General features: G+C 50.3%; 4 protein-coding genes across 6 annotated transcripts; 3 read left to right on the forward strand and 1 right to left on the reverse strand.

Moving 5' to 3' along the window:
* Positions 1-54642: 54642 nt before the first annotated feature.
* RHPN1 (rhophilin Rho GTPase binding protein 1) lies at positions 54643-94404 on the reverse strand. 3 transcript variants are annotated; one of them, XM_067290104.1, is made up of 15 exons: positions 93979-94404; positions 82454-82569; positions 76977-77105; positions 73799-73874; positions 73215-73292; positions 71849-71973; positions 71144-71310; positions 70132-70319; positions 68799-68955; positions 65730-65849; positions 62117-62311; positions 61649-61725; positions 59896-60042; positions 58685-58843; positions 54643-57926 (listed from the first exon to the last, which is right to left on the reverse strand). In XM_067290104.1, exons 1-15 carry the CDS (start codon positions 94072-94074, stop codon positions 57732-57734), a joined length of 2025 nt encoding a protein of 674 aa, XP_067146205.1. In that variant the 5' UTR covers positions 94075-94404; the 3' UTR covers positions 54643-57731. The 3 variants fall into 3 exon arrangements, with proteins under 3 accessions (XP_067146205.1, XP_013802175.2, XP_067146206.1); XM_013946721.2 differs by having other exon boundaries at positions 82454-82572; XM_067290105.1 differs by lacking the exon at positions 59896-60042 and having other exon boundaries at positions 82454-82572.
* A 10241-nt stretch (positions 94405-104645) lies between these two features.
* On the forward strand, positions 104646-105716 carry LOC136991460 (cylicin-2-like). Its single transcript, XM_067292593.1, has one exon. The coding sequence runs from the start codon at positions 104646-104648 to the stop codon at positions 105714-105716; it is 1071 nt and encodes a 356-aa protein (XP_067148694.1).
* A 455-nt stretch (positions 105717-106171) lies between these two features.
* TOP1MT (DNA topoisomerase I mitochondrial) lies at positions 106172-119612 on the forward strand. The gene is made up of 14 exons (XM_067292259.1): positions 106172-106433; positions 107324-107439; positions 109432-109553; positions 109940-110062; positions 110611-110798; positions 111589-111733; positions 112903-113046; positions 113574-113759; positions 114449-114517; positions 115615-115729; positions 116219-116346; positions 117062-117156; positions 118751-118900; positions 119342-119612. The coding sequence occupies exons 1-14, from the start codon at positions 106234-106236 to the stop codon at positions 119442-119444; spliced, it is 1884 nt and encodes a 627-aa protein (XP_067148360.1). The 5' UTR covers positions 106172-106233; the 3' UTR covers positions 119445-119612.
* A 17755-nt stretch (positions 119613-137367) lies between these two features.
* LOC106486280 (lymphocyte antigen 6E-like) lies at positions 137368-140166 on the forward strand. Its single transcript, XM_067292594.1, has 3 exons — positions 137368-137419; positions 139189-139308; positions 140009-140166. Exons 1-3 carry the CDS (start codon positions 137368-137370, stop codon positions 140164-140166), a joined length of 330 nt encoding a protein of 109 aa, XP_067148695.1.
* The last annotated feature ends 606 nt before the right edge of the window (positions 140167-140772 follow it).

Here is a 140772-nt window from a genome sequence, read left to right on the forward strand (position 1 = left end):
ATTATGAGGAATATTTTAAATCGCTCTGTCTCTGTATTGAGGCCAGATAAGCTGTGGAAAAGAAAACCTGCAGCAGGACTTTGAGGATGTGCTGCTCGGTCACACCACAAGTAACATTTCAATGCCTGGCTCCTACAGTAGTGTCTACAGCCTACTGTCCTAGACTCCACTCTATCTGCCCTACAGAGTGTCCTAGCCAAAGGCTTCTGAATACTTCCCATTATCTCAATGGACCACAGGCAAATCCCTCTGCATGATTATATGGGTGTCCCACAAAAATCTAATAGGCATCACGGAGTTATTTAATGATGGGTAGTGCTAGAACTAGGAGAAAAAGAGTGCAACTATGGGCTTTGACACACAAAACAACTTGCCACACATCAGTTCTGGTAACTGGTCATGGATGTGCTCTAACTCATTTACATGAGTTTCAATCTTTTAAAACCAGACTGCACAAAGCATGGAAAAGTGGTGTTTGGCCAATGGCCTGCCCCTTACCCCTGCCAGTTGTTACTGCTGCTGCCTCAGATCGCAGGTTTGCAGTGACCATGGCTGGTGAGAGAAAGGAATAGGGTTGGTTGAGGTGGTGATGGCAGGAATGGGGAGGCCCTAAGTCTGTTTTTTCACTCCCACTTTTTAGTGCTGTCAAACCCCATGAACAGGACAGAGCAATTCCAGCCTGAGCTGGCTTTGAACCCAAACACCTTGTCTGCAGCTCACCACAGCCTCACCTTTGGAAATCAGGTGGGCTGCTGCAAGCAGTCAATCCTAGGGCAGGCCATGTGGGTTACTGGATTGCCAGCATGATCTCAGAGGTAGAAGTCATGAATCTGAGCAGAGAGCTCCTGCTGTGAGTAGAAGTCTGAGCTGCAGCAGCTGGTTTCCGGTCCCTGGTTTGACTGCAGGGGTTCCTGCTGTGCTTGCACAGGGCTGACAAGAACTGGAGTCTACCCTGGAACTGCCCTGCTCAGCTATACCTGGTGACTCATGGCTTCTGGCATGCTGGTACTGTGTTTTGGGAGACATACAAAGAAAGCTATAGGGGAGAGGAGGAGTTACTGGTTGAAAATTCAGAAGGGACCCATAAGACTGTAACAAGACCTGTGCTTCCTCTCTGTGATGGGAAGAGCTTTATGGTGTGCCTAGACCTTCTCCTGCAGTGTGCTCCACACTATGCCCAGTCTCCTCTGGTCCCTAGGAAGCATTTTATGGGCTCTCTGTGGCCTGGCTCGTGGCTACCTGCTTCTCCATGCAGTCTTTCCATCTTCTAGCAGGAGCTGGAGGCTCCCAGCTCTATGCTGTGGCTTTCTTCTCTGCTGCATACTGACATGTCTCAAAGTTTTTCCCCTGAGCAGGCTCTGTATCTCCCCAAAAATAGCTCTCTTGAAGGGTGTCACCTCAGCTCTCTTTTAATAGAAACATACCACAAATGAGGAACAAACAAATAAGACAGAAAATGTCCATTGCGTCTTCCCACACCATTGAGGGTCAGTGGCTTCTGGAGGTGACAGAAGTCACTAGTTCAGCCAAGAACTGGCTAAAGCCTCTCTTGGATGTCCGTGCACATAGGCGTGAATCTGGCAGTCACCATACAGCTTATGCAGTGGCACATGCGCTTTGGCTGGCTTTGTACCAAACTCCAACAACTTGCTCTGTACATGGAAAGGCTCTTCAGAGCCAGGCCTGAGGGCTGGACACAAAATGGGGCCCAGATCCTGCAATCTCATCTCCTTAACCTGTCACTGGGGCTCCCATGTCCTGTGGGCATCCTCTGCTTTGCTTCTGAACCCCTCAGCCATGTTGTATCCCAACTGGAAATGTAACCACCAGGCGACGCTCTTTTGGGGAAATTTCCTACTACCCCACTTCGTGTGGGGAGATGCCTGTCAATGGTTAGTCACAGGAAGAATATAGTGTGAGTCTGGCTTTTTGCAGTGTTCATTTCAAGAGGTGGATGAAGGCGAAGTTTGTATTCTGCCTGTTTTTCTCTGGCTGCAGCAGTCTTGGGACCCTAATTCAGCCCTAGACAAAAGCCAAAGCTCACAAAGAGTCTGTAAAAATCTAAGTGCTGGCTCTGAGGGGTACAGATAGAAAGACAACCTGAAGCAGAGGAAGAAGAGTTAATGACTGGTGTGTAGGGAAAGAGAAGAAGGGACATGGATTACAACACAGATAGATAAATCAAGCAGCAGGAGAGGGTGTCTTCAGTGCCAGTTTATTTATCACTGTTTTCTCTGGGCACTGGCAGGCCGAGGAGGATGGAGTGGGCAAACAACATCATCTGGCTTGATGGATGAGGCGTGGAGAGGGAAGGAGCCTCTGTCAGGCCTCCAAGCAGGAGGCAGCATTGGGAGGGTATACCAAAATGTCTCTGCAGTGGAGAAAGCACCATGTTGGCTTTGGGCGGCTATTTGCTGTCCTAGCCTTAGCTATGTCCTCAGAGAAGGGAACAGCCTGTACAGCAAGCAGTAAACTGAGGCAGAAGGAAGCTGATGGGCTGGATCTCCAGAAAGAACAACCATCTATGAGGCCAAGTCTTGGGTACTTGGCACTTCTGGAAATCTCTTGCAGAGACAGGTCCAAGATCAAAGCATCCCCAGAGCCAGGATTAGTGTCCTCACTCCCTGCTGCCAGGGATTTGGGCTTTTCTTAGGTCTTTGCTAAACCCTAGAACTTTTCAGTAACTAAAACCCCTTTCTTTCTTTTATTTTTTGAAATTCCCAGGCAGAACTGTGCCATAATCACTCTTCTGGGTGCTGTATACTCAGGGGAAAACATGAGCCCGGATCCCTAGAAGTTCCTAAGTCTCCCACGTATTTTCTGTGGGTATTCCTCCTATTCAGGCTCTTTCAGAGAAGATGCTTAGCTGCCGTTTGACTACAGGAATGCCTAAAAACCCAGGGTTTGGGGTATTTTCTATATTTATACTGGTCTGCTGCAAAACCACCAAACTGCTTAGAGTCCTGGCTCAGAGGAAAGCCTTGGAGGTTCCTAAATCTACATTCTCAGATTAGGGATGGGGCACCAGCCACATGTAAAGGGCTTGAAACTGGAGATGTGGTCCAAACAGAGAGAGGGTGCTGCAGGGCAACTGGCCACTCATCCAGAAAGCCAGATGCGGGAGCAGAGGCTGATGAAGGGAGAGAAGGAGAGACACCAAAAGGCACATGTCCCTAGCTGCAAGGATCCTGTCTGAGGCATCCCAAGCAGACAGAAACACTTACTGCATTTCTTCAAATAGCAGCTGCCTTTTTTCCACTCTCAGGTTTTTCTTCCAGAAGGAGGAGGTGAGCGTTCATCAGGCTGCTTCTGCAGGGCCAATGCACTGTCCTAGTTTCAGGGTCTGCAGTAACTAAGAGGGTCAGCTAGATATGAGCAGGCTTTGGTGAGAAGGCCACATAGCCCAGGTGGTTTGGCACTTTGTTGAAACAGCTTGGCCAGCCTTTGAGAGCATGGCGCTGGAAGAACATTAACAGTTTTTAAGGTCAGAGGAAGAGTATGCCCACTAGGCATGGGATGCATATAGGTCTGTCTGCAAAAGGTTACAGTGATTTACCCCATCACCTAATGATGCCTGGAGTGTGAACTTAAGCTGATATAACAAAATCTCAAACTTGTGGCTGTTACTTCAGAACAACCTTTCTTTGATCAATGTTACTGTTGGCTTTCTTGTCTGTCAGGCACTTGTATGTCCTCCTCCCACCCTTCTCCTCAACACTTGAGTGCTGGCTGGTTTAGCTGGCCACTTTCCAAAAGCCCCTCATCAAGGTTGAACATCCTGAGCAGGAGGCATTAAATAGCCTCTCATTGCCACATCAAATAAAGCAAGAAGTCAATGTAGCTCTGTTGGCCATGGTTCAATCCCCATGGAGGAGATGTTAAAAACTTGCCAGTCTTGGTTGCAGCTCATGCTCAGGATTCTCAAACTAAGCTTAGGATATCTGCTAGGAAGTAGCTGTATTTTATCCATCCATGTCCCTTGATCACCTGCCTAAACTTCCTGAGACAAGTTCAAACTCTTTTCCTCGAGTCAGTGAGGTCTGAATCTCGGGGTACTTTGCTGAGGAGTTCCCTTGACAGGAACATATGCCAGCAGGCTTTGCACATCAAATAGAGGAAGAGTTTCATCTGCTGACAGACAAACCATTGCTTAGTTCCACCTAGGCTTTTCAAGGCAAGAAAAAGTCATGAAAAAGAAGATACAGCTGGGACCATAATGGGAACATGAATCACTACAAAGATATTGTTCTCTTTGGAAGATTACCAGACCATTGGGGATCTTTATGCATTGTCTATAGCCATGGTCTCCATTTTATGCCTTAGTAGAGCCCAGGGACACCACATCTCCCTTCCTCTTTGCATCATCTCTTCCTTTCATGGCCTTACTTTCTGCAAAAACCTGAGTTGCCTGAACTGTGGAAGGTGGAACCCAGTGTCATTAATGGTTGGATCAGAGAAAGCTAGAGAAAAGAATTATCTGGATTAGCCCTCTGCACATACATACCTCATGAAAACCATCTGCCAGGCCTTGTGGTCTTGCACCACTCATTCAGGGGTGTGTGAAAGAACTAGAGATATTTCCTACTCTGCATTAAAGGAAAACATGAGTATTGACAGCCATGCTTGCACTGTATGCTGAGTAGCTTGCTAGAGAGTGAGCTTATACACACCAAGTCCCATACCTCAGGTCTTTTCCATATGCGTTCCTGGCTGTAGTTTGTGCTTTGGATTTCTGAGGAAAAGCAGAGCTCAGGATATCTGTGGTGGTTTGGGATATGATACCAGCCCAGTCAGTGACTGATCTGTCTGGGTTGCATGAACGTGAGGTTACCCTGAGGGACCGAACATGCTCAGAATATCCTCCCTCCATGACTTTGGAGCTGGGGTGGAGACAGCCACAGTAGGAGATCTCCTGAGTTCATATGGGGGAGTCCGATCTTGAGAGCAGGCTCAAATCCACACTGAAGGACTGTGAGGACAAGACCTCTGCAGTGCTTGGGATGTGCTGACCCAGATTGTCTCCTCCTGGAGACCTCATCGCACTGCTGGCAGTAAGGACTCTCTCTGCTCACTGGAGACCAGCCTGGATCTACCTCCCCTAAACGCAGTGGTAACAAGCCACAAGAGTAGCCACAATCCCTGTCTTACAATAGCTTCCAAGGGGGTCTCAGCTCCCTGCTTCAGCTTGGGTGAGCAAGGTCTCTGTGACCTTAAGAACAATGACAACTGTGGTTCAGGCTCCAGGGTTTTGTTACTTTCCTCTGGCTGTTTTTATTATCAGATCCCACAAAGCACAACTCAGCCCTATCGTTAGCTGAGGATGAGGGAGAGGGACTGGGTGGGGGTTGTAGCTGACTTATTCTCATGCTTCCAGGCTCCTCAATGGTGGTAGGGACTCTTATTTCTTTAAAGAGATTCCCTTCCCCCCATACCAACATCTTCCCTGTGCAGACCCCTGTTATGCATTACTTGTCTGTGTTTGCCTTTTCCCGTCATTGGGAACCAAGCAAATCAATACAGTCCTTTGGCGGAATTAAAAATAAAGGAGAACTTTCTTTTAATGTCCCATTAAAGACCAAGGCAACACTGCCTGGTTGCCTTCTTCTTTTTTTTTTTTTTCTTTTCTTTTTGGTCGGCTGCGAGGAAGCTTTCGGAACGAAGAGGGATTTCAATAATTACCTTCCGATTCTGCCCCCGATACGGTACCCTATCCCCAAAGCGCAGGCCCTGCACGCCTGCCCTTCATCTGAAACTCCAAGGGAAGCAGTTTAACATGAAGCCACATTGATATTCAAATAGATTATCATGCAGGCAAATGGAGGTAGCATTCCAGCCAGCAGCGTGTGAAAGAGCAACTAATGGATTAGTATTTATGGTCGAGTATAATCCACGTTTTAGGATACTGCATCTGGAAGGGACACATTATGAACTCATTTTTTTTCCAGCTCCCTTCCCTCCCCCCTCCCCATCCCCACTTCATCCACCCTGTCTCTCCTTCTCCGCATCTCCCTCCTCCTCTCCGGACAGGATACAGCAGCCTCCTGGCACCGCTGAGCTTGGCAAAATTGATGACAGGACTTTAGGATCCATTAGAAAAACAAATTCTTAAACAGTGTCTTCTAAAATCAATCACTTTTACCTTTAGTGGGATTTATCGCTAGCCTGCCTGCCCCTTATTGCAAAGATTCATGTCTCTCAAGAAGGAAAAAGGACCGAGTGGCTAAGCCCGAGGCTGGAGGCACTGGCCTCTCCTCTCCCCGCTGTGGAGGTGTTTGCAGGTGTGTGCGAGAGGGGAGGTCCAGGCTGTGGTGAGGGCCATTGGAGAAGACACCCGGCTCTGCCCTGGGAGGTCTGCTCCATCTCAGACTTCCTAATGGAGACTTGGCACATCCCAAACTGGGCCCCGGGGTCCGGGGACACTGTGAGTGGCAGCGTTCAGCAGTGGGAGGAGAACAGCGGAAAAGGTGACCGGCCACAGAGAGATGGGAGTGTAATTGCTGGGCACGGAGGAGTGAACTTTAGGAGCATTTCTCTCAACCTAAGGGTTTCCTGAATTCACTTCTGCTTTCACCAGAGCTGTTCTTTTTGGTCAAATATCTGCTGACGTGAAATTTGCTGATGCCTGCAAGGGATGCACAGCACGACAGGACAAGTCTATAGGGAAGAAAAACAACCAGTTAACTGGAACAGGAGGGGCTATAACAGCCATAAGGGGCTTCATGGCACTGGGTGGTGTGTGTGTGTGTGTGTGTGTGTGTGTGTGTGTGTGTGTGTAGGTATGTATGATGGAAAACTTTCCAAACAAGGGGACAGAAATAGGAGAAGGGAGCAATCTCTCCAGGAATGGACTTCAGTAGTGCAGAGAACAGCCCTGTCTGGATGCAGAGCTGCAACTGAAGAGCTGGTCCCTTCTTGCACCATCTCGTGGGTACATTTCATCGGGCTATGGCACTTATCCCACAGTTACGTGGGCTGTTTTTCCACTGGCAGCTCTGGAAATCTGATGGGTGAAAGGGCCATGTGGCCACATTGCATCAAGGCAATAAAGCCAGAATGACAAACATCGTCTTAGGTCTCCTTTTACCTAAATAGTGCAAAAGGGTGGAGAGTTCACATCCCTGGGGAGGGTCTTGCTGGAGATGCTCTAATGGCTTTTGTCCCTAAACTGTTTTCTTGAGTGGTCAGAGAAGTATTGGTAATGTGTGTCTCTTCAGTGCCCTTTATTTTACAAAATATGTAAAGTTTGCCAAAAGTATGACCTATGTTTACAAATTTTAAGGGGCTTGACTGGCTCCAGGAGTCCTTGGATTGCTTCCTCCATTGTAGGGTGCTCACTGATAGGAGAAATGATCTGTAAAACACCCAGGCAGCTTTTCCCCTGGTGACTCCTGCCTCCAGGTGCCTAACCTGAGTTTGCACAGGCGAGGGGAGATTCCAGCCCTTGGTTTTAACCCTCTGTCCTCAGGATGTTTCACAGGGTCTTTTCTCCTTACCCTGATCTGGTCCAGCCCAGCACAGGCAGGCTGAGCTCGTTGGATGACTTAGAAACAGAGGAGATGGCAGAAGTATAAACAGTGAAGAGGGGGGTTAGTGATGTGAGAAGTGAGTCAGAGCCTTCTCAGACCAGGATCTCTTAGCATCCTCCTCGTCCTCACTTCAGGATGGGAGGGGAGGATGCCAGAACATTAGTAAATTCAGAGAGGAGCTCATAATTCCTATCGATTCTCGACCAGCTAGTGCGAGGTGTATAAAAATGCTTGTTCTATCATTTAGAAAAATGGCAATGTTATGATAGAACTGATTGATTTTCCTCTTTAGGAATATTCATAAACACTGGTTCCAAGAACTGATAAATCTCCCTTCCCCTGTGCAGAGTAAATCACTCCCCAATGCTTCCCAGAGCGCCGGGGGCAAGAGAGGTTGTTATTTCTAATTCCCTTCAAAGGAGCTGCAGATGGGGAGAGTCCCCGGGTACGGGGGCTTGCTTACCCGGATCACCCACTGCTCGTCACAGCCATATCCTCTTTCTAGGGGATGTGTAAAGCCCATCTCTCTCATTATGTCCCTGGCTTGGGAAAGCTGGTATGGAGAGGGTCGAGACCTCCCTTCCTGGCGCCCAGCTGGGACGCACCTCTTGCTCGCATCTAATTAGCTGCGTGCTTTTTTGTTTTGGCTCCATTTCTAGTTTACCACACACATGGCAATATGCAAATCTGAACACCAGCCGGGATGTAAATCCTCCTGCCTCCAGGCCTGCACCAGGATGAACCTGCCCTGGGAGTGAGCCTTGCAGATGACCCTGGCCAAAACTGGTCTCCACCTCATGCTGCTCTATGAGCTGAGTCCAGATTTAATGTGGACAGCTCTCCTGCTCCATGGCTCTACAGGCCACCTGCAGGCAGCTGCCCCAGTCCAAGGCCTGGCATGGGGTTTCTGGGGTGGGAAAGACACGGTGATACCATGCCACAGGTACCTTCCTAGCAGAGCTGCCTCCACTCTTATGGAAGAGTTGTCTGGGAGCTCCCCCAGAGGAATCCACTCCAACCCAACACGTAAAGTGCCTGGTGCTGCTGCACTAAGTCTGAGGGGCTAAATGAGATGCCACCACCTCCTCCAGCTATGCTGGCCTGCTGTGGTTGAGGGAGAACATGTCCATCCTCTTCTCATCCTCCCTGGGCTTGTGGTGGCATTGGCCAGTGAGCTGGTCTCATGCTGCTGGTGTTTTCAGGTTGCTGCTGGCTCCAGCACCTCCGGACCTGATTGTCCTGCACACAGGCAGCCCTGGCAGGATGACAGCAAACTGTGTGCCCAAATGAGTCACCATGTTTGTACTGCTTTTCACTCTTCTGGTCAAGTTACCTGCGATTACCAATCACCAAGCAAAGCTCCTTGCGTGCCCTGGAGGAAGCATCACAAAACACCTTTCTTATGAAAAGAAGAAAATGAAATGGGGAAAATGAAAACCTTTTGAATTTCTTTCATCAAGGTGAGTATTTAGAGAGGTAATAGCTTTTATAAGGCTAATTGTTATGATTAAAAAAATGGGAACATTTTCAGGTTCATGAAGTCTCTCCCTCAAAATCCTGTCTTGCTTATAACCTTTAGTTCCTCTTGGCTGCAGTCACATCACTACATTACCTGTATAAATTACTAGAACTGCAAAAGGAGTAAAAGTAAATGCATTTCCACTTGTCCAGGTCACTACTAACATCTTGTGTAGACGGTAATACTGAAAATGTGGATTTTCAGCTGCAGGCAGGATATTTGGCTATCCAAAGAGGAGCTTTTTCCATTGAGTTACAGATGGGGGGGAAAAAAAGAAGGAAAATACATGCATGTCCTGGTAAAAATATTGGCAATTTTTATTACCTTTTAGATTTTACTTCTGCAGTAATCTATTTTAATGAGGTCAGCCTGCCTGGCACCAGGTATCCCGCCTAAGTGGAGTAGTTTAATGTCAGGATCAGGGAGGAGAGGAGCACAGAAGGGGAGGGGGCTGCCCATCTGAGACACAGGGGCCCTATATCACACAAACTTACGGCGTAAAAATTGACTCGGTTTGCACATTTTTAACTGTATTTGAAATCGACAAAAAGTGTAATTATAAAAAGGGATATATCTGCTGGGATAGGTGGGGAATTTGATGAAGCCACTTTGAAAGCACTGGCTTTTCTATAGGAAAAAATATGCTTATTAGAGCACAGTGAAGATTTATTAGATTATATGATTATTTATTAAAATATATGTTGTGGAGAAGGAACTATATTATCTATATATTTCCTGCATTACAGCTATAGGCAGTCAATATTAATATCACTGCAATTTAAGGTTAGATTTTAGACAGCCAATTTTGACTGTGGTGTTCCTATCCTTTAAGCAGTCGTTGCATGTATTACAGTCAAAGATAGGAACATAAGGGAACCTTCCCTCTCCATGTGCAAAACTGTGAATCTACAGCAAAAAGGTCTCTCGCGATGGAGAGGAGACAGGACTTGGGGCTGAACGTAGATGATCACCACGAGGGCTGCTGGGCTCAGATGCTCTCTCCAGCCTCTCTTCTGAGCTTGGTCCTGAAACATGCTTCATGTCTATGGTGTTTGGGCACACCCCGCACCCAGCCCACTGTCACCTTTCGAGTAGGTGCACCTTGAACTTGCTTGCAGTGTGGGTGGGCCAGGCTGGACCAGACGGGACACAGGTTTGCCAGCATGCTGTCTTTCACAGTCAGCTGAAAGAAGAGAGCCAATTTGAGGGGTGTTTCTGCTGATCCTTCCTCCTGCTTTTGCATCCACTCCTGGGCAATGCAAATGCTCAGTGCAGCCCTGGCCCTGCTGCCCTGGGCTTTGGTGTCCACCCGAGGCTTTTCAAGCAGCACATACAATTATGCATGGGGCAGAAGAAGGCATTGCATATGGGCACATGAAAAAGGCTTTACTGCCATTAATGCAGGGTATCTGCTAACACATTAGGACCGTTCCTTACCTACGCGTGTTTGGGAGGTGCTCTATGCCTAGGGGATACGGACAAGTGAGGAAGACTGACAAATATAAAATTTGATAGAGAAATTGATAGACATCTGTAGCGAAGATGGTCAAATGGCTGGAGGGAGATTCGAGAATAGATAAATATCCTTGGGGGAGAGATTTGGACAGATACTATCTGTCTCAGAGATCAATATATCTATACCTGCTTTACACCCATTGCTTTGTCATTGGTGGCTGTCATCTGACTTATTTTATATTTTGCATTTTGCATACATAAAGCAACATTTTACCTGCACACATACATATACAGAGGAAACTGAGAGCATCAGATGTGCAAGAGACAGATGTTACAAAAACCCTGAGCTATGCATTTACCTGTTCTCCTGCTTGCTTTGCTCTCTGTTACTCTTTGCTGTTAACCCAGTGTAGACACCCATAAAGCTCTTCCAGATTCACACCAGCAGAGAGGTGCCCAGAGCCTGAGAAACTGAATGCAAAAAGGTGGGATCAGTCTGTTCAGCAGTATCTTGTCCAAAACCCATGCTAGCACCAATTCTTGCTGTTACATATCTGTAGTGTCCAAGTAGCAGGCCCCCGGGGATTTTTCAACAAATTGCTTAACTTGCTGCTTCCACCTCCATCGTCTCCCCCCAACACTTCTCCCACCCCTTGCTCCCACATATGTGAGATTCCCACTGGGCTTGGCTGTTTATTGCCAGCGGAATCGATTACAGAGTGAAACCCTTTGGGATGGTTTCCTCCTCCTCCTCCTCCTCCTCCTCCCCCTTTCTTTCCTCTGCCTCTGTCTCATGCCCGCTCTTCTTGAGAAGAGCTCCCCTCACCTCTTCCAGCCCTTAGCAAACCCCCCACCTCCTCCCTCCCCACCTTCCTCCAGCTCTGGTGAGCCTGGCCAATTCATCACCCTGTCAGACCTGTGTGACAGCCCTTCATAAATGCACCACAATGAGCCGAAATAAGCAACAGAGCAGCCCTCAGCCCAGCCAATTTAGCAAAGCAGGCAACATCTGAGAGGCTGAGTCCCAGCATGCGGGAGATTGAAATTGGGAAATTGGTTCTACTCCTCTTCGGTAGTGCAGATTTTTTCTTTTCTTTTTCTTTTTTTTTTTAAATATACCTATATATTCTCTCCCTATATAGATATATATTTAAGGTAATACTCTCCCACTTAAATCTCCAGCACTTATTACACACGGACACTGCGGCCCAGTTGCTCTCTCTCTTTCTCTCTCTCTCTCTCTCTCTCTCTTTTCCCTGAGCAGTGGTAGATTATGAGAGGGTTTTATTGGTAAACTTGCTTAGTCTGCAGAAACGCGCTGGCTTTAGCAGATTGAGTCTGTAAGCAGGGCTGGGCTCTGGGCTGCCACACTGAGCTCCCCCCACAGCCGTCTCAGGCGGCAGGGGAGCATGTTGCTTGCCTCCTCTGGCCAATCCTTCTGCGTGCCAGCAGCCATGCAAGACCCATTCCTCCAGCGCTGCTGAGCCTTGAAGGAGCAGCCCATGTGGGGTGTGAGCACTTATTCCTACCGGATTGGGGGTATATGAAGGATACACATCCTTCTTGAAGGCAACACCTAGAAACAAAGAGCCTCGAAAGGCCGTGGGTTTGGACTATCCGTGCTGGATAGCAGCTTGGTGTGGTTGTGCTGGGATATCTGTTATAGCTGAGAGAAGTACGTGAGGTACCTTTCATCTGAGTAACGTAGCTGTCTACAGTGGAGGCATCTGCACCTGACCTCACCCTGGGATCACTCTGTAGCCAAAGGGCAGTGAGTCTGTGAAGTTCACGTCATCCTAAAGCCAGGTAGATGTACCTTTTGCATGGAGTGGTTGCCAAGGGAGATGAAGACAGGATGCAGATGTTTGTTTTGAGCTAACAGCACCCTAGAAATGATGAAGTGGAATGGGTGAGCTCACAGTGATGTTCTGAGTCCAGACTGTCTTGAGGATCAAGAGTAGCCACCCTGGCACCTTTCCTCAGGGCTAAACCTGGCCTGGAGAAGGTGGATTAGGAACAGCTTCCCGTGGCCTCTTCCAGCAGAAGAACTGTGGGACATTGCATCAAATTAGGAGGTGTCAGGTTAAAAACAAAGCAGAAAAACAGAGGTGGTACTTCAGACAGTACATAGCTAAGCCATGGCATGCTTGTTATGGGATGTTGTGGGTGCTAAATGTTCATGAGGATTAAAAAAATGGACAAATTAATGGGGGGGGGAAATCTATGAAATATGAGACTGCCTCTGGCTCAGGAAGTTTGCAAACTGTACATTTTTGGAAGCTGGTGGGGTATTCTGGGGAGTTTTCACTATGATTGTCTTGTTCTTATGCTCTCTGTGAGGCCCTGTTGGGAGATCAGCTTTTTGTCTGACTTCGAATGACCTTTCTTATGAGATAACTGAATGCCATGAGATACCTGTGGTATTCGCTGTGATGTGAACTCACCTGAAAGGAGACTACTCTTACTAATTCTAATGCTGCAACTCATGGCAATGCCACCATGTCAGATGCGCCCAGATCTCCATTTCAGCACTCAAAATAATGCTGGGTGGCCACTTCTCAGTCAGATGAGGTGCAAAACGCCATTGGCCTGTTTTAGAAACAGGAGTTAACATGGTCTATACATCCAGCTCTCCTTCCCAGTGCCGAGCACCAGCAAAGAATAAAACCATTGAATTTGTAAGTCAACATGTGGGGCAGACCTCGCATGATGGAAGTCAACAGAAGCACTGACTTCAGTTCCACTGGGTCCTGGCTGACATCTCCATACAGACTTCCAAGCATGCACCAATCTACACGTGGCATGGGCAATTTTCAAAGCATGTAACAATCTGAATCATTTGCTACCAAACCAGTGTCATGCAAGGAGGTTCCTCACCAAAACTGACCTCTCAGCAGAATGTACTTCATTCACCTCTTGCCATTTCAGCTGTTAGATTATCAGCTTCCCTAAGAGCCCAGCCTCTCCCTGGCTATCATTCATCCCAGCAAATTGTTAAGAGGCAGATAATTAATTGTTGAGAGTCACTAAAAGAAATGATCATTCTTTTCAGAAAATTACCATGATGTTCTGCAGAAATGTTAACGCTTGCAGCCATAAAACGAATGGTGAGCTACAGAACCAGCTGCCAGGAGAGCCATGAGTTATAATCCCACAATTGGATGCAAAAGGGCAGAACTTCCGGACGTTTCTGAAGAGAGAAAATGTGTATTCATTGGTTAGTAGTTCAATTTTATGATTTTCTTTTTCTGCCCCAGAGTCCACAATAGACTATTATTGAGTCAACCAGGAATAAGAACTGTTTGGGTGATACTATGCTGACATGAAGATAGCCTTAATATTTATTTTCCATCTGACTGTTGGGATTTTTGTCCAAACAGTTGGAAAGGATAACTTGGAAAGACACAGCTGTACTGATAAGCCTATCTGGAGCTGTATTCTACTGCCTCCTGGAGCTAAATGGCTAAATAACTAAGTGTTTAAGAATAGTATAGAAAGAAATGGTTAGGGTTACCAGGTCTTTGCATGCTTTCCAACCAATGTCCAGTTGAAGCAGCTAGAATAGGTAGTCTGAATATATCATTATATATCATAATATACCTTGTCTTTATATTCCAGTACGTCCATCCCAGTGCGGTTTAGGGAGCTGATCTGGTAGGTCTCCAAATGACTGGTGACTTTGCATCCAGAAGACTTCTCATCATTCACAACACTAATGCTGCTTATTCAAGAACCTGGCTGAAATGGGCAGGTGTAAAGAAGGGCACACAGTGTTTTTGGAAGGCATTCCTCATCCTTATGCTAGATAAGACCTGACACATTTATTGATTTCCCTTTGTTATGGACTGGCATTTGCATCACTTCGTGTTGTTCTACAAATGGAGTAAGAAGATGACTTAGGTCACAGCTGGTTTCCCAAATATGAGTTGTTTATTGTTCAAGAAATGTGAAGTTTCCAAATAACCAGCTCTTGGACATCTCCTTCATGCTTGTGTTCCAGTGACTTCACCTCCTAGTAATGGAGTGGGTTTCCTTGATGTCCAACCACTTGCCTGCAGGGAAGTCTGCAAGTGATGCAGTCACCTTTTCCCTTCTCTGCCAAGCAGGGTTTTGCTTTCCCTGTTTTCAACAAAGATGGTGTTGAACCCATCCCCTGGCAGCAGATCAAAAGTAGAAGGAAATGAACTATCTAACCCCACTCTTGCAACATGAGTCCAAGACCCAAAATATCCTTGTCATATGCCAAGGAAAGCCACTAGCCAGGATTTGCTGTTGCTTAGACAAAACTTGCTGAATTGAGTTTGAAACTGCACATTTATGCCTGGGGTAAGAAAAGTACAGAGAGCAGCAATATTTCTGCTTTAGAAAGGCACTTCTAAATAAGTGTTTACCTGGCTCATACCGGTACTGGCCCGTTTGCCTCCCACATGAACTGACATCCTTTCTTGTCAATGTGGATACACCAGCTGGAAATGCCTGACTGCGGAGGATACTGGTGGAGCGCGTTGTTTGGGGTCAAGGTGGTGAATTCAGAGATGAATAGCAAGGATCAGAGAACTACAGGAGAACAACTACAAGGAAAGACTGAAAGAATTAGGGCTTTTTATAGCTAAGAGAAGAAAGACTACCTTCAAATCACAAAACAAAGCAGCAAAGAGGGAGGGAATATTTTTCTCTGCAGGTGGACAGGCTAAGAAGAGGAGACCTTAAGCTGCAGCAAGGAAGATTCAAGCTAGACATTAGGGAAAACTGCCTAGCAGGAAAGAGGGAAGCAATGTCTGGGGAGGAGGGAGATCTCAAACACTGGAAGGATTCAAGACCAAGTTAGTCAAAACATCTATCAAGAGCAACAAAGGTCTTGCTGATCCTACCCTGAGGAGAAGGAACGATCTGCAGTGCCCATCCCAGCACTGTTTTCCAGGGCTTATGGGCTCTTTTTCCAGGTAAATAGAACCTCAGCTAGACAACAGCCATCACATATTCAGACCTTTGGTTGCTACTGATCAAAGCCAGATTCAGAGCACTGATTGAAAGCCTACTTGCTCAGTAGCTGATCATCCTTCAATGCTTTAGGCTTTAATGAGCTGTCTGCTAGGAGGAAAGGGAGACATGGAGGTGCTCTACCATATTGAGGTGGCACAAACGTGTCACAGATGTCTCCTTTGATGGCGTCTTAGTTGGGGGATGTGCTTCAGGGAAGCCCAGCTTTTATGGGGTTTGTAATTGGTTTGTAATTTCTGCCCCTCATCATTATCAGTCTTTGATATGTGACAACAACAAGTATCACACTGTGGAAAAAAATCATGCAAAGCCACACCGGCAAAGAAGCAAGGATAAATGCAGCAGGCTGTCACACAAGAAGGCCTTGTCTGCAGCCCATCGACCTCCATTCTGTGCAGGCAGCCGGCACTGAAGATGGATAACAGGGGCACAGGTGGCAGAGCCAGCAGAAGTGCTCAAAGACAGCGACATCAACTGTTACAGTCAATTAGAGTGGAGCTATTGAAAAGGAGCTTCTCTGCTTTGCTGTTCTCCAGATAGGGCAGCCCCAAGTTCCCATTGCTGTCTCTTCCACAGTGGGTCTTCTCTGATGTGGCAATGATCCTTGTAGGTTTTTTATTCCACTTTATGAGCACAGATCCACCAGTGTATTTAGCAGCTTCCAATCCAGGAGTCAGAGTCCCTACAGTCTAAGACCTTAAGGAAGGACACAGATATCTCTGGAATTAGAGCTCTCCCATTAAGACCAGAAGAGACACCATTGTGTTGTTGGTAGAAACCCATCCAGGGCGTATCACATGAAAACTCCATGTGTGCAATACCCCTGAGGCACATTGGGACCAAGTATGCTCCAGCCAGAATCGTGGAAGAACTGAAATATGAAACAGCACAAGCTAGGCAGCAGTTTTGTGAGCAAGAGTGGAATCATTTAATTGTAAGCTGGCAGATGTAGTTTCTGGCTTAAGAAAAGGCAAAGCTGGGCAGTTACAGGGCTGTTAGCCTGGTCTCAAGGGCATGCAATGAGTGACTTATTGAAGAAATGGAGCAAATGATAAATGAAAGGAAATGCCTTTATGAAAGACAGGTAGTGTCCTTCTCTTGAGATCTTCCTTGGATAATGGTTTTTCTAAAAAAAAAAAAAAAAGCAGAATGCAGTAGGTCTCATCTATCTGGATTTAGCAATGCATGTGATGTGGCACCTCATGGATAATTAGACATGAAGCTGGAGAAGCTTAGGATATGTAGGAGAGCTGTGAGATGGATAAAGAACTTGCTAACAGTGAGAGAAGAGTGGCTAGTGCTGTGAGGGGAAATACCAGGCTGAAAGGAAGTTACTGGTGGAGTTCCCTAACGATTGCTTTTGAAACCACTTTTATTTCATAATTTCATGCATGACCTCATTTCAAAAAGTAGGAGTCTACTGATGAAATCTACTGATGATACGAGGTTAGGAGGCAATATCCATGTCCAGGAAAGAGCTGGGTGACATTGAGAGAGACTGGAAAAGGAGAAATGAGATGAAATGTAGGTATGCAAAGTACAAGGCCATGCATATAGGGACTTACCACAAGCTTCTCTGTTATAACCTGGAAACAAACAAACAAACAAACAAACAAACAAACAAAGACAGCTGAAATTAGTTGCTTGTTTGATGGCTATGAGCTGCCAGCATCACGTCACCATGAAAAAAGATGAATATGACTGTAGGATATAGCAAGGGAGGGATTTCTCTTCAGATTGGCAAAGAAAATGCTTTTGCTTGAGGTCATCATGGCTGAACTGACCTTGAACTGGGACAGGTGGATAAGCAGAGCTTGGGGGAATAGACAACATATCTTCTGTGAGAAAACTAGAAGACTTTGGCTTGGTTAGTCAGCAAAGAGTGGTCTGAGAAAAGTTATGGCTTTTCTTGGTAAGAGAATATACCAGGGACAAAAACCAGGAAAGGAAACAAATAGCTTGTGATGAACAACATAAATAACATAAGGAAATGAATACAAACTGGCCAGAGTTGTTACAGAGAAGGTGGATCCAGATTCCTCTTGGAGGTGCAGTGTGATAAGAGGAGAGGCAAAGGAAATACTAATTGGATCTTAAGATAAAAATTTACTCATGAATGTGATTAAACATTGGAGCAGGAACTCAGAGGTGTGGACTCTCCATCCTTGGACATATCCAGACCTCAGCTAGGCAAGGCCCTGAGCATCCTGCTCTGACTTTGAGTCTAACTTCAGTGTTTATGTGCTTTAAGCAGGGGGTAGGACAAGAGATCTCCAGAGGTCCCTTCCAACCTTCATGAACTGGATTCTGTGACTCCAAAAAAAAAAAAGCCTGAAAATTCAAAGTGGGTTTTTAGCTGTCAGACTAATGAAGATCTTCAGTATTGGGGCTTTGTGGGAATCCTGTCCTGGGCTCCCTACCCAGGGTCAAAACACATTTCCAAAATTCCCGCCCACCTCAATGTGTGATTCTGCTAATCAGTTTGCATTTCCTCAGGATGCAATCACATCTTATTAATTTTATATTACACAGATAGTCATTACCCTTGTAATTGTCTGCTTAGTAAATACGCTGATCCCCAAGGGCTTATTGAGGCTTATCTATTCCTAGGTGACCTGCATGGGTATTGATTATTTGCTTGTTAGTCTTCATTAAATATGGTTTTTAATACACAATTGGAAGGTAATTAAGATGCAAGCAGAAGCTTTTCTTGAGAAACATTGCACATCTCTTCAGATGGGCCATTTGAATAGAAAATCATGCTCATTTGCAATTCTTCAGGGGAAAAAAAAAAAAGAATCCTGGGTTTGATTTCCTGACTTTGTTATGACCTGGGTGGGGTTCTGCTTTATAGTGCCCTCCGGTAATGTCCTCCAGTCAGGAAAACATCCTCTGAAATAGGACCTGTCTCACACAGTTTTCAGCCTCTCAGACAATTCAACTCACCATTGGTAGGATGAATGTGACCTGAGGTCACTGAGGTCCTGTGACTCACATACCCTGCTCCAGGATTAAGGCGATAGTGGTGCTAATAAGGCCCTATTGTTTGTTCCTGGGATGTTGCTGCAAGCATAGCAGATGTAGAAAAGCCTCCGCCCTGGGAGAGAAAGTGAGCCTCTCTTCTGTCCCTCCCCTTAGTCAACAAATTCCCCATGGTGGGACTAGATGAATCTGGGTGGGTAACTACCACTCACCTGAGTCTGCAGGACACAGGTGAAGAGAAGGGAGGGTCTAATGAGTCGTGCTGTACTTTGAGGCAGTTTAGGTGCTGGATGTGATTTGGGAGAGGTGGACTCAACTCGTGCCTTTGCCTTTCCTCCCCAGAGCACCTCTCTCTCCTTTTCTGCCCAGGAGACTGACATTATGGACTCAATTTAGAAACATGGGGTACTGTGTGTCACCTGAGTCTCCCCAGGGAATCTGTGACATCTCCTTGAGGCTGGCAGGTGTTTTATAGGACCCACAGAAATCCCTCTTGACCCCCTCCAGACCTGCGGCTGGAGGTTGAGCTGCCAACCCTGGGGGATGCAAATGCATGGACATCTGAGAGACCCATCTTTCCTATCACTTCTCCTCTTGCCCCTTATGGTCCAACTTTTGAGCATGGGTTGCTCTCCCACAGGCCAGCCTGCCATAAATGCACCCTGCCTCACTGGAAGGAGCGCTTGCACTTGGGGTGCCCTTAACCGCATCAAGGATGCGCTTGAAAGCACAATGGGTGCAGGGTCCATGCACAAGACTTTCGGAGGTGCATGGGATTTGTAAAACAGGTGGCAGGACTGGAAACGAGTGTGCACATGGGGGCGAGTGGTGGCAGGACACACATGGGTGTAGAGGGGCCTGGGGTCTCAGGTGAGGGAACATGTAAGCACAGGCACATGCGTGCATGAGGGGTGAATGCGGATCCCACAGCAGTGTGACTGGTCAGATGGGACAGCAAAGGGCAGGAGCTGATGGAGGAGCTTTAGGATGTGATTCATCTCATCCTAACAGGGCCGCCTGTCTTTGCACCCATGTTGTGAAAGAGCCAGGAGAAGGAGACAGTATCATGCTGCAAGTATGGCTGTAGCCTCTAGCGAGCATATTGCTGATCTGAGAAGGTGCACGGTTTCCTGCCTGGAGAAGGGGAGAGGTGTGAAGCGAGGATGGCTGTGTGGACATGTGTTTATGGGGAACTGATTTCATGTGAGAACCAGCAGGAGAAACATATACACACAGGCTGCCAACCCACTGGCAAGGGGGGATTTCTGAACACCACTTTTCCACCTCTTCCTTACCAATTGCTTTGGGAAACACTGACTTTCCTTGCTGTCCAGGAGTGCATTTAAAGATAGAATTATACAGGGGGGAGAAAGAAAGATTTCTTCTTTTTTTTTTTGGCCAAATTAATGAAAAATCAATCTGGCCTCAAAAATCCATTAATGGTCATAATGCACTGGTTACAGAGCAGAAGCAAGAGCTACAGTGAAATCCAATAGTGCCAGTTAAAGTGGGCCCCTCACACCTTCCTGCAGTCACGGTAATTTGTGGGGGATCGTGCAGGGGGCAGGCGGATTCGGAAGAGAGCAGCAGCTGCTTCCGCTCCTTCCAAGATGTCTTGGCTTGCCGGTGCAGCTGTGCATGAGCCTCACGTAGCAACTGCCTCCCTGTCTGGAGCGTGAGGCTGTTGTGCAGATGCACGCGAGGGAGGAGAGTCCATGTGCAAGTCTGGGCAACACTGATGCAGGTGATCCACCTGAGCAGAGGCAGGCCTAGGACTCCCCTCTGCAGACTAGCTGCAAAAACACCCTCCTCACCCTTTGCATGGCAAAGGGTACTTCCTTACTCCTTATTACTTCTTGTTATGCCTGATTATGTATGTTCTTGCTCTTGTTATGCAAACAGAGACACCTTGATGGTCAGTTAGTGTTACCAAGCAGGCAAATATATGCTCATCTCCCTCCCTGATGGTGCGGAGAGATCTTTGCTTTGCTGGGTAAAGATCTCTCATGGGTGTTCACTCTGCAACGCTTTAATCCTGTAAGCCAACAGCCAAAAAGTCCATGGGTAACTAAATGGATGATATGATCCATTTTCTAGAGTCCAGACAGCCTCTTCTTGGGGTGTACCAGGCTAGAGACAGGTCTACCCTGCCCCCAGTTTGGGGCACCCTGGAATTTGTCACAGGCTGGATTGAGACTTTCCCAGAGTCCTAGGGTGTCCCAGACACCCTCAGGGAAACAGATCCAGGTCTGCCAATACTTCTCTACTTGGCTGACTTTGTCAATCCCATTTTAGGGATGGAATACAACTTCCAAAGGGAAGGAACTTTAGATGGTGAGCTGTCCCTCTGCAAAGCCTTTGATACTATCCAGTGGGAAGTCATGAATCCTCAACCGTGCAGAGATGCGGCACCTTCTAACTGGGATGCCCTGGGCTAAACACAAAGCAGTGCCACAGACTTTGTCCCCTATACAGCCCTTTGCACGGGATGCACTGGTTTGTGAGAATGTGGAACACACTCACCGGCTGAGCTGGGCGTGTGGGGTCCCAGAGCAGGTCCCAGCACCGTCCTACATATCAGTGTGTGAGACCCAAGCTTGGGGACTAGCTGCTGGGGACAAGGGTGACTCTAGAGTCCATGCTTGGTTGGCCCTTGACCCCTACAGAGTTGCACATCCACTTTCCCCTGCCCTCCATCCTCTCTCCATTACTGACTGACCTTTCTGATTGTGCATGCAATGAAAGCTGTCTAGCAGCTCCATCCAGACCCATGGAGGTTTCCCCTTTTTCCCTCCTTCCCCCAGCTCAGCCTGCTCCCCCACACCCCACCTCCCTGGATCGCTGAGATTTATGAGCCAGACTTGCATTATGAGGTGAGTGACTTATCGGTCTGTCAGGGGGAGCGTTTTAAGACAGAATTATATGGGAGAGGGAAAGGATTTTTACCAAATTAATGAAAAATCAATCTGGCCTCAAAAATCCATTAATGGTCATAATGCACTGGTTACAGATAGAGAGATACCGCAGAATCCAATAGTGCCTGTTAAATACCTCTCCTGGAATGGAGCGTCTGGGATATAACTCATTCATTAGGCTGCGTATGTTTACTTTTTAAAGTGACACCAATCTCTGTCCCTGCAGGACTCCATGCAGCATTTATAAGCTGCGTCCCCAAGTGCCCATCTCCTGGCCTAGTCTGGCCTCTACACTGAAGGAATTGATCCTCTCTTCACTTTTCTTCCCTTTCCTGGGACAATCCCTTGCTGATGTAGTGCTGGGCTGACTCGGTTCCTGTGGCTGATGGTTTCCACCCTTCCCCAAGCATTGGCTTTCACCCCAGACAGCTCTCTTGAGGCCCGACCTGCAGCTGAATGTGCCTCCTTTCTACTTTCCAGGTCTTAGCCTAGAGCTTGACTCAATCTCTCTCGCCAGCCCTGCCCACTGCCTGCAGCAGTGATACCCCACGTCCGTCGGGAGGGCTCTGCTCCCCGTCCAGCATGATGGCCCTGGGGAAGCGTAATTGTCTCCTGCCTGTGAACTGCTGGTGGCACTCTCCTGTCTCTCAGATTGCTGGGGTTTGTGATCTGAGTCTCACAGCTCTTATCTAGATGAACAATTTGATGTGCGGTTTGTAGGGCCAAGGTTAGCCACCTTATCTCTTGGAGAGCATCCTCTGCCCCTTCTCGCTCTGCTTCTGTATGTAGGGTCTGCTGTGCACTTTTTGCCCCACTCTGCCCCCCAGTTCAGGCCTCCATCCAGCCCTGTTATACTAGCCTTACACCCTCCACAATGCGGGTCTCACAGCCCAGCATCCCCCTGGTTGGCAGCCCAGACCACCCCAGAAGGTGGATCTCAGGTGGCTTCTGATGAGAGCGATCCTCACCCCATTTGTCCGGCTGCTGTCTGCAGCTGTGACTCACTGGACCTGCTTGGTGGCAAATTTAGCAGGGACAGCAAGTGCACAGCAAGTCAGGGTCATACTCAAACCTGGAACTGCAGATGTCTGGAGGACATTACAACGTCTCCAACATAAGCTCCCACTGCAGTGGTCAAGCTAAGTGTCTAAGATTCCTTACCAGAGAGAGGTAGGTACCTTCAAAGAATGGTTTTCACCAGGCACATCCCTTCCTCCGTTTACTGATATCTCTGTAGAGTGGTCAACATGCCCCTGCAAGCTGCAGAGGGAACTGCATAGTGCCAGGGCATGGGAAATGCATGGCACTGTGGTTTGTTGCTCCAGGACTAATACCTAATGTAGGTTCAGGATGATGAGCAGTCTCAAAGGTAGAAGAGAAGGTTTCTTCTTTCTGCAGTGCCTAATCTGGGTAGACAACTTGTCTAAGAAGGTCATTACTCAACCTGAGGGGGTTTAGATGAACTACTCCCATTGCCCAGCATACCCTGACCTGCAGGCAAGAATGGGATGGGAATTCTTCTCTTTCTGTCAAAGCTGAGCCGTGGTGCAGCCAAGGGTGCAAGCACCAGGCAAAGTGAAGACAGACAAGAGGGATTCCGAATCTACAGCCTCAAAATAAAGACACTTCCCTTAAGGGGGGTCTGTGTCCTGTGTCTTTGTCTTTTCTCATGTTACGAGGATCCTCAGAGGTCACTGGATAAAATGCATCCAGCTCCAGTTGTTTGCAGACATATCAGTGTGCAGCTCTATGCATTTGGAGGTGTATCACACATACATTGCTAATTCTGTATGAGACCTGTAAAAAAATGTTCCTTCCACTGTTGTGGGAAAGTGCAGAATGTTGAATCTTGGCTTATCTACGAGCCAGTGGTGATTTGTGTATTTGGTCTTATTCAGATCTCACTTCCCTTTGCTTTACAGCCCTTGGATTCCTGCACCTGCCACCGATCCACTCCTGATTTATGCTGGCCTGAGCAAGGGTGGGATCAGGACCCAGCATGTTTCAGTGTGATGCCTGGATAGAGTCAGATACACATATCGACCCTGCTAAATGTCATAATGCACCAGGGTTTTGTTTCCTTTAAATCTTTTAAAAAGCAATAAAAGGACCCAGAATACTCGAAGCACCAAACATCTAGCAAAGTGACAGGCTGTCAAAGCTGCCTCACCAAGAAACCCTGGGCCCAGCAAATTTTAAGCAGGAAAATTTATTCCTGTGTCGCTCATCTCTCCAAGTGAAAAATGGCCAGGGCTCCTCTTTTGCATGAAGTCTTGAAACCACCACAGTGCTCAAACGAGCGGATCGGCCTGAAACAGACCCATTCATCATCTGGAACAGGCAGCCGCGACAAGCACCACCACCAAAAAGAAAAAAAAATTAAGTTGTGGGTTTTATCCAAGCTTAAATGATCCTGCCTATTAATATGACACGACAGGCTGCAGAGCACGCTTCCTTAGGTTGTCCAGTAAACGACTTCACTGCTATCTAACAGGGGTCTCCAGGAGAGCTGATATATTAGCAGGTCACCTGTACTGCCATGTATCTGCGCATGGGGTTTCCCAGTTCCAGTCCACCCTGGGAATTTTTCTAAGGGATTTTGGTGACAGATGCCAGCTGCCCAACGTTTGCGCTCAGGGTAGTGCTGATTGATGGGACAGAACTCAGAGTAGGAGGGCAGGAGGAGGACTAGGGACTTCTGGTCTGGGCCTGAGCAAGCCAGAATAAAAAGAAGCGGAGGGCCCATTTTCTGAGCAGAGCGTTCCACTCCTGGGAGATGGGTTGGGAATGGATTTTGCTGGAGATGGTTTTGAATAGGCAGGTTTACAGATGGACTGCATTTTTTTCCAGCCAAATTTTCAGCACATCCCTGGACATGATGCTGTGACCAGCTCATCACAGGGCTCAGACCGTCGGCACTGAAGGACATGGCTTGGGAGGGGAGCTTGGTGTGAGCTAGGAGGTGGGTTGGATCCACAAGTTGGCTCATGTTAAATTGAGGTGATATATATAAAATAGTCTCTGGTAATTTCTCCTCCATATTCACTGCTTATAACAATAATTTAGGTATAGTTACATTCCTTCTTGATACCTTCCTACTAACAAATGGACATTTTAAATGGAGGGGCAGCTTTTTAATGCAGAACTATAATGAAGATGTTGCAACCCAGCTCAAGCCTGGCGTTAATTGCATTAATTATCACATCTTGGAAAATCGGTGTCTGAGATGCTCATCAGCCCTTGCTACAACATGATTCAGCGTTGGGAGCCACCAGATCCCATGGGGGCATTTCTCAGAGGTGGACCTACCCCATATCTTCTTCAGGTCACTTGATCAACTGCAGAGCATGGTGCTGGCCTGTGGGTGGCCTTCTCTCAAACTTGTTGACTTCAGTAGGCAAATTAGAATCACAGAATCATTCAGATTGGCAGGAACCTCTGGAGATTGTCTAGTCTGACCCCCTTGTTCAAAGTAAGGTCAGCCACAGCAGAGTGACCAGGAATATGTCCAATCAGGTTTTGAATATCTCCAAGGATAGAGACTCCACAGCCTCTCTGGGCAGATTTTCCAGTGTTTGCCCACTTTCACAGTTAAAAAAAAGAAAAAAAGAAAAAAAGAGAAGTTCTTATGTTTAAATGGAATTTCCTGTATTTCAATTTGTGCCCTTTGCCTGTTGAGGTCCCTCGGAATGGCAGCACAACCATCAGGTGTATCAGCCCATCCTCCCAGTTTTGTATCATCCGCAAACTTGCTGAGAGTGCATTCAGTCCCATCGTCCAGGTCATTAATGAATATGTCAAACAGTATTGGACCCAGTATCAACCCTGGGGGACGCCATTAGTGACTGGCCTCCAGCTGGACTTTGTGCCACTCATCATGACCTTCTAAGCCCCGCAGTTTGTACTTCATCAGCTTGTCTATGTGGATGTTATGGGAGACAGTGTTGAAAGCTTTACGAAAGTCAAGATAAACAACATCCACTACTCTCCCCTCATCCACCCAGGCAGTCATCTCATCGTAGAAGGCTATCAGGTTGGTTAAGCTCGACTGCCCCTTCGTAAATCCATGCTGACTACTTCCAATGCTTTTTTTTTTGTCCTTCAAGTGTCTGGAAATAGCTTCCAGGATTAGTTGCTCCATCATCTTCCCAGTGATCAAGGTGATGCTGTAGTTTCTCGGATCCTCCTTACTTCCCTTCTTGAAGATAGGGGTGACACTTTTCTCTTCTAATCCTCAGGGACCTTTCCCGATCACCATGACCTTTCAAAGGTAATTGAGAATGGCTTTACAATGACATTGGCCAGCTCCCTCAGCACTTGTGGATGTATCCTGTCAGGGCCCATGGACTTGCATCTGTTCAGTTTGTTTAAATGTTCCCTAACCTAATCCTCCTCCACTGAGGGTAAGTCTTTGTTGTTTCAGACTTTCCCTCTGGTCTCGGAGGCCTGGAATTGCTGAACACTAGTTTTACCAGTAAAGACTAAAGCGAAGAAGCCACTGAGTGCCTTGGCCCCTGTCACCAGGTCCCCTGCCCCACTCCACAGTGGGCCCACACTTCCCCTAGTCTTCTTTTGCTACTGATAAACATGTAGAAGCCCTTCTTGTTGTCCTTCATGTCCCTCACCAGATTCAACTCCAGATGGCCTTTGGCTTTCCTAACACCATCTCTGCTCACTCAAACAGTGTCTCTTTATTCCTCTTTGGTCACCTGCCCTTGCTTCCGCCCCTTTTATGCTTCCTTTCTATCTTTGACTTTTATCAGGAGCTCCTTGTTCATCCATGGGGGCCTCTTGCTGCCTTTCTTTGTCTTTATGCCATGGACCATACTTGAGCTTGGAGGAGATGCTCCTTGAAAATCAACCAACTCTTCTGGACTCCTCTTCTCTCCAGGCCAAATTCCATGAGATTCTTCCAAGCAGACACATGAACAGGCCAAAGTTTGCTCTCCTGAAGTCCAGGATTGTGCTCTTCCTATTTGCCTTGTTCTCTTGGATCGCGATCTCTGCCATCTCCTGGTCACTGCGGCCAAAAGAAATGCATTTTCCACCTCCCTCAACACAACAACCATTTACTCAGAGGCTGTGCCTGGCTTGCCCATCCAGCAGACCTGAATCTCAGTTCAGAAAAGGTGGAGATGAATTGAAACAGCTTTTGTTTCAGGTGCAGACTCCAGGTGTCCTGCCCATCCACTGAAAAAAAGCCACATCATCTGCGTGCTCACGGTCTATGCACACTGAGATGCTGACGGCAACTCCTGAGCTAGGCACGCTTTTCCAGGGACACTGGTCAGTGACTCTAGCCCAATAAGGCCAGGCCAGGAATGCAGCCTGAGGTGCCAAGTGAAATACTAAACCAGTGATACAATTCCCTGCCCGTTCTCATCCTGTCTCCTAAGTGCAGATGAAGGTCGCAAAGTGGTGTTTGAGATGGCAATGCCAAGCTGGGACTTGGATGAGGTGTTTCTACTTATTCCCTGTGTGTCACTGCCAGTGAACAGGTATAATCTCCACAGAGGTGGACCAGTGATGAAACCAGTCTGCTCCTGCTGGTGTTACAAGTGAGTAGCGGTGGAGTCTGGCAAGGTGAACACAGGTAAGGACTTTTCCAGGAAGTGACGATAATGGAATCGGATGGTCACAGCTGCAACCTGAATACTTGACCTTCGTTCTGGGCAGTGGAGAGATGATGCTCTCCTCCCGCCCATGTCAGGTCCTCACGCTCTGACCCATCACGTGGAACACAACTGTGGCCACTTGCAGGGCAATTCCACAGGCTACAGCCGGATATGGATCAGGTTTTAATTTAGAAATGCTGACAGGTAAGGAGCTTAGATCCAGCATCATGGACAAGCATATCCTGTAGGTCTTAATTCCCCTGGCAGTTTTGAATGGAAAAAAAAAAAGAAAAAAAAAAGGAAAAAAACCCCCAAGCCTTCTCTTTCTTCAATAAGTCACCTGTTCCCAGGGCTGTATTTAAAAGGATCATGTTGGGTTAAAAACTGTCTTTAAAGAACAGACTGCCCTAAATTATTGGTCCACCTAGGATTAGTCACCCAAGATGAAAGGTTTGTCATTTTTCACTCCATTATCTTTTCCATCTTTCCTTTATTTGCCTGAGTAGCCCTGAATCTGGAAGCAGGAAGAATCAGAGCAGATGGATATTTTTTGTTGTTTCTTAGTCACTAAGTGCCATTCTCGCCTAGCCAGTGCTGTGCAGCAGGTCAGCAGAGACCACAGCGGTTCCTTCTGGCCTCAAAATCTATTACCCTGTCAGCATTATTTCTCGCCTCGTGCAAGTCCTCAGCTAAAATCAGATCCCCGGCTCTGCTTGACATTGTGCAAACCCAGGTCCCAGCCCTGCAAGCCATCCTGCGCGCGGTCACAGAGACCTGAGTGGGATTTGTCTCCTGCGGAGCTACGTACGGCAGATCTGCGGTGACGCTGTGCCCCTCAGCTGGCACTGGCTGCCCCACGTTTTCAGCCGCACGTTGTGGCCTCTCTCCTCTTCCGCAACCCCACGTGCAGGAGAGCCACTCATAATCTTTTCCTTCTGTCTCCCAGGTCTTTCTGAACCCCCAAATTCACTGATTGCAGTAAGTTTTTGGTACGGCCCGGCATGTTGCTCCCAGCTGCCCTGGGAGGGGTACAAATGCTTCAGGGAGAGGTGGGCAAGGAATATCAGCATTTGGAGCAACATCAATGATGAGATTGCTTTTATAGAGCTCCTGGGCTGTGTTAAAGCACATAACAGAAAAAAACAGTCCAACCTTTTATTTTAAAATGAAATCTATACATTGGGCTTAGCCAGACCTAAGAGCACCTCTTAATTTTTCTTTAAATAACATGTTGAGGGTTTGCCAAGACAAAAGTAAGAGAAAAGGAAAAAAAAAATCAAAAGCATCTACCTAATGTGTTTGGGAAACCGAGAAGTCCCCTATTACACAGTCGCGGTATCAAACAGTCTTTTTCCCCATGCAGATAAAATAATTCCCTAGATCTAATTTTAGAAGATTTGCCGTTTTGTGTGGAAGCTTAAAAAAAATTTAACCGGTGTCTCATGAAAGTCAAATCAAGTTGGGTCTTTTTCTTTCTTTCCTTTTTTTTTTTTAAAAAGATGATTTTTCCCTGTAGATTTTAATACATCTTGGTGTTCTCGCTAAGTGAAGCCATGAACAAAGTCCTTCAGCACAAACTGAGCTCCTCCTAGGCTGCTTTCATGCTGTGCTCAAATATAAGAAGGAAATAGATATACATATACATATATATATATAAAAAATATATGTGTGTGTGTGTGTGTGTGTGTGTGTGTGTGTGTGTTAGAGAGAGAGATACTTAACAGAGTGCTTTTCTTTTTTAATATATTAATACTTAACCTGACCCACCTCTACTGTCAGCTTCGTTATTCATTGTATCCATTTCAGAGACAGGGAAATTGAGGCACACTGGCTGTGTCCGCATCATGAAAAATTATGCTTTTTCAGCTCGTGGTCTTTGCACCTTTACTCTGCCCTGCTGGCTGGATCTTGGTCTCAGAGCATCCTCAGTGGGCTTGGGAAGCGCTAGGATGAGGGCACCATTCCTCCGATGGGATGAGCATCCTGCCACAACAAGGTCTGTGCCAGGGCATCCGGAGGAGTGTCGTGAGGCAGAACCGCTCAATGACACCAGCCCCACGCAGGAAGGTCCCCGTGGCTCCTGAAGTAATTTGGAAGCAATTGCCGACCAGTCAAGCATTTAAATACTTTGCAGACTCAATTAAAAGGGTTGAGAGGATGCCGGGTTTTGGGTTGTTTTTTTCTTAAAAGCCTTTTAAATAACAATAAGAAAGTCTTTATTCATTTCTGTTACCGTGATTGGCAGAGAAAGCATGCTGAAAGTGTGGGGTCATCCGGTAAGCCATTAATCCTGCTGGACATAAGCTTTGCTAGCAATATTGCCTTCTCTGGCTGGGTAAGATCTGACTGTCACTGAGAGCCTGGTGGATTCAGACCCAGCTTTGGTCTCAAGCTGGGGGAGCAAGACATCAGCACATCTACACCGAGTCGGGCAAATCTTTATCTCTCCCTGTGAAAAGCAGCACAGATTTCAGGCACAAGGGTGTTATGAGCAATCTTTCCTTTCTGGACATTTTTTTTTTTTCTCTTCAAGCACTGTTGCCTTCTGTGCTTGGTAAAACACAGAGACGGGGGCAAGTCTTAGCCCTTGGTTCATGGCAGAGTAGAGATGCTTTGAAGAGTGCTGAAAATAGGCAGGACTCTTCCAGTTGCTAGTAAACTGTCCCTGTGATTATAGGTCTTCCAAGTGACTGCTTCAGCTTTCTTCCAGACTGTTAGCTCCACAGACCTCAGGGACATTTCATCTGCACTATCACGTGTATTTCACTCTGTCTTGAAGCCCTTGGCTTCATGGGAACAAGAACTGAAGCATCGCAGCTCTCCAGAGGCTCAGCTGCTGTCTACTGCAGGCAGAAGGCAGGCCAGGCTGTGCGACTGCTTGTGCTGCTGAGGTCCTCGCAATGGCCAAGAGGATCCTGGCTGGCCAGCCATCTCCTGGGATGGAGAGGAAGGTGAAATCTCCCCAGATACCTGCCAACCTGCCCGGGTGAGCGAGGTTCCTCCTCTGTTCCCCTCCGGGGATCAGTCAGTCTCCGAGCACCACCCAGACGGTGGGAGAATGCTCTGAGTTCACCTTTGCTTTCTGCCCATGACATCTTATTTCCCACTCAGGCTCATTTCTTGCACTTGTGGCAGTTTTGGAGCATCTTTGGGAAAAGCAAACCTTGCTCTTTCCTCTTAGCCGCCCTCCACCACTGCCGTCATCCTAGTCAATCCAGGATGCTGCCCACAGCAATACTCAACATTGTCAATACAGTCTTTGACGGCCAGGTTCACCAGCATCAATATGATCCGGATTTGGCCCAGAACATTTTATGGCAGTTGTTTTACAGACAAACCAATCAATCCAGGAATGACTCATTACCAGCAAGCTTGGTTTTGGGCCTTCTGCATCTTATTGCAGAGTGAGATTGCTAGATAATTTATTCTGTCTTTTTTATTCCCCCCACCCTGCTTCAAACATTCATGTTTCCCATCTGAAGACCTAGAAGGTGCCTCTAATGAGCCAGCCGGGCTCCATAAGCTCTTAAGCAGCTCTGGAAATGCCCACGTCACAGCAACCACCGTTGTGAAAGCAGAGGTGAACCGGACAGCTTTTCAAAGAGCTCATCTTCCACCGAGATGCTCCAAGGGTTGGGCAGGCTTTGGATTAGGTGCTTTAATATCCTTCACCAGTTATAGCAACGCATAATCCAGGGATGATGCTTTTGACAGGTGGAGATGAGCGAGTGGGCCCGTCCCTTCTTCCATGAAGGCTCTTCAAGCAGCTCTTGGCTTGTCAACCCGTCCCAGCACCAGCTCCCCGTCATCCAGCGGGGACACAGCCTGGGCGCTTCCCAGGTTATCTCACTTCTGGCATGATCCTCAGGGGTTTGCAGCCTTGCTGCTGCTGAAGCACTGGCACAGCATCTCCCCAGCCCCATTGGCCCCCCGTCAGCCTTGTGAGAGGGTTTCCAGTGGGGCTGAGGGTTTCCCGGCGAAGACGCACAGGAGCAGTATGTGAGCACCTTTGGGTGGGAGCCCTAGCCTCGTCCCCCTGCGTGCTCCCGTCCCGGGAGACGGTGGCTTTGGGGCTCGGCAGCAGGCTGGCAGCTTCTCCATTTTTCTTTTTTCTTTTTTTTTCCCCCCCTAGTGCGGCAACTGACTTGGCACTTTTGCATCTGTGTACTAACGAAGCAGTGATTAATTTCACCGGGCCACACTGGGATCTTATTAAAGAGAGAGCAAGCACATCCCGAACCTGTCCCCGGCTCCCCTAGAGCGGGGCTGGGCCCTCTCCTCTCCCCCCTCCTTGCTTTTCCACTCTGCCTTCTCTCTCCTACTAAATTAATCTCCATTGCTCCAAAGGTCTCTCTCACACACACCGCTGACCCAAGCTCAAATTGATTTTTTTCCCTTACCCCTCACCCCCTGCTGTTTTCTGCCAGCAAAGCAGAGAGAGGATTTTTTTTTACTAGTATTATTTTTATTTTTTATTTTTGGAGGGACTAAACTTTGACCTTCTGGGCTCTGGAAAAAATAATTTAGAAGTGAAAGCTAATTATTTCAATGCAGGAACATGGGGAAAGAGCTCAGAGGCCGGGGGCTCTTTTTAGTGACTATTTAAGGGATGAAGTTATCAAGCCAACTGCTGTGGGTTTCATTCTTTCCTGGTTGCTCCCTGCCTGCCCCAATTCGCCTCTGGGCTGGGGCAATTTATTTGTTCTGTTTCGGACAGCTCAGGGCAGCGGAGTCCCGTCCTGTGGCTCCTAGATGTTATGAGAATCGTGGCTTTGGTAAGCTCGTGCTGTTCCTAGGAGACGTGGTGATGACAACCTGATTTTGAGTAGAGGAGCCGGGCAAAATGTTCTGAATTATAATGATGCTCACTGACTGCATCACTTTGGGAAAGAGTTTGCCTCTCCCCCCTCCCACACCCTCCGTCCTCACCCTCTCGTTAGCAAAAAGAGGGCCCTTGCAATTAGGTCATCAGCCTGGGATTTAGGGACTCTGCTGCACCCCAGGCTCGGAGCTACCCGGGAGAAGTCGCTCCCGACACCTGGCACTGTTTGCAATCCCCGCGCCGGTTAGTTTGCTGGCTCAGTGGAGCTTGTCTCTTATAACGTCCCTGTTTAGCACCCTGCTTCACTGGGGGCTTCTTGATGCGGCTGCAAGAGGAAAGAAGTGCTACCGCAAAGCTCCCTTGAAGCAGAGCTGCTCGGAAATTACCGTTAAAATCCTCTTGTAGACAAAAATGAGACTACCCTGGAAAATGTCTGCTTTTGATGAAGTTTTTCAGGTTTCCATAAAGAACCGGCAGTGGAAATGTTTCCTGCAAGAGGAAACCAGAAGTTTGCATGTCTTTGTGACAAAGACACTTAAAGTTTCCAATAAAAGAAGAAGAAATCTTCATGCATGCTTTCCAAATATGCAGCAGGATGGTGGGGATGTGTGCTGATCTTCCTCCATGTTTAATCATTCCCCTACAGAGATGAACATTCACTGGCAGGGGCAGCAAAAGCCTTCATGAAAGAGAAAGACATGTGATTAGCAGTTTTGTCCAACAAGTTGTGGGGGAAACAGGCAAATAGGTTCATTATGTTTCAGAAAACCCGCAATATAGATAGATAGAAGAGTAACTGGGCAAAGGAAAGGGAGTTGTGATTAAGTGATTATGTTGGTCAGGATGTTACTAATGATCTAACACTGCCACCAGCCTGAAGGGGCCGGATTTGCTAACGGTAGAAAGCTGGTGGTGTTAGACCAGTTAGAAGAAAACCTGCAAGGACCTTGCCCTGGCGAACTGGGCATGGCTGAAATAGGGCTGAAACGCAGGGTCTCCCTGATGGCACTGGCCAACTCCTTTGCTGTCCTTGGGTGTGTATCACCTGCTAATGGCACGTGCAGACAGACTGATGGATGCAGCGAGGAGGAGGAAGGAGCAAAACCAAGGGGCAACTCTGATCTGTTGCCTTCCACCTTGGGGTTGGGGCACCAGGGAGTTTTCTCTCCTGGGAAGTGGGAGAGGTCTGGATGGATGGGGCAGCTCAGGTCACTCAGCTCAGTTCGTCCTGACTTGTGGGAGGACACCAGGAGAGGTAGCTCGGCTACATCTGCCCTGTGAGTGTCCTCCCAGGAGCTGCCCAGCTCTTCTGGGGTCGAATACAACACAGGCAGTGCTGGTTCCTCCTCTCTCCTCTTCCTCCCACCCCTGAGCCTGTAGACAGTGCAGGAGCATGTCCCGAGGAGGGATACTTCTGCACGGGGTAAATCCTGCTGCCCACTGGTGCCTTCAGCTTCAAAGCTGCTGAGAGGGGATATGGGCCACGGGCTGTGGCTGGGACCCTTTCCACTGTGCACAGCAGTCCTGTAAAGAGGTTTTTCAGGCTGCTCCCAGGCATGTGGCACTCTCACCCAAACTGTTTCTGCCGGAGGGGATACTGCACCGAGGACTGCCCGGGGTGCAGGGAAGGAGCCAGTTCAGCTTAGCTGGGATGGGACCGGGACTCTCCCGTCCTCTCATTTTAGGAGAAGGGCTTGGGTCTGAAAGAGCTGCAGCTTCAGCCTTTGCAGGTAGGCAGGTAAGTTGCCATCAGTGACCTGCAGATGGGATGTTCTGGATTGCGTGACATGCAACGAGAGGACAGTTCTCAGCCCTGAGCCTGTTAGGGTTGACTCACCTTGGCAAAAGAACAGAGGAAATATGTACCCATCTCTCCACACTCCGGGGACCAGCCCTAGAGCTCTTTCTTCTGGTTGCAGTGCTTGGACAAGGAGATAACTGTGCTCTTTGCAGGTGCACTGAGGCCTCACCGGGCAGTGTTATCTAACTCCATCAAGGGCCAAGGGGTTATGCATGGGATGAGGGTACAGAGCATGAGTCTTTCTACCCTTGGTTGGTACAGGTGGGTCAGAAAAATATGTGGGAGGAGAAGGGTCTGTGTTCAGCTGGAAAGTCCAGCATCATCATGCCGCAGATGGGAGCTACGGGAGCAGCATCCCAGCTCTCCACAGCAAAACTCTTTTCTGGCAGGGACAGGACAGTCAGCCTCCTTCCAAGGGTCAGCCTGGTGTTGGATTTCAGCTCCAGGGCCCAGGTGGGGAAGCTGGTCCCAAAATGCCTCCTTCCGTGACTGCAGCCAACATACCAAGTCAGCAGCTCAGGAACTGGCTCCTCAGCAGCTTCTGGGGGACGTCTCAAGGACAATACTTCGGCAGAGGCCACATGGGGCCAGGACGCCTTTGACGGCACGGTTTGGCCAATGTGCGACAGGGATGTAGGGGAAGGACGCGGGTAAGCATGAAGTGCAGGGAGTCTGGTGTGGATTCATCCCTGAATCAGGTTTAGGAGCAGAACTGGAATTGATGGGTGCTGGGTGAAAGTCCCCGCCTCAAGTGTCTCGGTGCCATCTGTCCATCAAACCATCTGCCTTCCTTCTAAGGACCACCTTGATCAGCGATTGAGATGTTCAGGACACCCCTTACCATGTCCCTGCAGCAGGACCTCTAGGGCCAGCCCTGCATGGGCACACAGCAGGGAACAGCCCCAGCTCCAAGGATTCCCACAGCTCTTGCAAGGGAGGAGAGAGACCTGCTCTCCAGGAGGGAGACAGGAGTGACCCATTGCGCAGTAACCCTGAGGCGCTGTGGAGCATCAGATATGGATCACCAGGGTCCCTACCAGGTGCTGGGGAAGAAAGGGGGCACTGGGTTGCTCCCAGGCAGTGCTGCTGTCCTTGACGGACAGATTTGCCCCTGTGTCACTGAGCACTTAGTCTCTGATGCCATGGTGTTGCCAGAGAACTCCAGAAAAGACAATCCAAGAGTTGAACAAGACTGAAATTTCTAGGGTAAAAAAAAAAAAAAAAATCCCAAACAGCCCAAATTCCAGCTTCCTCCTCAGACTCAGATACAGCCAAAATGGACACATTTTTATGCCCATTGGAAAACTGAGGAACAGCATTTCCTGACAGCAGCAGTGACATTCACAGCTCCTCCATCCTTCTTCCTTTAAAGAAGAGGAACTCCATGGTCTGGAGACCAGAATCGCCTCCCAGGGACTGCTGCCTTGCTGCACCCGCTGAGCAGTGCCCAGGCAAGTATCGAAGCCAGGGCAGAGGGATAAGGAGAAGATGTGGAGAGCAGCAGGGATGGGGTCAGCCATTCCCTGCGCTGCTGATCCTTGTTCAGTGTTGGAAGAAACCAGCTCCTCCTCCTGCGGCTCTTTACTGTTGGCACGTCGCAGCCTGGAGGTCGGTGGTGTCAGAAGAGGGTTGAAGCATCCGGAAAGGAAATGCTTTGGGGGCTTTCTGCAGGGTGAAACAGATCCAAGTGGTTATGTTGTGTCCTCAGAGGCTGCTCAAGTTTCTTCTGCTTTGCTGTGCAAAACAGCCTGGTGTTGGATCGCAGGGAAAGGGAGAGGAGGTGACTGGGGAGGATGCTTCCAGCAGAGCTGCTGGGGGGGGGGCAATAGGTCCAGCTGCCGCGCAATATTGGGATTCAAATACCCAGGCATTTCTGGCCCACAAATTAGAAAGTACAGCTGCCGGTTGCACTGATGTGGAGTTTGCAGGGCAGGAAGGGGGCCGTAAGCCTCTAATGGGGCATGGTGGGACTGGAGGTGTGGGTGTCACGTCCGGTGGCCAAGGTGCATCAGGTCTGCTGTGCTTCCTTGCCCCTGCGATGTGTCCACAACACAGCCATGTGTACCAGTGTAGACAGCATCCTGCTGCCTCGGACTGGTAGAAAAATAGACACAGCCTAGGTGTCACAGCAGGTCCCTTCCATTCCTTAGCACAGCAGCCTGATCTAGGCCTTCTCCTGGGTCGGTGGGATCTGCTCAGATGCCTGCAGCACACGCAGAAAGGCTAAACCAAAGAAAAAGAAAAAGAAAAAAACCCCAACAACACAACATTTACCCAAATGAAACATTTATGTGCCCATTTGATCCTGGGAATGTAATTACTGCTGCTTGCCCATTGATCGCAGCGAGGCGTATTGACCAGCCCCAGTGCTTGTGGAGTCCTTATCTGACTCTGCTGGGCCACGTACTGCTGAGGCCAACGCTGGAGCTGCCTCTTGCCATGGCTCTGTCCCCTGATGGTAACCCCCACCTTGATGTGCATCTCCACAGGGGACAGCAGCCGCCTTTTTGCTCCGAAAAAGGGCTGTTGTAGGGCATTGGCTTGTTCACTGTCCATCACCAGCTTGGCTCCCCCCACAGAAGAACGTGCTTTCGGTGCCAGAGGAGAAATCTAGTGACTAAGTGCCTTCACCTCCAGCCTGCATCCAAGGGGATGTGGTGACTCCTGGGACTTGTGCCTGTTCTGCGGAGTTGGTCATGCTCACAGCTGCAGGAAGGTGGGGGGTGTCAGTGGGACGAGCAGCAAGCTGGTCCGGATGCCACGAATGCTTGCAGGAGGTGCTCACTTCCCATGCATGCACGTGTGCATCACGTCCCTCAGGTTCAGGCTGGAAAAACCCAGCGTGAAATCGCGGAGGACCTCTGCCCCAAGCTGGCCACCACTTCTGCACCAGCCTGTGTAAACCCTTGGCTCTGCTTGGGGGAACACACACACCCCTACTTCCCTGTCCCCCCGCCCCCCATGTCCCATCTATTTAAATGCACGGAGTCGTGTGTGCACTCGTGGACCACCTCGTTCCCCCAAATAAATACACCAAGCCACTTCTGCGCGTGCACGCGGTGCTTTTCTCTTGCTTTCTAGGCTTTTTCCCTCTAGCCCAGTCTTTGAGACTTTGACCCCAGATTTGGGAAGAAAACCGCTGCTTTCTGAGGGTGTCTGGTCCCTGTGTACACACTAGGGCTGGAGACCAGCTGGATCCGCTGTTCCATCGCATTCCTGTGACATCCGGGGGAAAAGCAAACTCTGCAGCCAGCTGGCTGATTTCTCCACGTCCTTAAGTGAATTCTGTGGGTCATGCACCTGCCAGCCCCAAATCGCAGTGCGATCACAAGAACGGGGGAAAACCTCCGATTTTGGGGCCAGGCACAGCGTGGATCCCACCCAGCATGGATCATATCGGCCACTTTTTTGCAGCCTGTCTGTGCTACTGAAAGAGTTTGCTGATCCAGTGAGAGGGGCATGAAAATCTGATTTTTTTTTAATACAACTGGCGTTTTCTCTGGTCCATGATTACTTTTGTTGAAATTTTCTACATTTTTGGGGAAAACAAAGGTGAAAAGCCTCAATTCATTATTTTTCATAAATGAAAACACTTTTTAAAAAGCAACCAGAAGAAAACATTTTGATGTTTTTTAATAAATATACCTAAATAATACCTTGAGGAGAGCAGCAGGATTTGGGATTTAAAAGAAGAACACCATCTAAACACCACCAAAATTTTATTTTTTTGGAAATTTTTCATAAGTAACAAATTCCATTTCCCAACTCCTTCTTCTCCGCACATAGGTTTGTGTGGGCTCTAGAGGGCTTTCATCTTCTTCTCTTTTTCTTCTCTCTCTCTTCTTTAACAGAATAATAAACTTTTCATTTAATATTTCTGAAGGAAACCTGCCCGGCGCTGACACTGTTAACCTGTCCGAACGCCACGAGTAACGGCTGCCCGGTGCACGGTAACGGCCGTCTACCTTGCAGCAATAACGCTGCAAATGGATCCCCGCGGTGAGGTGAAAATACCGATATAATATCAGCTGCGAATCCCCTTCAGCGGGAGACGTGGCCGCTTTATAACCAGGTAGGATCACGGAGAAAGGGGGGGGGATCAAATTGGAAAATGATGAGCGCGGGGAACGTGTGCGTCGCCGCTCCGTAAATATTCGGCAGGTCTGGGGCCATCCCGGGGTTTGCAGTGGGGATGGGAGCAGGAGCTGACGGCGTGTGGCATGTGCAAGGTGACACCGGGCAACGCAGTCCAGCCTCTCCCGGCCTAAAATCACGGAAATCTTGGTCATCTCGGCTAAAATCCCTCCCGGTTTCTGGCAGTGAGCTGGAAACTTAGGTTTAGGTGGGGATGGGCGCAATGTAAAAGCCCCGTGGGAAAGGCTCAGACGAGCGATGCCATGAGCTGGGATGCTACTGGGGAGAAGGCAGGACATCGGGGTTCATTTCCCCAGGTTGTCCACCCCCCAAAAAAATGCTGCTATTGGACGCTTTGGAAAACAGGCTTCATCCTGGGTCTGTGCCTCAGTTTCCTGGCTGCGGAGAGGTTCAGACCCTCGGTCCTCCGTGGTGGTGAGGAGGGTACGGAGTTGCATCGGACAAGCTCTGTCGATGCCTTTTGTCTCCAGAGTCTCTCCTCCATCCCCTCTGAGCTGCTCCCGAAGCGAGGGAGCCCTGGGGGGGGAACCATGGAGGGGTCCAAGGGTTTGCAGCATCCCCAGGACCATTCCTGGGCATCACCACGCTGTTGAGCTGTACCACACTGGAGGGGATGGAAAGGGTTGTTGCAGGAAGAGTTTCCACGCTTGGGACATGCTGGGATGAGGAAGGGGTGAACAGGGACAAGGTGCTGCTCAGGTGTCCCTGCCGCAGGGCTGGTGGCCCCCCACCACGGTCTCGGGGTGGAGAGAGGAGGCGGGTGGGGGGGGACTGCAGGTTAAGGACACCCTGAGGAAGGCTGCCTTTGACACGGCCCGTTTCGGCAGGCTTTTTCCGAGCCTTGCTTTATTTACCTGTTCAATATCGGAGAGCAATTCCCACTGCTGCCTTAACGTCGCACGCTACAAAGTGCTAACGCCGCGAAACGCAGCGCTCTCTTAAAGGAGCGCGTGCTGCAAGGCTCTGCACCCTCCCGCGCCGCCCGGGGCACCCCCAAATATGCCCTGCGCCATGCCCATGGGCTGCAAGTGCCGTGCAGCACCTTCCCACCCAGACGAAAAACTGCAGTGCACACGCACACACGTGCAAGCTGAAATCCATCCACGGGGCAACATGAGCTGTGATACACGCATGCACGTGTGCAGGCAAGTAGAGGATACTTGCACGCAGGGCAATGAACCGCTGCCACACACGCACGCCCGTGGCAAACCTCCGCTCATGCAGCGTTGCATGCACGCACTGCACATACGTACGCGCACGCGGACCTGGAGGGCAATTTGCTCCGATGCTGCCTGTGCAGGGCCTCCTGGGCACGCGTCCGCTGCCCATGTGGCTCCAAACCTGCCTCTTGGAGGTTGTCCAGGGAGGTGCGGAAATAGGAGCCCGCTGCAGCAACCGCGAGTGAGGCAACGGCAGAGGTCAGCACAAGAAGGGGCACGGAGACTCGATCCAGAGGTCTTTGCACTGCTGTTTTTTTTGCAGTGGGGATCTGGGTGAGCTGCACGGAGAACGTGCACCAGAAACCACTGTCAGGATGAGAACATCTACAGAGCGGAGGGTCTCACGTGGCTGGCAAACCGGAGGGGTTTGCAAGCTACATGGCCACCTGGATTTTGGTGGGAGAGGCTGGATTTCCAGCATCCTGCATCCTGCAGTTTCGGCGTATACGATGCTCACCAATCGGAGCATCATATATATCAGGGCTGGGCAGGCTCTTCCAGTGATCACCTTGCCCATCTGCAAGAAGCAGCGATGTGACCCAGACCCCCCCCCCCAAGGAAAAGACACGTCCCAAAAGCCCTCGTTCAACCCCTCGTACCCCCTGTCCCATCCTCAGCGCACCCAGCTGCTGGCACCAAAGCCCGGAGGTGGCCGGGGAGGGGACGCATCCCTGGAGGCACCAGCAGGACCCGTCTGCCGGCGTGACCGGCCGGATGAGCTGCCGTGACATTCCCAGTGATTTCCCCCGCGTCCTTGCCTCTCCGATTTGCTCGGCTCTTCCCGCGGCCCCCGCTTGCTGTCGCCTCCGACGTGGCGCTGGCGGATGAGACAGTCCCGGGCGGGCGCTGGAGGCAGAGGCGATTGGTCATGCCGGCAGGGGTTAAGCTCACGCTTCCCCCCTCGCCCGTCCCTCGCAGTGCATCTCCCGTCTCAGGTGAAATCCCATTTCCATCCCTTGATTCATCCCGCTGTGGCTGCCTTTGTTTCAGCTCGGCTCACATCGCCCTCCCATCCCCACCATGGATGAAGGCTTCCCCAAGTCCAGCCGAACCCTGGTGGGCACTTGGGGACAGGGAAGAGTTGGAGGGGACACGGGGGAAAGGGACAGCCGGGCTCTGAGGACTGTTGTGGCTTGGCTGGAGGGGTCCAGCTGGTGGCTGACCCCACCGGGACAGGGACGAAGGCACCGGGATATCACAAGCCCCAATTCCTTCTGCACGCTCCAGCCACAAGCTCCCTTGCGGCAGACCCATCCCTCTGTCCATGTGTCCCAAACATTTACAGTGTCCACCCCAAAAACTGGGATATTGTCAGGGCACCCGGGTTGTCCCTGGCCCTGGAGGCCCTCCTGCCACCTGGAGACAGATGTGCTCATCTTCTGGCACCTCATTCTGCCAGTGCCTCCCCTCCTCGTGCTGGGGTGATAAATGGATTTGCCTGGCATGAAATTGCTGGCAGCAGCTCGGCTGATCCATCAGCTGCTCCTTGCTCACCACTTTGGCAACTCAGGTTAACCCATAGCCCTTCCCAAGGCTCGGAGAGCCAGGAGACAAGGATGAGGCCTGGGACAGGAGGTGCAGGGTCCGGGGCAGCCAGAACATGCTGATGGGGTTCGCCTGGGCTCGCACTGCAGGACACCCAGGACTTGGTGTGTGCTTTCAGTACTTGCAAACCAGCCAGAAAGCATCTTCCCACCCATACATTTAATTCCAGACTTTTAATGTGAAACTCCACTGGGTACCACCCTTGACTGGGTTGAGGTGCGAATGGGTTTTGTCCCTTGGCCCCTTGGAGGGCCAGATCTGGGGGGGTCAGCTCTGCCCTGTGTCCCCAAGGCTGGCAGAGGGATGGGGAGACAGGCCGTGGGATGGTGGAGCCAGATGGTGGAGGACAGACAGAGGTGGGGGGAGACCGGATTGGGAATCAAAGCTGCGGTGCTGCTCTCTGACTTGAGCCATTGCCTGCCTTTGGCAGAGCCCGACTCCGTGGAGCCCACGGATTAATGCTTGTTCTTGCATTTCCGATGAAAAGCCGTCTGCTCTGGAGGAGTCAGCTCACCTGGTATTTTTCCTGCTGAAGCTGGGATACTGGGACAGGGGAGAATCTCCTTGGTGGAAGGGTGCTGCAAGGAGACAGGCAACGTGGTGGGCTCCAAGGAAGCAGCTGTCCTGGGGTCTCTGTGCAGATGGCATGCATGTCCTTGGGGCAGGCCATGCAAACCTCATGGCATGGAGCAGCAACTGTGGATGTCGGTGCAGTGCTGACATGGACCTGGACCTGAATGTGGATGTGGACTTGGACCTGGACCTGGATGTGGATGTGGACTTGGACCTGGACCTGGATGTGGACATGGACCTGGACCTGGATGTGGACCCTGGCCTTTTCCCTTCTTCTCTCACCCTATACCCATGTTCAGACACCTCCAGCCAGGGCCGGGCACCGTTTCTTCTGCACTCCCTGGTCCAGAAGCAGAGATGGAGGAAGAGCAAGGGGAGGACAAGAGAAAGAGGTGTTACTAGCACAGCTCACGGACCAAGGATTGCACAAAATCCCAGCTCAGCTGTGAGCAAAGACTCTCCCGTTCCCTGTGGGTGAGGTCTAGGAAACCCCTGGGCTGCATTGCAGCCCACAAAGAGCAATTTGGTGCTCTTCAGGACATAATTCATCTGACCAAAGGCCAGTGTCCTCAACAGGGTGGAATGAACCATGTCCTGAGGTCTCCTACCACTGCCCCAGTTGGGATGGGAGCCCAGAGCTGTGATGTGCTCATGCCTCAAGCGCAGAAGATGCTTGACCCCCAGTAGTGGACCACCCTGGCTAAGTGCATGCGATCACCCCTCTGAACCTCTATCCCCCCAAATCGGAGACATCCCGGGGTGCTGTCCCCTGAGCAAGCACTGCTCCTCCCGACCAACTGCCGTAACGCGGCATCCGTGCCTGGATCGATAGCCCTGGAAATAAAGAGCAGCAGCAGCAGCAGCAGCACCGGGGCCTCGGGGAGGATAATGGATGGGAAAAGCCAGTTCGCCGAGAGGGAAAAAAAAAATCAATGGGCAGGATTGGGATGACATCATATCGCCATTATTATATCATCAACTCCTCGCTGCTGATTTATAGCCCGGATAATCACTCTCTTTCCGCATCCATTCTCAGCAGCTTGGCATCTCCTGCCATATTTCCACCAGAGCTCTTAAAAGGAAGCGCTCGGGTTAAAAAGCCAACAGGACAGGGATCGGGGCTGACGTCCGGGACTTTTACTGCCTGGAAATGAGTCCCCGTCGGGTCTCTTCTTCCCCCTCTGCGGGGCGGCTGAAAGGGTCCAGGGCCAAGGAATTTGGGGAAAAATAATGTTGCTGGTTCTCCGCTATTTGTCTTTTTGCCAGGACACGCTGGTGAATTATTTAGGGATGATCCTTTGTTCAAAGGCTGCCAGAACCACAGGATCCAGAGCTGATCTCTTTTCCTATACCGTGTTTTCACTGCTTGCCTGTACTGCTGCAGAGAGAAACGTGGAAAGGACACCCCAGATCTCCTTTGTATGGCCAGATCCTTGGCAGGGGGATCAAAACCCTTGTTTTGAATCTCCCCGCTATGCATCGTCTTTTATATGTGTTCTACGACTGGGATAGAAATTCAGCTTGTTGAGTTTCCTTCTTTCCCAGCCTCCTTTCCCCTCACTTTCTGTTGGGTTTTGGTGGAGTTTGCTGCTCCTGGCCTGGCACAACGCTTGCAGCCTTTGGTTACGAACGTGGCAAGGGAAAGTGCATGGTGAAGATGTCACCTCCACCTGCATTTTTCTTTTAAATTGCAGAAATAATTATGTTGGCCTCAGTCTGATTTAAATAAAAGACAGAAGAAGGTCAGGAGAAAGTAAACACACCCCAAATCGGGTAATTAAGAAGTTCAAGTCTCTGTAGAAACATTAGCTCAGTAACATTACACATCTATGGCAATTTTTAATGACTGCTCAGGCAATTTAATATGCACTTTAATATATCTGCATCCTCCAGAATGCAGGGGCATGGGCAGGGAGGCTGATTTCGGCTCAGCAAGGATTAAATGATTTGGTTATATCACATAAGCAGCTAAAGAAACATCAACCTCCCGGTCCTCAGCCTCGTGATTAGAGAGGAGAACAGGTAGCAGCGCTCCTTGGCTCCAGAGGAAGCTCCATGGGTCGAGGCTGCTGACCCTCGTGCCTCAGTTTCCCCTCTCCATCGAATGAGCCGAACCCTCCTCTTCTCCTGCGAGCGCCAACATGGGCCTCGAGGCATCTGGATATTTGCAAAAGCTGTCGGATGTTCAGACAGAAGCAAGAGGACTTTGGGGGCCCTGTCCCGAGCCACCAGGATGCACCGTTCCTGCTGGCCAGATGTTGAAGCCGGCCCCGAGCTCCCACACCTTCAGCCGCGGCCACCTGCTGTTAATTTTTGAGCCCGGCTTTGCCAGGCAGTGAATCACTGGTTCTGCTCAAATCCCACTCGAGCATATTGCGGCCATCGCTTTCCCTCAGTCACTAATTTCGTTGCCTTGTTAATAATAATAATAAAGCTGAAGCAATCGCATTTGTTTGGCAGGATTTATTCCCTGGCAACCCCCCCCCTCGACCTTCTTTATTGTCGCGCTTCCGTTGCAGCCCAGTTGGGGGGCATCACCCCCGCCTCGCCGTTGAGCTTTGAGTCATTACTGAACTTGGGGCAGAAGTTCACCCCGAGGACGGTCGCTGCCGACATAGGGAGCTCTCGACCACATGTGCGTGTCCCTCCGGATCCTCCTGCCCCTCAGACATCCCTGGCATCGTGGAGACCATGCCTGAACCTCACCTGCCCATGCCCAAGCCAACCTCTGCCGTACAAAATCCAGCTTGCTCCAAGCACTAGGCACTGCTGCCTCCCACGGGGTGATGGGTTTGCTCCAGACCACATCTGCTCCCACAAGAGTGGGACCGCTCTCCAGAGGATCCCCGAGTCCATCGTCCTTGCAGAGGGTGGCGGGGGCACATCCCCTCCCCATGCTGCCTCTGGGGCCTAGTGGCAGCAGAGCTTTTGGGGGACACCTACGGTCTGAGCTCTGCTCCCCCTTTGGACACACGTCTTGCTCCCATCTCCTGTCTGGCACCCCCCCCTCCCCCCGTGCCTCAGTTTCCCCATCGTCAGGGTGCAGATGAGATTCCCCAGCTGGGAAGGGGGAGCAAAGCCTGCCAGCCCATTGCAGGCGCTTTCATGGGCCATGTCATGGGAGCACAGAGCCTTCCTCCAGAGCCCCTTTCTTCCTCACGCCGCTGTGAGTTATCTCCAGGGCAGCTGTCCGGAGAAGTCATGTGGGAAAGCTGCTTCATTGACGGGAGCGCTTGGGGCAAGCCTTGCAGAGCACAGCGCCTTGGACCGCTGAAGCACCGGGGGAGGCTGGCCCGGGTGCTGACGGGCTGCCCAGCAGCTAGAGCAAACTGCTGGGTTGTCACCTGCGGTTTGCAGATGGGGAAACTGAGGAAGGGGAGAAGCTGGGGGATGAGTCTGGGGGTAGGTCCATCGCAGAGCTTAGGCCTGAAGGCACAGGTGATCCTTCCTTCAGCCGGTGCTCCATGGCTTCACCAGGCATCAGCAATTCATTTACAGGGCAGTTTCAGTAAGGGATTGCAGGGTGCTGGGCTGGCAACCCTGGCAAAAGGGAGGAGCAAGAGTCCAGTGCTGAGCAGTAAAAGCTGCCAGGAGCCCTGGGATGAGCAACTCTCATCATCCAGCTGTGTGGGACTCAGCATCCAGCTGTGCAGGGCTCTGCATCAAGTTCAGCATGGCTCAGCATCCAGCTGTGCAGGGGTCAGCATCCCCATGCGGGGCTCGGCTTCCAGCTGTGCGGGGCTCAGCATCCAGCTGTGCATAGGTCAGCATCCCTGTGCGAGCCTCAGCATCCAGCTCTGCAGGGCTCCACATCAAGTTCAGTACGGCTCAGCGTCCAGCTGTGCAGAGCTTGGCATCCGTGTGTGGGAACTGGAATCCAGGTGTGCGTATCTCAGCATCCAGCTGTGCAGGGCTCAGTATCCCCACGTAGGGCTCAGCATCCAGCTGTGCAGGGCTCTGCTCCAGGCTTATCAGCGCTCAGCACCCATTTGCGCAGCACTTAGCATCTGGCTGTATGGGCGTCTGCACCCCACTGCATGGCTCAGCACCCGACCACCCTGGGGCAGTCTGGCTACGCGAGGAGAAAAGCCTGGGGCTATGTAGCTCATCCCCACGATGCAGGAGTCCAGCGAGAGGGAGATACGATTCACAGGTCTCGGCTGACAGCAGGGACGTGCTCCAGGGAAAGGGCAGGGAAATTTTTGGCAGGCTGGGAGTGTTTTCTCACTGAGAAATATTCAGGCTGAGATCTTTCCTCAGGGGATTATTCTTAACAAAACATTGCCGATGAGCAGCTCCTTGTCTAAAAGTTACCTTTGTGTTACGGGGGTGGAGCGGCGGGCAGAGTTTGGTTTTGTCTTAAAAAGGACTGAGGCGACAGACGGTGCTTGGTTCAACCAGCTATTTGGGGTCAGACCAACAAACCGGCTGGGCTTTTCCTTGGAAACCTGGATAATTGCCCAGTTTGGGTCATTCTCAGTGTCTTTTATTTACCTTTCAGTGTTTCAGCCCCATACCAGTGAGTGGAGGGGACTGCCCTGCTATTTGAGTTTCCCCGGGGGCAATTACCCACCCCTGCCAGAAGCCCTGTTAACACGCAGCCAAAACCAGTTGCAGGGTGGAGGCAACCCGGGGGGGGGGGATGTTCCCGTCACCTGCATCAGAGGTCCCATCGCGGCAGCTGGCCGCCCCCCCTTCTGCCGGCGCCACACCAGGTCTCTCGCCCTCCCCGCCGGGGCGCATTTCTGCTGACCCCGCTATTTTCCGCTGCGCGAGCTTTGCCCTGGATGCTCCCCGAGGCCTGTCAGGTCGCGTTTTCCCCAGCTGGCAGCTCCCAGAAGCTGCAGCCCAGGCTGGCAGCGCCCGCCTGGCTCAGCGACATGTGCAGGGGGATCAGCAGGGATGGGACGTGCTCGGTGGAGAGCGATGAGGGTGTTGAGCGTGTGCCAAGCCTGCAAAGTGAGCGGACTCCAGAGCCCGTCTGGGTGGGAAGAGCAAGGCCTGTCTCTGCAATACTCAGTCTTCAGTGAACTGGGTGTCTGGGGAGATCCTGGACCATGTGTCGCTGGGATCTGCAAGGTGCTAGGTGCTGTACAACAGCATATGCCTTGGCCTTGATTGCAGCATCATCATGGCCACTCTTGACTCCTTGCACCATCCTCAATGGGTTAAAGCATCTGGAGAATGCTGAAGCATTGCTGAATATGTTCATATTGAATATATATGAATATTGCTGAGATGAGCGCCAGCCCTATTTGTCTAGCACGGAGCACAAGGCCAACCGTGGTGGGGCTCAAGGTGCTGGGGAAGCTGCTGGGGACCTATTGTGAGAGCATTTACACCCAGGCAGGATGTGGCTCATCACTCCAGATCCCACTGTTGGAAGGGACACCAACAAGGTAGGAGGGACCTTCTGGGAGCTGAGTGAGTGGCCCTTTGAGGACCCTCCAACTCACTGCGTGGGTGCTAGCAGCCTGGCCCGTCCTCCCCAGCTGGACTCGGTGGTTGGAGGTGGCAGGTGCCACCACCCTGCCCTTCTGCATGGCTCTGGAGGCGGTAATTTCCCTAGAGCCCAGCAGCGCAAGGTTATGGACTCTCTGATTTTTAATTAATGCGATTGACTCAGTGCGTGTTTCGGAAAGGGGAGGGCCAGGGACGGGAAATTGTCCCTTCGAGGGACAAACCCTGACAACCTTGTCATCCCCAATTAGCGGGTAATTACCTCAATGACGTACATCTTTATTAATCCAATTAATAGAGCGGGTGGCATGACCTCGGCAGATCTGCTGACTCAGGGTGATGCTCGCCAGGAGGGGATGAGAGGAGGGTGTAGGGGAGGAGGAAGAGGATGGAGGAAGGATCGAATTTCTCCTCTCCCTACCCCTCTTCTTCATCACTAATTAACGTGGCTGTTTGCAAGCCCACACACTGGCATGGCACAGAAGAGACAGGGGTGTCTCCCAGCCTGATCCCAACTCTTTCCTCTTTCTTTTCTCCTTTCCCCACCTGCCATCCATCCATCTTCTTGTCTGTTTGTCCTCTTACTCTTCCAACTCTCTCCTTCCAATAGACACTTTTCTGGGGAGAAATAGCCCCAACCTTAGGGCATCTAGCCCCAAACGGTGGTGACCCAGGACACAGAGATGTCTCCCAGTCTGGTGTGCTGAGCTCATGGAGTCATCCCAGGTGATACCTTTATGGGGCTTGCTGACTGCAAAGCACTCAACACACAGAGGATGGAGGAAAGCTCAGTGCTGTGACAGGAGAGCTGGATGGATGGATAGATGGCTGAATGGATAGATGGATAGGTGGATAGATAGACAGATGGATAGATGGATGGATAGATAGATGGATAGGTAGAAGGATGGATGGATATTGGTGGGGCTGGGGCGAATGGATTGATGGTGTGGGTGTATATACATATAAGAACAGGATATAGGAGTCTGTGGAGATAGTTGGATGGAATGAGAGATAACTGGAGGGAAGCGTGCAGGCTGGATGGATGGGAATACGGTCAGATTGATCACGCAAGCAATGCATCTGGCCAGGTTGCTGCCGAGAGTGGATGGTCAATACTCCTCCATACAGATCTCTGCATCGATCCCACTCGCTGCTGGGCCCCATGGACAGCCATTGCTTGGCCTGGCTGATGCCAGCACCCCAGTTCCAGCGTGCATGAACAGGGGACACCCCTGCAAGGCCAGAGGGGATGGACTAGAAATGGGAGTCCCCCCTCCTTCTGCAGCAGACAGTTCCTGGTCTCACCTGAGAAGAGGATGCTGCAAAGGTCCCACGTCCCCAGGGCTGCCAGCGAGAACTGAGTTTTGCTTCCAGGCACTTTCTACCCAGCCTGCCTTTGCAGGGCAGGAGAGGGGGAGGCAGAGGTGGAGAGAGCTCTTTTTTCATGGCTCTCTTGTGGAGCGACCTCTCCTCTGTCTTTCCCCACAGATGGAGCCTCAATTAAATTCGGAAATACATTTTTTAATAGGACTTTCACCTCAGCTCCCTCCCGGGCTATTAAAGCCATTATGGCAGAGTTAAGTAAAGAACTAGCAGCCAGGCAATAAGCTTGAGAGCCTCTGTTGCTGTCATCATATGTTTATGGCCCAGGCAATGTTTGCTTTATTAAAGATTCAGGAGCCATTTCCGAACGGCTCAGTTCTGTCCCTTCCATTAAAGACTGGGCCCTGGTGAAGGAGGCCCTTGATGAGTGTGGGAAAAAAGAGGGAGACTGCTCCCAAGACAGGAAAAAATAGGATGAGCTTGTTGGGAGAGGCTGAGGATAAAGGCAGATGGACAGAAAATAGCTCGGTATGGGACTCGGATGCCTTTGGGCCACTTATCTATCAGGAGACAACAGCCCCTGTGAAGCCTGCGGGAAAGAGGCTGGAGGGGGATGTAGATGAGGGCTGCAAACCTGAAGGGTTGGAAGGGGATGGCAGGGACCGACTGTTTGGCATCCCTCCCAGTGGAAAACACTCCAGGACCTGGAGGTTGCATATAGTCAAAGACTGGGAAGCATGTGGGGGAGCGCAGATGAGCTGGTCCCATCTGTGCTCCACTCTGGTTATACCCACCTACAACTCAGGATGGAGAGTGGGGCACTGGGGTGGATGGTCCCTGGGCTGAGCCTGCTCTTGATCCAGCCATCTGTCCATCTGCAGCAGCTGCTCTCCGGCCCTTCTCCCTCTGCCCAGAAGGCTGTAATAGCTCTGTTCCGTCCTGCCACTGGTTCAGTGTGGAAAAGGCTGCAGGATGTCACCCACGGGCTGAGCTGGAGTGAGGCGGCCTCCGTGCTGAGGTTTTCTGTGTGTGGGTGGGATGGTATTTTACTGTGAAGCTGGAGGGGAGAGGTGGGACCCAGCAGCTGGATCTGCTGTTGGGTCTCCAGCCATGACACGAATTCAGAAATTAGTGGTCTGTGTCTCATCATCTGTCATGTGCGAGGGGTCACTGCCCTGTGAGAACTTCCCTTCTCCCACTGCATCTGTCCAGCTGCAGCCAGATGTGCGTTGGATCCAGCAGACCCCACCAGGTCTGACAGCACACTCGGGGCTGCTTCTTGTCTAGCCTTCTTGCCCCATAGCATGACCTCCTTGCTTCATAAAATGATGCCCTTGCCCTATGACCCTCTTGACTCATAGAATGGCCTCCTGCACCATAGCATGACTCCCTTGTCCCATAGCATGACCCTCCTGCCTCATAGCATGGCCCTTTTTCCCCATAGCATGACCTCTTCCTCCATAGGATGACCCTCCTACCCCACAGTATGACTACCTTGATCTACAGCATGGCCCTCCTGCCCCATACCACGGCCCTCTTTCCCCATAGCATGGACCTCTTCCTCATAGCATTGACCTCCTTGCCTCGTAACATGATCCCCTTGCCCCATGACCCTCCTGTGACATAGCATGGTCCCTTTTCCACAGAGCATGGCCTCTTCCTCCATAGGATGCCCGTTCTGCCCAACAGCATGACCATCTTGCCCCATAGCATGCCCCCCTTACCCCATAGCATGACCCTCCTGCCCTTTCTTGCCCTAATTGCCCTACTTGCTTGGTGTAGGCCCAGCCTGGCCATGTGGTGCATCCCACAGACCGCAAAAGCCCTGCATGCCTCAGCGAATGGCCTCCTCTGCTGGAGGAGTTTGTGCCAATGCGAGAATTTGCCCATCTTTTGCTGCTGCCATTGCACAGTGACAGACGGAGGCAGCTCCTCATGTGAGGATGCACACATCGGGGTGACTTTGTATGCTACATCTGGGGTGAAAATTTTTGCAGATCAAACTAAGGAAGGAGGTTTGTGGGAAAGCTACTAGCTTATAAAAGCAGAACCATAACAGGTCCCAGGACAAGGCCTGGGGATAAAGCTAGTGGAGAACCATCATCCTCCCCCATCCTCCTATTGGCTACAGGAGCAAAGACCTATCAGAAACGCTCACAGCCCACAGAAAATAGAGAGGAAGGGGGTGAAGGAGGTCCCCTCTCCATCCCTGCCCTGTGGCCAGACTGGCTCCATCCTGCTCTGCTGGGCTGAGCTTTCCCTGCTCCCACACAGGATGTCCTTCATCCCGTGTGTGGGGATGTGGGAGATATAGCTTCTTAGGGACTGCATGGGGACAGGGTTGTCTCCCAGCCACCGCTTCCAGTCCCAGTGGGAAACAGCTGGGGCCGACAGGCCCTGAGGATGCCCACGGGACTGGCAGGGCCCTGCTCCCAGCAACTCTCCTTCCCTCCTCTCCTGGTGGCATTTTGCTGACTGGGCAGTTACAAGGAGGGCTCATGGTTAGGCTTCAGCATCGAGGGCGTTGCTAGAGCAAGAGCTGACTTGGGAGCGAGTGCACGTATTAGTTCACACGCAGTTGGATGCATGGTGGTACGCGCATGGGGACACGAGCAGTTCTGGGGCCTGAGCACCAGCTCACCATGTCCTTTGCCTGGCAGAGGGCAGATAGCAGGGGTGGTCTTGAGTGACAAGACACTATCCCACCCAGAGCCAGCAGCAACCCTGGCTAAGCTTCGGGGACCAGGACTCAGCGTGTACCAACTCTGCCCTCTAGTGCGACGCTGCTGGCTCACATCTCCATCGGGAGCTCACCGGTGGCTCCCAAAAACCTGCTGGTTTCTTCCCTGCATCCCCAGATTCAGCATCTCAACCCGAAGCACAGCTGCTGTCGCACTGGGCCTTAATCCACCAGCAGGTTCATCCCTCGCCTCTCCCCGGACACCTCCCTCTCTGCCAGGTCAGGGTGCTCTACCCCAGCACATCGCACGGCAACGCTTGGCTCTGTTTCTTCCATCCTTCCCACCGCGGACCTTGCAGGATGGCTGCTTATGCCCTGCTTGGCAATGCACTGGCCTCCAAAGCACCCCAGGGACACACTTAGTCGCCCTTGGGTGACAGAGTGGGAACAGGGGTGCTGGAGGGGGTGCAGGAGGGGGTGCCAGCCTCCCTAGGCAAACGCTGGGTGCTGATGCTGCGATAACTGGGTGCTTCGGACAGGGTGCTGCTGCCCTCCAGTGGGCTTAGGCTAGAAGGAGGGTGGCACCGGGCGCCCTGCTCCGTGCCAGAGGCAGGAGAGCAGGATGCACAAGGCAGTCCCACACACGGGGGCTCAAGAAAGCCCGAGGGAATATGTGGGTCTGAGCCCAGCAAAGCACAGCCCACATCACAAGGCGGCAGAGGATAAAATGCAACAGAGCAGCAGGAGATGACGGGCAGTGCCGCATGTTTTTCCCCCCCTCTCGTGCAGAAAGAGGGCAAGGGGAGGCATTTCATGCCTGAGCGGGAAGGAGATGGCTGATGGTCCAGGGCAAGATGGGGACGCGCATGCAGAGAGGAGGAATAGTCACACGTTACCCCCAATGCTCTTCAGTTGCATGGACTAAAGTACAGAGACGACCACCAGCGTAGCCAAAGAAGGATGAAACCTTGCACAGGAGCAGAGGAGGAGGGACCAAGCGGGCACAGCTTCACTCAGGCGGGAGGAAGCCCACTCTGCCCCAATCTCTCCCTGAGCAGACCCCATCGACCTGTTCACAGCCTGGATCAGTTTGCACATAGCGTTGCAGCCAAGCTCCCAAAGCAGATCAGTGATGGACAGAGAAGAGGCACCTCTGTTCCCAGCTGTCAAACCTCTCCTCCTGCTACCCTGCTTCCCCTCCTACTTCAGCTCCAGTTTTAAGTAGGGGAAAAAGCCCCATTTCCAAGTCCCGAACTTTGAAAGCATTGCACTGAAACACTCACCACCAGCTTGCTCCCTAGCTCTGCCTCGGAGCATCCCAGGTCCTGCTTCCCAGGTCCTGGACACCCTCGCCCTCTTCACCTAGCGCTTTACACTGAGCAGGGCAGCCCTGCCCGCTCAACACAGCTGAAAGGACACCCTTCACAACACTGTCCTGCTTCGCTCGCCGTTGCCACTCCTACCCCTGTTAGCTTTCTCCAGCCAGGGCAGATCAAGACTGGTCCTGCTGAAGTGCCTGTACATGTGGCAGCAGGCACATTAATTCGCTGGCGGAGGACGGCTCCAGCAGAGCCGTTATGGCTTATGGAGTCAATGAGCCGTGAAGCGAGGGGACGGGAGCGCTGCCGTGGCACAGCGCAGCGGAGCAGCCCCCGTCACCGCACGGAGATGCGCCCATGACACATGTCAGGTCCTTGCCCTCTTCTATTGAGCCAGCCCTTGTGTACTCAGCGGAGAGGGTGTATCTATTGGCAGGGAGGCTATTATCAAGCATGAGGCTCTTAAAGGAGGAAAATCCCATTTCAAAGCTAGGAAAATCTGAGAACTGAACCCCTGTGGGGTTTGATGGGTTCTCCCTGATGTGGTTTTCAAGACGGTGGCCACCATTTTCTGTCTCAAGGACACTGGAAATCGGGCAGTTACAAGGTAGAAGAAAAAACTCCTGTGCTCTTCCTTTGGCTTGACTCACTCTGAGGGATGTACCCTCTGGTACTACCAATGAAGAGCCCTCTTTGCACCTCTCTGGTCATAAGCTGTTCCCAGGAGCCACATTAGGCAGGGCTCACATCCTCATGTTGGAGATGGGATGCCCAGATGGAGAAGTGTTGCACTAGGACATGTCAAACTCGCTCCAGGCCAGCCTGTGCAGGACCTCGTAGGAGGCGGTAGCACCAGGGGATTCACCTGGCTCTTGCATCCACATGGCTCCCTCCTGGGTGCCGCAAGAGAAGAGCATATTGCCTTGCAGCCTCGGCTTTTAAGTCCACTCAGAGCCCCTCTTCCTGGGGACAGAGGTTGGAGAGACCTCAAGTTCACCATTACTGTAAAAGCATTTTGCAATGGCTCTTCCTCTCTCTCTGCCCATGCTGCCTTCCCCTGGCTCCTACAGGACACCCTCCAACTCCTTGTCCAGATGGAGATGATGAGCATGGAGTGACCCAGCTCCCTAGATGGAAACTAGTTTGCTGCTCCTTTGAATGGTCTGCGCTGGGCTAGGAAAAGGAAGGCAAGGAGAAGCTCCCGGTATGCCAAGGTGCCCTGCAAACAGGGAATGCCACAGCTTGGTTAGCTCCAAGTGAGTCAACGTACTCCAAGAGCTCCTACGGCCCCTTTGGAGAGAGAGAGGCTGGAGTATCTAAACCTCGTTTCTGTGGAAGGGGACAAGTCTCCCCCGAGGAGCCAGGGGGACAGTTTGCAGTTGCATGGACAGGACCAAAGCAAGCACACACTGGTGTGGACACCCATGCCTGCTCAAGACCCATCAGGCTGGCTGGGCTAGCAAGTCTACCTTGGTAAAGGAGGGACTGCGGTATTTTGCCTTGAGCAGGCTCCTTGTGAGAGGGCATGAATTGGCATCTGGAGCCTCATCGGCCTTTTAGCCCTTCTCCTCACAGTGGGGAAGAGGAAGCACCAGGCCCTTGCTGATGGAGCACGTCTCATCCCTTCCTCTGTCATCAGAGGGGGAGGCAACCCTGGCTTTGGAGTCATGCGTTTCCCACATCCACTGAACGTAGGTGGGAAAGGGATCTACTGCAGCAGATTACTGTGGGTGGCTCTAAAAATCTGAGAGTATTTCAAGGTTTAAGAAGCCGGCAAGGTTTCGGGGTTGGTACTGGGCACAGAAGGTGCGGCTGTGGGAGAAGAAATTGCTAAAAAAGTTTGCTTGACCCTGAAGGAACTGCAAATTTGACCAAAGCCTGACTAGCTTTTGTGGTTAGATTCACAATACCGGAAGAGGCTGCCCACCACCCTTTTACACATTAATCCAATATTTAAAGCTCTGACCTTAGTTCACTCCCATCCACCTGTGACTCCCAAAAGAGCAGTTATTCTGTCCTTTTACCTCACGTAGGGTGCACTGGGGGGCATGTTCACTAAGCGAGGGACTCGTCTGGCTGCCGGGACCCAGGGGTCCAGCCCTACAGCTCCCCTCCAGAGAGGTTGAGCTGCCCTCCTGGGATGGCAGGGAGGTGCGGTCCAGCAAAACACAGACACCTGAGGGAAACTGGGGTGCGTTGGGGATCCCAAACCAGGGGTTTGCTGTTTACCAGCTTACCAGAGAGGCAAATCGGCTCCTCCAGCGTGAGTGATGCCTTAGGTGCCACCAAAGAGCTCTTCTGACAACACAGTGGAAGCATGATCAAAACACTTTCCTGAATGGTTTTCTTTTTCCAGGAGAAATGTCCCCAGCTCCAGCCCTCAGATATCCAGTCCGAGCCCTGCTCCCCACCTCCTGCATTAATTCCATAAAACATTTAGTGCGACCTAGCCACTAGCTCCCATTACAGAGATAGAGACGACAGCTCCCTGAGGGCTGTAGGACTAACAAAACTCATCTGCTGATCTGGATGTTTAGGAGCTCAGTTTGCCTTTGATCTTCGGCTTGTTCAGAGCAGACCATACTAGATTCAAATCATCTCTCTCAACCTTGACAGCTCTGGATCTATGTAAAACTGACCCATTTGCAAGCCCAGCCTGGGGCTTGGTCCCACACCATGGCTGGTGCACCCTGTTCTCCTACAGTTAGCAACAGAGAGATACACTACAAAGTGTTTTCAAATCAGTGCTTTTTAATCCATAAATGGTGAAATTCCACATACAAGTTAAAAAAAAACAAACAAACCACTGGTGTTAGGAAAATATCCAATTCGCATAAAGCACAACCCCTCTGACAACGCAAATGTAGGAATTTGGTGATACGGGTGGAAATGCAATGCACAGGCACATTGCTTGCTCTCGTGCACTTTTCTTTTAAATAAACGAATCTCTGGCTCAAAGAGCTGTGTTTTGGCAGCACACACAACACACCTAGGACCTCCAGAGTTTCTACCAAGATACGTTAATGGCAAGCCTGCTTTATAGGTAAACCTACATCATTTCTTACCACTCCAGTGCCAAACAGCCGGCAAGATTACACAGAAAATCTGATGGTACCAGATGGCCTCATGCTCAAAGCCAGACCTGTAATCCTGTCTGACAACGTCTAGCTCTCAGTCACTGCAGAGGAAGCTGCAGAAAATGACAATTATGAAGGGCTCCTCCATGGGGGAAAATCCCTTCCTTCAGCCAGGGGAGGGTCAGCTCATGCCCAGGAGCCTGGGGGTTCATCACCAAAACACAGGGCACCCCAGATCTTACAACCATACACGAAGACAAGAGCAAAGAGTGCAAATCTCGGTCCATCTGCAGAGCTTGCTGAAACTATGAGAGGCAGGGCAGGATATGCTGCATGAACAGAGATCTGTCAGTAACTAATGTGCTTTGGATATAATACCTTCTAGAACTAGAAATCTTCCTTTCATTTTCCATAAATCAAAACAGGACCAAAAGGTTGGCACATCAGCACTGAGCTACCTAGAACAAATCAAGGTACAATCCAAAGGGAAGCTAACGTGAAGATATCCCACTGCCAGCCTCAAGGGACCTGTGTGTTCAGTTAATTTCTTTAAACTATGGTTACAAATTTGTCACAACTTAAAAAGTACAAAAATACAATTGAATCTCTGAAGGGTATTTTATACCTACCAAGATCATCCAAGCACTCAAGATTAGACAGCTCCTTAGCCTTCAGAAAAATAGTGCACAACGCAGAAACGGAATTGAGAAAATTTTGCCAATATATCTAGTGTATATTCTGAGTCTTCCAGCATTTCCAGTACAATTACCAAGATGCATGCATCCATCAGCCCAGCTCTGTTATGAATGCTGACAGCACAATGTTAGGGTATTAGCAACGTGTGCAAGATCCAATACTAGCACAAATTTAGTAGTTTAATAATCTGGAGGAGCTATCTTCCTGGAATTTTAATCTCATACCAAGAAAGAAACAAGGCTCTTAGCTATTAATCTACTCACATATTTAGGGCAATCCACCTCTACTGATTAAAAAAGCAAGACAACAAGTACATAGTAAGTCTTTCCCTTTTCCTCCAGAGAAGCAGGCTACGCAGTCAGGCTGTATTTGCTGGGCAAACCTGTGTGCCCATTAAAAAAAAATATGCACAAGCCCCAGTTCAGCACAGCGTGAGCATATGCTCAAGTTTATATCAGCTCTAGCTTACCAGCTTTGCTAAACTGTGACCCAACCGCATGCTTCTTGTGAACTCAGAGGAATACGCAGACCAAAATCTGCCTCCCTGCTGATGACTTGCAGTGACAGAGGTCTGACATGCTGCCAGCTCTGCTGGTGGGGATGTGGCCAACCCCATCCGAGCTTTAACCCAGTCAGCTGGGACACTGCTAACCCGCCTTGCTGCCTAACTGCCTGGTTAAGCGCTCAGGCCCTCCAGGGCTTCGGGTGTCTGCACTGAACTCCACGATACCATCACCGCATGTCATCGGTACCTGAGCTATCCCCACGTTTATTCCTCTCCCAATAAATGGGAATCGAACATAATCTGAGTGCAGGCTGCAAGCTCTGGTCGGATAGCTTGGCCAGCAGGAGGTTTTGTTAATCCATTGGTTCAGGGCTTGCAATACTGAAAACCCTAAAGCTTTCCGGTACTGGGGTGTTAGGTACATCTCCCTTCACTCTGCAATCACATGGAGATTGTCATGTCAATATAAACTAGAAAGAGTGAATACACACACAGCTGTTCTGCTCCTTAGAAAAATCACCTAGGACAGTAGGAACCGCCCTCCCTTCACATTCACATGGGGGCAAATTTGCCATCTCGATCCACCTACTCTGCTCTACGTAACAGCCAGCCCTGCAGGCTTAGCGGGACAGAAGTCTCTTAGTTACAGTGAGATGCATGCACATGAATTGAGACTGTGCTGGGAGACCGGCTCATAAGTCAGCTGGCTTAAATTTACTCAGTTCCGACTCCCATGAGCATTTCTTGACCCGAATGCTTTTCTCCACAACCTCAGTATTCACGGGTTGGACGCTTTTAAAACAGCAAGGTTCAATTTCTCCCCCAAAGAGCTGCAAAGCGTTCACGGAGAAGCCCTGCAACCTGCAGACTCCCCAGGCCAGCCTGTCCAAGCCTGCTGGGCTGCACGGCTGCCCCGGGGGTTGAAAACCCTCACACCACCCAGTGGCTTGCTCACAGTAGATCCAAACACCTCCCTCTCAGTCTGACAGAGATGCTGGGCTGGAGTTGCTGCATGACTTGCCTACACCAGCAGCTCCTGGTGAGCAGCATCAATGGTGTTGTCTTCTACATTGCAGATAAAGCCTAAGAGACACTAAAGAAGGTTACAGCTTTTGCTTTAATGGCTGGGCTTGGTTTGGCTGCTCCTTGCACTAAGCAGAAGACACAAACCAGTCCCTGCTTTATACCAAAGTACAGGTCCCTCGTCCCCTTAAGAGAAAAAAAAATAATAAATCAGAGTTTCCCAGTACTGTTTAGCTGAGGACCACTTATGCAGGAGCTGGGAGATGGAGGAGTCCAATGTTCAGTAGTGACAGGGGCTGTGTGTCACTCTTCTCTCTGAGGAGAATCCAACCAGCGGCATGTCCCCAGACGGGTCCAGCATTGGAAGCCAGGCCTCCTCCGAACGAGAGGAGCATCTTGCTGCAATGACACCAGTGCACCCCAAACAGACTGCCTGTGCTACTGAGGGTCTGCCATTGCTAGGATTCAGTGTCAGCCAGGCCCAGAGTTTGAAGAACATGACCTAGACAGGTGGCTGTCTCAGTACATGGCCTCGTTGTCTCCCACCGCGGTGAAGGGGACGCTGTAAGTGCTGTTCTTGCTCCGTTTGCTCTTCTTATTCCAGACCAGCAGTGTGCTGGCGCTCTTGCTGTTCATTAGACTTTTCCGGCTGTTCTCCTTGTTGTTCTTCAGCAGCCCACCTCCCGAAGACATGACCGCTGCCTTCTTGTCTGCCTGTCAGTAGAGGGAACAGAGACCAGCGTGAGGTCTGACGGCAAAGACGGAACCCACATGAATGGTCTCAGCCGCTCAAGCGGTTCCTTTCTATAGCATTTCTGCTGGTTCCTTGCATTTGAATATTTTCCTGTATAACAGGAATTCCTCACGTGGCCAGAGAGCAAAATGCTGGGGTCTGGGAGCCTAAAGACGCAGCCGAAATCAGAGTGGTACCAAGCCAGGGCGAGGACGAGAACTCAAAATGTTCGGCTTCAGCTATCAAGTGCAATCCACAGCCATCACCTCTGGTGTTGTGATGCTTTAGCTCCCTGACACACGCTAGTACAAGCCACGGGCACATAGCCTGAGGAGCCTCCATCTCAGGCAGAACAGGTCTCATTTAAAGCCTCTCTGCTGCACTGGTAGGAAAAGGAAAAGGAAGCTTATGCAGCAAAAGGAAGCTACTACTCCTCATTGCCCTGCCACCTCCACCCTTTACAGACCAGTAGGGAACCCCTGTCCTCCAAAAAGCAGCTGCTAGGTCAGCTTGCTTCGGTGACTATTCTGAGGCTAAGAGCGAAGATAGATGGTCCTCCTCCTCCGGAAGCAGCTACCGGTGCTTTATATTTGCCAGGCCAGCTGTAAACAAACCTGCCATGCAGGAGACAAAGCAGAGCCTCGTTTTAAGCAGACTGCAGCAAATTTCTCCCCAAAGCTGCAGTTTCCTACCTAAGGATTTCGCCAAGCTTTGCTTGCAGAACGCCCTCATGACTTACGGCTTTCTGCCCCTCTGAGCCCTGCAGCGTTATCACACCGATCTCCACTCCCTCTGCCCCAGTGCTCTTCAGCAGCTGCACCACTTCGGCGTGCTTGGACCACCTGCAATCCTTGCCGTTCACTGAGATGATGTAGTCCCCTTCCTTCAGCCCAGCTTCCTGCAAGGGAATGGAGAAGGTGCACACGTTTGAGCTGCAGCGTGAGACTGCTTGGTTTTTCATCCTAGAGATTTTACATTTGTTTTGCAGTATGCTTGTGAAGGGGGGATGCTCTATAGACCATGGATCTGTTTTGTAGCTGCCAGCAATGGCTGTGCTTGACATCCAACATGCAACGAAGGCACAGCACCACGACAAGAGCAGCCTTACAAAACGCACATCCAACTCCGACCCGCCTACTGCCAGAGGAAAAAACATGACATGTCTCCGGAAAAATCACTACCTGCAAGCCTTGACCCTCAGGAAAACAGAGCAGGCCTAGCAAGGTCCTACGCGCATGCTTTGCATGTTAGGCTTCAACAAGGCGCTTTACAAGCTTAAACCAAAGCACGCGCCAGCCTGGGGCTGTGGGGCCAGTCCAGCTCGGTGGAAAGACTCCAGGGTGGATTTCCACTGCAAATCTAGATGCACGCATTTCAGTTCCTCCACATGCACTGAGCTCCTGATATAGGCCCTGGAGACGTAGCTGATACCATTAGTAGAGCTTGGAGAGACTCAGCATGGCAGTCAGGACACGCAGGGCCAGCTGTAAGGGAGGTTTAGAAACTTGTACACACCTGGACACCCACATTTCAGTATCTTTATCTGGAGTCAAAGCCCACTCCAGAATTTTCAGAGATGATCTCTGTATCAGACTTGCCATCTTGTTCCATCCACTCTCATTTCCCAAAACGGGGGACAGGGGAGCTGGGTGCTTGCCAAAGAAAAGAGGCTCCCAGCAGTTAGAAACTGAGCTAACCTCCGTATTTTTCCTTAGTTATCTCCTCAAAACCACAGCTCAACTCTTTTGGAAGAGCCCATCTGCAAGGCTCAGGCAGAGATCCGGCAGGGTTAAGTCTCCACCTAAACAGACCGGTGTCGTTGCCAAGTTATACAGCTTAATGTTAAGCGCTAAAACTGCCAGGCAGCCCTCAAGGCAACCCCAGGCAACCCCACCTCCAGCATCCCTGGCAGGGGGAAAGCCATGGGCAGCAAGCGCATGGGCTACTCACAGCAGCACAGCCCCCGGGGATGACACCAGCAATGAGGACGGGAGAGTCTCCTCGCAGCGTGAATCCAAAGCCGTTTTCACCTCTCACCAGGTGGACTCTTCGCACAGGGTACCACTTGTTTTTGGCTGAGAAAACTGAGAGGGGCCCCTAGGGCAAAGCAGAAACAGTGAAAACACCTTTCAGTGCAAGAGCAACTCTCTGGGGACCCTGTGCTGCAACTCTACAAAACACCGGCTGACGGTGAGGAGGGAGAGCAAAAAATCCTATCTTTTGTATTTTGTTGACTGCCCGGTGTTTCAGCCTGCCTGCATGTCAAAAAAGCAGCAGATTTATGCACTGTAAGGCTAGAGGAGTTAAAAGCACTTGTTAGACTGGCTGTGCATGAAGCAACACAGACTTATGTGGGTTGGAAAGGGTCTCCGGAGGTCTCTGGTCCAACCCTCTGCTCAGAGCAGGGCCAACGTAGATCAGGACATCCTCCCACACTACAAGGAAGGAGAAAGAGGTCTCACCATCAAGATCAGGGAAGTGGGCTCAGTTTAAATATTACAGTCCTGGACCAAACAACTCAAAGCTCCAGCATATAAAGCTGGCTCATTAATTCCCCCCCTTTAAGGAAATAAAACCCATCATCAAAGGAGGGACGGGGGTTGAGGTTTTCACTGCAGCCTGGCTCTGGGGGAGGCAGCCAGCCAGGGGTGGACTGCAGCAGGATAGATCACCTCTTCAGGATTAGACCCCTGCAAAACTCCTTCACAGGAGCAGGGTCTGGCTGCCTGCCCTCCACTCAGGTTGTTCAAAAATAGCGATGCTGGTTATGTCCTGCTAGACCAACCTCTTCCCAGGGTGCTACACATCACTTGGGACATCTGCACACAGCGGTGGGGATACTGTGCTGAGGAAGGGGGACAGCAGAGGCAGACCCCCCAACAGTGTCCAGGGCAGCTGCTAAGCTAAGTCCTGCTCCCAGGCACCTGATAAGCCCAAAGAGGGCAGAGATAAAGGTCAGGTGGGATTTTCCTTTTGGTTCTCACATCTCCTGCCTTGCCGGTCCGAGAACGGCTGGCCCAGGTCATGCAGCTAAGATGGAGCGGTACTTTCCCAGAGGGTAACACCAGCTGCAACCTGCTCTGCCCCCTAAAAGCCTCCACTAAACAGTCTCTTCAGTTTTTATCGGGTAAAGCCCACCCAAAATGCTTGTGCCAGCTCCACCTTACATCCAAGAAGCTTCACATCAAAGCCCATGCTGATTTTCAGGGACTGAATAGGTCTTGTTCCATTTAGATCATGCACAGATACGGACTCCCTTGCTCCTTCTCCTGCAAAAGCTCCTTCCTGTGAGGAGGTGGCTCATCTCCTGCTGGAAGGAAGCCTTTGAGGGAAGTGCCTGCACCAGGAGGGAAGAATGACTCACGGTCCTGCTGCTTCTTACAGCAGGATGAAAGGACATGCTTTTGTGCGTGTGCCTGCTGCCTTCTCGGAGGAGCTGGATGAGAGCCCTGCTCCTCAGCTAACTAACCTGCTGCTGCTTCTATGACTAATGAAATAATAAGAGAAGAAGGCAGCATTTGCTCCCCAGACAGCATTTTGGAGAGGATACAGAACCTTGCAGGCTGTGTGGGCTTTCTCGCCCCTTCGGGTGCTCCTAAATGCTGCCTGGAAAGGTTCCCTGCGTGATGGGGGCACAAAGCACTTTTATCCCTAACCTTGCCCATGACCAGAGACTGACACCCCCCTCCATATCTGTACATACCAGTCTGTGGAAGAGATCGGTCACCTTCACCTGGGAGAAGTTGGGTGATTTTATCTCCGGTTTCTGATGGGTTTTGGCTAGTATTAGAAAGAGAAAGCACACACGCCAGGGTCACGTAATTGCAGCATGAGATAAGCGGTAGCTATTTTGCTACCTCACCGTGAGCACGACACACTCCCAGGCAGGGACAACATAACCCAGAAGAGCTCAGACCTGCTCAGGGAGCTGTCAAACACGAAACCCGGAGCTCCAGCCCACTCTTATTAGCACCGCTCCGTTTCAATACAGGGAGCCCTGCTCCTTTTACACATGCACATGCACAGCTCTTTGCCCACAGCTACATATCACAAATTAACTGCAGATTCCATAAAACCCTGCACAATTTTCCCACTTTGTACGACCTTTGCAAATTGCACCCCTTTCCTGAGGCACTCTCCCCCATGCAGAATACACCCCAAAACCACTTACGGTGAATATCTGGGGCATCTCCGGTTTCAAAGAAGTCCTCTTCGTGGTCAATTTCCGAGTATTTGCTCAGCGAGCGTTTGTGAGCAAAGGAAAGGACCTCCTGGAGAATATCCATCTTCCGCAGGATCTTGCATAAGCTGTGGATTCTCATGGCTTCCTCGTGCTTCATGATGGCTTTCTTCAGATGAGCCTTGCCTGGAAAAAGCACAGAAATCACAGCCTGGCCGTGCCAGCGGGAGATCCACACAGCTCTACTGTCGCTCCCTCTTCAACGCCAGGCAGTCTTGCTCGCTTGGCTGCCCACGGATTAAAGGAGTTTCAATTGCTGTGTCACTCGACGTGATTCAGGGACAGCCCAGTCACGTTAGCAGCCTGCCAGGCTTTCAACGTGCGTTAAATGGAGTAGGTCCCAGCCGTCAGCTTAATGCCTGAATGTAGGGCTGGAAGGGACCTTGAGGGGTGACCTACTTCGCTCCCCGGCAGCAGAGACAGGGCTGAGAATACCTGGCAGATGTTCTCTAAAACCGCCGGCGAAGGAGCTGCCATCACCTAGCGAGGGAGGCGGAAACAGCGCTTCACTGCCCTTGCAGCAAGCAAAGTTTCTCCTAACGTTTAACCTATATCTCCTCCGCAAATTAACTTCTCTCCATCTCCCCGTGTCCCTGGCGAGCACAGAGGACAATCAGATGCTGTCCTCTCTGTGACTGCCTTTCAACTTCGGGATAGTTTGACACTTCTTCTCCCTCTTCTCTAGGCTAAGCAAACCCAGTTCCTTCACCTTTCCCTGCAGGTCCTGCTTTTTACCCTCTTTGGTGCCCATCCTTGCTTTTCTCCTCTCAAAGTGCCTTCAATTTGTTTTCACCGTGGCGAAAGCACAGTAGCTAAAAATGGCAGGAGAGATGTAAGCAACACCAAACTGAGCCAGACGCATCTGGAGATCAGGAGTGAGGTATACTGATGACCTCTGAATAAGTGACCTATGAATACCAATGCAAACATCCCTGTTTCGCCAGAGGCTGCAACGAAGGTGCCCATAGCCAATGCTAAACTATAAAAAAAGCTAAATATATAGATACATAATAAAAACACACATGCCTCTAGCAGTTCCAGTTTCAAGACACATGGTGGCAACATAATCCAGGGAGATAGCCAGGATTTACTCCAGAGAGTAAGCGGAGACAAATCAGTTGCCTAAATACCTCTCCTTTACTTCCCTTAGAAATAGGGGTGAATATCTGTGTTACAAGTTCCAATCAAGGAAATAGTTTGAGGCTGGATATAAAACCGAGAGGAAAAGATTCTCCAAAATAATCACTCCTATTTTCTTGTCAAATACATAGATCTTATTTTATCAAAGTACCCACAGCCAGCCCCACTTGCAGGGGGAGGAAAGCACAAACACTGGAACGCCTTGGTTTTACGTGGCTTGGTAATGACTATCACTGATTCCTGCTATTTCTACTGATGAACAAATGGATAACGAGAGATCACAGGAGATACAGGTTGAGACAGGTCACCTGAGAGCTCTCAGATCATTAGCTGTTTTCTAAATCATCATCCACCTGGGACACTGACTCTGCCTCTGTCTCCCTCTAAGACTGTAAATTCACATTTCAAATGACAGGTCCTGTTCAGCCAGGTGATCAAACAAGATTTGACCAGGACGTTATGCAGTCTTTTGGTTTCAGTTTAGTGAAGGTGGTGGAGTATGTCACACGCCTGATATAAATAATGTTATCGCAGTATGTAACAAGAGAAGGGGAAAAAAAAAAATCCTTCCAGGGAGATCATTTTAGTGCTGCAACTTTCTTCCTTTCTTATAAACTGAAAACAGAGCTGAGACTGGTGTCTGCATGTTCAATTTTTACAAGAAAATGATGAATAGAGCCTGTTTTCTCCTAGGAGAGCAGGCAGAGCTGGAAGCTCAGCTCATGCCAATCAAGAAACCAGATTACAGGAGCTGAAGGTGTCAGGATAGTTTATCATAACACTCTGTTTTTGGGGCTCATTTAAGGGTTGCTGAGGGCGTCTTCCTGTGCCTGGGTGAGGAAAAGAGCGCATGAATGTCCTCTGCCTCCCACCAGCTAGCAGCAAAGGGAGGCAAAGCAGCCGGGAGGACTCTGCCTGGGCTGGCTACGTGACAAACTCATTCCCGGTATGGCCTGTTTCATTTCACACTTCTACAATTAGGGAAAAGAGCACCAAGAGACAGTTTGTGTGGGAGGCAAACGATGACATCCTAGAAGTAGAGAACTGAGCTTTCTATTATTCTAGCCTCTTTGGGGAGGGCTGTTAAAATTCAACTTTAGCTGAATAAGCAAACGCTCCCATCTTTTCCCTTAAGCTGAAAATCAGCATGGGAGGAAGCCCTCATCTCTCGATCCTTTGGACATAGCTAAAAAAAGCCACCCCCGGCCTTCATTGTATCTTCTTGTAGTCAAGTCAATCAGGTGAAAGCCAAAGCCAAACTCCTTCCAGGAGCTCCAGGTCCAAACATTTCTCTGCACTGCGTTGTAGGATGTTACCCGGCTCAGGGTAAGTCAGTACAAGCTTTGTGGGTTGGTTTTTATCGTGGACCATTGAACTGGTCATCCCCTAAATGTTCACGGCTGCAGGGCTGAGGGTCCTTGTCTCATCCCCCATCCGTGGAAACGCTCCTTCCCAGTAACAGTGAAGCTGGACTGTACCATTAAAGTGAGATCCCCTTTGGAAACACCCGGAAATTTTTCTCAGGGAGCAGGTAACAGAGTCACAGACTCTTGGAGATAGCTTGGAGCTTGCTTTTGTCTCCGACCATCACACGGGGGTCACAGCCGCCCAGCGAGATAGGTAACTGTGTTCAGACTGCGGGATCTTTACTGTTGGCAAGGAGCGAGCCAGAAAGAGCTCAGCACAGCTCTGCAGTTCCAGGGGGAATCTGCAGAACTAGCAGTTACAAAAACACCCACCCAATGAACAGACTTACTAAGAGATCATCAAGAAATGGAAGTACGCAAAAAAAAAAAAATGCACCTGCCTTCACAGCAGTGATTTAAAGGAGCTTCAATATTTTGGGAGTTATGCTCAGGCGCTGTCTGCAGGCTAAGGAAGAAAGTGCTGCATTTGGTCATAATCAGAAGGAGCTCTGCAATGACAAATGCTGATGGCTTTATTCCACTCCTTCCTCCTTGCTCGCAGCGCAGTTTTTACTGCTTACATATATATTATCCAAGGGGGGAAAAAAGTGAAGGCTCGCATTTTTCATGGCTAGTGTCATGTCTGAAGTATCAGTGTAAAACAAGAGGAGATGGAAATGAGGGAAGTAAGATCCAACACACTCAATTAGACAGAATACTCCTGTGACTGACAGAGCATTTAAACACTCTTATAGGGAAAGAGGGAACCATGATGCTTTCTGATCACTGCCTTCCTAGGAGGGGATCTTTTCAAAGGCAGGCAGACAAAAAGTGTCCTTACGTAGAGAGACCCCTCAAAGGCTCTTCAGCACGCACCTTTGTGGATACAGTTCCTACAGCAGAGTGCCTGGGTTACAGCAGGTTTGCTCTGTTCCTGTATCAGGGTTTATCACACCTTTGAGCCGAGAACCCAGATCTGCCACCAAGCATACACTTACCCAGCTTCCTTCTCTCCTCAGGATCCTGCAGCAGGATGCGGAGTGATGGCCCGTCCGGCATGGTGACGTGAAACTGGATAAAAGCTTTCTCATGCTCTGGGAGCTCAGCATCAGATGCCACTGTGCGAAACAGAGGTGGGAACACGCTTAGAGAAAGTCAGAGCACTGCTCAGCTTCAGATGGGCAGGGAGTCCCAGGTGGCAAGAGGAGAAGGTGGACAGCGAGCCACATCCACACTGCTGTGCACATGGCTCTGCTAGCTTCAGTGGTAGCTTTCTTTCATCCACCGGGGGCTTGGCTTTAGCAGCAACGGTCTGCAAAAACCACCAAGAAATAGCTGATGGAGAGGGAAGATTTATTATATTAAAGGCCACACCACGCTTTGAAGCTAAGTGCAGGATTTGTCTTGTCCACATCACTTCAATATCTGGCTCTTTTGCCTCCTTCCCTCCTTTGCTCTGTTTTAGAAGCAGGATTGAAAATAAAAAGCCCTGAATATTCCCATTGAAGGTTAGTGACATGGAGCTAAGTCAGATGACAACTAGAGCACAAGAGCAGAGGAAAAATGACAGGCTAAAGTGTAAACAGTGAGCCAAACCCCCCAAATCTGCTCCCTCCTCCTTGCTGCATTCGGGACCCCACTTACAGCCACACATGCAAAAATGATAGAGATAACCCAGCTGGGGGAACATGACCAGAGGGGTTTGCCCAGTTGCAACCAGCGCAATACCAAGGCCTTCTCCTATTCCTTTCTTCCACTGTCGGGTTTTTGCCACTGCAATCTAGACACGAGGCACCCACCGAATGCCCTTCAACACAGGGAGGGAAGGATCTCCAGATGGAGAAGCCACATCAGCTGCACCGGTGAGGCCGTGATGGAAACACCTTGCACAGGCTCTCCAAGCACTAAGCTAGGCTTTGCTCTGTATGTGTGATTTTTACCTAATTATTTCCAGGCAAAGTTGTTCTTAATCCCCTTCGGTTCAGAGGCACCTCAAGACTCATTGCATCCTCCCCGCCTGGGGACAGGATGGGACAGCAAGCAATTAAGAGGGCTCTTGGGCTCCAGTACTGGAGCACTAGGAACTCGTTGAATTGAGGGAGATGCCAAAGCCCAGCCAACCCCCCTGGCATTGGCACCCTGCAGGCTGTGACCCAGCAGCTCCATCACGCTGACTCTGGATGCCAACTCTCTCCGTGCAAGTACCCACGGGGGATTAAACTTCAGCATAAAGAGTTTATTGATGGTCGATTACAGGAGCAAGGGATTTGTTATTCTGAACAACGGGGCCAGAGCACGCTCGGAGAAGCAGAAAAGTTGGCACATGAGATCTGACCAGGCAGCCCTTCCAAAAAAAAAAAACCCCAGGAAATGTGCAGATTCACACTTCCCCCAACACCTAATGTTTTTGGGGCAGGCAAACAGCCACACAGTCTCCGGGGAGAGGTTTGTCCTGCCCCTTCTTACCTGACCTCATCCCTGTCCTCTGCTGCCTCTCCCATTTCTGGCTTCAAGCCTCTCCAGCCTCACATCATGCCCCAACTCCCATCTCTGACCCAGCATCTTTTCTCACTCAGCCCTAAAAGCCTCTCTTGGTTCTGCAACGCCCACACAGCCCAAGCCTCGCAACAACAGTTTGGGCAGGCTACGGAGAGGGGGGAGCGCCAGATCCACCCTCCAAGCGAGCTGCTGACGGCTGTGCCCCCAGGAAGGGCTGCGAGCCTCCCTCCCCACGCTCCCATTTTAGGTGCAAGGCAGCCTGCAGTTGGAAGTCGTGACGCTGCTCTTCTCCAGGGATCAGCAACCCGGTCCAACACTCTGCAGAGCACCCAAAATAGGCCCTTTGCGTTTCTGGGACGCTGGGCTTTTCTGCAGCCTTCTGCAGAAGGCTGCATCGCGTCAAGATGCCCAGGAAAGTTGGGGATTCTGCAAAGACCTTAGCGAGGGACTGTATGATGAGGCAGGAAAAGAAAGCAGGCAGAGGGAAGGATGTACATGAGGCAGATCACTTTGGCAGCGAACAGAGGGGCCCCAGCTCTGGGCCTCTGACAGTCCCCTCGGTGCAAGCAAGCAAGCAGGAGAGCTAGCATCTGGGTTAGCTCAGTGGTCTTCAAGGCCTCTACTGCTTCCAGGCCCACAGCAAAAGCAGGTGGGCTGGCTGGTGAAAGTTAGGACAGGGGTCTCCAGGGCTGCACTGCTGTCTGCAGAAGTCCCCCAAGAAGCAACTCAACCCTGCTGCCTGTCCTCAGCCACCCCCGCCACGTGGAGAGCCAACACCGCAGGACACAGCATGCATCTGCTGCTCACCCCCAAGTCCTCAGCCTGAGGCAAACTCACTCGCGCAAATGTCAGTGACAGCACAGATGGAGATTATGGGTCACATCCCAAATACCAGCTCCAGCTGAACTCTGCAGACTCATGTCACCCTGCCTCAGGTGCAGCTATGTGCATCCTGCTGTCACGACTTGGTCCTGCAGCTCTGAGAGAGCCAATGACAGCCAGCCAGAAGGCTGGCAATTAAATTTGGGTAGCCCAGACCAGTTTGTCCAGGGAAATCCCATTTTTTGCAACCACTGGCTGGCCTGCCAGGTGGACCAGCGCTGCAGGACTAGGGAGTCGAGCTGAGGTGCCCCTGGAGAATGCCCTGCTGAGCTCCCTGGCATGCGCTTGGTCAGCAGGCAGCGAGCTGTGCCTCTCCCTGGTGTTTACCCACCCAGCACCCAAGTGGAGAGCACGTGACATTCCTACAGCACCTTTTTGCTGACCTCTTTGGAGAGATTTTGCAAGGACTGTACAAATCGGAGAAAGAAATGGGGGAAATCTACCCTGTGGCATGCTCTTTTCAGTCTCTCACTGAACTGGCAAGCAAGACCAACATCTCAGAGCATCCCAGTGGCTCTAGGTTTGTATCCTGTTACTCTGTGTGGATGTCCTTTTAGCTCTTTCTCACAATCTCCCAAATACCAGGCTGCTACTTGAATGAGTTGAGACAGCATCCACAACAGAGGAGCACTTGGCTAAATGGGAAGTCATGTCCAAGATGTAAAGCCGATATGCTTAATACTCACCAGGGCAGTCACAGAGAGCAATGGCAGCGAAGTAGTGGGAGAGGGCCTTGAAATGCTCTGACTTGACATGGACCATGGTGGTCCAAGAGAAAGGAACGTAATCCTTCACGTGGGCCTGGGTCATCGTCTGGTGCACCAGCGAGTAGACGTCTTCAACCTGCAGGCATCAAAACTCAAGCTGCTGACGCACAGGCTATTTATCACATCCGTCTGGAGGCATTGACAACAGAGCCGCCTCCATCTGTGACAGTCCTGCTAGGACCCTCCTAGGAGTTTGTGGTGCGATTCCTCTGCCCAGTGCATGGGTGATCTGTGCCCCAAGATCTGCTGACCACAGAGGGAGCTCAGGGTGCCTCACTGGGGTGGCCTGCAGGGTCCTGGTGTCCCCATTGCATGGGCAGCAGGGAGGCAGTCACACGAGCTCTTCCCATCTTGCACGGTTTGAGCAAAGCCCTGGTACCAGAGACCCCAGGGAGGAGGAAGGGGGCCTGGTAACCTACACAGGGCTCTGGTATCTGAGCTTGAACATGCTGCAGCTCAAACCCAGCCCATCACAACATTTTGTACCCCCAGGATATTTGAACAATAAAGATCTCTCTTTTCAGCAGATTCGAGGCACAGATTCTCTTAGTCCCTTGGCCAAAGTGACACAGAAAAGCCCCGCTGAAATCCTGCTCCAAGAAAAACAAACCACGTGAGCTCAGCTGTTTGCCCTGCTCCAGCAGAGCCTTAACAGAGATGGTGATGCTCTGATTGCCGTAACAACTCCCGATATCACACTGAGCAGCTGGTACAGCCCAGAGGTCTCAGGAAGCCATCTCAGCGCAACTCCTCAGAGGTGGGGTCTGGCAGAAAGAGCATCTTCTGAAGCCTGGTTTTATTCTTGGCCTGGGCCTGGCACTGTCACAGCTACGTAGAGAAGGCAGCTTTCCCAGCAGGACAAGGTGGAACGATTAAGGACTTATCTCTGATATGGACGTTGGGTTAATTCTATTCATAACTCAAGGTTAGGAAATGCAGTTATGTTAACAGCGTGCATGACTTAGCCCCTAAACCACTGAGGGGATTGCTTCTTTTCTTTACGGCTGGATTAACAACCGGCAATATTTACAAACAGCTCAGCAAATGCACAGAGGCAAGCAATGTCCAGGAGGTTGCTGCCTCCACCTGCTCACCCTGCTCTCCAGCTGCTTCATGGTGGCAGGCGGGGCTGTGACACAGCTCGCAGGGTCCCTCTTGCTTGCTCCACCAGTGACAACCCCACAAAATCCTCTACTCTCTCCATATGACACCCTCGCCCGGCTTTGCTGTGGGACCCAACAGCAGCACTTACCCTGGCTGCTTCCTGGGCAAGCTGCAGCTGCGTGAGGAAGTCACTCTGGGCTTGGAGCAAGGTCACCTTCTCAAAGACACACTCCTGCACCTGCGCGATCATCAGCCGCACCAGCATGTTCAGGGAAGAGGCACTCATATCCAGGCTGGGGGCATTGGAGAAGTTTTCCTTCAAGTAGTTAAACGCACCTACACAATGGAAAAGCTCCAGGTAGCTGTTTTGCTTGCAATTCTGCAGCTGAGTTGCAAACGGGAAGGATCAGCTTTCCTAGGACAAAGATTCTTCAGTCCAATCTCCATTAGCACCACAAGAGGAGGAACAGCCCTAGATCCAGCTCCAGGATGCTGGTGCACATGTACTGTGCACCTCTCAAGTTTTTCACCATAACAGGCAACAATACTGACCCTCGTGCCTGCGGCTTGCTCTTAAAAGCCCTGGATGACAGCAATTCCAGGCTAGTCAGTTTTTCCTAGCACCTAACGTGAGTTTTTGCTGGAGTTTAGGGCTATCATCTTCTACCAACTGCTGACGTGAAGGGAAAAAAAAAATCATTCCCTTCATCTCCGCACTAGTCATATTTGCTTGCAGGTTGATCAGCATTTCTCTAGAAAGATAACTGGAAGGCAGACCGTTCCCTTTCCTGCCCTCTCCTTTTTTCCAGCCCTCTGACTTTTTTTTTCCCTCTCCCCTTCAGGCTCTTTTAGTTGGCCCAGCTGAGACATCGCTAGGGCTCTGCAACAAGAAAGAGGCCTTTGGGTGGCTTTCACACCATCACAGCTCCTCTTTACACCTGCAGCAGCACCACAGCTTGTGGCACATTAAGAAATCTCCCACCCCTCTCTGCACAACTGCTCCTTGCCTGCTCGCTCGCTTGCATTTGTGCAGCCGATTATTCCTGTTCCAGCACAGGCGAGCTCAACTCTGCCCCTGCTCGGTTTCAGCCTAGCTCAAAACACTCCCTCCTCTCCCCGCTGAAGCAGATGGCGAGGCAGAGGAAGGGGAGCCAACCTACCGGCTGCCTTCTGAAACGCATCGATAGCCCGGTTGACTCCCGGCAGCGAGGCACGGTCCTGCCGTGCCCCAATCTGGGTGTGCAGGGCTCCGATGTTGAACAGCACGCTCCCTTTCTCGAAGGCCAGAGCCCGCTGGTGGGAAGGGACTCCCGTCAGAGAGTCGTACCTGGAGAAGGGAAAAGTTAGCTGCTTCACGTGCAGCCCCCCGATACGCTTCCCCCCGGCAGCAAAGTCCTTGCTAAGTGTGCCAAGAGAATGCTGTTCTCCGAGGAAGACCACCAGCTGCTCCCCTTGACCTCCCCTGCTCCCTCAAGGAAGAGCCTTGAGTGTTTTCACCATTTCGCATGGAGCGTCTGGGACTTGCAGCCACAGTTCCCAAAGCAATTTATTCCCAGGCCCCGCAGGGCACGTGCTTCCACATGCCTCCTTTAACTGATCTGCCCAGGGTCGTAAGCCGATATTAAGCCAAGAGCAAGGAGGAAACTCAGCTCTCCATGTCAGCTGGCCCCTGTATTGCTATCGAGGTCAAAAAAAGGACAGGTTGGATCTTCCAGATGTTACGAGGGAAGACGACCCCTGCACACAGCCAGGAGGTCTGGTCCTATTTACCTCCCCCCCCCCCCCCCCCAAAGCGCTCCCACATCAGCCCCGTTTAGGAATGCATGTGGAAGTGCAAAGGTCAGAAAGGAAAAAGCTTCACGAACCAGTGAAAGAAGACACCCAGGTTTTTACTGGGAGGGAAGAAGCGGTTGTCAAGGAAGTACAGCTGGTTGTAATACTCCATGAGGAGTTCGAGCCCAGCCTCGTTCCGGCTTGGGGTCCGCATCGCCTGTGGAGAAGCAAAAGAGGGAGGATGGACACGTGGGTGGGAAGGGAGGGGGAACAGGAGGAACATGAGATTTACATGCTGGCCAGCGGGACTTAACAGCTCTGTGGGCTACAGAATTGGCCTAAGTGGGAGAAACTCCACCCAAAAGGCTTTGTGCAGAATCCCTCTTTCCAGGCAAAGGATTTCAGTGGGCAGGAGAACAGCATTTGGCCAAGACCTTCAAGACTACCATAGCACATGCAGTGAAGGGGGCAGGATTCATTAATGCGGCTTCCCAGCTTTTCAGCATTGCACTTGGTGGTGGCACGGCAGAGGGAGACAGTCTCTTGTGTGACAGCTGAGATGGGTTTACCTATGAAAAAGGCCGGGGAGATACAAAGTCCAAGCCAGGGCGCACAGACTAAACCCAGCAAACTAAAAGCAGGCGGCGTTCCAGTTCTGCCTTTGTTCTGATGGCAATGCTCACCTTAACCAAGCTGGGATATTTTTTAATTATTATTTTTTTAAAGAGAAAAATGCGTGCAAAATCGGATGAAACAAATGCTAGAGAGGAAATCCATCCAATTTTTGCTCATAATAGAAAAGACTGAGGGAGGGATTTTGATTTTACAGTGGAAGGAGTGACAGAGCTCTCTTATTAATTCCGAGTTTCAGTCACGAGTCCTCTTCCAGGCTCTGACTTTCCACGGCTCCCCTCCCACAGCTTGAAGAGCAGGACTGGGACCTTTATAAGCCTGGGAAAGTATTTTCTTCCTGCTCATGAGGTCAAAGCTTCATGGCAAGGCGAAACTGAAAATACTTATGAGAGCTATTTGGTAGGAGAGGATAAAGTTCACCTTTACCAGTTTGCTCTGCATTTCCTCCTCTCTGACTACTACGTTGTGTGTTAGCTGGACAGAGAGCAGTCATTTTGCCTTGCCGCTGATGAATTATTATTCATAAAACAACAATAATGGATCACATTATACTTTTATTAATGTTCAGTTCTAGGTTGGTAAGGCATTAAAGGGGAATTCTACTATAGGGAAAGAAAACAATTATTTAGTGGTCTGTAATATTTTGTAACCTATGAACTGAAGCCAAGGTGTTCTAACGCATGCTGCAGGAATCCAGTACCCAAAGACACGAGGACAAGCGTGCAGTTTGGAGGGAGCATGAAGGGACCCAGAGAAAAATGCAGCACCTTCAGTGACATTTCTCAACAAGCCAGAGCAAGATTTTGCAACTCAAGGGACACAGACCTGCCGCAACTCCATAAACTCTTTGATTTCCTTTTCAAACAAGATACCGTCCTCTCCATAGTGCTCGCTGATGAGATCCTGCGTGGGGGAACAAAAGAAAATCCACAGTCACCCTTGAAAACAGACATTCAAGATTTGAAAGGTGACTTCTGACAATTCTGTATAAGCAACATGCCAGCTTTCTCAACAAGGTCTTTGGAAACCTGCACCAAGAAAAGCCAGGAAAGCGATCTTCTCCCCTGCCAAACCTATACAGGACACCTCCAGCTCACACACAGGGACACCGCAACCCTACCAGGCATCTGCTCTCCAGCAGCCTGGGGAAATCGCGGTCACTTCCCCACTGCTCCACTCTCCAGCCTCACATTTTCCCCCTGTGTTTCAAGTCCACCTCCTTGTCCTGAGTTTATTTTTGCCAGGCCCTAAAAGCAACCATCCCAAAGAAGAAAACGTTTTGCAGTTGCTGCAGAGTCTCCTCTACAGCTGTGAGATGTGCCCATATACAGATATATATTCCCCAAAGTGCAGATTTGGTTCCCTAGTCAGTCTAAATTGCATCGAGTGTGCAAAACCCCAAGGTTTACCTTTAGTGGTGCCAACAAGTCCAGCTCCTTCGTCTCCTTCAGGCCCAAAGGAATCATGGGGACACTGATGGACTCGCTGGAAGAACAAACAGACAACCTATTCGGTGACCATTTCGTAAATGTTGGAAAGTCCTTGTGCTTTAGGGACAAACACGAATCAGCTCCGGGCTCAGAAATAAACTCCAACCCCAGGCAAGCCTGGCAAGCTGTACAGTGTTGACATGATGGGAAGCTGCCACCCACGTCAGAGACCAGAGGGGTCCCCAAAAATCAATCCTGTGCTGCACCTCCTTTTTCTTTTCTGCCTGTGCCAGCAGCAGCACACACACTACAGGGGAAAACACTCTTTGCCCTGGGTTTAATCTGTTCCTGCTGAAGGGCAAAACTAGAGGGGACCAGACTCCACTTAGGAGAAGGAAGCCAGATGTGATTCCTGCCGATAGACGTGATGCTGGGAACAGCAGTGCACTTTTGACGGGCAGAAGCAGCAATGCTGCACTGCCCGTCACTGGGAAAGGCGCACAGAGATGACAGCCTGAAATCATCAGTCTGTTATTACTCCAGCTTCTAGTTTTTATCTCCATCACAAATATAATAGCAACCGAATTGGCTGCAGTGACAAAGCTGTTTTAATTAACAGCTATTGCGAAATGGGTGTGATGTGAGCACAGGTCATGGATTCACGAACTCCCACATGCTAATATGGGCTTCATCACTGATAAGGACTTGCTCAAAGGTGCAGTGCTATGTCTAATATGGAAATTTTCAGCATCTATTAAAACCAGTTGTCTAATAATAGCCCTTATCACAGAGCCAGTTCAATACTTGTAAAACACTGAAGATTACAAGGACTTTGGCAATACCCAGCTGAGGAGTGGTTTGTATTTCAACATTAAGGAAAGAAAACAAAAGAGGTCATCTGTGGAGCAAAGAAGCATTGCACGGTTGTAGGACGACAGCCAGGAAGAACCATCCTTTGGGGGTTTTAGTTGCTATTTTCATTTTCTGTTGCCAAGAAGTGAAGTGGCCTGTACCAGCAGCAGGGCCTCGAGCACGCAGAAAATTACATCTCTTTTGCTCAGCAGCAAGAGCAAAGAACTTATTCCCAACTGTACGTAGAGACCTGCCGGATCCAGACTCTTTGCCCGGAAACCCAAATACCCACAGCCTGGCTCCTGTACACTGAGATGAGAACCTACGGTACTACCTGCAGCTCACGCCAGCCTCTGGAGCAGAGACGCAAATGGTTTCCCCAACACCTGTTTATTACTCAGGGATGTTCCTCACCCTCCGCATTGAGCCGTGTTACCATGTCCCCGAACACTTGGCCTCCCAGGGGGAGAAGAAACAAGAAGGGCTTAGCAGAGCATGAGATGGGAAAGGGGTCAGGAGGGATCAGGCCCTCACCAGCCTGGCTTTACACAACAGCAGGTTACCTAAACCCCTCTCGTTAGCTCTAGAAACAACTGATGAGCCGTTAGCACATCGCAGTCCGGGGAGGAGAGGAGGCAAAAAAAGCTGCAAAAATCGGGCAGCGGGAAAATCCTTGGCCTGTTCATCCTCATTCGGTCACTGAATAAACAGCCTCCTGAGAGCTATAATTAGTATGAAAAAACGGTTATCACTTGCTCTCTAACGAGATTTCAGCTTGAATTGAATACCACAGAGCAAACAAAGGGGGTTTTGTTTGGCCTGCGCAGAGTTTTGGGGTTATTGCTCTTGCTTTCTTTTCAAACCACAGCAAACACGAGGTGGGTTACAAAGGCCAAGCATCCCTGCTAGGAAACAGCTTGGGGAAGAAGCCTGTGTCACGGGAGGATTCAGCCCGACAACTTAACTTCCCCAGCCTATTGCTGGGAAGAAGGAAAACGTCCAGGATTATGCTGAGACTGCAGCAGAGCCTCTGGGCAGAGGGAACGCTCAAGTGACACCTCCCTTTCCCCTCAGCAGCACAGCAATCCTTCCCTGAGGAGGACCACGTTTTGGGGCAAGATGTATCTCCTGCGTACATCTACCTGCCATACAGCCGTCTTAGGAAAGGAAGGAGCGTTTGCAGCTCCCACGTTGCTGTAGCGTCCCTGGTCTTTCCTGCCTCGGGGATCTCTTCCTTTCTCACCCAGATAAATAGCTCTGCTGAGCCGTCCCGGCATGTCAGCTTGCTGCTGGCTAGTGTGCTAGGATTACCGCTCCGGTGAGTCAAACTGACGAGGTTGCTGGGTAAGCATTTCAAAGAAACAACACACTTCAATTAATAAAAGGTCTAACCTCGGAAAGAGAGGAAAATTAATACCCTCTATGGGAAAATAAAAACGAGTGAGTAATCCATTTCAGGAGCAGCCAGAACAGGAGGTCGGGCACCTAAGCAGCCATGCTTTTAATTGCTTCTGTTAAACACCCAGCTTCACCTGATGGAAAAAATCATGCTCTGGGGGGCTTATCGCTCACATGGTACTCCTGTCCTGAAGATGGTTACTTTTGACCCATTGCTCCTGGCTTTGGGATATCAGAATCCAGAGAACACACCACCCATCCCAAAACATGTCCTAAATATCCACTAGGAAAAACAATGAGGGTCGGTCTCCTCGCAGTTTTAGAGATTAAGCAGTGGAGGTTTCCAGGGGGAAAGAGCAAATCCTTTCAGCACGTGGCCTGTGCCCTATCCTTCTCCTATTCTCCAGCCACCAACTCTTGCTCCCTGCTAGAGGGTCGAACTCTGGTCAGATGAGGGAGGCAGAGCAACAGGCACAAGGAAAGCAGCGAGGGGTAGGAGCAAGACTGTGCTGTTCCCAGGCCCTGTCCTGTTCCCTGCTCTCCTAGGAGGGGCTGCCCACAGTTTAGCCCAGGTAGCAGGACGCTTAGCAAGCACGCAGGGACCACATCTCCTTCCCCCAGCCAGAGCCCCAGCCTCCATCCCCATCAGACAGCTGCAAGGCAAACTTCTCTCCGAAGTGGAGAAAATCGCTACGATTTTTCCCAGAGGACGCAGATCCGCTGCAGCCCAAACAACCTAGCCTGACATGGGTGCTGATAGGTCACCAGCCCTGCGATGCCCAGAGGGGAGAAGAGAAATATCGTAGCGTGCTAGGTGGAAAGGAAAAGAAGAAAGAAATCCCAGCTGAACAAACCACTTTTCCCACGCCAAAGCAACCTCCCTGGCCTGCTTGGCAGCTCCGCGTACCTGTCATTCTGGTACACGTCCATGCAGCTGTTCAGCTCTTCCAGCTCCTCCTTCAGTAACTGTAGGTTGGAGTTCACATAGCTAAGCTCCAAGGCAACTGTTTCTTTTACTTTGTGGTTGCTGGTGGCTCTGGAAAACAATAACACGTAGATCAAAACTCCCCCATAAAGTCCAGGCTGCGCTGATAAATAGCAATTTACTTATCTGACGATAGGATGCCATTGCCTCTTCCCCACCGTGTGCAGCATCTGTTCAAACCTTCCCAGAGGGCCATGGTTTCTCCATCAGTTGGGAAGCGCTTTCTGACACCCTGATAATCTCGCTCGCTCTGAGTGGCTGAGGGCTTGGCACGGCTCCAGGATAGAAGGAGAAGCCCCAGAGGATGGCTTTTGATTGCTCTTACAATCTGTTTCTTTCTCCAAGTGTCCCCAAACAAGAAAGCAAGACAACCTCCAACAGGCTCTGGGGAACTGTTCCTCTACAGGCAGCTCCCAAACTACCCTCAAGAGAGATGCACACGTGACCTTAAATTCAGTCAGACTTGTTTTGAAGACAAACACTGGAAAGGACAGGCACTTAATCCCTTCCAGGCTTCAGAGTGCCCTGGGATTTACGGCTCTGATGGGCAGCAGATGCACAGAGGATGCTAGAGTTTGCAGGAAACGCAACAGTTACTTTTCCTTCCATCACAAAAGCAATGCCTTGTCACCGAGGCACAACGCCAGGTTTGAACGTGACAGTACAGAGGCTTGAGGACCAGGGAAGCCAGAGAATCAGGGAGAACAGAGAAACATCTTTACAGCTAACTAAAATGCACGGCAAATGCTACAACCCCAGCTGAATCCAAGAGCCCTCAGACGCTTGCTAGCAAAGACATGAGAAGATGCAACCCACATGCTAGACTCAACCAGGGATGGGGAGGAGGAGTGGGCACAAAAAGGTGACAGTTTCCGAATGCTTCCTCCCCATCTTCCCAACTATCACTAATGGTGGGGCCCCACAACCAGGAGGTTTAGTCTGCAAGAGCAGCCAAAAATTCAGTCAGGCTGTCAAACAGGCCGTCGCAGGATCTCTGCTCAGAAGCCCAGAGATGCAGGAAGAAGCATCCAGACCTCTGAAGGTCCCACGTGCTGACGGGTCAGCTATTTCTACCTAACTTTTCATGCAGCTGAGAAAAACTTAAGTTCTTTTCGGGGTGCCTATTCCAGTATTTCAGTTTGGCTATTAAAAGAGTTGGGGTAGAACTGAAACCAAGGAGAACAGGGGCTGGGGGCACATGAACGCTACAGAGCACTAGAGTGCAGATGTGGAGGGAAGGGAAATCAAACCCCAGTGGCTTTTTTGGACATATTTGCCGCCTTGTTCACCCTGTGCCATGGAGGCTGAGGCTTTGCACAGCTCATAACAGGATTAATTCCTACTTGGATTCATCTGACACTTCTTCCCCCAGACCAACTGATAGTGCCTGCACCGATCCCCTCACTCCGTTCCTCCCAGCTGCAGCGTGGGTTCAGATTTGATTATCAACACTCATCTACACCAAATAAGAGTGGTGCCTTAGGGTTATGCCTCAACTTAAGCAGGAAAAGGCTCTTTTTGGGTGCAAATAACCCTTCCGCAAGAGAGGCCTGCTGTGCTCACCCATGAGTAGTGCCAGGCTCTGCCCTGCCCTCCCTCCCCTCTATTGCACGTCAGGGGATATAAACACCGAGGATTGATTTCAGCTGCAGCGAGTTGCCTGCTCCAGCAAGACAAACTTCCAGGCTGATTATACCCTTCTTATCTGCTCCGAAAGAAAGCAGGGAGAGATAACCCAGCGGCAGCAGAAAGCTGACAGCGTGCAATTGTCCGCTGAAACGTGCTCCAGCCGCTTGCACTAAATCACGCCGGGCCCCAGCCGAGCGCGGTAAAAACAACACACGCGAGCCTCGCTCGGCCAGGGTAACGCTCTCCTCTGGCCTTTGGGGACCCAGCAATGAACGCGTTACCATCGACTTGCTCTTTATCGATAGCATCCTTCAGTGGCCTTGCCCTGACCCGGCTCAGGACACTCTGTGGGGCTGTACCATTTTTCCTTTTAAAACTCTGGCCCATTAGTATCCCTCTCCCTGCACCTCCTTTACTGGGATTCCCAAAAGACCGATACATATTTTTTTCTTTTAAATAAACAAAACTAAACCAGACCAGGTCCGAAGATCTCCGCGGCCGCTTTCATTTAAACATCCTTCAGCATTTCTGCAATTTTCCCGTAAGGTATCAGCATAGTAGCCACCGCCTTTCCACATACACCAGTATTTAGTTACCATTTTTGTCCTTCACGTATTGCAATTCCTCCAGGACGCAGAGGTGTATTTCTGCTTTCATTATAGCCCAGTTTCAATAGGGTTGAACAGAATTTCTCCTTCTCGCTCTCAGCTGGCAACTTTTTCTTTTTTTTTTTTTTTTAAATGTTATCAAAAGCTGCATTTTCTATGTGCTGATTTGCAACCAACTGATATCAGGGTTACATCTGTGCACAAGCATTATGTATTTCTGACCAGTGCTTTCACCCCCTCCTCTGAGACAGAAGAGTCTTCAGCCCAAAAAGCCTGATTTTGCACTGCAGAATTTTGCATGCGCATGTGATTTTTTTTTCCCCCCCCTCCCAGGGCAGCTTTGCTTGTTATCCAGTTCAGACAGTGAATGTTTTTAAGCCTGGACTTTGACTTCAGCGTCTAGTTTTGCTTTCGGGCATTCTTCTTCGCCCTCTACAAGTGCCATTTGCAGGAATCAAGAACACAGTACCTTTCACAGAGGTAATTTAGGGAGCAGTCATTGCTTATCAGTGGTAAAGTTTGCTTGGAGCAAATCTGCCCTTATGTAGGCTCATGCTGTCTGCACAGGGCACGCACCGATCTCCTTAGGAGCATGTCTTAATCAGCCTCTTTGGTGAAGTTATCGAAGATTGGCTTAGCTAACTCCGAACATTTTCTATTGAAGAAATTGGTATACTGGCGACACCTTTATCTCCCCGATTACTTAGCTGAGCCACAGTATTTGAACAAGGCTGGAAAGGGTTTCCGCTGCCTCTGCCCATTTATTTATCTAGCAAACAAAAGCCCTTACACTGTTGAGCAAATACCATGTGCATTTTTCCAATGCACCATTCACGGCAACCTCTTCAGGAAGGGGGACTGATATGCTGAACAGAACCGTTCAGAAGTGGGGGGAAAAAGAAGTAAAAAGAAAAACCCACTTCCCTGACCATAAGTTGTAAATGGGGAGGCAAAGAAACCAGCATGTTCATCTGCAAACTCTGCTCCAAGCTGGGCAAATCAGTTTTCTCCTATTTGCATTTAACATTCGCCCAGGTAGATCTAAAGGAAATCTCTCAGTGCGGCCCCCAAGCCTAGAATTCTTGCACAACCCTTTGAGTCTTACAACAATAATTCCCCACCACCACCTTTAATTTCCAGGACAAACTTGATTCCTCCCCAGATTTCCCAGTTTCACAAGCTCTGAAATTTGGAGTGCCCGGAAGCCCACGTATTACTCAGCCACAGAGTCAACTTGTGGGAGGAGGAGAAGTTGCTGCTACCAAAAGAGACATTCAAACTGCTGATCCAGCAGGAAAAAAAAAGCCCCATCAGTACATTTTGCCTCTTCCCTGCTAGGGGTGCTCCTTTTCCTCCTAGTCCAAGTAATTAAGATGCCCGTGTTTTGCATTATTCTTAGCTCTCCTTTGCACTGCGAGGGAGGAGGGAAAGCCGCTCGCTGCCCACATCCCAAATCCTCTGCGGAAAGCAGCTAGCACCGTGCAGCTCTGATTCACACTGTTTACACCAAAACCCTAACCAGGCTCATTCCTGCTGAGGCAGCACGTTTCCCCTTGGTTCTGTACAGGAGAGTCACGTGGAGTGGCACACGTCAGGATTTCAAGGCCTTTTTAATCAGATGAGGCATGACATTTTTACGGTCCAACCAAAGCAGCAGATGCAGTGGAGCAGCTGTACGGCTCCAGAACCCGGCTTCTGCATGCGAACAAGGCTGGTGCCTCGACTTCCCCAGGATCAGAGCTCTTCAGGGCACCACCCCTGTCCTCATTTGCCTGTAAAATGAGGTCTCTCGCTCAAGTTCACCGGTACAGCTGTAACTTCTTTTTCCAGGTGCAACAGGTAACACATCAGTAACACTAAATCATTCAAACTCCAAAAACGGAAAGTCAATCTCATTTTATTAGGAGGAGGGAAGCGACAGCTGAGGTGGTATAAGATATGCACCTGGAGAGCCTGTTCATAAGCAAATTTAGAGCAGTTTTATGACACTTTATCTTACATTAACATAGACCTGCCCTCTGTGTACATGTGGGCAGGTTTGCCCAGATATCCTATAAGAACATGAGATACACAAGCGCTACAAAAAAAATTTTCTCAGGTAGAAAAGACAAAATAGCTGTAAAAACCCTGCACTTGCATCATGCTTCTATCCCGACCACTCTGCAGGGGAAGGCAGTAACCAGCTGGATCTACCTGTGCTGGACCAGCTGCAGCCTGAAAGCCATTCAATCATTTCAGCTTTTGCACAACCCCACACATGCATCCTCCTAACAGAGAGGGAGAGCAGCTGGCTCCCACTGGACTAAAGCTGTGGGATATCTGAGTTTTCGGACAGATTCTGCCCTGGTGGAAATACTGGGACAGTTTTTACCACAGCTGAATTTGACCGACTTGCTGGGGGTATCAAACAGCACCTATGCATTCAGAGCTCAGTCCCAATTCAACATTTGTTTCCACTATTTCATCCACTCACACCCTGGTTTGTAACGGGCTTCCAGGAAATTAGAATAGCTACTATTTAATAGCATGGTAAATGTGCGTAACATCAGCGTTGCACTGAACAAAGTGCAAGCATGTCCAGGAAAGTTGCTGCAAAGTCAAGGAAAAAAAAAAAACTGAGCAAACCCAGAGCAAGGCACAGCCACAGGAGTGACAGCATCCAGCACTTCCCAGACACCGAGATAAAGGAGGGTGTTTTAGGTAACTGGGATAAGTTCTTCCTAAAGCCTGTGGGACAGGAGACAGGAGCAAAAGAAGCTGAGCAAAATCGGAAGAAAGGCAATCAGGCATGCCAAAGAAAGCAGAGATAAGTCTGTCTGTAGTGACACTGGGGCAGAGGAGGGCCCTTGGAAGACATATGAGAGTTTTCAGGGTAGAAAGTTTGTTTCTGTGCAGTTTGGGGTCTGACAGTCTGCCTTGTCCAAGCAGGAGATGAACTTGTCTCAGAAAAAAAAGAAAAAAGCAATAAACCAGAAATATCCTCTCCTTCAGAACGAGCAGTCTGCATTAAAATAGCAGATGCTGTCTGTACAAATGATGGCTCACAGCAGCGTGTGACAAAAATAAATTGATAAAACAGTTTTGCGTCCCCCCTCCCCTGCAACCACGAGACCACGTTTCCCCACCAGGGCCAGACTGATGCTCTTGGGGGCCAGGACTCACCTGAAGAGGTTCTCCGCCCCCGCTCGCATCCTCATCTCCTTGTTGATCTGCTGGTTAATCCGCGCACGGCGGTGCTGCAGCTTGCTGCGCTGGGTCTGCACGAAGGGATCACAGCCCTGCTGAGAAAGAGCATCACGGTCTCGTTACGGTACAACGGCAGCTTTCCCCGTCCCGTGGGGGCCTGCTCGGTTCTGCATTGCCCAAGCAGCACAGTGAACACGCATGCACACGCGGAGGCTTTGGGCTTCTTCCCGTGGAGACAGATCATCTTTCTTGCCGTCTCCCACAACAGCCAAGACAACGCCATTAGGGGATAAAAAGTTCAGTGGTGTCGAGGGCTGCAGGCTTGCGACACAACCCTCCCACACTCATTTCCAAGCTGTGGCTGGGAGCAGCAGCAAGCTTGAATTGCAGCAGGGCAGAGTCAGGTTTGGCACAAGGAAGCAACATGCGTTGTTTAAGCCTGGGGACGGACTGCTGCACAGCGGCCAGACCGTCCCCGTAGGGGTTTAGATGCATGCTGCCCAGGAGCATGTGGGCAAGACCCTTGCTATAGCTAGGGACAGAGGAATGTCTTCTCCACCCTGATTTCCTCTGAAGATTTGCCACCCTGTAGCACTAAGACCAACCCCACTCAGACCACCATGCTCCAGAATGATGGTAGTGCCGTATTTCAGATGCCCTGTTGCTCTACGCATTTGCATGGCCCTGGAGAGCTGCATACCGAAGGCATTTGGAGTCCAGCATCCCAGGAAGCAGCACAGCTTTTGAGGAAGTTTTAGCACCTAATATCACCTGTTGCTTCCAACAATCTCTTAGCTACTCAGAAACAGCTTCCCAAATACAACAGTGAAGCAATACAGAAACTAGACATCTCTTTTCCAGGGTCTTACCATCTGGACCCAACACAAAAGAGTTAAGACGGTCGTCCTGAGGACATGCTGCAGGTGAGCTCAACAAAACCCTGGAGCTCAGAAATAGATGCGATCCTGCCATTTACAAGCGCTTGCAACTCTTGCCGGCTACAGAGGAATCGAGTCCAGGCAGCAAGTCAAGAGTTCACGCGACGGAGAAGCGAGTTGCACAAAGCGGTAAATTAATTCCATCCCTGCCTCATTTGCTACGGCTCAGCCTTCCTGCAGACAGGGAAGTACGTTTAATCTCTAACTTCAGGAAATAACAGATGGTAATATCCTTCTGTCTTGCAAGGGCAAAAGGTTACTACGGGATGCCCCAAGCAGAAACGCTGCTGAGAAAAGGGTCTCTGAAATCAGTGCCACAAAAGCTCTACCCAAGCAGAGACGATTTCTATTGTGCGAGAAACAGTTCAGACAGCTGCAACGGGCCCCTAAGAGCTCCCTGGATAAAAAGCCTGTTTGGAAGGGCAAAAGGCTGGAGAGTTCAGGAAGATGGAGACCTCAGAGCTTGCTTTTCTCACACCAGTGCAAAGTGCATGCCTTCGATGCTGGCAGTATCGCCAAGACCAAAACAAGGATGCAAAGTGCCCCGTGTGAAGTGTATGAGGAACGCAGCAGCCTCACTCTGACCTGCTGCAGGAGCCACCTCTAACTGCGGGCAGATCCCTCCAAGGCAGCATTAAGGACTTGCTGTAGCACTAAAACTGAAGAAGTTACTCAAAGCCACCACTCCAACCTCTTATTTCCCTTAGAGAACCTCAACCCTCAGTTTGCTACACACTGACAGTCTACTGCTTTACCTCCATCATCATTGCTGGGGAACCCTTCACCTTCACATCAAGAAGGGATTTTGCCACCCAAGACACTCTGCAGAGTTGCACGATGCTGATAGACTGCTGTTTCCAACAGTCCATGCTATTGTCCAATCCAAAACTAATATCTCAGCTAACTTTGTCCACACAGAAACCCTTAGTGGGCTTCACCAGGTCCCTTTTCCCTACCATGCTCCAAGGAAGTGCTGCTTGGCAAAATCCAGCAGGATGGGTTGCAACAGTCTCAAATCCAACAGCTTGGACAACACTTGGTCACATCTCTAGGAATACTGAAGATCTCACATCTTCCCAGTGAGATTCTGGGAAGAACAAGTAATTTGTTAGAAAGGGTTCAAGTGATTTTTCTGGAATGCTAAAGAGGTAGGAAAGGAAAAACTTCTCCTCACTCAAAAAAAAGAAAAGAAAAAAAATAAGAGACCAGCTTTGATTTGTAGGGAATGGAAAATTTTGTATTTTAGCATTTTAAACGCGCTTCAGGCTAAATGTCTAAGAAACAATTTCTCTTGAATATATTTACAGTCAAACAAGAGGTGTTCAGTTTGAAAGAGTTCCAGGGAAAACATGGACATTTTCATTTAATTGTACCAACTATGAGGTCAAATCTGACTTTAGAGACTGAGGAATCAAAGTCACCCCATCTGGTCTGTAAGTCTACAGGCTTAGTGTTTTGCAGTAATCCATGAATTTGTTGCAATTACTGGAGGCTGAAGGAGCAAGCTGGAAGCACGAGACCCTGAATATTCTAGAAGAGCAACTGAACGGGACATTAAGGATAACACCAACTGCTGCACAAATCAATTCCAAGATAGTCAGAGGAGCAACTACCTTCATCTGCAAGGTCCAATTTCTAGATGGGTGGGTTCCCCCACAGTGTATCTCCTGCACACATTCTTTCCCCAGGGAGAAACTCAAGAAATTGAGAGGAAAATGGAGAAGGATTAGGAATCCCACACCAATGATGGATCATGCTAGGTTTTCTCAAAGGACAACAAGCTGGGTCATAGCTGACCAAGGCACTTGCAAGCAAAAGGCAGGCACTACTCAAATCCAAACACCAAGCAGCAAAGACAACAGCACGAGCCTCTCTTGGCAACAGTGTTCAAGGGAATCTGCAAAGAATGAAGTTGGTTGAGAAGGAAACTCAAAACTTGGGGATGCCCCAAAATAAGAGGGTGTCAGGGAATGGTTTTGTTCATTGAAGTACTCCTTTTAGCCACCAGGCCTGCAATCAAAGCAAACAGAGGTGCAGATCTCCAAAGCAGCAGAAGCAGTACAAGAACAGGGTGGGAAGACTGTTATATAGGGAGCAAAAGGGGCTGAGCTCAAAACTAACCTGGTCACGCACACTGAGAAGGACAGAGCTGTGGCTGGAAAGGAGCTCTTCATACAGACATATTCCAAGGCATTTTAGGAGTGTTTTAGCATTTAAGGGCCAATTGCAAACATTGCCTTCAACCCTGTTTCCCCATACAGCACATAACATTAACCTACATACAGGAAATTACAGCTTAAAAGGCTCCAGGAGCCATAAAAATCAGCCCAAAGCAGGACAAGCTCAACAGCAGTTTCTCAACCTGTTAGAGAAAACCAGGCACTGTCCATCTCGCAGCGCTGCTGGAAGGAGAGAAGAGCTAGCTGTGCTCCTGCAGCTCTAGAGTGCACCTGGAGAAGCAGAGACCTCGCGCTGAGCTTGGAGAGGACAAGGTAAAAACCTGTTACTGGGTCAAGCCAAACTCTAAAGTTGCACTAACAGCTATCCTCAGCAAATCCTTGGCACAAAGGGAAAACGAAATACACGCTGCTCCGAGAAGCAAGCTAAAAGCCTGGTTCCCTGCAGCGTTCTCCCCCACACTGCAATAACTCCAGCTCCCTGCCTGCAATCCCGGTGGCGGCTCCCCCACACCAGTAGCATACAGAAATGCTGTGGTCAGCCCAAAGCCTGGGATGAGGCACCGGAGCTGAGATCCTGCCCTCCCTCAGCCTGTGTGGGAGGGAGGCGGAAAGCATCTTTTCTTCTCAGCCTCCAGTTCTCACTCCTCTTACAGGAACTTTCATCATCTTTGAGACCTCTCTAACTCTTCTAAAGGTTTGGTTGAAATCAGTCAGATTTAAGATTTATTGGGGAAGAGAAGCAAGAAGTACATGAGTGCACAGGCAGGAGACCCAAAGTATTGCCAAGGACAAATGATGGAAGAGACAAAGGCACATGTAGAAGGACAACTCAAAACCGTGCAGGAGTGCCAAGCGTTAGGCTGTAGACAAGATATTCTTGTCTGGAGGCAAGACAAGAGTACAGGAGGACAGCTATGGCAGAAATGAGATGCTGAGTGGCATGGAAAGCCACTAGGATGACTCTAGAAGACATTCAAAGAAAGCATTAAAGTCTCCTCACTACAAACAATTAAGGGGTATAATTAATCAACCTGGCAGTTCCTCACTTTTCCTAGGCCCAGCTTGAGACAGCATCAAGGAGGGGGACAAAATTCAAGTCACCACAGCATCAAACTTCTGGAAGCCAAAGGTGATCAAAGAGACCATTGCTCAAGTATTTGGACACAAAAGCACTGATAATAATTAATCACTTTGGCCTTCCATGCACACACAAAGGAGTTGCCTTCCAGGAACACTTGCAAGTCCCAGTGCGGCTGGGGAGCTGGTGCTCTGACAACACGAGGATGTCGCAGCATTCGGATTTGCCCAGACTTCTCCCCGCGAGAGACAAACTAAGCCATTTGTACAGCTGCAAGGTTGCTTTTTCCAGCTGAACGCTGCATGTCTTTTCAATCACGTTTTATGAGACAGTTATCAATTCCCAACCAGGCTCTTAAGCCAAGAGCAAAAAGGTACCAGAAAGTCAGGTATTAGGGCATCTGATATAACACCAAAGCCTTGAGAGGCTGTCAAGTCAGGATCTTGAGACTTGCTGCCCTTAGGGACTTCTCTTGATCTCCCCGCACCTTGCTTTCTTCACTCATTGTGAAGCTGGGTAACTGCAATCACCCACGAAATTGCAGCACATCTCTCAATAAGAGGCTCTGTCATCTATCCTGAAGCATCATTACCAGCCAGCATGTGCTGACATAAGCATCCCGCCAAGGCCACCACAGCAAACAACCACGTTTAGTCTCCAGCTGCTCCCGGAGACTTTCAGAAATGAAAATTTTCCACAAATATTGAAGCAACAAGGAGATTTGGCACCAGAACGAGAAGCTTAGCCCAGGCAAGCTTACATATAGGAGAGAAAGGAAACACCACCACAAGCAAAGACCACCTTTAGACTGAAAGGTGTATTGGGGGAGATCAGAGAGGAAAGCATGCACACTCCCTCACAGCTTGCATTCAAACAGACAAAACTGTCTATATGTATTCTCTTTGAGTTGCAACCATGAGCTAAATGCCACAGTAGAGTTTCTAAAGTAGTGAGATTTAAGCATGCTTTACGTAAGAGGGCATAAAAACAATAAAAAAAGTTGTTGCAAGTTTTAAAAGGGATTTTCTTTGCTTAATCCTTCTCTGCACAAACTCTTGAGATAAACCCTTTAAGACCAGAAGAAAAAAAAGCATGCTGTTTGAAATAGTTTCTTGGACTTTCAGGCATAACTGGGGACAGTGGTACAGGAATAAAGCTGGGTGCCTGTGAAGCAGCCAAACGAAAAGCCAGGTTGAACATGACATTTTAGATCTCCATTCTAAAAAGCTTTAAACTAGGTAAAGCGAGCACTGAACTCCTCCATCAACAAGTGGCCATAAATTGCGTAGCACCTATAAAGCAGTCAGAACGGCACAGGCTGTATGCACACGGAGTACAAGGTATGTTAAGAAAGCCATGAAAACAAATGAGGTGTGGGTCATTAAGTTACATGACTTGTGTCCAGCTCTGAAGTTTATTGCCTCTGACAAAGGAAGATAAGAGCCAGTATCATCGTAGCAAGGCTGTTCTGTGCTCAGAAGAAGTCTGCCAAATAACACTACATGCAACACTCAATGTGCAAGGACAACTACGTTACAGAAAGTGCTCAGGCTATGCCTTCAGGTAAGGGGCAAGAAGAAGGGGAAAGAGGGCAGAGAGCCTCTTCCAGAGGAGGCCAAGACAATTACATTCCCTCATGAGCAATCGCAAGCTTTCTGCCAGCTTAAACCCTGCCTTTGCAGGGAACATATACAATGATGTAATTGTGCTGGTAACTCCCAAAGCTGACACTTCTTCCAGTTTATGAACGTCCATGTGGCATGTTAAATAGGGCAATTACGTGGTTAGGCTTCCTCTTATAAGCAAGTCCTTAGGGAATGTTTGTTCAGAGATGATCAAATATACTTTGCACTTCTGGTCTTCAGTAACTGTAAAGAGATGGAGACAAGACGCATCTCATGATGAGGCACACCTAGTGTCTAATTTGTGACCTTGGTGCAAGAGGACGGCCACTGCCTTCCAGCTTTGTTACTGGCACTCATAACAAAACCGCAGTCACCTTTTGGAAGAGGTGGAGGCCAGCAAGTCCAAAGAGCAAAGCCATGCACAAAGGGACTCATTTCCACTGTAGCATTTCTGCTATGAAAACAGGCACTTGGCAGCTGGAGGCAACTTGGGAACAGCAAAACTCAAGTGTATTAAGCGATCAAAGGACGGCTGTGAGCTGTCAGCATGACACATCTGTGAGAAAGGAAAATGTGATCCTCGGATGTGCTGCTACAGTTACAAGCAACAGAGAAATGGAAATGCAAGTTCTGTTGCTTAAGGGGCCACTGAATCCTTGTCTGGAGCAGCGGACACAGTTCAAGAGCATGCTAGTAGTATAAACCGGGCATGGATCTACTCAAAACAGAAATCAGAAGGGGATCTGTAGCTATGAGATTAGTTACAGCCCAAACCGGTATCCAGCAAAAGCTACTTGTAAAGCTATAGTTTGGCTGCATCATGAAAGGTCTCCATAGCACAACTGCTGGAACAGGGACTGAAATGGGAGAGCTAGAAGGACCACACAGTAATGTTTAAGACTCTTTCCAGCCACAAAACACTCATCACCAGGAATGTTACAAATTAGAAAGGCTCAAGAGTGTCCACAGAACAGCTAGTGAAACCAAAATATGTTTAATTCACACATATGAACAGGATATATCCAAAATACCACAATAACAAGATGAGACATGCAGTGCCAATCTAGGTTGCAGACCTACCACCAAGTAACACACACATGCCCAAGGACAGAAGTTATAGGAGAATGCTGTAGGACAGTGGGGCACCAGCTGGTCCTGTATCACTACCACGTGGTATAAACATATATATATATATATATTGCACTGACCAGCAGTATGAGTGTCAGCAAGGGGTGAACCAGTGCTTCAGAGAAATCAGGCATTTTCCGTAACTCCCTCCTTTTTCCATTGGGTGGCACCCATTCTCATGATAACAGAATTATCTGCCCTAAGATTTATAGCTAAGGTCATACACTGCACACGTGTGGCAGCATATCTCCGCTCAGTGCCAGACAACACAGGCTTGTAACTTCACTCGCTCTTGGTGCTGATCCAAAAATCAGCCTTATCAAATCTTACAACGAAAAGCAACGCAGTTTATGATGCCAGAAACAAGCGGAGCTCAGGAGATCAGACAAATGGCTGGATTAGGCCATCTCAGTTTCCACCGCTCGGACTGACTCGGGAGATGCTGGATACCACGAGTACGCTAAGCTCTTCAGCACGGCCCAGTTGCATTTAGCAAAGTGACCCACGATGCTCAGCTTACATTGCTAGAGCCCCCTCCAGCATTTTCATTATCCCAGACTGCTGCACACAACCCTCAGTCTCAGGGAATTTTTCTTAAAAAGACAATTTTATAAATTATCCCTTCAAGGGAACAGACAGGTTATTACTTTTTTTTCCTTTTTTCTTTTAAGGGAAGAAGTCAAGAAGCATCAAAGTGTTGCTGTCCAACCTTTCCCCAGGGAAATAACAGGATGTGGTTCAATTCTGCTGTCAAACAATCTGTGGTGATTTCATTCAGTCGACCTCTCGAGTATTGTCTTGTTCCCTCATCACATAAATCAGGCACTGAAGTTAGCTGCTCCAGGCAGAAATATACCCTTTGGACAAAATTCCAGGAGATCTACTCAAGTCTGGCTCTCTGACTCACCTCTGTCTCATCTCCTTCTACCCCGGCTATTTCCAGAAGCTACCCCAGGTGCTACTTCTGTATGCACAACAGGACCACTACAGAGAAAACCCTGGAGGGAGCTTGGCAGTCAGGCAGTCAGGATATAAAAGACTGAGCCCAAAGCAAAGCAAGCCTGTGCCTGACAAGTCAGTTCGACACCCGATAGCCATGAGGGGAACACTCCAGATATAGCATATTCTGGCAGCCACAGCAGATTTTGTAGACCGCATGGTTCATGATGTCTAAATTCCCCTGCCATCCAAGAGGAGACTCCTTCAGGCAGGACTAGGGTTCAGGGGCAATGGAAAAGCTGTCCCGGTGCTGTACTCATTTTGTTGCTAACTCTAAAGGTCTCCAACCTTCAGAGCTCTCAGTTTAGCGAGTCTCAGGCAACAAGCTCATACAGAATTCAACACCACGGAGCAACTAACCTTTCCAGCACTGCTGGTTTGCATACTCCACGCAATTAAAGTAACATGTGAAGGAGTGCAAGTGCTGAAGCATAAGGAAACCAAACAATTTTTGCTCAGGAACCATCCCCAGCAACACCAGCAGGAATGATGAAAAAACATTTGAAGGTCAAGAGTTGGAAGGGTCAGGAAACAGAAGTCAAAAGCAAATGTAATTCAGATAGCATTCAGAGGAAACCCAATGCAAGTTCTCCAAGCGAAAGGTAGCTCTTTATTCCATTTGCTCTTCATTCTTGAATCCTGTAATGTGTAATTTGCCCAGCCTGCACTGAAGATCAACACTAGCTCTGTAGTTAAAAAGTCAAATTCCTGTATGCAGGCAAGTAAGAGCTCAAAGATGACACACCAACCTCCACAGGCACGTGGAAGGCTGTACTAGGAAGTGCTGACACTCTTCACTGCTGTGGTATACAAACCACCGCTGTTATTAACCCAGATACCCTTGATCTGTGACCCCAATCCCACAAGCTGTGTATGTGGCCTCAGGCTGTAACCTCAGCCCACTCTTACCCTGCAAATTTTATCCAGCAACTGCTTACAAGAGCTCCAACTCAAGGCGGCAGGGACTCGCTTTCATGTGCTGTCAAGATACTAAGAAGCAGGAACATTTTCCAACATAAGCACGTGTAAAGTTTGGTCCCCAGGAGGGATATCCCCAAGCAGGGTCTGCACAGACAGTCCAACAGATGGAAAACCGACAGTGAAAGTAGGGCAACTAACTGTAGTATCAAACTATACATTCCTGTTCTATTTCCAGATCATTTTGAGCAGTGCTGGTGTGAAAGCACTACTATCGCAATAGAGTCAGAGCTGTCAGCTGGGATTACTATTACTCTTTGCAGCCCATGAGTTTTTGAACAGGGCCCACACAGAACAAGCGGCCAAGTGACCCTGGTTTAGCCTGCGTTCAGGAGCCGGAAAGAGAGCAAAACAAAAGCCAGAAGACCGCTCCATACACAAAAAGCCAACCAAAACCCTTCTTTTAAAAAAGATTATGGATAATTTCCTCCCAACCAAGATGGGAGGAAAGGCTGTGACTCCGAGACAACAGGTAGGTCACAACAGACATGTTTTCCCCCCACCTCCCACCCTTAACGTCTGTTTGTATATAAAAGTCACTATCGCGAAACTCATCTCATGAAGCACTCCAGCTGAATGCTGTTTTTCTGTGGGAGACATTACCAGCTAAGACCTCTAAAACCTTTATTGAGAATTTGGTTACATCACACGGCCTTTTAACAAATGAGTGGAGGATTAAGGTTTTAAACTTCCCAAAGAAATGTCCTGGCTGTTGGCTAATGCACTGAGCAAAAGCAAGGGGGGGGGGGGGGGAGAAGTATTTGGCTTCTCAAACAGCTCGACCTGTACGAATCTGGATCCCCACCTTCCGTTCTGGGAACTTGCAACGGCTCCGGGGAGGGAGATCGGGGGAGGCACAGGGTTGCCTGCATGTCATGAAAGACAGGGCAGGGTGCCAGCTGCATGTGCCAGCAGGAAACAGATGTATTAAATCTTTGGCTACAGAATGCTAACCCCCAGCAAAAGATAACCACCACAGTGATATTTGTAATCCTCTGCAAGAAGAATAAACACACAGTCACATCCACAGCCTCCAATGCATTTGGCATAGAAATGACCAGCAAGGACTACACTGATTTTTTTTCCTAAGCAGATACCGCTAATAGGAAATTTAATCAGGTGCTTTTTCAATAAAAAATAATCATGTTATGACAGATGCTGCATATCCTCCGCCAGTTTTGTTTTTCCAAATGGTTTGCAACATTTTCCAATGTTATTCTCTTCTGTGTTACTGCCCAAGAGATTCAAACAGGGTAAACCAACTGCTCACACAAGGGAAATGGTGTGTCCATATGTGGACTAGATTGGAAAAGATGTCCTGCTAATCTTCCCCTGCAAGTAGCACCTGCTATTTAGACAAGGCTCTGGGTAAGCTCCAACCTGGTTTAAGGTTGCAGTCTCTTTAACTGAAGTCAGAAAGGCCAGACATTAGCAGAGGTGACTCAAGATCAGATTGATCCTTGTCTAGCAGAGGTTGCAGTTTCAACCCTTGCTCGGGAAAAAACACCTCCAGAGCCCGAATGAGCTTTTTTTTTTTTTTCCTTGCCAAAGGGTTGCAGAAACAGAGCTCTGCACAGCAAGCCTCTGCTGGAGAACAAGTTTTTAAAATTATATCCTTGTAAAAGGGATCGGATTACAAGGAGAATTCACTGCAGGTCTACAAAGCTCCCTCCCAGGGGACAGGGCTAACGGGAGACACTTAAAGCAGTCCCGAAAGCCAATGTTTACCTGCCTTATCACCACTGCACAACCACCAGCGCTCTTTAAAGCCCTCTCAGTCACGGGAGCATGCAATACCCTGCTGACACCCAAGGGACACCGAGGAAAGTCACACTCGAGCACCAGGATCGATGGCAACCTGTGGACCATCCCTGCTGGCTTCACCCTGCTGTTACTAATTAAACGAGTGACGCTACAGGAGTTATCAGCCTCATCTCACAGGGCAGCTCGCTCACGCACGCTAAACCACCAAAAAGAGCAAGCGTACGAAGTCAGGCTGTGGGGTGCGTGGACTTTCCTCGCATGCAGCTTCGGGCCCGTACGGGAAAGCATGCCATTAAGCAGCACCCCGCTGGTTACCTCCGACAGCAAGAGGGAGAATAGACGACGCTCTGCTGGGCAGAACTGGCTTCCTACAGGCAAAAGGGAGGAAAAGCCAAAATATAGGAGCATTAAACAAGTTAAAAATCAGTCACCGGGAGGCTTGTGAAGGAGCCAGTGGAGGAAGCGGTGGTGGAGGAATGGGGTTTAAGAGACAAGTTGTGCAGGGCTGCCTCTGTAGACAGGTTACTGGACCAGTTTCCATCCTGCATCAACACGAAGGCCCCCAAACAGCCCAGGGGCCGTGGAAAGGCCTTTCCCCCACACTCCAGCAAGGTCTGAGGACCAGGATGAACCGGCATCACCATCCATCCTTGCAGCACCCATGGGCACCTCCGTCCCCCCCAGGACGGTCCCTGCTCTGTTAGGGGAGGGCAGAAAGAGATCAGAAAGCAACGCCGAGCTCCGACGTGTCCCAAGGAGCATCAGCCAGCGCTTCTCCTCCCCGCCGGCCCCCCACCAGCCCTGCCCTCACCTTCCGGGCGCTGCCGCTCTTGAGGGCTTGCAGGAGGACCAAGTTGCCGTCCGCGTCTCCTCCGCCGGCCAGGCTCTCCTCGGCGGTGGCCAGCATCTCTGGCGGCACGGCATCCGCGGGGCCGGGGCGGCACCCCAGGGCCTGGGGACTCCCCGGGCGGGGGCCACGTGCCCCCACGCAGCTCTGGGGTGGCTCTAGGGCTGGGCACCCCCTTGGGGAGTCACCTCCAGGCAGGGGCAGACCCAACCACCCCAAAACCCCCTTGGGGGGGGGTGTCACCCCCAGGCAGGGGCAAACCCAACCACCCCAAAACCCCCTTGGGGGGGGTGTCACCCCCAGGCAGGGGCAAACCCAACCACCCCAAAACTCCCTTGGGGGGCTTCCCCCAGGCAGGGGGAGACCCCAACTGCCCCAAAACTCCTTTGGGGGGGGAGTCACCCCCAAGCAGGGGCAAACCCAACTGCCCCCAAACCCCCTTGGGGGGGAATCACCCCCAAACAGGGGCAAACCCAACTGCCCCCAAACCCCCTTGGGGGGAGGGGGGGAGTCACCCCCAGGCAGGGAGAGACCCCAATTGCCCCAAACTCCCTTGGGGGGGGGAAGTCACCCCCAGACCCCTCGCAGAGCCGCCCCCAGCGGTCGGGTGAGCGGCGCAGCGCAGCGCGGCCCCGGTCTCACCCCTCGCCGCCGCCGAGCGGCAGCGGTAGCGGTAGCGGCAGGGCCCGGCCCGGCCCCGGCGCTGGGCGCTGCCGGCCAGGAGCGAGCGCGGAGCCGGCCCCGCCGCGGCGCGGGGCATAAGCTGGGCAGCGGGGCGGGGCGAAGCGAGGCCGCGGCCAATGGAGGGAGAGCAGGGCGGCGATCGACGGCGGCGCTGCCCAATGGGAGCGCGGGGAAGGGGAGGCGGGGGGAGGTGCCGGAGCGGTTCGAGGCGGGAAGGGGCGGAGGGGGCCCTGTCGCCCGTGGCAACGGTGGGAATTAGAACGCCGAGGACGTCACGGGCGGGGCGGGGCCTGGCCGCGCGCGCCCCTCCCCAGCGGGGCGGCCCCTCCCCTCGGGCACATCTGGGCTCGCGCGCCCCGCGCCACATCTGGGCGCCCCCTCCCGCCCCCGCCACATCTGGGCGCCCTCCCCCCCCATTCAAGCCCCGGCATTATCCGCACGCTTGCAGCCCCCCCAACCCAGTGCAGCCCCTGGCCTTGCCCCCCCCCCGGTGCAACATCTGGGCAGCTGTGGCGGGGACGAGGGGGTGCAATAAGGCAGCACAACGCACGCACCCTCCCCCCCCCCCCCGCAGCCAGGACTCGTCCCAGCTCCTGCTGCCTTCCACACCAATGCAGCGTCCAAGCTGCTCCCCTCCGTGCCACCCCTTGGCCACATCGTGCCCCCCCTCCCCAAAACATCTGGACCGTGGCGTAGCAGCTGGATGTTCAGAGGGCTGCCAGACCCTGCATCTGCCTTCCCCATCAGCCCTGAGCTGAACGTGGCTGCGCTTCTGCAGCACGAGGGCCTCGCGGTGTCCTTGCCTCTGCTACAACTGTCAGACGCTGCCCCTGTACAGCCGCAATCCCCCCCCCGCCCCCAAATCCTTCTCTCTGCTTTCTCTGGGCAGAGATACAGGCAAAACCTGTCCCACTTTTACTGCCTCTGAGACATCTTCTTAAGTCACGAGACTATTTTACTTTCACACATACTCGTAAAATAAGAACCGACCTAGTCAACGGCGTTAAAGCTGGCAAAGTTTTGTGAAAAAGCGCCCGGAGACTGAAAAACACCAGCACTCCGGCTGCGTGCTCAACACGGTGCCTCCGTGTGTACCCTAACACGTGCAGCGCCCGGCACAGGGATTCAGGCTGGATTCTCCCACTGCCACCAAGCGTTGGCTCAGCGTCCACTGGGGCTGTGGACACCATGCAACGGCTTGTGTCACCCTGAAAGGGTCCCGTAATCTTTACTGGGGCCTGCGTTTGCTTCCATAATAAAGTTAATGAGACTGCGCTCGTGTACGATTAGTCGTATTCATTGCCGACAGGACACGTCGAACAACATGCAGATTCGGTCATTTAACAAGGGGGGGAAAAAAAATAACGCAGCATGCATTAAACCGTTTACATTGCATGAATTTATTTCCTAACAGCCCAGTTTGACTAAGCCACTTCCCTTTTCCCCTTTCCCCAACAATTTTTCCTTGTCGGTTCTTCAAGGTTTGCTCGGCTCGGAGGGGCGCGATCCTGGAGGACCAAACGCGCCGCGCACCTTGCCCGGCTCAAAGCAGGTACCAAGGGCCCAAGTCTCAGCTTCTCCTATAGAAATGGTTGTTGAGCATAGTGAAACGAGGACGTCACATTTCTCTTCCTTAAAACACTCTCTAATGTAAGAATATCCCATTTGCCTGTGCAGTTGCCCGTTGTCGTGTTGCTCATCATTGCACCTTAATGTTTGCAGGAACCTGATGCCATTTTGCAAGGCAGCAGGTTACGGAGGAGACGGATTTTTCTCTGCCTCTCGGATTTCTCAATCTTAAAGGAGTCACCGGACGAGAAAGGCGAAAACCCTGTTTAAAGGGTAGCCGTGCCTCTCCTGCCTAATATTGCAGCAGCCTGCAGAGCAAAGCGCTTTAATCGTGCGGTCGCAACGTTCTGCAAAATCCGCAGACGCGGAGCCCGCGTAGGAAGAACCTTTTCCCTGCCCAAATGCGCAGCCGGCTCCGGCTCCTCCGCGCGTTTCTTCGGGGAGGATGCGTCGTTCTGGTTCGCTTTCTGCTGACGAGGAAGCCGCGTTCAGCCCAATTTGGGCTGACGCCTCGCAGGCTATTACCACCAACACAACCCTCGCGGTTGCCAGCAGCTCGCCGTGGCGGCGCCGCGCGGGGGACCCGTTTGCAGCCCGGCTCGGCTTTCCCGGCGGCAGAGCCCTGGACAGAGCGATCCTGCTCCCCACCTCCCACATCGCCTCCTTTGCAAAGAGCTTTAGCATCTGCAAAAGGAAAATATTATATAAAAAAAGATCTTGATTATCAAGGGGGTCGAGCCGGGTTATGTTTTGGTGGGATTTACAAGCTGGCTAGATCCACTTCTGGGTTGGGGCAGGTTTCTTCTGGCTCATGTGCCACGCACACCCCATCCTTTCCCCTTGCAGACATCCCGACTGGGGTGGGACAGCTTGGGAGAAACTCTCACCAGGAACCAGGTGGCAGGGCTGAATAAATCCCTGTGGGACCCAGGGCGAAAATTCAGCAGAAGGCGAGAGCGCGGAAGAGAACCCGCGATACGCCGGTCGCCGGCTTTGCGACTCTGTCGCCCGGCAGAAGGAGGCCGAGAGCGAACAAGCCCTGGCAAGAAGTCCTCGCCTGCTCCCTGCCCTGGGGCCGGCTCCCACCCCTTGACGACTTTTTACTCATCCAGCAAGAAAAGTGGCTTGGACGCATTTTCCACGAGTGGCGCAACTGGGATCAAAGAAGCCCTCCCTCCCGGAGCCAGCCCTGCCCAGGGGGACTTCTGCTCCCGGCCAGCAACCAGGCTCGACCTTGGACCAGGGGAACATGCAGCCCGCTACTCACCCAGGCTGGAGATCTGGATACACGGCAATACTTTTCCCTTTCCTTTCCTTAAAATCAGGTGTTGCTGGCCCAGGAAAGCTTGCAGCTTTGCATGCCAGTGGTTGCAAGTGCACGGTGCTGTGCAGAGCGGGCTGGTGCCCGGGAGAGATTCCCCTATGGAGAAGAGGCTTGGAGGGCTCCTTGCTTTGTGCTGCCATGCTTGCAGCCCCACGCGTTGTCTTAAGAGCGCTGATTGAGGACAGAAAGACCTGTTTCGAGCCTCCCGCTCAGCTGCAAGGAGGTACCTGATGGCAAACACAGGCAGGTGCAAGCAATAGACTCCCCTACAAGAACAGGGCTGGAGGAGAGGAGAGCAGGATGGTGCAAATGCCTTGGTGAGAGAGCAATAGGCAGCAGCCTGCAGGATCTGGCCTCCGGGCCCAGAGACCACCCCGAAGTGCAAGATGGGGCTGGCGCTGGGTAAGAGGCAGCTGAGAAAGTCTAGTTTTTTGTGAGCGACTTAATCACCTAACCCCAGGGGTAATATCTTCCCCGAAAGGAGAATTCCCCAAGCTGTTTGCACCACGGCTGCTTGGTGCAATGCAACAGCTCCTCTTTGGAGGTCCCAAGCCTCTATCTGAGCAGTGCAAAGCGTTTTCCACCCAGCAGCTCCCCTTGCAGAATAGATGCTGGCTGATGGGTCTCCTTAAAACTCAACTTTCAGGCTAAAACTTCATTTCCCAGGATGCACCTTGGGCTGGGGGCCTCCAATCAGGGCCAAGGGAGTCTTGAAATAAGCTCCCTGCAAGGGGGCATTGCCCTAAGGGAGGTTGTTGAGGAGGTCTGTGAGGTCTTACCCACCCTGAGCAGCATCCAGGGAGTGTGTCAGCCTGCACCAGGTGAGTGTGGGGGCCCACCAGCAGCTGCAAGCACTTAGGGCTCTGGAAGGGCTGTTAAGCATGAAGGTTTTCAGTCTGTTTCCCGTTCTCTGAAAAGTTTGCAGGGTCTCTCCTTTTGCTTCATGGCTTGTGCTTTCATCCTTGAAAATTCCTGGTTTTCCTAGGAGGGTGAAGGTCTCCTTTGCCCTTCAGGGATGGGGACCACCTAGGTGTTGTTGTATTGCTTGCATCCCTTGCAGCCTCAAGTTTCCAGGCAGGAGCAGTGATTTGGGGGGTGGGGAGTGGGATGTCTGCCTTTGAAGGGAGTCAAATTCTCAGTTTTGCTCTTGTTTCTTCCTTGTGTTTTATTATTTTCTGCTGTGGTGGCTTTCTGGCTGTTGCTTTGAGGATGCGAATCAACCCCGGCGCAAGACCCCCATCAGCCTGTAAGGAGGTCCATGCTACAGAGCTGGGCATTCGCATGATCTTTAAGGGGGCCCTTCCGTTTTGGGAGCGACTTTATTTTCACTGCTGTGGCAGCAGCTTGGAGCAGAGCAGGACCAGTAGCAGCAGGATCCCTACACATGGTTGGAGGCTTCAGGATCCAGCCTGGAGCAAACCCTAGTCAGAGCCGCCTCTGAGAGCGAAACCTCGGTGCTAACGGCTGCGTCTCGCTTGCAGTTGTCCTCAGGGATGCCGAATTAGCCCCGTGTCCGATCGCGAAGAGCAGGTGGCTGAAAGAGCCATGGGGACCTCGAGGGCTGGCGGCACGAAGATGCCGGTGGAGAGGAAGAACAGCGTCAGCCGGTGGGCACCGCCAACTATCGCGAGCGGGATGCGGGCAGGGGGGCTTGGGGTCCCCAAACTTTATGTTACCGTGCTTGAAGCGAATGCATGATATATCTGTAGGGCCACTCATCCCTAAAATAGGCAGCTGTGAGATCCCTGGCATAGATGCTCCAAATTTCCTTTTAGGGGTGTTTTCTTGGTGCTGTCAGATACAAGGGTTTGGCCATGTGGGTTTCATACCCTGACTTATCTTGGCAGTATCTGCAGCTTTGCCACAAGACGGAGAGCTGGGACATGCTGGTTGGTCATGGTGATGGTGGAACGACTTTGCTCTTTCCCCAGGAAACGCAAGAACGAGTCGGAGAAGGGACAGGATGTGCCAAAAATGCCCAGAGGAAAGACCATGAAGAAGGAGCAGGAGGAAACTCCATGCACGGATCAGGTAGGAGGTATCTTACTGGCCACCCTCCCCATGTGTGGATCCCATGGGCTTTGGAGGTGACCCTTGAGCTGATCCCACCAGGCGTGAGCACACCAAGTTTTGTGCCCTACACGCATCTGGCCCGTGGCACAAACTTTCTTCTTGTTAAAACCGTTTCCCTGGTCTGGCCCGAGCACAGCCCCCTGCCTCAAAAGGGAAGAAGAAAACACCCAAAGTCAAGGAGAAGCCACTGCAGGAAAACGTCATCAGCAGGTAACTTCTGCAATGGCCTGGCTAGAAGGGGGCAGCCAGGGAGGAGACGGGAGCCCTTGGGCAGAGCTGGCCCAGAGTGGGGAAATCTACCTCTCTGGGGGTCCCTTGAAGAAAGAGTGGTGTCCTGGGCAGCCGAGGATGACTCTGGATCTCTCTTCCAGGGCTCGTGTTGGAAAGTGGAAGATGTCCCACGCTTTTGTGTAGAATGGGGTGGGGTTGTCCTAGTCTGACTGATAGATGTATTTTCCCTCCCCCAGTCAATGCAACTTCTCAGTGGGAATGGGGTCCCAAGGGGATGTATGAGATGTCCATCTCAAGAAAAGCTGCTGGAGACTCAAGGTGCTGCCCGGAGAGAGGAGATGGCTCCGTTCTCCTTGGGTTGCTTTAATTATCAAAGGGTTTTTTTTATCAGAAAAACTTGCGTCCTCTCTCTGTCTCCTTTTTTGCCAAGAAGCTCTCTAAAGCAAGAGGCTGCAGAAGGCAAAGGTCCTAGCTCGACTCTGTGTGATGGGATCCAAGTGAAAGAGGAAGCAGTGTCTGGAACGGTATGTGGCGGTGTCTGTGCCGAAGGATTAAGGAGCATTAAGGAGTATGGTTTGCTTTCGAGGGGACTGTGAGGGTGGTACCCTATTCCTTGAGGCTGGGTATGAGCCCCTTAAAGGGTTCCTTTGAACACCTTGAGTTAAATCTAAGTAGCCCAGAGTGGCAGGAACAGACCTTGCAAGGAGCTTAGGAGGCAAGTAAGGTGTTGAGTCTGGTCCAGACTTCTAGAAGGCTGGAAGATCTTCATAACGCTTCCCTAGTCCAGTATGAAAAATGTGCTTTGGGAAGACCTTGCAAATAATAGAAAGTGGCTTCCCGAAAACTTGTGCCAAATCTCCCTTTGCCGTGTTGTTTACTGCAGTGTCCGGGTTGGACTGGACTGGTTTGCAGTAGCCATGGGGTGGAGTTGCAGCAGATAAAGTGGCCGCACACAGAAAACTTCAGGGTCAGATGAAAGGATCTGTGCCTATTTCAGCACAGATATCTTTGGTCTTTGGTGCTGCTGGAGTGATGGTGGAGAGTGCAATAACGCGGGCAATGCAAAATGGATGGGGAATCGGCCACGATAACATACTGCACTTGGCCAACTGGCATGGAAAACCAGGAAGGCTGGTGGATAGGGTTAACCCGCGGCTGAGATGACCCCAGACAGACAAACCGCAGCGTTGCTGTGGCGGTGTGTCCTGACCAGGGCAGGCAGCCAAGGAAGGCTTTGCTCCGCAGAGCTGATAGCGACTGCGATTTGGGCAGTGGCTTCGTTGCAGGTGGAGCCCCGGGGAAGCCAGAGGGACTTTTTGTGTCAACAGGCAGGACCAGAGGTCCATCTGTGGGGTAACTTCCCCATAGCGGGGCCCCCGCTGAGCGCTTTGCTGCTTTGGAGATATTCGGCGTTTGCTTTTCCCTCCAGTCACTGTCCCTCTTGCAAACTGTCCGAAATATCTGAGGTCTCTCCTAGATCAGTGTTTGCAGCTCTGCAAGGGCCAAGAGCTGAGCTGCATCCTCCCAGCCGGTGTCCTGGTATTGTCACTCTTCCCGTTGCAAATACCTGGCATTTATGTGCAGGATTTCTTTGAAAGACTGTGGCTGGTTGCTGCTGGGCACCGTCCTGAATTTACCAGTCTGATTTTGACAGCGGCCGAAGGATTGTGAATTCAAGAGCAGGCATATTCCCAGGGACCGAAAGTGTATGTTGCCATAACCAACCTTTAATTAACCCAGGGTTGTTTTTTTTTCCCTCTTTAATGAGTTAACACAGCTGTTTCTCAGCAGAAAGAAATCCCTGTGTGGTTTTGGCCTCCCTTTAAAGCCTTGGAAAGGAAAACTCGGGGAGTCAGAATTGGTAACGAAAGACTCGGTGCTTGGCAAGCGTTGGCTAAAACTGGGACCGATTTCAGGGCACTGCATGGTGAGACGCGTTCTTGCGTTCTGCTTGGCAGCGTGTGCAGACCTCAGCACCAGCAGAATAAGAGACAGATTTCACCTTTTAAAACAAGCGTACCAACAACACGATAACGTTTCTGGTTGCCTTTGCAGGTCAGCTTTTAGGGCTTTGAACTGAGTCCCACCTGAGCTCGTTTTCTGTTGTTCCAGCTGTTGTCCTCAGCTTCTGTATCTGTTTGCTTTTTCCACTTCTGCACCTCTTCAGTTCTTCCTTCCCTGCTGTTTCCCCTTCTTGTATTTCTGCTTCTGCCAGCCCGGTGGTTTTACCCCCCACCTTTCTCGCCATCTGCTACAATTGTCATTTAATCTGCTAAGGGTGAAGCTGTCACTAATGCACAAAAACTGTGACTCGAGCGATCGTCTTTCTGGAGCCCTCCTGTCCCTTCTTGCATCCTGGACAGGTCTTTGCATTGAGTGTCCCCGATAGCAGCATCACATCTAACGAGTGATTAAGTGGAACGGGGATAGTTTCCCTGTTCTGGCTCCAAAAAGTACCTTTTTAGTGTTGGTAGAGGCAACCAATGGGTTTCCCAACCCTGGAAAAATATCCAAGCTGCCCTTGTGCTTTGAAAAACCTAGCTAATTTTGGGTGGTCGTTCTGGGCTTTGCTGTTCCTGGTTTCCATCCAGGCTGGTTGAGGAAGGGAAGGGTGATGCCACCGTCGGGGGCATCGCAGTGTTTCCGACGGCTCCAGGCAGGAGCGATCCGACGCTGCTGTGCATCTCTTGCAGGAGCAGCCCGAACCCACCCTCCACCGAGGGCCGGCTCCGGGGCAGGAGGGCACCTCGAGGTAGGTTCGTTGGGCCGCTTTGCCAGGTCTGCATGCTTTCGGTGATCCTGTACCTCAAAAAACACGGTGGTGGGGAAACGCCATGGGGGACGCCCAGCTCCCCAAAGCCTGGGAACCAGGCGTTTCTCTTGCTGCGTGTCAGATCTGTGCAGAGATACGAACCTAAATTCATAAGCAGTCTAATCCTCTCGGAGTCGGGGGCTTTCATGTCCGACGAGAAGCCTCTAATAAGACCTTCTGGGGAAGGAGACGGTCCCGAAACGTTGCAGGACTCGGCCGTCTGAGTCACGAATTCATTGGCACCACGCTTGCTCCTGTGGGCCTGATGAGACCGGGGGAGCTGAGCGTGTTTTGCAGAGCGGCGCTGGGCTAGTTACTCTAATGAGTTTGGTGGAAACTGTGTAACGCTCGCTTTAGTTATGCAGAAAAAAAAGCGGTCCAACCCCCGGACCTGGTGGTTTCCCTGGCGTTGCTTCCCCCGCGCTGACGCCGCTCTTGCAGCCGGAGCGGCTGAGCTCCCCGGGGGAAGGAAACCGCAGACCCAAGGGCAGGGCTGTGGGAAAGTGAGTAGTGCCCCGTGATTTATTTGACCACAAAGCCACGTTACGGTGGCCTGCGTTTTGCTAAAACGCTGAGCCTCGCCCACGGAGGAGCCTGGTGGGACACGGAAGGGTGATTTTTTTTTTTTTTTATATATATTTAAATAAAGCTTCCTTTTGGGGCTATCCTGAGCACTGCATTGCGCTGAAGTCCCACCACCTGGTAATACAGCTACAGCCTCGACCGTCTTTTAGAAACGAACCCAAATTCCCCCTTCTCCTTGCGGAAATCCTATCTGTGGGATGCTTCGGCTGAAAGCAATCTGTGACCGACCCCGCTTTGGGTGAGAAACCCAGCCGGTCTTGGGCTCCTCTTCCAGGCTTGCGGTGGCGTCGAGCGAGCTGGCGATATTTCAAAACCGGCCCCCTTAAATCTTGCTTTGGCTCTGGCGGGGTGTTTGGCAGCCGGACCTCTGGTCCAGGTGGTGGGGCTTGTGACCCTGCCTGGTTTCTTCTGTGGTTTCTGGAAAGGTTGCTAATACCTGGCATGAAGGGTTGGGTTTTTTTTGGGGTGTGTGTGTGATTTTTTTGCAATTCTTCCTCCTCTGGATAGCAATTGCTCTGCTTTAATATTTCACACCCAGCCCCGTTTGCCCTGTATCTGCTGCAGAGCCGACCGTTCCCTTGGTTGCATTTGTTTGTCCATGCCATTATGGTGCTTTTTAGCCTGTGCTGCCCCCAGGCTCTGCCTTCTCCCTTCCTCCTCTCTCTTCTGCATCTCGCCAGCTTCCTCCCCATCTCGGTGCCGGGGGATCGTGCAGGCAGGGCCCTGCCTGGAGCACGGGGACGGCTGCACGTTTTGGCCAGAGCCAAATCCCTGCGAATCTGTCCCCTTCTCCAAGCGAGGGGAATTCCCAGGAGGCTTCTTTGGTGCATCCCCCACTTGGTCTGGAGACCTTCATGGTCCTGCTCATTTGAGCTTCGTTATCCCCTAATCCACAACCCGGGGCCACCCCGTTGCTGTGGCAGATGGGTCAGGTCTCTGCCACTTTGGGATATCTCCATCGGCCGCAGCAGCCAAGATGCTGCCATGCTGGAAAGCAAACGTGGGCTCGCTTGGGAGGCATCCCAAAATACCTATATATCGATACTCTATTGATATTTTTGATGTTGATATTTTGCATTTTTGGCTCGTGCACAAGGTAGAGGCTGGTGCTCGCAAATGTGATTAAAAGCGGCTGTGACATTTGTTGCAGGTCGGAGCGCGAGCCCCGGAGAGCAGGAGCTGCGGCGGGTCGGAGGACCAGGGTAGGAAACTTCCTGGCGGTTCGCAAGAACTGTGGCGACGGCGCCTTTCCGTCACCCACCTCCTCTGTGCATCCGAGCTCTTGGATTATCCTTCCCGACTTAAATCTTTCTTCCTTTTTTGCTGTTTCAGAAGGTGCCGAGGCAGCGGGAAATGGGACGGGACGGCGCTAACGGCGAGGTGGCATCCGTCCCCGGAGAGCTGGGGGATTTGGGGGAGGCCATCATGGGCGAAGGGGGTCCAGACGTGGAGGAGAGGAGGAGAGCGGAGAAGGAGCTGGGCTCCCCTCGCCTGGAGCCGGGCGCCCGAGACCCGAAGAGGAAACGGGGAGGAAACGGAGAAAAGAAGCAAGAGCGAAGGAAGCGGCGGGAGAGGGGACTGATGAGAAAAGATGCCGACGAAGAGGAGGATGAGTTGGAGGAAGGGGACCTGGGGACGCGGGGAGAGAAGCAGGGTGCTGGCGAGGGAAGGAATGGGGGAATGGAGCAGGGAAAAGCTGGGAGGACAACCAGGAGCACCAGCCCCGTCCCGGGAAGGGGCGATGGGGAAAGGACTGGTAGAAGGGATGGGGAGAGAGGGGACGAGGGTGGATGGGGGGAGCAAGACAGGGCCAGCGATGGGGGACAGGCAGGGCCGAGCCGGGGGAAGAAAAGGCTGGAGAAGGTGAAGGTGGAGAAGAGGAAAAAGGTGAAATCAGAGCGGGGGAAGAGCGGGGAGAAGGAGGAAAAGGGGGGAAGGAAAAAAATTAAAAAGGAAAAAACTTCAGAAGCGGAGCAAAAAGTAGAAAGGGCAGATGAGGAACAGGAGAAACAAGAGGGAGAAGGACCAGGAGGGAGTGAGGGGAGAGCTGGGAAAGGGAAGGAGAGCGAAGATGAAAAGGGAATCAAGCAGGAGGAGGAAGAGGAGGATGAGCAAGGGGGTGAAGGACGGGAAATGATCTGGAGCACAGAGCTTGGGCAAGAGGTGAAAGAGGAGGAGGATGTGGAGACAGGAGAAGTGCCGGAGAAGGACAAAAAGCGGAAAGCCAAGGCGAAAAAACCCAAGGAGGAAACGAAAGGGAAGGGGAAGAAAAGCAAAGAGAAGAGCAAGGAGGCAGAGACCCCAGAGAAAACCCGGAAAAGGAAATCCAAGGAAGAAGGAGAAGAGAAGGGCAGCAAAAAACCTAAAAAGGAGGAAAAAGAGAAAGAAAAGAAAGAAGAGACAGAAAACAAATGGAAATGGTAAGTGTTCTGCATGCTGCAACTTTTGGCCTCTGGGCAGGTTTAACTCCAATGCAACTGGAATTGTAGTTTTATTTCTTCTGGTAAAATTCCGAAAAATGTGTTTTGTGGGTTTTTTTTTTTTTAATTGACCTTTTTGTATTTTCTTGGATATGAGGGGGAGATGGATTTTTACAGCGGTTTTTGCAGGCTATAGGCAATGCTTTTTGGGACAAGAACTGCGGGAAAGGGCATCCCAGCGGGGCCGACAGATGCCACCTCCGTAGGCTGACAGCTCTCGTGTTGCCCAGGGCGGGTTCAGAAATGGGAAGATGCCGCCCTTCTCTTAGCAATCCCCTATTGCACTGCTTTTCCCCCCAAAAACGTGCCCGGGACTACGTTTCCCAGAAGGCTCTGCTGCCCTGGTGCGGTGGGAGTCCCACATCCTGGACCGCTTGGACAGCGCCTGGACAGCGCCTGGATGGCGCTGGAAGCGCCGGGTGGCCGGCGATGATGCTCGGCGGGGATGATGCTCGGCGGGGATGATGCTCGGTGGGACCGCCGCAGCCCTCCGCCGTGATGCTTTGCGGGTGGCACCGGCCTCCGTGGGCCGTCCGTCCGGTGGCGTGCACAAGCGCGTGGTGGCCTCGCTGCTGGAGCGGGGAGCCCGCGGTGTCCGGCTCAGCCCCGCGCGCCTCCAGGTCCGCTCGGTGCCTGCGGCCACCACGGGGCCCCGGGACAGGTGAGCGCCGGCCCAGAGCCCCCCGGGGCGGGTGATTGCCCGCGGCCGGGAAAAGCGCCGGAGCCGTCACTGTTTCTTGCAACACCCCTCAAATCACCCTGACTTTATGACTATGCTTTTCCATGTTTTCCGGGGATGAGGTGCCTCTTGGGGTGGCTTATTTATTCTTCCTCCCCTTCCCATGGGGAGGAGACGGGCTTGAAATACTTCCGGGGCATCGCTGGGGCAGAAACGCCGGGATTTTTTTTTTCCTTGGGGGGGATTTTTGCTGTGCTTCCTCAGAAATTCCCAGCTTCCCGGGTAGGCTGGGGTTAATGGGACGGTGCCTGCTGTGATTTCTCCTTGCGCTTTCCCACGTGGGGCAAATCCCCTTTCTGTCCTGATGCAACGCTGTCATAAAAAGTTCCTATCACAGACATCTGCTGCTGCCTCAGTTTCCCTAACCTTAATTATCTTTTTAATGTTACTTCTCTACTATGCAAGGGGGACTTTTTTTTTAATTTTTTTTTTGAAGTCCTAATTTTATAGCTAAGCCTCGCAGTGATTTTAAAAACCTAGTTGCTCTGCAGAGTGGGACAATGTGGGTCTGTCAGCATTAGGATTGCAGGCATAAGCTGTACAGGGCGCTGGTGGTCTCCTGGCCACCAGCGTGTCATGACGTGAGCCTTCCTCTCTGGCGTATGCACACGGCCTCTTTTGTGCCCATTAAAAAAGCGAGGCTGGGGAGGAAGAGGATGGATGTCAGCCCTTGCAGACCCCTTTCTGCTTGCCGAGCATCTTTCCAGGGGTGACCTGGAGGGGAAAAGAAAAATCCCTCCCTGTTGTCCAGAGGTGCAGCCCATGGTGGGTTGAGGATGCTCTCTCACGGCTTGCGTGTGCCTCTGTCCCAGGTGGGAAGAGGAGAAGACAGGTGACGGGATAAAGTGGAAACAGCTGGAGCACAAAGGCCCCTACTTCGCCCCCCTCTACGAGCCGCTGCCCGACGACATCCAGTTTTACTACGACGGTATGTCCGCGTTGGCTGGGGAGGGGGACGGCTGTCCGGAGGTGCATGGACTAAGAAGTGGTACCGCTCTCTTGGGAATGATCCCTCACCCAACTGGAGGACCAAAATATGCCTTTTTATCCCTGAATGCTGAGTTGGGGCCAAAGGGTTTGGCCCACGTTATGGGTTCCTGAGAGTTATTTAATGCTAATGAGCCCACGATGCTTGCGGACGCATGTGCCTTGTCCCCCTGTGTAGAGTGTCCCAGGGTAAGGTAAGGGCTCATGCGTGTGTTGCAGCAGCTTTGCCTGGAGTTGAAGGTGCTGTCGCACAACCATGCAAAGATCTGAATTTCTCCAGGGGAAGCAATGCTCTTGATGCCGTTGCTCAAAGTCTTCACGTACCTTCTGCTGCCCCATTGTGAAGCTGATGCCTTACAGCAACTCAATGCATCAGTGAGGGGCTGAAAGCCTGGCAGGATGGATCCAGGCCTCTGCTGTCACCCTGGGGTTTCCCACTGCGACTGCCAGGCTCTTATCTCCTCCTGGCTCCAGCCCTGAGCTGTTTTCTACTGGATCACAGGAAGGAGGCGAGGAAGGACCCTGGGCCAAAGGGTGGTGGAGATGGGATGAGACCATGGCACCATTTCCCATGGGGTCTGGGTCCTCCTCAGCCCCTCGTGGAGCTGTTGGAACTCGTGAAAACCCAGATGGTTCCCATTCTGTATGCTTCTTTTTTAACAGGAAAAAAAAAGTGACAATTTGGGGAAAAGAGATGTCAAGTAACGCTGGTGTCACCAGAGGGCACTGCTGGGACATCGATGGGGCTGTCAGAGTTGTTTTGGTTTTGCTTTGGGGTTTTTTGGCTTTCTGAGAAGGAGCCCTGCAGCTGTCTGTGGTTTTGTATGGGGCTGAGCATCCCTGTATCCCTCTGGGACTGTGTATCCCTGTATCCCGGCCCCCCAGCAGTCGGAGGCACACCTGGCCCTTGGCACAGGGACACAGTGGGTTGCATACATCTGAATTGGGAGACTTTGGCCCAGGGTCTTGGGTGACGTTAGCTTCTTTGATGAAAAGTGTAATGGTTTCTGGATGAAAATACATGTTTGTGCCTAGGCAACAGCCTCGAGGAGCAGGGGACCAAGTCTGATCTGGGGCACGTAGGTTGCTGTGGGCACGGGCTTGTGCAGGTCTGCTGTGAAGCTGTGACTCACAGTGTCCAGCAACTCAGCTAGACGTCAGGAATCCCCCAAATCGGAGCTGCTGGTGCAGGCAGGATTGAACTGTCCCCCACAGCTCTGTGGGATGCTTTTCCTGCAACTTGTCTAGGAAAGCTATTTTTAAAAAGTATCAGTTTCCTAGGAGGAGCCAAGATGTTCCTGTGAAACGATGGGGAAAAACGCTGCCCACGTGGACTTCCTCGCTTCGGAGAGGTGGTGGCTTTGCCGCCTCTGAGACATGATCCAAGACCCAGTAAACAACCAGGGGAAGCTCTTACATCTGTTGCCATTACACAAGTTTATTCTTTGAGCTTCCTGCGATCGCTCTGTCACATGGAAAATGTTTTGAGATGAAATGTCTCCAAGTGGGATCCTGGCTGCTTCAGCGTGGTCCTGTCTCTGGAGGACTGGAAGTGACCAGGGTTGGAAAAACAAGCCTTTATATGTTGTCCTGTGTCACCAGTGAAGAACAGCGTGACCACAGATTTGGGGCTCGGCATCACATGGAAGCTGCCAAAAGCCCCATGGCTCAGTGACCTTAACGTAAATCAGGATTTCCACTTGCCTGGGAAAGAAAATGAAGTGTGTGATTGCAGATCGACTGTGGCAGCAGTCTGGCTGTGCTGCATGCTCAGGGTATTGATCTGCTAGCAAGGCTGTGTGTGGTGCCAGGTCCCCATTTCGGCACTGGGAACGCAGCGTGTTGAGCGTGGAGACTTGCCAAACGATTGCTTGGGACTGCAGGGCCGGACTGTCTGCGTAAGCAATGCTAACGCGTTTGTCTGTCTTCCTAGGTAAACCTCTGAAGCTGAGCTTGGCCACCGAGGAAATTGCCACCTTCTATGCAAAAATGTTAGATCACGAGTACACAACCAAGGAGATTTTCCAGAACAACTTCTTCAATGACTGGAGGAAGGTATCTTCCCTACGGGGACTTGCTTGATGCCAGTCTTCAGCGTTAAAAGTGGGATTCCCAGTGGGCAGTGGTGGATGGTCTGTGGTGCAGGAGGAAGGAGATGCTTTTTCTGTGGCTTAACTTTTTATTTCCTCAGCCCTTGTGGGTTTGGTTCAGGGGTTGCTGTCTGCAGCATCCTTGAGTGTTTCTCATTGGCACTTAGTGTCAACCCTAGGTTCAGTGACACTACCCAAGAAAGCAGGCGCTGGTCTTGCAAGCAGCCCCACGAGTTCCTTGGGAAGTGCATACTCACGTGCGTCCCTCTGAAGAATTAACCTTGCTAGCTAGCACCTGAAATCTGTTTTGCCTCCTTGCTTTACCCAGCCATTCTGATCTCTCTTGCTCAGGAAATGACCCCAAAGGAGCAGAAGATAATCAAACGCCTGGACAAGTGTGACTTCAGGGAGATCCACAAGTACTTTGTGGACAAAAGCGAGGCGCGGAAAGCTCTCTCGAAAGAGGAGAAGCAGGTGAGGCTCCCATGGGTGTCTGGGGCTGGCTGATATGTTTTGGGCCCAGCTCAGGTGTTTCTGTTCTTCTAGGCCAGGAGTTTTGCTGCCACCCTTCCTGGTGGGTTATGCCCTAACCTGGGAGCTCTTTGGCCTTTGAACCAGCTCCCACCTCTCCATCACACAGCTCTCCATTAAGCTCATCTGCAGATGCTGCACGTTTCCTGGCTTTGCAGGTTACCAGTCATCCTTGGACCATGGTTTGGGGTCCTGTCCTGCTTGGAGGATGTTGCACCTTGCTAAGGTGCTGGTGGTACTGAGGCTCTGCTCCCTTGACATCTCGGACTGGCACAAGATCACTGTGCTGGCCTGAGCATTTGTAAAGTGGCTGGAGATGAGCCAGGTGTTGGGAGGGGGCTTAGACCTGGGATAAACTCTTTCCAGCCCTTCAAAGCTCTGCCTTTCCTGGCTTGCTTCCTCCTGGGAAAGAAGGGTGGTGATGAGCAGGCACAAGTCATGGGGTTTCGGCTCTGTCCTGAGAGGTGATGGTGGGATGGTGCTCATTTCAGAAGTTGAAAGAGGAGGCGGATAAGATCCAGGAGGAGTATGGGTACTGCATCCTCGATGGACACCGAGAGAAAATAGGCAACTTCAAAACCGAGCCGCCGGGGCTGTTTCGTGGCCGTGGTGATCACCCCAAAATGGGCATGCTGAAGAAAAGGATCATGCCCGAAGATGTGGTCATCAACTGCAGCAAGTGAGTTGCTGTGGGGAGAGCTGAGCTTGTGGGGCCTGGTTTGTGATGGGTAAATGGCACATCTCCTGTGTCCGGAGTTGCTGTGGGGTTTTGCTGTCCGTCTCCTGCAATCACTGCTTTGCAGTCCCTGAGATTTAAATCCATCTGAGCTCTTCTCTGTCACCTCCTGTTCTGGATACCTCCTTTGCAGTCAGGTCTGACTTGGATGTACAGTAGCTGGGGAAGCCAGTCAACAGCTCCCACCTCTCATCGGTGCCGGCACCCTTTGCCAGACATCAACTGCAAATACTGCAGTGCTCCTATGGCCCCTGAAGAAAGGATGACAGTGTGCTCTTCTCCCATGCTCTCCTTCAAAATGAGGCATTCCTCCTCACTTTACAGGCTGGAAGCATCAGGTTTCTCCCTGGAGGGAGCAAAAGTAGCAATAAATTGGGAGCGTTTTGCAACCTTTGAGTTATGTCAGTTGGGTTGATCTTAATCCCCCCCAAAGGAAGACCGTGTGGTTTTAACTCAAAACATGTCCTCACTTCCCCTCAGCCCAGCAAGTTCTCCAGTTGTTCTTAGCATCCAAAGTGTAAAGATCTGATTGTGTTGTGGAATAATTGGGGCAGGGGGAAAGGTGTCTGTTTTTACTGTAAGTAATGCTGGAATTTCTTGACCTTTGCCCACAGTGAACAAACAGTCGAGCTGCTGACCTGTTTCTTCTCCCTCTGTGGCTTCTTCTGTGCTTAGCACTGCTGTGCCAGACTCTGGGGGAGTCCCAGGGCTGTAACCCTCTTCTTGCCTGCAGGGACTCCAAGATCCCTGAGCCACCGGCGGGCCACAAGTGGAAGGAGGTGCGCTTCGACAACACGGTCACCTGGCTGGCCTCGTGGACCGAAAACATCCAGAACTCCTTGAAGTACATCATGCTGAACCCCAGCTCTAAGCTGAAGGTCAGAGCGTTGCTGCCGTTCAGGCAGAGCTGTTACCGTTTTGAGACACTGACCTTTTGCCAGGTGGAAAAATCAGGGTAAAGCAGAGATGTGCCCAACTGACAAAAATATATATGAAAAAAAAGGTGGCGGTGGGGGGGACAGGGAGACTGCAGATTAATTGGGATGCCCTTAGTAGGGAAGGGTAGGGCAGAGGTGACCACTTTAAGCATCAAACCTGTTCCTGGTGACAAATCCCTGCTGTCAAACCTGTGCCTGTGCCACGCTGCTCACCTGCATTTGGGGAAGGCAGCTAAAAGCTGGGCAGGGGCTGAGAGGGTCCTTGGGGGACTGGAGCCCATGGAGGTGGGTTTGTTCAGGCCAGCAGACAGGGCAGGAGGAGGTGGAAATGCCGACTGTAGTGCCACGTGAATTGGAAGTGGGTGGACACAGTGGGGAGGGAAAAGTCATTTAAAGACGTTTCGTCAAAGGGATGCAACACAGTGTCGGAGGAGGAAGACGAAAATCCTGATTGCTTGGACAGCAGATCCTGCTAGGTGTAGCAGGGGGTTGATGCACCAGGGGATGGGACTGGGGAAACCAGGTGCTCTGGCATGCCTAGCACAGCCTCTGCATCGGTACGGAGGGACAGTTCCCACCTCAGGTCCTGCTGAGGAATCACTAATGTCATCCCAAAAGTTGGGATCCGCTGACCAGTACGTGCCCCGTGGTCCAGCCCCTGCTCATGTTACATGCAGCTTCTTCCTTCTCACTCCCAAGGCCAGATGAATGTTGGAAACCATGTGGAAGTGGTTCCAGAAAGCACATTGCATTGGTCCGTGCCAGTGTTGTCTGAGCAGCAGCAATCGTGGCCGTACAGCACCGGAGCGCTTGGCTCCTTGCTTGCCGTGTGCTGGCCTGAGCAGTTGGAGGGCATCTTCAGACCGAGAGCAGCTCGGATGCAGTGGTGATCCTGGGTCTGGAGCAGCCAGCAGAGGGCATAGAAGCCCCAACTGAGCTTTTTCTGCTCTAATATTTCCACTTCGTAGATTAAAAAAGCCAAAAACATAAACAGTGGTTATTGAGCAATATTTAGACTCTGGAGGTTGTGTCCCCAGGAAAGGGTCTAGCTTGAGGGGATGGACAGATGATGGGGTGCTAGGTGGAAATATCTCTGCCTTTCTTCTCAGGGGGAGAAGGACTGGCAAAAGTATGAGGTAGCCCGGCGCTTAAAAGATGTTGTCCACAAAATCCGTGCTCAGTACCAAGCCGACTGGAAGTCCAAGGAGATGAAAAAGCGGCAACGAGCAGTGGCCCTCTACTTCATCGATAAGGTACCCGTGGCCTCACCCCGGCCCCCAGATCCCTCATACCTGGTGGGGTTGGGGCTTAGTTTATCAGATCCCTCCCATCTGTGTTTTCCTTAGTGTCTGCTGGCAGTGCAAGCTGGGGTTGCTCCAAGTGAGGAAGCTGACCATGATCATAGATCATGGATGTCTCCAGCTTTCTGCTGATCCTTGTGTGATGCTGCTGGTTGCGTGGCAGTGTGTAGGCTGTATAGATCCCTGGCCTCTACCAGAACACGTGTCTTCCAGTGATGGCAAAGTCTCCACTGAAGAGCTGGACAATTCTATTCTGAGGAAAGATTTTAGGGCTTCTTGGAGCAGGGGTAACCTGCTGCTGGGGCCAGTCCCCACTTGGTTCCCAGCAGGGCTCCAGCAACCCATTCAGTGTGGCACTGGTTCTGAGAAAGCTTTTTTCCCTAGTGTCCTGCTTGAAGGTCTCTACACAGCCACTTAATACCTATAGAAAGGGGGGTTGGGGCAGACATCTCAAATGAGTCTCCTGTGTGCTCTTCTAGTTGGCCCTACGAGCTGGCAATGAGAAGGAGGAGGGGGAGACGGCGGACACTGTTGGCTGCTGCTCTCTGCGTGTTGAGCACATCAAGCTGTACCCCAAGCTGGACGGGCAGGAGCACGTGGTGGAATTCGACTTCCTTGGGAAAGACTCGATCCGCTACTACAACAAAGTGTCAGTGGAGAAGCCGGTGAGTGAGGCAGAGATGGAGGCAACGGTGGGTGCAGCGATGTGGTGCAGGGTTAACTGGGTGGCTCAGTTCACTCACCGGTCTGTCAGTCCCAAATCTGCATCTGGTACATGTGGTGAAGATATCTCCTGCATGTTAATCCTGCGGTGAGAGCATGTGCCTGAGATGCAAGGATGATGGGTGACAAGGAGCAGCACATGCATGCTTGGCCTGGCACGGAGGAGGGGCAATAATTCAGAGTATTGGTCTCAAGGCTGTTTGTTGTAGCTCATGAGTCTTTTAACATGAGACACATAAGCAACCGTGGCAGCAGGAACCATGAGAGAAAAGCCCTGTCTCCTGCTGGGACATCCTCAGTTGACTGGTGAGAATTAGGACTTGAAGTATACCCAGTGCTTTTCTTTTTGCCCGTGGCATAGATAATCTTAATGCTGTTTGTAGGGAAGCTGCAATGCCAGGGATAAGTGATGGGAAAAACTGAGATTGTGGCACCACTGTTGACTTGACGTCCCAGTAGAAGCTCTTTGCGTTGAGCAGACCAGCAGTATGGTATGATGCATATTCCACGAGAACAGACTCTGAGTCAAAGTCTGTCGGGATGGGGCCTGAGGAGGCAGATGGAGAAGAGAGGGAAGTATCTGGGAGTGACTTGCTCCTTGTCCCTGACCTGGGCAATCCTTTCCTCCTAGGTCTTCAAGAACCTGCAGCTTTTCATGAAGAACAAGGACCCGGGAGATGACCTCTTTGACAGGCTCAATGTGAGTTTTAGCCTCTCTGCCCTTGAACAGTGTTGACAGCCTGGAGGAGTGTAAATGGCCCTGTGAGCCCTCAGTCCAGCCTGTGGGTTCCCTGTTTCTTCTCGGCAGAGAGCTCGCAGGCTGTGGTGGTGTTGCATCCTTGTCATCTCTCACCCTGGTTTTTAACTCTGGAGAGGCTGCTGCTGCTGCTTGAATCCCTTACGGGATGCTGTGATATTTTTTTCAATACTCTTGCTGCATTGGTAGTATCTCTGCTTTCCTGAATCCAGGCTCAGCTGCCTGCCTGTACCTGAGAGTAACCCCCATCACTGCCGAGGAGAGGGCTTTCTGCTCATTTCTGCTTTTATCTCATCTGCTGCTCCCCTGCCTGCCCGCCCATGCACATGTTCTTTGGGGCATTACTGGTGGTGTCAAACCTCACACTTTGTGATGCCTTTGTACCTCTCTGTGCTTCGGCAGAAGCGTGAGAGGTTGCCTCGAGCATGAGGCCACTGGAGAGATGTGACACAGCCTTTCCTCCTTCCTCGCGAGCCATCCCCCTTGCAAAGACTCCCTCCTCTTCCCCAGCGTGGAACAGGGGGTGCTGCCCACATCCCCTATAATGTCACCTGTCTGCTTACATTCCCCATAAAGCCACTTGCTCACCTTTCCTCTAGAGAAGCTGCTCCTCTCTAGTCATATGGGCTTTCTCTGTCAAGGTCTTTCTCGGTAAAAAGTAAGGCTTTCCCCTAAAGCCTGGATGATTTTGGTTTTAGCATCTATTTCTGATCTGACTGAAGCTCCATGGGCTCTGTAAAGCAAAAGTGTTGGATGTGATGTATGTGAGATGTGACATTGGATGCAAGTTGTCCTTTTGGGCATAGATAAGCAGAAATGCTTGACTTTCAGAGAGGTTCTTCATGAATTTTGGTGTAATATGTGCCAATTTGTGGTAGATAAGGACCTGACCCAACACCTTGGGTAGATCTGCAAGCTACAGGATCTTTATGCCTTTGCTTGCTTGTTCGAAGGTCTGAAAAATATGTGCTTTGTTATTCTGTCTTCTGCTCATTCTCTTTCTTACTTTTTTTCACTTTGGCCCGTCCTCCCTCCTCCAGACATCAATCTTGAACAGACATCTCCAGGATTTGATGAACGGTTTGTCTGCCAAGGTGTTCAGGACCTACAATGCCTCCATCACCCTGCAGGAACAGCTCAAAGCACTCACTAACTGTAAGGCAATCTTTGCAGTATCACAGACTGTCTCGTGGGAGGCAGTGGGCTTGGAGATTTCTGTTCTTCTCCTTGGGGTCTCCAGAAACACCTGCTCCTCCGTGGCAGATGGTGTACCACATTAAAAGTGGTATGTAACTTAACTGGGGGCATGTAGCATTTCATGAACCATCCTAAGTGAGAAATCAAGTTACCCTGTCTGCGATAGTCCCACTAACTGATAGCCAAGACAGGAATAATTTTTTTCCCTTCCTTATATGGTTGGTTGATTGCATTATTTTTGCCTTCCTCTGCTACATGAGCAATGAGGCACAATTCAGTGCTTCCCAAAATGGTTCCCAAGTGTCCTCTGCCTTCTCTTGAGAAATTGGTAATGCTGGTTGGGGAAAGGATGAGGAAGGCCAATAACTCAGTGTTGTTTTAGTCCGTTCTCTCCCTTCCTGGGCTCCCAGACAGGAGTCAGATAGTGATGCCTTAGTTCATTTCCAGCTGAAGACAACGTTGCAGGAAAGCTGCTCTCCTACAACCGAGCTAACCGAGCTGTGGCCATCCTGTGCAACCATCAGAGGTCCACACCGAAAACCTTCGAGAAGTCAATGCAAATCCTCCAGACTAAGGTGACACAGATTAAAATCTGAGACTGATCCCACCTTGTAGACCTTTTTCTTTGGATGGGGAGAAGGGAGAGTTAATAACCTGATGCCTAAAGAGATAACATTGATCAAGAGTGGTGGGGAATGAACCAGAACTAGAGACTCTTGTTAACCAGCACAGGGGCAGCATCAACCCAGGAGCTGAAAGGGAGATGGGGAAGCTTGAACAGAGGATAAAGCACATTTGACACAGGGTGGGTTCTTCATCGCTTGGCGTGTTCAGACCAAGCTGGGTGCCTTTTGGGATGACACAGTTCAAACACAGTTGGATCCAGAACCAGGGACTTGGGTGCTCTCATATGGCTGTTTGCAGGACCAGGTGTAATTTAGTTGGTCTGCTCTGAAAACACCTCAAACTATTATTTTTAAGTGTCCTGAGCTTGTCCATTCCTACTCTGTTGATGAACTTGGGATTTGCAGTGCCACTCTAGCACTGTCACAAACCAGTTGGTCACAAGCGGTTGCTCAAGAATAACAGACCAGAGCTGCAAATGTTTCTGGCATCAATGCTCTGAGATTATTTTGCAAGATGCCAAGAAATGCTTGAGCTACAGCAGGCGCTACTGGGACTGGAGGAAGGCCTGATGAGAAATTGAGGAGCAATGTGACAAAGGAAAGTGAGAACTGAAATCTCCATGGAGGACAGAAGCATGGGATCACTTTGTATTTGTCTTTGCAGATTGATGCCAAGAAGCAACAGCTGGAGGAAGCCCAGCTAGAGCTGAAGAAAGCTGAAGATGAGCTCAAAGACAAAAATGATGCCAAAGCAGAGGCGTAAGTGGCTCTTCCTTATAACCCTCATTTGCAGAGACACCTGTGTGTCTGGGGCCTGTGGGTGGCATAGTCAGGTCCAACACCCTACATGCAGCTCATCAGAACGGAAACGCCCGTGGTTGGGTACTGAGTGCTTCCTGTCCCAAGCAGATGGGTGGAGGTCTTGATGGTTCCCTGCAAGAATAGGTTTGCAAAGAGCTCCTTGCGGGGAGTGGGGTTCTTTGTGCTATCTCTGCACATCTCTGCTCACACTTCAACCTGGAGCTGCTGGCTCAGAGCTGCCCTACAAATGCAGTTGTGTAAAGGATGCCAGGGTCTGAGCTGTGAATACACACACTGGCCCTGGCACATGTTTCCATGAGAGAGACAGTGTTGGAACTTGGCATATCTGATATCTGCAGCAACTGTTGTATGGGTGTCATTCTATGAAGGTTCGATAGTAACTTCTGAGATAGTAATGTAATAAAAATATGTTTATTTCCTCACGCAAGCTCTCGGATTAGTAACGCCCATTAAAATAATGCGATTACTAATTTAGAAAGGATAACCCAAAACTGTCGGCTACTGCGCTATTAATTGGAAGCACTGCTTATCCCAACCTGAAAGCTAGCTTGTTCACTCTTAGTGAGAGGACACTCAACCTCAAGGAGTTACCTTAACCCAGCGTCCCAGGAAAGGATGAGGGGGGAAATATTCATGGTCCAGCCAGAGAGGTTGGCCAGGTCACGTTCCCGTCCCCTGCTCAAACTCTCTTAGCTTCCAAGCTTCTTTTATACGGCTGGGGCTCTGGGCAAACACTGCTTCTGCTGACCTTTGCGAGTTCCACCATCACAGGACTGTTTGTTCTTCTGCCTGGAAAGACCCTGCTGGCGAGGCAAGACCACAATACCTCCATATCGCTTCTTCCCTCCCTGGGGGTCCATGCAGTTTCAATTCTATAGCCTTATTGGGGGCAGACTTCTTTAATCCTGTTAACTCTTCTATCCCACAGCCTTGTGCATATCAGTCCTTGCGTATATCAGTTGGCAAACTTCTTCAGTCCTGTTAACTCTTTACTCGCGCGTCAATGGGGCCTGTCCAAATTTGCTCCCTCTCTGAGCCCAGATATGACTCGGTGCCCAGAGACAAAAGGTATCGGGAAGAGAGAAATGAGGCTCTTATTTTGCGTGTTCTGCTGTGGGGTTTCTTGTTGTCTGCTCATGTCCTGTGTTGGTGAAATGCAGAGAAGGCTGGCAGAGATAGTCGTTGCTCATGGAGCCTGGGTTTGAAGAGACAGTCTCTATTGGTGTGTGCTTTTGTGCTAGTCTGACTTTGGTGCTAATGATGTGTTTAAAAAAAAAAAAAAGTCATGTCTTATCAGGTGGAAGCACTTGAAAAGTAGGCTAGTACTAATGGCATCTTCCACTTAGCCATTTTAGAAATGTTTCTAGACTCACTCCTGCGGGACTTAAGGTGAATGCAGACTGCTCTGAGCTGAAGCTTGTTAGCTTCTGATCGTGGTCCCAGGCAGCAGCAGACCAGGAGAAATGCTCTGCGTTTCACCTCTGCTCTTCTTTTTACCTTTGTGCTGTCTGTGTTGCTCTTCCACCCTCAGCAATGTGCAGAAGAAGAAGAAGTTGTTGGAGAGACTAGAAGAGCAGCTGGCCAAACTGGAAGTCCAGGCCACAGACAAGGAGGAGAACAAGCAGATCGCTCTGGGCACGTCCAAACTGAATTACCTGGACCCCAGGATTACCATAGCCTGGTAGGTCTTGGGTGTGCTCTGGGGCAGATGCTCCTCTGGAGACATCCTTGTCTGTGGACAGATCACCTAGCCCTGCTCATGGGGGAGCAAGCATGCTCCATATCCCTGTGCCTTTGACGGAAAGGAGTAGACTTTGTCATGAGCTGGTCAGAGAAAAACCCATCCTAGCTCCGGAGGTGTCTAGGGGAAGGTGAGCAAAGTCCAAAGCTGAAGCTTCCCTTGCTGCAGGATGTCCTTTCTGGGTTTAGGACAAGGAGAGTCAGTATGGACATCTTTGATGTCAGCAGAGAGGTAATTTCTTAGGGAGCTTGGGGCTAAGGAGTTTGCAGCAGGGTGACACACACCTCAGCACCCTACGGCACCCAGAGAGGACCGGTGTAGTGGGAGGTGGGTAGTGCGGCAACCTGTGATGTCCCTCCGCTGCCTTGTGCTCCTGCGCAGGTGCAAGAAGTTTGGCGTGCCTATCGAGAAGATCTACAACAAGACGCAGAGGGAGAAGTTTGCCTGGGCAATTGACATGGCTGATGAAGACTTTGAATTCTGAGAAAACGCCTTTCCTGTTACCTCATGCTGGTGCTGTCGGAAATTTTTTTATGGGCTGCAGCAGTTGTTGCAGGTGTGGGGGGGAAATGTCTAATGGAACAATTTGACTCAGGTATTTTGTGCTGTTTTTGTATAAAAAGAAAAACACGTGATTTCTAGTTGAAACAAGTACCACTGACTTGTGACACTTGTCCTGACTGCGGTGACTTTTACATGAACTTTTAACTCCTTTCTGGTTAGAGCTGCCAAGTGCTTTGGATCTCTTTTTTTCCTCCTCCTCTGGAGTCTGGGAAGAAGGTTGAATGTGAGTCTTAATTGTGCAGATAAACAAGATAAGATGGTCTAATCCCATCTCCTCTCTGTATTGGAGACGTGCTGCCCTTTTAAGACTCTCAGAATTAGCCTGACAGAAAACATTAGGCAGTGACAGTGCTAAAAAGAGGCAGCTACACTATAAGGCCTGAGCCTGGGTCTGGATGCACTGGGAGAAAGGGGATTCTCAGGGATTTACATTATAGGATATTTTGTGCCCTTTCACCTTCAGAAGGGGGGAAAATTGCACAATTTTTACAAACAATCAAAATGGAAAAGTTTTCTGCTGGGAAGCCAATGTCATGGCAATAGAAGCTCTGTCCTGATTGCATGGCAGAGGGTGGAAAATCACCTTGGTGTGAGCAAAGTGTACTTTAATCACCCCTATATGGTGCAGCCTTGGTCTGGGAGAGAAGGTCTCATCAGGGTCCATATTTTCCCCCCATTTATTTCCGTGGGCTTTGGCTCAGCTGCCTGTATCTGTAGAATGACGCCCGTAGAAATAAATTGTCCAGCCATAGATTTCACACTGGGAAAGGACGATGCTGGCTGCAGAGCTGGAACGGACTACGGAGGGATGTGGGAATGCTGGGAAGCAGCTAGCGGTACCAATAGTCACAGCGACAGCAAAATGTGGGATGATAGCTTCGTCACTGAGCATCTTTCCCCGGTCCTGTCCCACTGGGAAATGCCTGGTGCTGGGCACAGATCGATAGCGTAGGGAAAGATAGCATAAAATGATGGCACTTACTGTGCGATTGGCTGCTTCTCAGTAGAAACAGTGAGATCTGCATGTACCTGGCAGCAGTCAGCTTACACCCAAGGATTTGCTGTCGCGTAAGCGAGCCGTTGCAATGGCAGCAAAGCCTCCTTGCATCTCAGGGCTGACATTCAGGTTGCTGTGGTCCAAAGTATTCAGAGTTTCCAGCGTGTGTGTTTACAGCTGCTTGTTCTTATGTTCTAATTATTGCAATTACTATTATTTCGTTTGAAAGTCAGGTACTTGAAACACGTTTCATTAAAACTGCAAGTGATTTTTCTGAGTATCGGTGCCTGGAGTTTGGAGGCTTTTTTCCAACCCATCCAAGACGCTGTTGTGATGAGAGCCGATGCGCAGAGGTCCGAGATGGGGGCGGTGGTGTGTGTATAACAGGGACCCGTGTGCATACAGTTGTCCGCAGGGGATTAAGCTGGAGAGGAAATCCTTTGCCTTCAAGCAAAGAGCCTGCCCACAGATCTCAAACACATTTGTGGTTGGTCCGCAAGGCCCTCAAGGGCCTGTATGCAAAACTGAGCCACCAAAATTAAACTGCTGTGTGCTAGCTGAGCCGTGACAAATGTGAGAGGAAATGCACAGGTGAAGCCAACCCCGTTTTATCTCATATCTGCAGTGGGTCTGGGGTGTGTGCGCACTGGCTCTCCATAACTTGGCTGCAGTGTGGCAGCTTATGACACTGCGATAACTGGACTCTCTCTCCAAGCCCCAGAAGCTCATGTAGGGTATATCAAGGCAACTGAATCCTAAAGCATGGATCAGAATTACTCTTCATGTTGGCAAAAGTGAAAGGTGATTTTTTTTTTTTTTTTCCCCCTTCCTCCCCCTTTTAATGGTCCCTCTGCCAAAGCCAGATGGGTTATAAGCTGTAAAAACAAAAGGCAGGAGCTGCCAAACATGCCCTGACCCCATATCTTGGGTTTGTTCCTGTGAACCCATGTTTGGTCCCAACACATTACAAATGTTTTTCTGCTCATCCTGCTAAATGCAGCCTGATGCTGTTGTCCTTCTACAAGTTGGACAGCTCTGGAGGAGGAAATGCTTAAGATGAATATTCACTGTTAACCATGCCATTCTGGGAAAGGGGAGGAAGTCAATTCTAAGGGGGGAAGTCAATAATTATATCAGAGCCTCCAGAGAAACACAGATCCTCTTTTCCAGGGAACCATTGCCAGGAGCAGAATAAAGGAGCAAGATGCAAGTGAGCAGAGCCTTTCTGGATGTTTGCATTGAACCAATGTGTGTATATATACATACATATATATATATATTTTTTTGAGTATTTTCTAAAAAAAGTCACAGAAGCCTCATGTGAGAGAAAGAAACGGCCCTGGTAGGAACGGCTGCAAGTGTTTGAACAGCTGGTGAGCAAGCAGTGGAAAAGTCACTCAGAAAGCAAGTCCTGCTGTAGCCTTGGAGGGAAATCTCCTAACTTCATCCATGGCCTCTCCTACGGCAGGTTCCCGTCAGCGCTGCAATGCCCTGCCTGGGACAGCTGGCTGCAGACCTGCTGCGGGGTTAACCATGTGGAAAGGCTGGGTAATTGCTGCGCCACGTGTTCTGTTTGTCACCACCCTACTTCTCACTTCTGCTTTTCCTTCTGCTCGCTTGCGAACCCGCTTGAAGCGACGGGGTTTCGAACACGTCATCAGCGTGAGGAGCCAGGCAGTGATGGGGAAGCCTCACCTTGCTGCTCTGCTGCGTCTGGAGCAAAGCGACACAGAGTAACCGAGAGGTTTTTGCTGGGGCGGTGGTGGGCTCCACAAAGCGGATGCTGGCAATACTGCCTTGATCAGCGGTGCTAACAGGGCTGGGCTTTCCTCATCAGCTCCCCTGTCTTGTATCGACGCATCCTGCTCCTCTCCTAAAGGCTGCGCTTGAGCAAAATTGAGGCTACCCAATGCCAGCAAGAGATGGGCTGATGCTGCTGGAGGTCCTGTGTTTTCCTCCTGCACTGCAGCAAGCGAGGAGAGCTGGCCTGGCAGACGGGTTTTGTGTAAGGGTGAAGTGGTCCTTGGCCATGTGCAGGTGCTCTGGGACTAAGGTCTGCAAAGACCTGCTGGTATCAGTTAAATAACAATTACTGGCTGTTGTAAGAGCTTAATAAAGCATCTAGGGTTTCTCCTGAAGGGTTTTCCCCTGGACTGTGTTGTCATACAAAGCAGTTCTGTGGGGCTGGGCCATCTCCATCAAAAACTTGAGTGAAACCAAGATTGGAAATCCATGTGTATGGGAGGTACAAAGCAAAAGCAAGGTGGAGAGGTCACGTTCTTATCTGGGTATCAGATACTCTGTACTGGGGCTTGGGTAATGCAAGGTGTTAAGGAGATACTCTGATAAGCACGTGGACTCATAAGCACGTGAGATGCAGGTTGGAGAAGCCGAGCTCCTCACCGTTGACAACATCAGCAGCATAATGCAGCGATGTATAATCTGGCCTAATTCCTAATCTGCCAGGGATATCCCACCACTTGGGACCCTGTGGAGCAGGAATGTGTCCTCATCACTTAAAGCCTACTAGTGTAGGCCCCCCTCTCTTCTCCCAGCCCAGGTTTTTGAGTTATTTGGTGATGCTAAGTAGTATTGGCATGCTCAGAGATGCTTACTTGCCTGGGCCCTTCCAGAGAGGTTTAAACTCAGCTTCTCCAGTGAGGTCTTTTCTGTAGACACATAAAAGCTTATGCTTTGGTGCCTAAGACATTAGGTAGCCCAAAGTCAAAGTACCAGTTGTTTGTTTTCACATTTTTCTCTGTAATCACTTTTTTTTTTTCTTTTAAAGTGGGGGAATAAAAAAAAGGGGGGGCACAAAAACGGAAGATGTGGTCTCAGACAAAACCAGAAGCGGTTTCCTGCCCTGCAGCTTTTTGGGTTGCTAATGTTTTTCACACAATCCTCTTATTCATGTTGGCTGGGAGGAGACCTCAAGACCAATTCACCAGGAATGGAGCTGGCTACCCACACTGATGCTGGAATGGGTTCAGGGCCACTCTAGTTTCATAATGATGCTCAAAAGCCTTCTGGTGACCAACAGGCCCGTCTCCCTGCCCTGGCTGTGGAAGTCCCATATTGTGTGACAGCAGATGGACAAAACTGATACTGTGGCTGCTGGATAAGATAAACCTCCCAGTGGTAGAAGGTAGGCAGTAGGGAGAAGTTATTCTGGTTTTGCTTTGGCATCTGGTTGCATGTGTCCAGCTCCATCCCAAGCTACCGTCCCAGAATCACTGAGGTTGGGAGAGAATCTGTGGAGATGCCTGGTCCAGCCTCCAGCTCAAAGTAGGGCCAAATGTGATCCATTCGCTCAGGGCCTTCTGCAGCCAAATTTTGATATCTCCAAGATGGGAGATTCCACTGCCTCCACTTTGAGTCACTGTTTCAGTGCTTAACCACTACCCTGTTGAACGTTTTTTCCTTGTATCTAGGTGGAATTTCCCTTGCTGCATCTTGTAACTTGCTGCCTGTCCTTCCTCTGTGCACCTCTGAGGAAAGTTTGGCTCTGGCATCTCTAGAACCACCTTCCATTAAAGTAGCTGAAAATGGTAACAGTAAAATGATCTCCCTTTAGCCTGTTTCTCTCCAGCCTGTCCTGTTGCATGGGGTTATTTTGTCCCAGGGGCTTTGTATTTGCTTTTGTTCAACTTCATGAGCTTTGCTGGGCTTCACCTTCCACCAAGCACCTGCCTGCTGAGCTGCAGAGGGATGTGGGGTGAACTTTGTGGTTGAAGGACGTAGGACCATTTTGATCTACAGCTTGGGGGATTGCAAGCAGTATTTCTCTCCATAAATATGCCACCACGGGAAGCTGTTTGAGCAGCTGGAGGCTCTGATAGATGGCTATGTCCTTGATTTCCAGCACGTCGCTCCTGCATCAGCATCCTGGAGAGAGGGGAAGACAAAGACCACCTGTTTCGCAGAAAGCAAAGCCCTTGGTCCAAGCACTGTCCATCGGAGATGTTTCTGCACCCTGCTTTCTCCTGAGGATGAGACGGTATCTTGATGCACGGCTAAAGGATTATTGGATCACTGTTGACCAAAACATGCATTGCCCTTCTGTTTGATAGAGCTGCTTCCCAAGCATGATTTTCCTTAATGGTCCAGCCTGCCAGCAGGATGGACACCGCTGGTCCCCAGCGTACCAGGGCTGTGTCAGATGGAGAGGAGGCCTGCGATCTGAGGAAGGGCTATCAATTAAAGTGGCTTTGCTTCTCTTTCTTCTGCTCAATGACAGGGCCTTTACTCACTTGTAGGTGGTTCAGAGAGATGGGTTTTTGGCTGATTCATCTTAACTAGTGTAGAGAGGGAAGTGGGTATGCTAAAACTCCTTAGTGATGAGCATTTGCTGTTTCTTATGCCTTGCATCTGTTCCCTGGTGAGCTATCAGATTAGGAGAAAACAAAACAGCTGTAGTCTGGCAGACATGTGAGAGGCAGGAAACCCCTGAGGGGATGGGAGGAAGAGAATTATGAAGGGTTTCCAGAGAAGTTTTTTTTTTTTTTCTTCCCCTTTCTTCCCTTGTAGCCCGATATTGCAAAATTAAAATTTTGGGAAAAAAAATAGAACACAAAGGGGAATATTTTTGTCAGTACAGTTGCTGAAAGGAAATGGCTAGAGCAATATTTAAGTGAGACTATGACTGCTGCACTGCAGTCCTTCTGTCTCTGAAAACAACTAATGGAGGTATCCGGTTTAGCAGGAGAGAAGATTGTGGCTGTGATTTGGCACAAGTAAAACATGTGCTTAAGAAGCTCCCTTTGTTTTCACAGTTGTACTCTGCATCCATCAATAGTCAGCCAAGTTTGGATTGCTGTAAGATAAGCTCAAATTAGACAGAGGTTAGCACTAGCCAGGTTTTTGCACGGGCTGTACTGTTGATGCCAATGAGACTGGTCACAAAGGAAAGCCAACGATTAACCTACAAGAAGTTGGAGCCCTGTGATAAAGTGAGGGGTGGTCTAACAAGGGGAAGAGGAAAGGCTTCCAACACGAGGATAAAACTCCAGGATATTAGCTTTGTGTGCTGTGAGAGAGACCTCCTGGTACTTACTGAAGGCAGCTGTGAAAACGGGACCAGCTTCAAGACCAAAGTCCTTCCTTATTGTGAGTAGGTCACACACAGCTTGGTGCTTCCTAAGGCTTCTTTTTAGCCATAACTGTGATGTTTTTGGCTGGCTGAGCACAATATGTTATTCAAAATAACAGGAAAGACTCATCAGAGTCCAACCAAACCCAACCCAAGCTCTGACAATAGCTTCTCCAGAACTTAATCCTGAGGCTCTGCAAGCTGGGGCATGAGGGATTCCAATAAATTGCTTAATTAATATTCTTAATTCAATCCTGGATTAGGCTGCAGTTATGAGTGATCAGCTTGACTCAGAAATAAGCCTTTGAGTTGCTGCCTTCAGAGCTGCAAGAAGGCTCCTAAATTACTTCTACTGCCATGAGCTCAAGAAGAGGGCAACAAGAAAGGTTTCTACAAGTACATAAGCAGCAAAAGGAAGGCGAGGGAAAATGCAGACCTGCTGCTAAATGGGACAGGGCCCCTGCTTACAAAGGACACAGAAAAGGCAGAGGTACTGAATGCTTCTTTGCCTGTCTTTACTGGTGAGACTGGCCTTCAGCAATCCTAGGCCCCTGAGACCAGAGGGGAGGTCTGAAGCAAGGAAGACTTGCTCTTGGTAGAGGAGGATCGGGTTAGGGAACACTTAAACTGGACATAAACAAGTCCACGGGACCTGATGGGATACACCCGTGAGTGTTGAGGGAGCTGGCCGATGTCATTGTGAGGCTACTCTCAATTATCTCTGAAAAGTCATGGTGGTTGTGCTTAACCAACCTGATAGCCTTCCATGATGGGATGACTGGCTTGGTGGATGAGGACAGCACTGGATGTTATTCATCTCAACCTTAGTAAGGCTTTTGACAGTCTCCCATAACATCCTCATGGTCAAAGAGATTTGAGTACAGGCTAGAGAAGTGAACAGGGAGGTGAATTGGAAACTGGCTAACCTATTAGTCTTAGAGGGTTGTGATCAGCAGCACAAAGTGCAGCTGGGGGCCAGTCATTGGTGGTGTCCCCAGGGGTTGATACTGGGTCCAATACTGTTTAACATCTTCATTAATGACCTGGACAATGGGACTGAATGCACCCTCCGCAAGTTTGCGGATGATACAGAACTGGGAGAAGTAGTTCATGCACCTGATGGTTGTGCTGCCATTTAGAGGGACCTCAACAGGCTGGAGAAATGGGCTGACAAGAACATCATGAGGTTCAGCAAAGAGAAATGCAAAGTCCTGCCCCTGGGGAGGAATAACCGCATGCACCAGTACAGGCTGGGGACCAACCAGCTGGAAAGCAGGTTTACAGAACAGGACTTGGGGTTCCTGGTGGATGTCAAGTTGAACATGGGCCAGCACCGCACCTTCATGGCAAAGAAGGCCAACGGTATCCTGGGCTGCATTAGGCACAGCATTGCCAGCAGGTCAAGTGATGTGATCCTTCCCCTCTGCTCAGCCCTGGTGAGGCCACATCCGGAATACTGTATCCAGTTCTGGGCTCCCCAGTACAAGAAAGACATGGACCTACTAGAGTGAGTCCAGTGAAAGGCCCTAGAGATGTTTAAGGGATGGGAGCATCTGTCATATGAGGAGAAGCTGGGAGAGCTTGAACTGTTCAGCCTGGAGAGGAGAATGCTCAGAGGAGATCTTATCAATGTGTATAAATATCTGATGGGGGGAAGTAGCAATGGTGACAGACTCTTAGTAGTGCTTGGTAACGGGACAAGATGCAATGGGCACTAGTTGAAATATGGGAGATTCAATCTGAACATGAAAAACTGCTTCTTTGTTGTGAGGGTGGCTGAACATGGGAACAGGTTGCCCATAGAGGCTGTGGAGTCTCCAACTTTGGAGACACTCAAAACCCAACTGCACGCATAGAGTCCTGTGTAACCTGCTCCTGCTGACCCTGCTCTGAACAGTGGGGTTGGAGGAGATGATCTCCTGAGGTCCTTGCCAACCTCAACGGTTCTGTGATTCTGCGAAAAGTTTACTGGGTTGAGGGATCTCCGGGCTGTCCTCTGTGCAGAACTGAGGAAGCTTCCTGGGGTTGCCCTGTGTTGCAACAGGTCTGCAAAGGATGGATGGAGAAGGACAGAGCTCATGCGATTCTGAAAATGCTGTATTTCTAGCTCTGTGGATTGCAGACCAACATTCCTCTTGTACATTGGGCAGGCTACTTATTTGCCAGGAAGGTGGGTCAGACAAGGAACTCTGATTCCTTCCCCAATGTCATCTCTACATGAGTGAGCTCTTTGTTTTTTTAAGCTGTTCTACATAATCTCTTCCATCTATTTCTCAAGCTATAGCTGAACTCTTCAACTCCTGAAGGCTTGGGCTGCCAAAGAAAAAGAGAACTGGATGGCAATTGTTGCAACAAGTTTTAGTAAGGGCTCACATTTCCTTCTTTGTAGTCCGCCAGGCAGAAACATTTCCTGACTTCACACAGTTTATTCCCGGTGGTGCAAAATCCCCTTCTGCAGAAGGCAGAACCTCAGTGGGTTAAATCACCACCAGCCCCTGTCCTGTCCCCATCCTAAGCCAACACCATCCCCATTTTACAGCATCTGAACACTTCACATCCCTCTCCTTGTCTCACAGAGTCCGTGCTGATCTGAGACTGAGTCAATGCCTGTGGTGATATGAGATGTCTGTAAGGAAGCACGGACTCATACCTAAGCCTAGAAAGAGCAAGGGTAACACTAACCTGCTCCCTAGTCACAGTTCACCAGGAACTTTGCTGGCTACCTTTCCAGGCCATTGGCTTGTCCCAGCGATGAGTCCTGAAGGTGGCAAGAGGAGGTGAAGGACAGGACCCATGTGGTTTGCCCTCAGTTCCTATCCCTGATGCCGGCAGTAATGTTAGGCTAGCTCGCAGGCAGGTCGCGGACTCACTTCATGAGTGTGGGCGAGGGCCATAACGCTACTGAATTAAAAATTGGCCCCTTCTATCAGAGAGTTGGATAGGTCCTGACTCATAAGTCTCCAGACCCAGTGACTGCATCTGTCAAAAGCATGAGCCAAGGCACATTGCACAAACATGTTTTTTTTTATTAGGCTTCCTTCATTTTTCCTTGGGATCCTGTGTGGGACACCTACAATCTCCTGTCTCATTCAGCCTTCTGCTTCATCCCCAGGTCTTTAATGGTGGGTCGCCAGCCTGCTACCACTCGACTCCATCCCTGGTATAGCGACATGTGCCAGGCAAGCGTGCAATGGGGCCCCTGGCAATGCCAGCGCTGAGCTCAGCATCTTTGCACTCCAAAACATGGCTTGTGTTGTAATGGGCTGTGATTCATCAGGACTGCTCTCATCCTGTCCTCCTTTATTGTACTTATTTGTTTGATTTAGTTCCATCTTCCCTCAAGCAAGTCAGGCAGGCCTTGCAGCATGGACTCTGTAGCAGGCAGTGGGCCTGGACTGTGGCTGCATAGCTCCTGACTCCCCAGCTGTGCAAATAAATTATCCCTTTTCCTCCCCCCCCCCCTTTTTCTATTGCCATATTTTAAGAGCTTCTGCATGTGGTAGTATTGGGTTGACTGCATTGTGCCTTCCTATGTGCTGGAAAAAATATCATTTTATAAATAAAACACAGAAAATAGCTCCTTCTATTTTTTCCATTTGAGAGTCTATGATGAGATGTTTTTTTTACCCTGTAGCCCTTTCATACAGTATTGCCATTACCAGTAATGGGCCATGAGCTTTGTACTGAGTTTGCAAGGCCTCAGGACTGCAGTTTGTCAGGTTTGCTCTGACTGAACTTTTCTTGACCTACCTGCAGCTTTGTTTTACTCGGTTTAGCTATAAGAGCGATTTTGCTAATTGACCGGGTGGCCATGGCTAATTTGTTTTACTTTTGTCTGTCTTTGTATGGTATAACTATAGGTTTATATAGCTAGCAGTAACAAGCACAAACAGTCATTCTGTGTAGAATGAGACGTTTATGACTCTAACGCAACGGTGTAGTGTGGAGAAATACAGGCCTGGTGTGATAGCAGAGACCTCAAGAAGTGGAGACACGGAATGTGGCATGGACGAGTGGCAGCAGGGGGTGATAAGAAACGGGGCACAGGTTGGCACTGGAGACCCCATGGCTATAAACACATCACCAGTGGTCAGTTAAAGAAATGCAGACCTGGTCTGGACAAAACTGATTTTAGGGATAATAGAAAAAAGAAGTAGTATCTAACCTTCATAAAAGCCACCATACGCAGTAAATTCAGATGTAAGGTGGACTTGCAGACCATGAAGAAATAGCAAAGGTGTAAAACCATGTTAGCAAACACATAAAAGAAGAAGCCATAACCATGAACATCATATTCCTCCTGGCGAAGGACTCCATGTGCTGACAACTTGCTGTGACCACCCCACCCCACCCCAGGCTGAAGCCACCAACCTCAGGACCCAGAGGAGTGGGGAGGGGTCAGCATAACATTTGGAGAAGGGGTAGAGCTTAAGTGTGCAAGTAACAATTTTAACTCTATTTCTGTATTGAAGTGTTCTTTCTGTTCCTATAATTACATTTGGATTAGTAATGATTCTTGGATTAGACTGTTAAAGTTTAAATTATACTAATTATACTAATAATAAATTCTTGGCTTTATATCTATAGCCAAGCACGCACAGAATACATAGTGTTGCTGCTATATCTATATGTACATATATATAGCGTGTTTCCTCTTTGCCTGTAAAATAAGATTTTAAGCATAACAGGTTGTAGCAGTAGCACAGCACATTTTTTCTCCTTTTTTTCTCTATTTCTTTTGGTCTCCCTGATCTACCGGTACCATGCTGAGCTCAGAGCTGTTGTAATAGAGTTGGTACAGCAGCACTTGGGCCACATCACTGAGGAGAAATCCACATGGCCTCGGGTGGAATGAGGCTTCCCAGTGGCCCAGCACTAGCCCAAGGCTCCAACTGGGCAGACTGGAGAGAACAAAATGGCTCTGGATGTGTGTGTGGGGAGAGCTGAAGACCTGGGACATGGCTCCATGGAGAGCTGGGAATGGGCTGTGTTGTTTGCTTAGGAGGGAAATGGATTTGGGGCACGAGTCTCAACTCGGATTCGGCCAGTGAAGTGGAGGGAAGGTAGCCACTGGGTTTGGATACAGCATTTGTCCCAGGCCTCAAAGTATAGTTGACCCTTGCTGGGACCGACACACATCTCCCTTTTTCTCTTCCAAGGTCGGATGGACCTCATGCAACTCCGAGAGGCTCTGTCCCCTCTCTGGTGGCCTGGCTTCCTCCTTGGCTGGTCACACTTCCTGCCCACCTTTTGTCTCCTGCCTTGTTTCAAAAAGAAGCAGCTGCTATCAGTAGCTGCTGTTTTGCTTTTGGTTCGTTTTGAAATATCGAGCAAGATGTGCCTGGGCAAAGGCAGTGTGCAAAACTGCAACGACAGTGGCGTGTGCTGGATTCCTGCAAGGCTCCAGTGCTGGAAGCACACACAAACCCTCTGGTCTGGGCTTTGCACGGTGTGCAACCTGTTGCTAGTGTGGGTGAGTCGGATCAGCCGGGATGAACCTTCACGTTGGCTGCCCTGCCCTCTGGGACTTTACCACCTTGAGACCGTGCAGGCAGAGAAGAACAAACCGAGATGAGGGCTCTCCTGATAGTGCACCTGGATGCTGTCCTGTGTGTAGACCTAGGTGAGTTGGCCAGCGTTACTTCAAAGGCTGGGCTGGGGTGGAGGGAGCTGGTGTTTCCAGAAGGAAGCCGCACTTGTAACTTGCAAGCCTGGTGGCCTTGGAGAAATCACCAATCATTTAGATAAAGAGCTACTCTTCACGTCAGCTTGGTCTCTCCTTTGCTCTGTCACAGCAGTGGCCTGTTCTCACAGGACTTGCATTGCAGACTCTTCAGCCTTGAACTTCCCACAGAGCAAGCTAAAATAGGTCATTTCTCCTGTTCTCACAAAGCATCACCAGAAAAAGCCCTTCATGTTTTCTCTGCAAATCCCATCCCAGACTGAGATTTGCATCTAATTCTTCGTTGGCAGAATTGAGTTCTGAGCTAAAACTTAAATACAACCTTCACTGTTGTTTTGGCCCTGTGGTCATTTGCCAAATGCTGTAATGGATTAGAAGAATATCAATGTCCATAGAAAGTACCTGCTGCCCCAAGACCTCACACAGAAGGAGGGTTTTCCTATAGGGAAGTGTGTTTAGCAGTTTTGGGCATGGGACAGTAGAAGGGGTGGAACTGCTTAACCAAATCCTCAATGTCTGTCTTGGTGTCCTGTGACCTATATGAGAATGAGAACAGCTCCAGTTGCGAAGGGGTTTCTTGGTTTGACCTCATGCGAATAGGATGTTTCCCTCCCATAGCCAGCTTGCTGAAGTGCTACGCCTGCATGGACCAGACTAGCAACGATCAGTGCTTGACTGCTGTTGATTGTGTCAAGAATGAGAAGTTCTACCAGACTGTAACTCTGATGGCCAGTGATGGTGAGTCTCACTGCCATGACCTGCCAGGGCTGTGGGCTCACCACCTTGATGCCCAATGCTCCCACGTGTCTCAGCCCCAGACTGCTCTCAGCGGCCTCTTCCCCTTTCTGCTCCAGTGCACAGGGCTCTAAAACACTCCCCTTCACTGAGGCTTTGGAGGCCTGAATAATGCTGGGTTACAGGTCAAGCCCAAATAATTCCTAGTGCTTTGCCTGTATGGTGAGGCAGAGGGTTGTCAAATGAGCACTGTAACCCATACAGGCTTGGGTGAGCTCACATACTTCTTACTGCAGACATAGCGAAGTCAAGATTTGCCCACGAGTGAAAGATTCAGTAGCATGGGTCATTGTCATTTGTCTTTTCTTTGATCCAGGTGGTATCCAGAGGAAGTCTATCAGCAAACAATGCACTTTTCGGTGCAAAGAGTTCCCAAAGTTCTACCAATGGGAAAGCTTTCATGAATGCTGCCCTGCTGACTAGTGTAATCACAGTGAGGCACCCAGCGTGAGACCTTGCTTCGTGGTGCTGGGGGCTGTGGTGCTGGTCAGTGTTACCAGGTCATTTCTATGGACTGGGCTGTGATGCCCTGGGAATTCCCTGTTGAATAACCTGTGCAATCTTCTTAGACCGTCTTAGGCCCCAGTACCTGCAGTGGTTTTATTCATCTGTCCCCAGGTGGAGCTGAACATCTTCTGTATGCCCAAAGATGCTTCTACGTGTTTGCTTCCATGTCTCTGAGGTTGGAGGCATGTGAGGCCCAGCCGAATAGCACTCATTTCCTGCGGACAGGCCGGTCTGAACCTAACTTGAGCTCGATGAAGAGATCCCTCCTTTATTTTTTGTATAACTTCTAACAGAACAGGGCCCTGAAACCATTAAAAAAAGAAAAAAAAGTAAATAATAAACATCTTGGAAACTTCAGCTGAGTGCTGAACTCATGGTAGGGCTGGGGTTTTGTGAGTAGCATGGTCACGTTGTTCGTGCAATTACACTGAGACCTAAACAACGGAAGGTGAGTAAGAAGAGGTTGTGACCCTGACCAGCACGGCCCCAAATCAGAGAGTGTCTCTTGCCATTGCAGCCAGGAGGAAAAACAGGATCTGAAAAATAATGAATTTGCATATCCAATGGGATTTTTCTTGCATGCTGTCTATATGCAGGTCCTGACAAGGGCTGAAACATTACGGGGAGGGAATATTAGTAAATTTAATATACTTGGGGCTGTTCCTGGCCCTGGGGTGAGCGGGTACCCATCTGTATAGCTGAACTCCCTCACTCTCCAAAAAAGGTGACTGAGTCCAAAATATCAATTGGAAAGCATCCCTGGCCTGTGCTAAGCCCTGAATCCTCCCCAGAAATTGTCAGGGATGGTACTAGGCCAGGTCTAGTACCAGGGTACTGGTGAGGCCAAAATCGTTCTGAGGAGCATGCAAACAGTTGACAGTATGGACAAATGTGGCCAGCACTTGAAACTGTGCCTGGCCTCTGTTGTTTATTATTGGTATAGACATAGCTCTGTGACAGCTCTTCTGGAGTATGGTTCTACCCGTGGGGCAGGTGGAAGGGTGGTGACGTTCTCTGCAGCTTGTGATACCTAGACATCACAGCTAGATCCCACCACTACAGTCACGAGTTAAATACAGGTATGATAATCAAGGTATGCCCAGCTGGGATTTAGGCAATATGGGAGGTCCAGGGACACCATCAAAGTAAGTAATACTGGTAAACAGAGACCTGGCATGTCCCTGGGGAACCATTTTCCTGCCCTACTTCAAAGAGAAAGAGGTAAAGGGCAGGCTCTCAGAAGGATTTTAACACCTTGATGCAAGCTGATCCCAGGCTGCCTGTGCTGTGTTGTTGAACCCTAGTATCTCTCCCCACGGCGAGACTCCCACCGTGAGTACCTGGCCTCCTTCACTGCCTGGGAAAGGGCAGCATGTGGGAGGTGGAGCTGGACCAGCCGCAGGCCAAGACATTGGAGTCTTTCAGAGATTTGCTACATGAAGTCTTTAAGCACATACTGGGATGGGGAACAAGGCAAAGAGAGATCCTGCAGTTGCTGCAATGGGCTTCATTTAGGGCTGAAAAGTTCCCAGTGGCACAATCATACCCTGTACTGAGATGTAGTTTGTTATTCCCAGGACAACTGCCAGATGACCCTTTCCTAGACCCCCTTAACAGCCAGGTTCCTGCATCCCCATCCCTGGTCCAGGTCAGTGACAACACCTCTTTCTTCCTGGAACCCCAGCTCCTGTGTGAAATAGCAAATGGGTGGGAAACGGCAATCTGTACAGTTTGGCAGGATGCTGGGATAGATGGAAATGACTGGTAACCTTCTGAGATGCCACCCAAGAAGTGATAAGGGCTTGGCAGAGCTCATGCTCTGAGTACAGTGAGGCTGAACAGTTAAAGACTTCAGGGCAGCTTCCTTGTCATCTCTGCTCACAGTCCCAGCACTGTGTATTCAACATATGCAAAACAGAAACAGTCTTCAGCACCTGTGTAGGGTCCAAGCAGCTGGAGAGGGCCTAAAGACAGAATCCAGGCTTGTGATGCAGAGCCAAGGTTTGCAGCTGGTTCTGTACCGTAGCAAAGGCCCCAAACAAAAGGAAGAGCTTCCACGAGACCAAGACACAATATTTCTGTTCCTCCTCACAGTTGTGGTTCCACTCGTGGGCCCTTCTCCCAAGGCCTTTTTGGAGAAGACCCTAATATGATTCCCCCAGGAGATGGGAGATGAGCAGCTCCATGGCTGACTTCTATTCATTGACTTCTGGTCTCATCATATATCTCTTCCATGCTGCAGTCATGCTGCTTTCATGTGTCAGCTACCCAGGAGAAACCGCCATCCTCAGTCTCCCACATGTCTCTGAGGAAATGCTAGCAATACACTGGCAGTCCTACACCTCACACGTCCTCATCAGACATACCTGAGGTCGGGCTTGTGACTTCCCAGCTATCTGGCTCAGCGGGCCCACAGCAACCCTCAAATGCCAAGTGGCCCGTTGTGCACTCCTCCCATCACACTTGTTCACCAAACCACTCATGCCAGAGGACCAGCTGTGGACCACTTCCCGTGGCCTTGCAGCTTCTCTTCCTGCTATCAGTGCAGGGCAGATTTGAATCCCCAGTCTAGCTGACTCCTCTCCAGCTCTCTGTCAAAGAAGAGATACTCTCCCCGTCATTCCTAGGGTGCTGCACAGAAGCGATAGGATAAACTGAGACATTTCCATGTAGAAACAAACAAGCCAAATGCAAGAATGTCCCTTGTTCTCTCAATAATCACATTAAATAGCAACAATTATTTTTCCTCTTTCCACAAAAAATATACTAAGAGTCAAATCTCATTAAATCAAACTGTTTCTTTATTAGTGCAGACCTTTGCCAGGGTGCTCCTGCTGTTGCGTGACATTCCAGCCATGGTTCCCAGATTGATTTCCGGAACCTCCTGAAGAGTCATCCCTGCAGGAGGACACCTTACAGTGAATCATGCTGGACAATCCCTTTTCCTTGGAATGGGTCTAGCCCTTCGGCTGCTGCCTTGTGACATCTTGGATGACTGACACACCTTCTCCGGCATCCACTGTGGCATCTATTGGGCAAGTGATGTGGCTTATCCTCTCCACGCCCAGAAGATATATGTCCACTGGAGAAGAACAGTGAGTGCTCATGGGGTGACTTCACCATCCTGTTAATCCTGCTTCATGTCGCAGTATTGCCAGCCCCAGCGGTTTAAAGCCAGTGTCAGGAAACTCAAAAATATCTGGAAATTAACCAACCCCACACCCCCTCAACAAGTCTTACTCCTTTTTTTTTTTTTTTTTTCTTAAAAGGAAGATAATGTGGGTTTTGGTGTCCCTTTGAACTTCCTCTGCCCATGCCTTCACTGAGCTGAGCAATTATTAATCCCATCAAGTCCCCTAAATGTCTTTGATGAGCATGACCTCTGTTTCAGGGGCTTCACTTGTTTGACTCTTCTGCCCAGAAATGAATATTGGCCCTCAGTCATTTCTGCCCTCCCCTCATCTGTCCAAGCTCTCTCTTCCACACACTCTCTGAGCTTCTGTATCTTCTCCTTCTATAAGCCATCTCCTAACCCGAAGAGTGGGTAACTACAGCTGGGTCCCCGTTCTCTTTCCTCCAGACCAAGTCTTGCAGGAGGGGGAAGTAAGGGGTGAACAGACGCAGACTGACCAGGAGGCTTTACGCAAAGGGGCTGCTCCTGCTTCCTCCTCTCTGCTCTTTGGTGGCTGAGCAGGCGGTGACTCATTGAGATGTCTGCTGATTCCCAGGACCAAACTTCCTGGTAGTTCTTTCCTAGGAAGCAGAAGTGAGATAGGCAGTCAAACAGAGGCTCCAGAGGGCTGAAATTACCCCCTCCAGCTCCACCCAAATTGACAACATGCAGGGAAATCACAAAGGCTCAGAACATTATATCTAGTTGGTATCTAGCAGGACTTTGAATCTGATGCTTCATGTAGAAGACAGGCAAAGGCATTTTTACCATTTGCTCAGATGCAGCAAAGGAAACCTATTGCAAAGCTGGAAACCAAACTCCAGGGTCCTGCATTTGAATCACACAGAATCACAGAATGGTTGAGGTTGGAAGGGACCTCTGAAGATCATCTAGTCCAACCCCCCTGCTCAGGTAGGGTCACCTAGAGCACGTTGCCCAGGACCTTGTTCAGATGAGTTCCCAAAGTCATCGTTATCTTGCTGCAGCTGCTCTCAAAACAAGGATGCAAAGCATTTAGGATTTTATAGGTTAGCAGCAGCTTCTATAGGCAAACAGGAAATTGTAAGACATTTCCTGTTTATATTGCCAGTCATGAACATACAGCTAGATCTGTCTTGACTGTAGATACTCGAAATTTTCAGGGTCTAACCCTGGAAAGGCGCTTTACAATAATCCATCCAGAAGAAGCCATTAATTTATGATCATTTTGCTTTGAGTAGATACCTTCACTGAACTATCTGGCCGCAGATGTGATGATCAGATTGGAACTAAACAGCACAAAACCCCCACTCAGACACCAGTAGCACTGCTAGCCTGACCATAGAGAGATTAGTGTATTAAAAGCAATAAATGGAATGAATTGCCTTAGTGCTTTCACTCTTCTCTAGACCCATCAGACCAGCCTGAAGGCAATGCCAAGGTGAGAAAACAACCCACATGCATTCCTTTCCTATCAAATAACACACAATCACAGCCTGTGGACGGCCCACTCTTTCAAAATTGTTGCCTTCATAATCGCTTGGTCCAAATGCAGAGAAGATATATAACCTGTCTCCAGGTGAGGGTGCTTTTCCTGGGCTGCTGAGATGATTGAGAGAAGATGAAGGTCTCCCTCATTGTCCTGCTGGCTTTGGTCTTATATGCGGAGCAAGGTGAGGCATCACGGGTTCACTGCTAGCCAGGGAATAGCTGTGTGCTGGAGAATCAGGGAGGCATCGTAGCTATGGAAAGAAATGCAACTGTGGAAGAGACTGCCTGAGCACTTGCAATAGCGCTGCTGCAGGACACACTACTCCTCCTTGGGCTTCCTTTGTGTGGGCTCAGCCTTGGTGGGTGAAGGGTTTTTTTGTTTTTTTTTTTGCAGGGGAAATTTCCCTATAAACTCATGTGCAACTGGATTTATACAAAAGAGAGACAGAAAAGAAGAAGCTGTTGCCGCCTTTCTATCTTTGTTAAGAGACTTTCTAGTGGGTTTGTCTGTCCAGATGAGGCAAGGCTGCAGTTATTGCTAAAGCTTTTATGAAGAAGTGCCTCAATCTACAGTAGTCTGGTATGTCAACAACTCCGTGTGCCTGGCTCTTGCTGAAGTCGGTGACACCTTTTCCGCTAGCATCAGCTGGGCAGGATCAGACCTACAATGTCTGGCCTTGGAAAGCACCCATGTGCTGCTCCTTGGTGAATGCTCTGGATTTTGACCCACTTGGGAGGCCTTACCAGCTTGGTGATTTCAGTCCAAGCTGGGGAATTAGGGAGAGGTTGGGTGCAGGCTATATGTTTAAGCAGCCTTGTGCTGGGATACAGGGTAGGATATATATTTGCATATTATTTGTATTATAGACTATGTATTATATTTCACAGAGAGATTGCAAATTAAATCAGAGCCGTGAAAAAGTATATGATCCTATAGCCTTTACAGACAAGACAGATAAGGAGCTAGAGAGAATAAATATTATCCTCACTTTATAAAGAGGAACAGGGTTTGTCATTGCCTCCGCTTGGAAATTTGCCATATTAGCTGATGCAGAAAAATAATTTCCTGGAGCAGCCTTTTCTGTCTCACTGTAACCCAAGAATACCTTTCTGCTATTTAGCTTTGTTCGCTTTCCAGAATAGCAATCCTGAAAAGTTTCCAAGTGTTAACAAGGCCTGAGGGACAGTGAGACTGTCTTCGGTGCCAAAACCAAAAGCGTTTTAACCTAGGTTAAATAACCTAGGCAGTAAAAACAAAGTGTTAGACTTCACAAGGCTTAGGACTGAATTCACACAGCTAAGAGTTAAAAGCCCTTCTCACCAGTGTTTTAACCCAGGTTATGGACATATGTTTGAGGGCCCTGATGTCTCACCCAAAGAGATAGTCCTGGTAGACTGACTTCTCTAGGCTTTGGGTCAGCTATGGAGGTCCCATTTAAACGTATTCGACTGTCAGCGCTTACTGCCTGATTAGGCTACAGTCTATTTTATAGTGTCTTCAGTAGATAGTTTTCTTCGTCTGTCCCTATTGACTATAGAAAAAAAACTGGGACAACTGCACTGTGAGCAAATGCCTGAAACCAGAGATGGTGAACCCAGACCTCCGCACATCGCTGTAGACTTCTATAGCAGACCCTGCCCTTCCCTGTTGCCTACATCACACCAAACCCTGTGCCCTTGAGCCATCATGTTTTATTTTGAGTGCAGGGCAGGAGGGGCAGAGTTGCAACATCTGTGTGCATAGGCACAGATGTGCATGTCTGTGCACATGTTGGGTGTAAGCGTGCAGGTGTGCAGAGAGCAGAGTGGGTTAGGACTGGGCCTTGCAACCCCTTTACGTTCAGCCAACCCAAACCTACTACACTCAAAAGTCAATGAGAAGAAAGAATTTTGCTACCTGGGATGGCAGCATTTTGTTTCCATCTTCCATATCCTGTGTTTTCTCCTGCAGCAAAAGCCCTGTGGTGCTACACCTGCGAGTGGGAACAAAGCAACTGGAGATGTCTGAAGGCCGTGAAGTGCTCAGACAAGGACGAGTACTGTGTGACGAATGTTGCCTCTGTAGGAATTGGTATGTGCTGGTATCCTCTGACAGGGTCTCAGGAATGTGAAGTGGGGGTTTTGCATGGATTTTTATGGTTGACTTTTGTGGGTGGATGGGATGAGGAGTCATGGGGGAAGCATGTTTGGGAGGTGAAACCCTTGCTAGCCTGGACTGACAGCACTGAAGTTTGCAGGGTTTGAAATACACCTCCCAAACACATATTAAGAGCTTCTGCTTTAGCCTTTGCTTTATGACTGCCTGGAAAAGATAGGGGACACAGAGATCAGAGAAAGATAAAGAAATCAGAACCTTGGTCAGACAGGGAGATGAAAAGAATCAGATAGTTGGGATGGATGAGATGGTCTAGAGGGAAACAGAAGGAAATAAAGCTACTTCCTTCTCAAAGAGAAGCCTGGAGATGTGCTCTCAATGTAGGTATGAACATTGCTTTGAAGATGCCATAGGATGCCTGAGAAAGCCTCAGTATAAGGGGCCATCCTAGGAGGCACCAAATGCCTGGCAGAGATATAAAATGGCTTGTGAAGCTGGTCACCAGTAATTACTGGAACATGATGGGACTGGGCTGAGTCTCATTGGCCATGCTGGTCCTCAGGGCTCTGGGAGTGACAGCAAGACCCATCAGCCCATCTCCCTCCTGTATGAGATCTAGGAGCACATGGAAAACCCTTGGCACTAACACTGCTCTCTCCCTTCTTCTTTGGGCAAGGATTTTTGACTTTGTGGAAGAGGATCACTAAGAAGTGCTCCGAGACCTGCCCACACCACAACTTCAGCCTGGGCCTGGCCTCCTACACCTCTTCTTGCTGCCAGACTTTCTTATGCAACCTGAGTGCATGCCCAGGACCCAAGCTGGCTCGACAGTGAGGTGGTGGGAGATCCTGTGGCAGTGTCCTTCTTCAGTTGCTCAGAAGTGGTGGGACAAAGGGTCTCCTGAAGGTCCGAAGAGCACAGCCAGATTCTCTCAGGAGGGTATGGACACTGAGTGCACCGCAGAGCAGATAAAGTACCATGGTCACAACCTCCTGCCCTGTGTTGCCTTCCAACCTGTGAGGAACCAGTTTCTCGCTTGCTTTTCATGCTTGAGCTCTGCCACCCTTTGCAGCTTGAAGGAGAAGCTGCCTTGTTATGTCCCCTGCAGCCCAGAAGATGCAAATGCTGCTTCTGTATGTCACACAGATCTCTAGAGGGGTTTCTCCCACAATCTTGCCTCTTCCCTTAGCTGTACTGTAAGACTGGTCTCTCCTTAAGAGAATGATAAATCCCCAGAAGATGAATTTCCTTCCCCAGAGACTTTTCTTGTTGCTGGCAAGCTGGAAAGGGATGCAAATTTTCCCTCAGTAGCAGGGAGAAATCAGGCCCAACCACTCAGTGTCCCTAGCATGGGGGTTTGACTGGAAGAGCACTGTGAGGCTTCGAAGGGTTGTCAGGGAGTGTGGGAAGAGCCCAGGGCACGGGGACCTGCGTGGAGTC

The sequence above is a fragment of the Apteryx mantelli genome, chromosome 2, assembly GCF_036417845.1.
Source record: "Apteryx mantelli isolate bAptMan1 chromosome 2, bAptMan1.hap1, whole genome shotgun sequence".
Lineage (NCBI taxonomy): Eukaryota > Metazoa > Chordata > Aves > Apterygiformes > Apterygidae > Apteryx > Apteryx mantelli.

Excerpts from the sequence above, each read along its gene's own strand:
- RHPN1 (XM_013946721.2), bottom strand. The coding sequence starts at position 94,074 with ATGCTGGCCACCGCCGAGGAGAGCCTGGCCGGCGGAGGAGACGCGGAC. Across the intron at positions 61,726-62,116 it reads AGATGCCCCAGATATTCACC|CCAAAACCCATCAGAAACCG; the intron begins GTAAGTGGTTTT and ends TTCTAATACTAG. Across the intron at positions 58,844-59,895 it reads TCCCCGGGGGCTGTGCTGCT|GAAGCTGGGCTGAAGGAAGG; the intron begins GTGAGTAGCCCA and ends ATTCCCTTGCAG.
- LOC136991460 (XM_067292593.1), top strand. The coding sequence starts at position 104,646 with ATGGGACGGGACGGCGCTAACGGCGAGGTGGCATCCGTCCCCGGAGAG.
- TOP1MT (XM_067292259.1), top strand. The coding sequence starts at position 106,234 with ATGATGCTCGGTGGGACCGCCGCAGCCCTCCGCCGTGATGCTTTGCGG. Across the intron at positions 111,734-112,902 it reads ACCCCAGCTCTAAGCTGAAG|GGGGAGAAGGACTGGCAAAA; the intron begins GTCAGAGCGTTG and ends CTTTCTTCTCAG. Across the intron at positions 118,901-119,341 it reads CCCAGGATTACCATAGCCTG|GTGCAAGAAGTTTGGCGTGC; the intron begins GTAGGTCTTGGG and ends GCTCCTGCGCAG.
- LOC106486280 (XM_067292594.1), top strand. The coding sequence starts at position 137,368 with ATGAAGGTCTCCCTCATTGTCCTGCTGGCTTTGGTCTTATATGCGGAG. Across the intron at positions 137,420-139,188 it reads GGTCTTATATGCGGAGCAAG|CAAAAGCCCTGTGGTGCTAC; the intron begins GTGAGGCATCAC and ends TTTCTCCTGCAG. Across the intron at positions 139,309-140,008 it reads TGTTGCCTCTGTAGGAATTG|GATTTTTGACTTTGTGGAAG; the intron begins GTATGTGCTGGT and ends TCTTTGGGCAAG.